Genomic DNA, 144,179 nt, shown 5'->3' on the forward strand with positions numbered 1-144,179 from the left:
ACACATCAAGTAGGTGATATTCCATCTTTTACATCTTATTTCCAAGGCACATCATCTTCGGTTCAAGGTACGCAATACACTCAACTTTATATTGATGTTCAAAATGTTGAGAGAATTGAAGAGATTAGAACACCTTCTAGAATTTGTTTTAAAAAACCAAAATATTTGATTGATATTGATACTAACATTTTGAAATCAATGCCTAACAAGATTAGCAAGCGTACTTGTCAAAGAAAAGTTAATCATATGTGGAGATTATTTTTTGAAGAATTAAATACTATAAGTTAATGCCAATTATTTTTTGAAATGATGAGGAATTTGAAATTTATGCCTATCATGAAGATTCTTGGGCTAAGAACAATGGATGATTCAAATGAAAGAAATATTGTAAAGAATCTAATGAGTGCTTATGACAAAGTGGGTTCTAAATCATGCACCAAAGATAGTAATATCACAAGATGAGTACTCATATTGACAATAGTAAGTAGCCAAATGAAGAAAGCTTGACTCATGAGAAAGACAAGAAAAACATTAAAAATTGGTAGAGGTACCTTAAGGAGAGCCATGCTAAGGCATGAGAGATTAGAAGATCCAACAAAAAATGAGTTATGGACATTTAGCGGTAGACCACCTGAAAGGATAAAGAAATTAGTGAAGCCTTGAAATGATTGATCAAAGATTTTTGAAAAAATAACGTACGTGTTTCTCCTAATCAAAGAGATGTTGTAAGGAGGAGGATTGGTAGCCGAAATCGCGAGCCACACGCGAAACATTTTTTGGACTCAACTCAGACACAATTTTTTGCAAAATTTATTGGTATATATCCTCAAATTCAAATAAGTCAAATATTTTTGAGATGGGTAAACCTTTTTATGTGAAAATAAATCACACATGCACAACTTTTTGTTGTAGGATACATATTGAATTTTCTAACCATTTTGTTGTTTTTAGGCACATATGCATAGTTTTGCATTCTTAGTTTGTTTTGCAAGATTGTGACATAAAAGAGCCACCAAGATCTTCAAGGGAATTCATATCCAACATTTTATGTGAAATAGGGGACAGCCAAAAATTTTACAAGACATCATGCTTGGATGGTACGTGCTTATTTTGTGGTTCTTTGCAACTTTTATCAACTTGTCAACATATGGATAGTACAATTGCAATTGGAAATGAAATAGTAGATTACGAAAAATTCAAGATAGTGACATATGCTCTAAAAGATGGGAAACATGGTAAAAGATGTGATCTAGTTATTGAAAAGATTCCAGTGTATGAGTTCATGAAGATTTTTCGTGAAAATATTATGTACGAGTATGCAAGGCATACCTATAGAGCTCGATGGTTGGATTTGCAATTCAAGTTGTGCAAGGATACGTTTCCATTGGATACCATTGTTTTGATTGTAGATTTTGCAAAGAACTACACACTACAACCACAAAATGAGGTGCAAGAAAAGTATTATAAATCTCAACAGGTTTCCATATTCGTTCACATAACATTCATGCATTCACCTACAAGTACAAAGGATGATAGGAAGATTTTGAGGGAGTACCATTTTTACATCACTGATGATCGATCACATTCTACAGAGTTTGTACTTAGTTGTTTTCAACTATTTTATGGAGATTTGGTTAACAGGGGCATATCATATTGTCAACACATTATTTGGTCAGACAATTGTGCATCTCAATTAAAGAATGCACAGATGTTCTATTGGTTGATCAGGATGCACAGGTTGTGTAGAATTCAATATATGTAGAATTTCACAGAGGCTGGTCATGGTAAGGGAGAGCATGATGGTGCAGGCACATGCATTAAAAGAGCCTTGGCTCGTGAAGAACTAAAGTAAAAAGATGGAGCAATAGTGATAGATGAAAAATCTATTGTCCAATGGTGTAACGGTATAATGGGTCCAGGTAAGGAAGGTGAGTCTACAGTTCATAGATTTTTTTCGTTGATAGATAATACTAACATTGCACCATATCAGGATTGTTGCACACTAACAGGATCTAGTGAGTTACACTCTTTTAGAAGCTCTGATGCAAGTTCATGGAGTATCCACAAACAAAAAATGGCATGCTATTGTCCATCATGTGCAGAGGAAAATTGGGATGACTGTGAGTCAATTAAATGGGTGGACAAATGGGATATACGAGTTTTGGACCCAATTGACACCTATCGTCCCCCACAAGCACTAGAAATGGTAGAGATGGATTCATCTATTGACTTTGACCACTTGTTAGATCTAGTGCACCCTGGTAATATATATATATATATATATATATATATATATATATATATATATATATATATATATATATATATATATATGTATCTTTGTAATTTCAATATGTAACTTTATAACTTTTACCCAAGTATTTTTTGAATTAATGACCGCATTTTGTACATTTGTCACTGCAGGCCATGTTTTTGCTGTTATTGCACCTAAAGACAATGAAGAAGGGACAGATTATTATGTGTGTCATTGTGTTGAATCCAAACAAAAATTGGATCACTCGGTTATAGATGGTGAAGGTTTAGAGTACCATGTCGGTGTGGTGGTTGTAACAGGAACATGGCTTAGACGATATCCTATGAAGAATCCTAACTTGTGGTTATTCGAGGATTGGAAAATAGAGAGGAAGATTCTTCATTATTCAAACCTTGTTGTCACATCAAATGTCCACTTGATAAAATATGGTGGAAAACCACATAATAAGATTCTTTGGAAAGTTCACGAGTCAGACCATGAGGCAATACTTGAGACATTAAAATGTTGAGAAGATCCAGTTGGCTCATTAGATTGAATTGGTAGAGAGAAAAAAAGTGATCAATTGGATCCAAATACAATGTTACAACCTCTTCCCCAAGACTATCACATGACTAAGGTGGACCATATTGTTATGATGTGTAAGTGATGAGATTTAGTTTTGATTTGTTTAGAATCTAGATACATTATTTGAATTTATATTAGATTCTTTAATAGGACCCTTTTTTTTAATCTTATCTAAGATTTTTTACAGTGCTAATTCTCCATTTGTAGGTCACCAAAGAAGAGGGCTAATAAAGTTGATGCACAAGTGATAAAGGGTGAGATGCCAAAATCATCTACGAAATGGTATTATCAATTCACATCCTCAATATTTATTAGTGTTCTTTGTTCAAGTACCATTGTATGCTAATCATCTTATGCCTCAAATTGTAGAGGTTAAATCATGTCAATACTAAGGTTTGTAGCATCAATTGGTCACGCTAAGTATAGTAGTTGTATCATGAATCCTTCTGAACCAATATTACTAAGATTCTCGGAAGAGGACTAAACCATATCATCTTTCTACTCCCTCTTTATATAAGAGTTTGTTAAACAATGAGAATGAAACATTGATTATTACTCCCCCCTCAATGTAAAATTCTCATTGATTGCATTTTGTAAATTTTTAAGTCACTATCAACCTCTATATGATTGTATTCTTCTTATCATCAAATTACACAACAATGAGAATATGAACGATGACTTCTTCACATGAACTTGACAATTATAAATGCTACACCTTAATAAATGTTTAGGCTTGGTCTTTACCATTCAAGCTTATAATACAATACATTGGCTTCATTTTTATTTGGAAGTATTTATTATGTTTGTTCCAAAAATCATTCTTTATTTGCCAATATGAAAATCCGACTATCATGAAAGGCATAGTCTTATAATTTGTAATTTGTATAATGGTATAAAAGCTATGTTGTGGGTTTGAATCCATACAACCTATGATGAGTGAATAGTCTCATGCAAAACACCCTTCATTTCTTTTTCTATTTCAAACACATTCAACCATAATTACCACCATTACCACTACCAAGGGATGAAGTCCTGTAGGCTTATAGGTAAAATTCTGATTGGTAGTGATCTCCTTAACAAGGTGATCTTGCTATGAGGTGGATTAGTATCAGTGTCCAATGCAATACTCTCCTTCTAGTTGAGAAGCATACTTGACCCATTCTCCTAATCGCTTCCCTCCCCAAATTTTCCATTGCCCCCATGACCCTCCTTCTCATGCATTTATTCTATTTATTCTTCTACCTCCTCCTCTGCCTAGCCATTTTGCAACACCATCTAGATGGAACTCTAGCCTTCGTCAAAACCATTATACATGGCCTCTCCTTCTTCAAAATATTCTATAAAAATTTCCTCAACCCTTGAACCTTTCAAAACCCCAATCTCAATGGAAGGCTTCTAGACCAAAGGAACTAGTAGATCCAGTTCTTTAAGAGAAAGAGACAACAAATCCAATTTTCTAGTGACTAGATGGAAAATTGGGGAAATCATTTCAATTACTTGTAAATCAAAAGGAATTATAAGTAACCTATATCAATATAATAAGTAACTTAGTAATTATATCAATATAATTTAATTACTAAGAAAATGAATTTATTACTCTAACATATAGTACATTATTTTGCACACAAAGGTGTTGAATTTGATGCTTAACAGATTTACATACATGTGTAATAAATAATAAGTGTTGTAGCTTTGGGATCAACACTATAAAATGAAGGATGTCATACTACATTCACAGAGGTACCAAAATATTTTATTTGATATGGAGACAAAAGAAAATGTGTATTCTTCATAACTGCATTTGAGTCTCATGTATTATCATTTTCAACTATTGACATCAGAGATTCCTTTACATCTTCATCATTGTATTGATCAACGAGTCCTTATTGCACTCACTAGTTCTAAGCCAATGACTAAGGTATGAAAGAGTTTACATTAAAATTTCATTAGTACTGAAATTCAATATAAAATTCATATATAATTTTGATTGTAACATTTCGAGTTACAAAAGATTCTAGACTAACAGACTAGTGAGCATGTTAGGAAGACCTCATTATATACACCATCTCCCACTTGTTGGCAATTAAAGACAATTAGGGATTTATTTTGTTCCTCTAGTTGGAAAGAGTATATATCTAATGATGTACATTTTACACCTATATGGCATTATTGGGCATATGTTTTGTATAATTTTTTCTATGTATGTCATTTTTTACATACATTTCATGTATGACATTATTAGACATATGCTTATGATGTTTAAAATTATTGATAAATGAATTATATGATATTGTTAGACCTTATGGAATCAACTTTGATTTTTTGTTATCACATTGGTTTGATGCTTGTATTACTAGATTAGTTGATTGGATGCTAATATTTGATGATTGTGAATTTTAAGATATAATATTTTGGAAAATCAAGAAATTTCATAATGCATATTACCTTAGACGCATACAAATGTTTCTATATTTAAAGATCAATAGTTATCCATAGCTTACAAAGTTTAGCACCTTTATGTTGGTTGAATTCTTTGTTGAAATTTGTGACTATGGCTACATGAATGGTTTGAACATATGATTTTATCACATGTTCTAGATGTTTTTTCATGTGAATGGTTTTATGCCACTTTAATTTTATGCCTATAAAACACTATATACAATGATGCTTCTTGTTAGCTTCAATAAGACCCTATCTTGCGCAACATGCTAAAACCTCAATAATGATGTTTTTTTTGTTCATAGTTTGAATACCCATGTTTGTAGAGTTTGATTCTATTAGTTTGATTTTATTAATAGCCCCATGATATATTTTTAAATATTCCACATGTTTGGTTTTATATTCAATCAATCAACATATTTTCCTTTTAATTCTTCCACATTTGGAATATCCACCTAACAATGAACTTATGATACTCCCATCAAGAAGTGCATGATTGCATGGTTTTATGGTGGATGTCCCTCTCTTTTTTAAATTCTAATTTTATTCATCTACATGAGTAAGGGAGATCAATTCCATTTCTTTCAATTGTATTTAAAGGTCATTAAATTTTTTTCAAACAATGTGATTAAATAAATATTATTCAACATTTACCTCTATCATCAAAGTTGATTCATTCCTCCTCTTATTTTACCAAATAATTTGGATGAATCACCCATGGCTCCTTACATTTCTTGAAGAAAATTTTCAAAGACTTTGCAACATGTCTTCTCTTCTTACATATAGTTCATGTTCATTGAAAACATTTGGTCAAACAATATATATGCTTTGTATATTCTCACAACACCAATAGTCATGGTACAATGCTTACAAGATCCATAGTTGAAGAGAAGCTATGTGAAGCTTCTAGAACCATGGACCTATACTTAATTTAGTATTATTGCATCCATGTTACTTATGAAAGTGGATCTTTCACATAGATAAGTAGGGAAACCAAAATTGAAAGCCAAACTTAACATAGAAAAGTAAAGCAAGCCTTAACCATATTCTCATTAAACATTGTGAATTAAAATATCTTTGACGGGCCATATCTCAGAGCTCGTGCAAGATATAGATGGGGTTCTAGTTCCTACAAGACCATGTTGCAAAGACCTACAATAACCTTGCTCACTTTTTGGAGATTGCATTCCATTTTCATTCAACAATGCCATCTCAGGTGATGGTGAAACTTGCAGTGTTGGCAAGTACAGAGTTGCCACCTGCCAAATCTCTCTCATCTTTCATTGTGGGATCAAATTGTCTACTCCATTAGCTCTGGGTGGCTAGGTAAACCCTATCCCCAACCTTGTCTTTTCCCCTTCAGTGCTCGAACATTCTCAGGCGCGCTGAACCGAAATGTCCTTAAGGGTCACTAAATGCCACATGGCTGCAATCTTTGACGGGGCATATCTCAGAGCTCGTGTGAGATATGGTTGAGATTCTAGTTCCTACAAGACTATGTTGCAGAGACATACAATAACCTCTCTCACTTTTTGGAGACCACATTCTATTTTCATTCTACAACGCCATCTCGGGTGATGTTGAAACTTGCAGTGTTGGCCAGTACAAAGTTGCAGCCTGCCAAATCTCTCTCATCTTTTGTCGTGGGATAAAACTATCTGCTCCATTAGCTCCAAGAAGTTGGGTAAACCCTATCTCCAGCCTCATCTTGTCCCCTTCAGTGCTTGAACGTTCTTAGGTGCACTGAACTGAAATGTCCTTAAGGGTCACTAAATGCCACAGGGCTGCAATCTTTGATGGGGCATATCTCAGAGCTTGTGTGAGATATGGATGAGATTCTAGTTCCTAAAGACCGTGTTGCGAAGACCTACAATAACCTCTCTCACTTTTGGAGATCACATTCCATTTTCATTCTACAATGCCTTCTTGGGTGATGCTGAAACTTGTAGTGTTGGCCAGTACAAAGTTGCCACCTGCCAAATCTCTCTCATCTTTCATCGTGGGATCAAACTGTCTACTCCATTAGCTCCAGGTGATTGGGTAAACCCTATCCCCAACCTCATCTTGTCCCCTTAAGTGCTTGAACATTCTCAGGCACGCTGAATCGGAATGTCCCTAAGGGTCACTAAATGCCACAGTGCTGCAATCTTTGACGGGGCATATCTCGAAGCTCGTGTGAGATATAGATGAGATTCTAGTTCCTATAGGACCATGTTGTAGAGCCTACAATAACCTCTCTCACTTTTTGGAGATCGCATTCCATTTTCATTCTACAATGCCATCTCGGGTGATGCTGAAACTTGTAGTGTTGGCCAGTACAAAGTTGCCACCTGCCAAATCTCTCTCATCTTTCATCATGGGATCAAACTATCTACTCTATTAGCTCCGGGTGGCCGAGTAAACCCTATCCCCAAACTCATCTTGTCCTTTTTAGTGCTTGGACATTCTTAGGCGTGCTGAACCGGAATGTCCCTAAGGGTCACTAAATGCCACAGGGCTGTAATCTTTGACAGGGCATATCTTGGAGCTCGTGTGAGATATGGATGAGATTCTAGTTTCTACAAGACCATGTTGCAGAGACCTAAAATAACCTCTCTCACTTTTTGGAGGTCATATTCTATTTTCATTCTACAATCCCATCTCGGGTGATGCTAAAACTTGCAGTGTTGGCCAGTACAAAGTTGCCACGTACCAAATCTCTCTCATCTTTCATTGTGGAATCAAACTATCTACTCCATTAACTCCGAGTGGCTGGGTAAACCCTATCCCCAACCTCATCTTGTCCCCTTCAGTGCTTGAACATTCTTAGGCACCCTGAATCGGAATGTCCCTAAGGGTCACTAAATGCCACAGGGCTGCAATCTTTGACAGGGCATATCTCGGAGCTCGTGTGAGATATGGATAAGATTCTAGTTTCTACAAGACCATGTTGCAGAGACCTACAATAACCTCTCTCTCTCTTTTTGGAGATCACATTCCATTTTCATTCTACAATGCCATCTCGGGTGATGCTGAAACTTGCAGTGTTGGCCAGTACAAAGTTGCCACCTACCAAATCTCTCTCATCTTTTGTCGTGGGATCAAACTGTCTACTCCATTAGCTTCGAGTGGCTAGGTAAACACTATCCCCAACCTTGTCTTGTCCCCTTCAATGCTCAAACATTCTCAAGCATGCTGAACCGAAATGTCTCTAAGGGTCACTAAATGCCACAGGGCTGCAATCTTTGATAGGGCATATCTCAAAGCTCATGTGAGATATGGATGAGATTCCAATTCCTACAGTATTGTGTTGCGGAGACCTACAATAACCTCTCTCACTTTTTGGAGATCACATTTTGTTTTCATTCTACAATGCCATCTCGGGTGATGCTGAAACTTGCAATGTTGGCCAGTACAAAGTTGCCACCTGCCAAATCTGTCTCATCTTTCCTCGTGGGATCAAATTGTCTACTCCATTACCTCTAGGTGGCTGGGTAAACCCTATCCCCAACCTCATCTTGTCCCCTTCAGTGCTCGAACATTCTCAAGCACGCTGAACCAGAATGTCCCTAAGGGTCACTAAATGCCACAGGGCTGCAATCTCTGATGGCACATATCTCAGAGCTCGTAGAAGATATGGATGAGATTCCAATTCCTATAGGACTGTGTTGCAGAGACCTACAATAACCTCTCTCACTTTTGGGAGATCACATTCCATTTTCATTCTCCAACACCATCTTGGGTGATGTTGAAACGTGCAGTGTGTGATGGAAGGATCTTAATTATATTGTTGGAAAGCGTATCTAGCATGTCATTTTTGGAAAGACAAATCATGGAACTTGGTAAATGTTTCATAAGTTAATGAAACGTGTTACTACCAAATTATGTAAATTTAGGATTATATGATCTCCAAGAGTTTGGTTATGTTCTTTAGCGCACCTTGGATGCAAGGTAGTGTGTAGCTTCTACTCCCTCTTTGTGAGTAATGTTAGTCACTTTGTATATGTAAATTGGTTTTCAATTGGGTATGTTATTTTCAACCTTAATGGTGATGAAGGATTAGCTTGAATCAACTTGTAATTGTCTAGCCACCAGATCTTTTGTGATTCCATCAAATGTGGGTTTTGTTCGTATTTATTTATTTATTTTTATTTGTTGTGCTCTTGACCTTTGAGGCTTTAAATTTAAACTTGTGCACTTTGGTTTTTGAAATTTTATGTTCTTGAGGTGGCTAGGAGGTATGTTCTATGTTGCTAGTTATGTGTTGTGATGTTCTCTATCAGGTTCAATGTGGAACATTGATAGAATGTATAGGGGAGTAGATTGCGAAGAACATAACATTCTCCTTTTTGTAATACACTATTTATTATGTTTTAATTCCACTTGGACCCATTCCTCTTTTGGCAATCTCTGAGATTGCCAATTCTTATTAATTCGAGTAGAGACAAGATGAACTAGATTAATACAGTGACCTATAGATCGAAGGAGGATGGTTAAGAAATGGTCTACAAGAGATCAGCCAAGGATAAGGATAGCATAGTAAGAAAATTATTATTTATCTGGTGGATATAAGTCTTTTATATAACAAACCATTTATATGCATAGTCAAAGAACTGAATATAGATTTGAGACATATTGATCACTTGCAGTCTGATCATCTTCACAAGTATGAAACTTTTGGTTCACTATTTCATGCGGGTTTATTGAACTTTCTTTATGAGGTCATTTATAGATGGGATGTTCAAAGGTTGAGTTCTTATGGGCTGTCAATACTTTGACTATACTTTAAGTCAACGATTATCAATATGGAAAAAAATGGAACTCATTGTATTTTGAAGTAATGAGAAGATGGCCTTGCCCTTCCCCAGGAGTTTCAGAAATGGGAGACATTAGGTAAGAGAGTGAAAATGTTACTATTTCTTCAATGCACATGACAAAATTGGAAATGAAAATTTTGATGGTAATCATTTTGTGATAAGGGAGAGACTAGGGATGATCATTGTTACTATCTCTTTAGTAGTGGATTTTGGTTTTCTCTTGAATTTGGTGGTGGGGGATCAGTGGCAAGTCTCCTTGGATATTCCTTCTTATGATGTCAGTGACAAGTGTTTCTCTTTGAAAACACTTGTACAATCTTTTTTAAATTATTAGATAAAAATAAAGAATTGTAAGTATTAAACATGATTAGCCTTCAGTTCCTATAAGATCTTTATTTCCCCATCAATGCATTTAGAAAGTTAAGTTTTAAGAAGATCATAAATAAAAAAAATTAGAGAAGTGATTTAAACATTTATATTGATTGGAAACATGTGAGTCTTGAGTTTCCTCTACCTTTTAAAGAATGTTCCTTAGCTAGCATACCTAATTCCACATTCCATAAGACTGTCATTGTGCTGAAGATTTAGAAAACCAATTGCTCTAAGATAAAGCTTCCCGATCAATAATAATCTAGCCTATTGAGGTACGTAATACTTCTCAATTAAAATTCTGTTAATTCAGTATTAATTTTGTAATTAATTACAATTTTAGGATCTGTGTATAGGGGGTGACTGAGAAAACTATTTGAGGTCCAATTTGAAAATATATTTGTAAGGATCTCGACCAAGGTTCACAACTTCAGTGATTAATACATTCATTCAAGCTAGAACCTCAATACAAAACAATAATATATGAAAAAGGTAGTGAATAACGTCATGTCTAGACCCAAATCGACCAATGAAAGTCAAATCGGCATAATGTGGAACAACAATATATGCATTGAGTGGGTTGTCATAAAAAAGCTTCAGAATAAAATTCATGTCTAGAATTAAAAGACCTTAAAGAACATTTATGCTTGTAACACAAATGGCCATTCAAAACTGAATATGATTACAATATGTGAAATAGCATTACAAGAACTTGTAATGCTCTTGTGAACATCGTGTTAATTCTTGTAAGAATCCCTAAGATGCTTGTTATACTCAAAATTTTGTTGAAATTGAATTAATTTTTATCTTGTCAGTTAATTGGCTTAGGGTGATATATGCTTCTTGGATGGAATAATGAGTTCGTGATTAACTTTGTATTAAGATTCATAGCATCTTCTAGTTATTTGCAAAGGAAATTTATAAATTAAACTAATGTCATATGGATTTCTTGAGAAAGATGTCTGTGTTCTTATTGATGGGTACTAATGACTATCCACATTTAGTTCTTCAATATCCTATTTGACAAGCTTTCCATAGACATTTCTTTGCCATACTAAGTATTTTTGAAAACATATTTTAGTAGAAGCACTATAGTAGATACTGCATGATGTTTTAACAAATAAAGTAATGGGTTAAAGACTATTACTTCCAAGGTATTATGTCATAGTATTTTAATTGTAATGATCTTAGACTAATGATCTATTCTTGAAGGTAACTTTGACATGCAACAAGAAAGAAAACCTACAGCCAAGGCTATATTGTGCCTACAACCAAAGCCATAAATGCTCATAGCCAAAGCCACTAGTGCACATAGCCAAAGCCATGGATGCTTATAGCCAAAGTTATGAGTGTTCATAGCCAAAGCCATGAGTACATGAAGTCAATGATCACAATTGTTTACAACTATTCACCAGAAACAGCTTCTTTGCAGTTTTTGAGAAATACTAATAAAGAAAAAAAGAACATCTACTAGTTGGTAGACATAATGGCAACTCTCTAGCAATTGAATTGAATTTCATACATGCACATATCTAATTTAACGAACATATCTAATTTAATGTCATACATGAACAAACATATAATATAACATGATAACCAATAATGTCGTATATGAACAAACATATCATATATTAACCAATAATGTCATACATCAAATATAGAATGTCATATGTACATCAAATGTATGCCAAATATGTCTCTCTGATGCCTATATATATACATGGGGAAGGAAACAAGTCTCTCTCTCTCTCTCTCTCTCTCTCTATATATATATATATATATATATATATATATATATATATATATATATATATATATATATATATATATATATATATGCATCGAATATCTCAACTACATCTTTTCCTTCCCACGAGGGGAAGGAAAAAAGTCTCTCGACATCCTCTGTCGTCATGTGGAGGGAGATAGTTGAGATGATGGGGCCCTCCTAACACGCCCACTTGACCTTTTGTTGAGGCTCTTCTCTAGGTCCAACTGATAGAAGGAAATTAGATATGAATCAATATTTATTATACGTTGAAATCAAATATATGTACACACAAAATCAATTATTTTCTTACCACCAACAAATAGTCACTCTATAAGCCCACCTCAAATGCTTGTTGATGATCAGGCGTGACAAGACCCTACAACAATTCAATAAATATAATCACTTATAAATAACATTAGAAATTTTGAGATTAACTATTATAGAAAAAAACTAAAATGAAGAAAATTCTTTCATACCTCTATCAGTGGCTGTGAGCTAGCCATAGCTACAGCCACTCCACTATCAATAGACTGTCGCAAATGAGGAGGTGTGTCCAACATCATGAGCTACATGTCATACAATATAAGGTATATAACATGAAACATGGAATAAATATAATCAAATGAATTAAATTAACATGAAACAACTGTACCTGTGTGAAGCTCGTATGATGTCTCTTCTTTGTGTCTGTGGTAAAGGTTGAGGGTCCTGTGGAGAACTGATGCACATGCATAATTTTTTTTGTCAATCCTTAATATGATTACGTAATAAATATATGTATTAATTAAAATAATTAAATTGATACATACATCAGGACTCGTTGAAGGGAAAAAAAATGGGCCTGGATGATCGCTGCTAGGCCCAACAACACTTTGACCCTAAATTTTGAACAATGTCAATAAATGCTAATTAACTAATCATTCACTATACATATGAAATGTGATCAAATTAGTAATTTACCTATGTTTCAATGCCAAATGACTTGTTCAGGAACTGATCAGTGACAAGCCCATCATCCGCACCATCTCCAGCATGAGTGCCAAATGTGCATAGGGATCTACATGAAGTGCACATGTAACCACGATGCATAGAAGGCTCCCCCTCAACTAATGAGCTTGTGGAATGGATGAGGGTCTACGTCAAAGTGTTAATGGTCCCTAGAGTTTTGGCCTCTACATGTTCCTTCACAAATGAAGGAATAATCACATGCTCGTTCTATGGATGGACCATAGGTGCCCTAACTACATTAGGGTCACGACGTGCTCTTGGCCTCTCAAATGATGACCCCCCACCTCTACCCTAGGAGTCTAACATATCAAAATAATTGGGGATCTCCCCAAGGACAAACTCACAATATAATTTCTTCAAAAAATACATGGGGACCTTGTGATTGTTGCAAGGAGGGGCATCAAAAACCATCCACCATCTATCCCAAAAATTATTTCTAATAGCATCGTGTATGCACCAATGGATGGGGAATTGTTTAGTACCCTTTCTAATAGTATTTTGCTCATTGAGTTTTCTAAATAATGCACATATACTACCTTTTGGTATTTCTTTTTTTTTAACATCTTCATATGACAATTTATTTGCATAAAATCTTTTTTGTTCATCCCTCTTAGCCTGTCAAATATCTAACTGACCACTAACTGAGGCTATCTGAGTGTTAATGTATTTGAGGGATGATGCTAGTTGAGCCCTCATTGGATTGGTTTGTCTGGATTCTTTCAACCGAGTAATGAGTCTTTCTAATTTAGTTTTGCCTCTCTGTATTTCACTTATTATATTTTCTTGTGTGCCTGGTGGAGGTCTTGCAATTGGTTCGGGTTGTGGAATTTGTTGTTCTTCTTGAGGAGGGTTTTGATTTTGAGGTTCTTGAGGGTTTTGTGGATTTTCTGGTTGATTATGGACATTTCTTGATAAAAAATCAATTGAAATTCAACTAAATAAACAAATCTAAATGAAATTTGTAAAACCCTACAAAAGAATATCAAAAACCAATAAAACAATATGAAAAACATATTAAACAATGCAAAGTTAAGTTTATATCACTTACCTCATCGTTGTGGGTGTGCTCGTTGTCTTGGATTTCGTCGGTGAGGAGGCATTTTGGCAAATGGTGGTGAAATTTCACTTCCAAACCCGCGTACGCACTGTTGGAGAGCCAAAAAAAAAATGAAAATGATGGGCCACAAGTCTGTAGCCCATCATATAACTTTTTGTTCACAGAATAGTGCGTACACGCTATGGCTTGGGTCACCCAAGGCATAGCGTGTGCACGCTATAGCGCGTACGGGCTATTGAAAATTAGAAAAAAAAAAACTTGTCATCTTTTTGGCACCTCAACTCGGTGCATATGCCCAAGTGTGATAGTCCATCTTGAATTCTCACAGTCAAAGCAATCCTCACTATCAAAGGACCTAGTTATGAATTTGTTGTTTTGTTGAAGCTTTTCAATGCTAGTTCCTAATCTTCTAGGTCAAACTCAAATTTTTGTTTCAAGCTACATTCTTTAAGAACATTTCCCTTACTAGACACAATACAATATTCTTCAACTTGGTAAAAGTCCATTCACATACACCTTTTCCTCCTACACCTATTCTTCGAGGTTGTGTAGGATTCGATCCTTGCCCATCTGGAATATCAGCGTTGAAGGCTAAATGCTAATTGTTTAGATTAAACAGAAAAGGGATGAAATGAATAAATAGAAGATTGGTGAAAGGATTTTCTTTTATGTGATGCTCATTTCATGTTCTAGTTGGATATGTTCTATTTCGATGTGCTATAAGACTCACTTATTTATCTATGTGTTTCTCTTACAATTAATATCTTGGCATAGGTTGTGCATATATTTATATTGTGTTTTTAGGTGCTGAATCAAAATATTGTTTGAGCTCCTGGGTAAAAGCACAGATCTATGTCACCGTTTATGATACAAAAACCTATTTTTGTCAAATTTCTTTTCTCTATCAAAACTTAATTTTTTTCAAAAACTAAAAATACCCTTTTATAGATCTCAAATTCAATATCATCATTATATAAATTTTTGAGTTTTTTGATTAGTTATAATATGTTATAATTTCAAAATATTATAAGTTGATATTTCAACATTTTAGAAGATGCTCCCTCAAAAAAGGAAAAAAAATAAAAAAAATATATTTATCTCTAGAGGAGAGAATCCTCTTCATGAAAATGTAATTTTTTTTCAAGAAGGCATAGATTTGATAGGGAAATTTTGATGGGAGGAAAAAACTATTGGATTTTAATAAGGTCGAAATTGAGTACTTATAACAAAGAAAATTTGCATCAAAAATAATTATTTCTTTTTTCGTTCACTAGCTATACATGTCATCTATAGGATATTTTCAAATCAGATCAAAAAAAGATGACTTGCATATACTTCTTTGACGAAAACTACACCCTATATTTTTTACAGTTAAAAAAGGGACTTCAAAATAAAATAAAATAAAATAATTCTTACTCCAAAAAATTATTAAAATTATAGGCATAAAATTCATCCAATTCTACACATTTCATTAGTTTACATCATCTTCATATTTTAAACATAGATACCTTTTTTTTGTCATTAATGTTGAACTGTCACATTCTAATATCACATTTCTTTATAAAAGGTGACATAGGTTTGTGCTTTTACCCTCCTATGGAGCATCCACTGACTGACACAAACAACATCTGTACAACCTACTCCTCTCGGATCGATCTTCATTTTGTTTGAAAAGTAGTCAAATTATATAAAGTAATTCATATAATCCCTTCCTTTATGGTTACTCTAATGTAGAACACATGACAACAAAGTTTGATGAATCAATCATCACTAAAAAAATATTATTCAGTAGTATGTCATGTAAATGGGCACTGGCTAATCTTTAGACTAATAGAATAAATATTAAGTATTGTAAATGAAAATTTCAATTGGTGAATAGGCAATAATATTTCTCATAAGTGTCATTTTAAAAGTATTTATTTTAAACAAATGGAGAAAGAAAATCACTTGTCCTATGTTGGTGCTTCAATTTCTAGGGTTTAAGATTAGCCAGACTAATAGAAAAAATATTAAGTATCATAAATAAAAATTTCAATTGGTAAATAGGCAATAATATTTCTCATAAGTATCATTTTAAAAGTATTTATTTTAAGCAAATGGGAATTTTTTTTTCCTTGTTCAATGTTGGTGCCTCAATTTCTAAGGTTTAAGATTTATTATTTGTTATTTGTTGGAGACATTGGCCAAAGATTAGATTTTGATTTTTTTGTGAAAAAATTCTATAACTGTTATTCATATGTCATTTTGTTATTTCCAATGTCAAACTATTAAGCTAACCATCAAATCCTTGAATTGAATTCATTATTTATCCATAACCTTTCAAACCTCTTTAATTTTTTATTACAAATGATCATATTGGATAATGTCTATACATTTGAATTTGTAGAAATACTTTTTAAATTTTTGTTGGTAAATAGATTTTTCATTGTACAAATGGCCCAACGAAGTGTATGTGGCAAACTGTTCACAACAATTGGACAGGCCCTTGATATGTCGCCTTCCTTTATGTTTAGAGGGGTAGCTCCCTCATATGATATAATTTTGAAGTTTTTCAAATAAAGATGAAATCAAAATTTAAAAGATAAATAGAGATTTATTGATGACGAATGCACCACATGAATTCAAAGCTTTCTTGGTCTAACTTAAAACTGCTAATAACAATAATCAAGATCTACAATTGAGAAATATTAATAGCACAATGCTGATCCAAAGATTCATAAACATCTGCACAATACCATGAGAATGCTCACTACAAAGAGAACCAACATTTTTAACAATTTAGATTTTGAAAGAAGAGAACTCAGATAGCATCTTCTTTATTTTCTTGCACCAAGAACCTAAGAGGAATTTTTGATTACAAAGACAAAATTTGTAAACACTTTCCAAATATTATCTTCTGATCAAAATTTTAGCATAGTGTTCCCTTTTTCTAAAGTCCAAAATTTCCTCCTTCACAAACCCAAAATGATCCCTTTTATAGAGATAGAGGATAAGAACTACCCGCTCGTGGTTAATAACTACTTCCCAAATACATGATTTGGGAGAGGTTAATTAACCTTAATGAAATTAACTAGAGTGACTAAGATCACAAATTGAAATGTATGATTTGGAACATGTCTTCAGAAGGTTTAATCATTGACTTGTTGAGTTATTTGATGTAGACTCTTCTTGTGATCTTCACCATGTTTGATATATTGAGTGTTGACATAGAGACAATCATTCACAACATCAATTGTTCATGCATAGAATCATACCAATGTAACAAGATGGAAATGATGTAACCAAATCAATAGTTCCATCTCTTTATAGACTCATCTTGTTGAGCAATTGTGTTCATCCACTTTACAAAAACAACTAGAACACATTAAAACAAGCTTTATAAACACTACCAAATCCACCCCTACCAATTAATTGTATTGAAATCATCAATTATCTTTCTAATCTCCTTGTGACTAAGTCATGGGCCCGCTTGATTCTAGGAATATGAATAACTATTCTAGAATACTTATTGTAGAATAGAAAATGGGGGTACATATTCCTATTCTTTGTTTGGTTCAGCCAGAATTTAATGGGGAATTCAAGGGCCCAAAATTTTATATTTTTTAAAATAAATAAAACTAGAATAGGAATATGTATTCCAATTCCACCTATTTAGGTGGAATTGCATAACCTCATTTTTGGGTCAAAATTGCAATATGTATTCTTATTTTATTTTGTATTCCAATTCTAATTTGGTGCAAAATGAAGAATTGAAAATTTTAAGAATTTACATGTGCCTATTTCACTTGTCTTCTCACTGCCAAATTGGCCCTTAAAGTTGGATGATGGACCATTTCTTTGATCATGCAATTTATCACATGCATTCAGTGCTAGAGTTTTATTCTAATGAGATGGATTGGTAATCTTAGATTTCTTCAACTCTTTCCTCATTATATTTATGAGAATTATCAATAGTAATTATAGTGAAAGATGTTCCATTGTAACTCCAATTCAAAATCTAAGTATTATAGCCAGATGAGATGATGAATGAGTTTTCTTTATATAAGCAACATTAGAATGTACAGAAGTAGGAGAGTGTGATGGGTTTGGTGTTGAATATGATGATACTGAAGTTGAAGGAGCTGATGCAGGTGGCTTCCATGTCAAGATGGGTTGATGTTCAAGGTCTCCAAGATTGTGAAGAAATGTAATACTAGCATTCAAGCACTTTTTTTAGTTTTTAGCTAATGAGGATAGTGGTTTTACACACTTCAATTGGACTTTATTGAACCTTGTTGTGTTCTCCATTTCCTCTATATTTGTACACCCCTTATAGTGGATATTCCAGTAGCAATCTTTGTACCTAACCCACAAAACACTATTACATTGGATAGAAAACTATTTTTCTATAGAGTGGTTGATATTGCCTTAAGGCACTTCTTAGAAACTATGAAAAAATTGAAAGCTCATTTATAGCATTTATGTACCTTGACATAGAGATGGTAACTACAACATTAATAAAATGGCAACATCTTCCTCTATCTAGGCCAAAGCATGCAGAGATTACTTCTTTGAAATCCAAGTTGCCAAAATCCAGAGGGCAACCATTGTCAACAATTCTTTCTTTTGTAATTGGACTATTTTGTGACTGCATGCTCCCATTTTGGCACATGTTGAGATGATGCCAAAAAATGTTATTGAGTTTGGCTCTACACCTGCAAGCTACATTTGCTTAAACATCTCCAAGGCCTCTCTAGCATACCTAGTTTGCATGTATCCAATAATGATTACAGTCCATGAGACCACATTCTGTAGAGGCATTTTTTCTAATAATTCACATGAATTATGTAAGCTTTTGCATTTTGCATACATATCTATCAGGGTAGTCATAACTAGTACATCAGACAATAATCCACTCTTTATTATTTTTGAATGGATATCCATACCAAGTTCTAAACCTTCCATTTTTGCACATTCTAAAAGGGTGCTAATGATGGTTGACAAATCTAGCTTGACACCTACCAACTACATCTGCTTAAAAATTTCCAAGGATTCATCAACGAACCCATTTTGAGTATAGCCCACTATCACAACATTCCATGAGACCACATTTGCATTAGGCAATCTGTCAAACAATTGACGTGTCTTCGGCATGCTTTGAAACTTTTTGTACATGTTCATCAGGGTATTCATCATAGTAAGGTCATATTGAAATCCACATCTAATGATTTTTCCATGGATTTGCCTGCCATTTTTTAGAGATATCGTGTCAGCACAGGCAGGAAGAATAATTGAGAAAGTGAATTGATCTGGATGAGCCTCTATTAATTTACAATGCCAATGTCTCTTGATGAAGCCCTTGCCTTCTATAATGTCCAATCCACATATTCTACGAAAAGAGATTTGTGTCACTCCTATCCTCCAAAGTATAGCGAGCATCCACTAAGCTTCCACACTTGGCATACATATCAATAATTGTAAGAACTATACCATTAATGTGGGAATGCATTTGTTTACCCCACTCAGTTCAGAGTACTGTCAATTTCAAATTGAGATGGTAAATGGATGGCATTGAATTAATCTGCATTATTATCCATTCAACTATAATTGTGTTATCAAGTTGATACCAATGCCATATGCATTTCTCGTGGCTATTCTACATTGTTTATCTGTTCCCTAGCATTGGCATTGTAGTCATTGCTTCTTTGCATTTGGCAGAAAAATTTAGAGCAACTTTCATGGAGGTTTGTAAGAATTTTCCTTAGGGAAAAATTCACCCAATAACTAAGAACTCAACCACAAGCACAACTATAGACTAGAAAGAGTATGATTAGAATATCAATATGTATTCGATTCAATATGAATGAAAGTACACTAGGAGTGCCTGTATATAAAGGTCTATGAGATGCATCTAGAATGCCTAAGAATCAGCATCATGATAAGTCATACAACCACGCACATGTCCACCAGATATGGGTTATCCTCCATTAAGGATGGAAGTAAGTGCAATGATGAAAGGATAAGCCTACAATGGTGCTGCATACAATTTTATGTTGTAGACACCATGTGCTAAATTAGGAGTGCAAATAACTGTGTTGTCTACATGACAACTCAGTGAATGATGCAAACTCTAGTGTTGTAGACACCATATGCTGAATTTGAGTTGCGTACTTTTGTGTTTTCAACATGACAACTCATAAAAGTGTGCAAACTCCTCAGTGTCTCACAAAACTAATAATAAAATAAAGCAAAATAATAAAATAATGCATTAACTTAAGTAAACTTAAGTAAGTGTAAATAGTAAATATGTATTTACACCAACAAGGTTAATTAACCTCTTTCAAATGGGCGAAAAGGTAGGTTGATAACCATCTTTAAAATACATGTTTTGAGCCTCTAACCTTAACCTTTTTGGATGAGAGGTTAAGGTTAATGGTTCAGAATACGTGTTTTGGAAATTTATCTTAACCTCTTTTTGATGGAGAGGTTTAGATTTCAAAGTGAAACACATGTTTTGGACCCTAAACCTTAACCTTTTTAAAGATTAATGATTAATGATCAAGTGGAAAACATGTATTTTGGTTCCTTCCACTAAACTGTGACAACTTTAGACTTAGAAACTAGATTCCAAAGATTTGAAGTGCTGAATGGAGGTCGAGACAAAATGGGTACATCAAGATGAGAAAATCATTAAAAATACAATAGATAATTGGTCCTTTCAAAGCTTGAAGTTTGATATGTTCAAACTTATTTTGACTCAAAATAGAGATGAATTTTTCACAATTTGACGTGCATAAGAACCATGGCAACAATTTTTAATTCATTATTATTTGTGAAATTATGATTCCATTTTAAAATTATAGAACATTTTATAATATTTACTTTAGATAAACATTAATTCAATTAGATTTCTTATTTTTTTAAATTAAATAAAAAACGTATTGTACATATATTTATTAAATTTTTTATTTTCTACCATTTTCACTATTAATTTGAAATTAATTATTTTGAAAAGTCTTATCTTCTACATTCTTAGTTGAATAACCCCTTAGCACATGTGTCATGTACCTTTCTATTCTACAAATAATTGAAGCACCTACATTTCCATGGCCCCTTAGCACATGTGTCATGACCTTTCTATTTAGAAATAATTGAAACACCTTAACTCTTTCTATATGTCTTTTCATTTTTCATTTTAATTTTATCTATTACATATTGGATTTGTATATAGAAGTTTGAAAAATGTTTATGTGAATATTGCTTTTTTCTTTATTTAACAATTGTGTTAATATTGATTAATGAATTATAAATTATAAATTGTTTTAAAAATTGATTTTCAATTGAATTTCTTTTTAAAGTTCATTTATAATTGAATCTTTATGTTTAATAAATAATCTATAATTTTATTATGTGATTTAGATTTTGAATCATTTTACTATATAATAATTATGCAAGTTTTAGTGAATTATCTAAAACATGTTATTTTGTTATTAAATTATATTACAAATTTTATTTTAGATATTTTTATGTTGGACATGTGAAACTCTTTTTTCAAATATACCATTATAAGTATTTTGTATATTTCATTTACTATTATAGAATATTAATGCAGTAAAATATCTCAACTCAAGTCTTATAGATTATATTTATCTAGAACATCAAAATTTTCCATGCTATCATTTGATCACTCAATCATTTGACTCATAAGGATTCTATTTTTATAATATTTTTAAAAATAATTCAGAAAAATATATAATTTTTTATTTCTAAGATTTATATAGCACTTCTTCTTCCACTACTTCAAATTTTTTTAGAATAGTCATTTGGCGTCATCTATTAAGATTTGCATTTTAAAGAAGATAGTGTTTGAAGCATTTACTAAGTAAAATGTTCAATATGAAATGATTTATATTTGTTTATTTCAAAAGGCAAGACTATAGCTCTACAAAGCTCTTGTTTATCAAAGTTTTCCAATGCTATGATGGAACATGCAATGCCTGTTAACGAACTTATGGGAGACTTGGTTTGGTTTCCAAAGACTTGTGATGTGATTTATTTTAAATAAAAAAGTGTTGGATACTATTGATGTGTGTTTTATGACCCATTAAATAGTAGAACAATATATCAAAATATCTTATCTTCGCGTATGCTAAGATTGCTAGAAGATTACTAGCAGATCATAGGTGTATGCTAAGATTGTTAAGTATGTTAAGTCTCCTATATGCTAAGATTGCTAGAAGATCATATGAAGACTCCAAGGTTCCTTCAATGCCAGGTTTTGATTATGGATAAGCTTGGTGGTTGATTTGATTTGATGATGATCACAAGGGACCTTACATGTGTTTACTATTAGTGTAGTTTTTTTTTATTTTTCCTATTTTGATAGGTTTTTCCTACACTTTTAATAATCTCGCTTAGGTTAATAAGCATGTCTTATTAGGTGAATGGTTGTGAGGTGTCACCTTCCTACATGTGATCATCCATTAGCTATCTTGGGAAGATACTTTGCTATCTTTAGTCCAATAGATGGTTGCTCCTCATTGGTTGGTGTTGCCACCTCCTCCCTCTTCCTAGCCTATATAAGAATGCTACCTGGCTTGTATTTGCATCTTTTATTTTTGCATCCTCTTAATGCTATTTTTCTTCCAGCATTTGCATTACTCTCTTGGAGACTAACTCTATGATGCTATTTTGATTTTGTATCATTTGCATTCATAGTTTAGATATTTACTCTTTGCACTAGTTTTCTAGGTTATTAATCTTTTCATATTCTAACATTTACTTAGATTGATTTCAAGACATACTGGATGTGGGAGCTATCTAAAGGTTTTGCAATGAATTACTATTGGGTTTTAACAAAATATGCAAAAATGAAATGGGATAGGGCTTAGAGATTCTATTCTAATTCTAAGGAAGTGATGACAAAAATTAGTACTCTGGTGGACAAATTCCTTAATTTAGCGAGCTTTGCTTCAAAAAGTTATACTACAACTAGATATGAACTAGTGCAATCTTCAAGGGTTATGGAAAAAAATTTCATAGCACCACATACACCATCATAAAGAACAATATCTATGAATCATCAAAGTTTAATATATGCATAAAATGTGTTCAGGCTAACTTTGCATAATGATTTAGAGTCACTAAAATGTCAAAAGTATGAACCAAATGAATTCACCAATACATCATCATATTCTACATTGTAGTCATGACACTTCAACTAATCTAAAATTAATATAATTGAGGGAATAAGAAAAAACCAAGATACTTCAAGTATTAACCAAGCTTCAATGAAAACTCTATTAATATAGTATCTCATAGCAACAATCTTAGAAAATCTTCCCTTTACAAATGAGGAGTGAGGCCTTTATATATGTCCTTGATTAGAACAAATGGCCTAGATGATGACAATAACCTATGGCTCAGATCATGGCACATCAACCCTATTTAGGATTAGGGATAGGCAAAAGGAATCTATATTAATATAACAAGAAATCCATGACCATAGTGGTAAATAGATTCTCACTATGCATGGTTGTCGAGAAAAAGAGTGGACTACAATAAATATCCACTATGCATGTCCATTACTTGATAAATGGTTGGTCTTCCTTAAATAAATTATTCCTAATTCTATTCTCTAAATGCATAGAAGTTTGACTTAGAGACCTTGATTCTTCATCGAAGATAATTGGATTCCATAAAATGACGATGGAGGCCATGTAAGCTTGATTTATTTCCAATTGTATCATTTTATAACTAAGATCCAACTTTGACTAACTTTTCTAAAAACCTCTTCCCAAACACAATCGTCTTCTACGTACTTGCTTGGAATTCCTTGTTGATGATTATGTCACTTTAGAATTTCTTCATATTGAACTTTCATTGCTATGTTCTTATATTTTTGAGCTTGAACTTTGGTTATTGAACTTTGAATGTATGGAACTAGATCGCTCAGTATTTAGATGTCTTTGATGTTGGAACTAGAATTTAGGACTTGAGCATCTTTCTTGAATTTTTAGAATGAGAGCTTTCTCCTCCCACAAAATAGAAATTTAAGCAATATAAGAATCATGCAAAAAAAATCCAAATGAAACATATAGACCAATTACATGTTTTAATATCTCTCTAGAAAGCTATTAAGCTAAATTTTATCTACTCTTTGCAATTTACTCCATGAATGAGAAATTTTCTAAAACTTTTCCATTTTCATTTTTCTATGAAGGAGAAATTTCCAATATTTAGCCTTTTTTCCTTTAATAAAGGAGATATTTCCAACACTTATCCATTGTTTCTTCTAGGAATGAGGAATTTCCAAAAGTTAGCCATTTTTCTTCCATGAAGGAGGAATCTTTGATAGTTAACCATTTTTCCTTCCATGAAGGAGGAATTTCCAACACTTAGCCTTTTTTTTTATGAAGGAAATATTTCCAATACTTGCCATTTTTTCTTCCATGAAAGAAGAATTTTCATCACAACCATTTTTTCTTCCATGAACGAGGAATTTCTGACACAACCATTTTTTCTTCCATAAAGGAGGAATGTCTAGCACTTAGTCATTTTTTCTATCATGAAGATAAAATTTCTAACACTTGGCCATTTTATCCAATATTTCTAGTTTTCTTATCGATGGAAATTTTGAGTGGTCATGGATTTTGTCCATGATGGAAGAATTCTACATCAACCATTCTTCTTGAAGGTGGGATTTTATGAGAGGTCATGGAGTCTGTACATTATGGAAGAATTCCATGACAACCATTTTTCCTAATGTTTTCATGTTTTTCAACTTTTGGATATTTCAAGGGTGATTCTAGACTAAACCATTTTTTGATTGATTGTCTTTCTTGCTCATTTTTTTTTGTTATAGAAATAGGTACGCTTTTAGTTCTTTATCAACCATAGCTCAGTTGTTGCCAAAATTGACCTATCAAAAATAAAATTTCGAACAATAGTACGTTGTCCCAAAGTCAAAATAAGGTCAATCCAGGAGGTAGTGAAATTTACTAAACATAGACTTACTAAAAATAAACTTTCTAAAACTAGTAAGTTGTTCCAAAGTCAAAATAAGGTCAATCCAAGAGGCAATGAAATTTACTACAAATAGACTTATTAGAAATAGATAAGCTAAAAATAGTATGTCAAAAGATGCAATTCTCAAACAAGCAAACCATTTCCATTCTAGGAGCCATGTGGACAACACTTTCCAAACTTGGCCAATTTTAGCAATTCTCATTCGAAAGAGGGGACTTATAAGATTGAGCCTAATACTACCAAGAAGACCAAGAGTCAGAAGGGGTTCTCTATTTGCAATGGGTCGATGGTGTAAAAATCCCACAACAAATACCTTCATTTATTGATTATTTTAAAGGTTGAATAATATTTGCTAAAGCTCTAATACTTTCTCCTTTGAGAAAATGAGTTGGTCAATATGAACCTTTTTAAACTCATCCATTGTCATATGCAATATTACTGATATGATGTCATTACAAACAATTTGGCAAATGGATTCTATAGGTGCAATTTCAATTTGTTTCTCTTTCTCACCTTTTCTTAGATATGAAAACAAAACTGTAATTTGATAAAATGTAGTATAACTAAGATTATCTTTATGTTAGTAGAAACAAAGATTAGATAAATATTACACATTAAAATTGACTTATTTTTTCAAAATTAATTTTTTCTTTAATAATCAATAAATATTCCACTTCTAACATGCATAGATGGTAATTTTTACACCCCTTTTAACATGCATGTGCAACCCAAGGAAGTAAAAATATTGCATGTAAAATGTTTGACAAAATGTGTCAGAGAAAAGGCATCAGTGACAATAAATGACATCATTTCATATGTGTGTAGTATATGCCCATAGAGATGATTGCAAAAGTAGAATGATTGATAGTGCTCTGGAATTATTTCAAAAAATACCTCAAAGAAGTGGTCACAACCACTGGATATGCACGAAATGGGTTTATTATTCTAAATTTAGAAACCTTAGGAAAATGTCATTTCTATAAAAAAAAATCTAACTTCTCATTTTTGATAGAAAAAGAATGAGTTTTGAGAAAAAAAAGAAAAATCTCAACTTCTCATTATTGGTAGCAAAAGAATGAGTTTTGAGAAAAAATAGAATTGGGGCTTATAAAAATAATAAGGGGTAGTAATGTTGGCAGATATTTCAGTCTAGAGTACCTTGGTAGTGTAGTGTTGGATGTGAAGTCTAATTTTTCACTACTTCTTGTTTCCTTCTTCATTTTTTAAATTTTTTATTTGAGTCCTTTTCTTCCCTTGAAGACTACTATATAAATATGAGGGAAAATTCTCCTATATGCAAGCTACCCAAAGTATATAAGAGATTTAATCATCTTTTCAGTATAAATGCAGTTACATTTCTGATAAATTAGGATAAGTATTATGATTGGCTTAAAATTCACACAAGAACTTCATTCCTAAACTAAAAGTGTTAAATAGTCAAAATTGACTTATTTTTCTAAGCTTAATATTTTCCTTAAGTCTCTTATTTATTTTTCATCTTCTATTTTACTTTCAAATTAATTCCTCTTTAGATAGACATTCATGCAAATCTTGAAGCATAGATCAAGTGCATGAAAATAATTAATAGAGTTCCTTGAAAATGTGTCATCTCAAAAAAATGAAAAAGATTCATTGCAAAATGTGGACAAAATAGATTTAGAAAGGAATGTATTAGAATTTTTTAATGAACTAATGTGGAGATGTGACGTTGTAATATTTTTTTGTGTTCCAATGATTTCATGTGACCCATATATCTCATAATTCCATTTTCAACCTTCATGTCCATAGTGAAGACACCCTACAATATGTACATGAAGTTCCAAAGTGTTTATAATGTTGAGTTTCTCAGTAGCTTGAGTAATGGAGCACACATTTTCTCTCATCATGGATTCAATTTTTCTTTTGATGAATTCCATAATCCCCTATAACTCTCACATTCCAATCTTTTCCAAGTGCACTTTTGACCCCTCATGCAATTATTTCTCATGGATAAATCTACCTTTACCTTGAAACTTTATTTTTCAAACCTTTTTGAGTGCATATTTGGCCTTACCAAGAAAAGTTTCCCTCGTGGATAAAAATCCATGACTTGTATGGTGATTTTTTTTTTAAAATAGTCTAAGTGTTGAAAAATATCTCCTCCATATCTCAAATTTCACCCTCTCCAAGTGTGCACCCATGGTTGGAGAAATGATTATTGATGGTAAACAAAGAAAAAGGAAATTCTTCAAAAACATAAGAGGTGTACAAAGTGAATTTAAAGCATTGGAAGAGAAATGTGTAAGGACAGAGAAAGAGAAAAAAATTGGACAAAGAAGATATTATTCTAGAGAGAGAGAGAGAGAGAGAGAGAGAGAGAGAGAGAGAGAGAGAGAGAGAGAGAGAGAGAGAGAGAGAGAGAGAATGTGTAACCAATCTATATGTTTCATTTTGATTTTTTTGTGGGAAATTCAAGAAAGACACTCAAATCCAAAATTCTAGTACTAACATCAAAGACATCCAAGTACTAAGTGATCCGGTCCAAGGCATTCAAGGTTCAAAGATCAAATTTTAAATCCAAAAATCCAAAAATATGGTGAAGGAAGCTCAAAATGAGGAAATTTTAAAATGATAAAATCATTAACAACATAATCCAACCCATTTTAATGAGATAGATTTATGGGTAGGTATATGAAAGATGGCATGTTTGAGTAGAGATTTTCAAAAAATTAGGTCAAAGTTGGATCTTAACTTTAAAAAATGATGCAATTAGAAAGGACTCAAGCATACATGGCCTCCATCACTATTTCATGGCATCCAATTATCTTTGATGAAGAATTAAGGTCTCCAAGTCAAACTTCTATAATTTAGATAATGGAATCAAGAATAATCTATTCAAGGAAGACTAAGCATTTATCTAGTAATGGACATACATTGTGGACATCTATTGCACCCTACTCTCTTTCTATGCAAGCATGTTTAGTGAGAATTTATTACTCACTATAGTAGTGGATTCCTTATTGCATTAATTAGATTTCATTTCTCTATCCTAACCCTAATTAGTATAGATATGACACAATATGGGTCATCAATTATTGTGATCATCTAGGCCATCTATTGTAGTTGATGGCCTATACAAAGGCCCCATTTCTCATTTATAAGGGGACTATTTTTTGAGACTGTTGCTATGAGCTACTTGATGTGTCTTTGTGCTTGCTTGTTTTATTAAATTCCCTCACTTAGATCAATTTTAGTTTAGTTTAAGCTGAGATTGCAACGGAGAATGTGATAGTGTATTGATGAATGCTTTTGGTTCATACTTTTGACATTTTAGTTACTCTAAATTATTGTGCAAAGTTATCCTAAACCCCTTTCATGCATATGTTTAACTTGTATCATTCGTATACATTGTTATTTATGATGATGTATACACTAGTATGAAAATCATTTTCATAAACCTTGAAGATTGCACCAATTTATGCATAGTTGTAGTATAACTTGGTAAAGTCAAGCTTGGAATTTGTCCAATAAAGTATCATATATTTTCAGCACTTCCCTTAGGTGTAGAATATAATCTCTAAACTCTATCCCATTTTATTCTTGCATATTTTGTGAAAACCAAAGAAATAGCTTCATTACAAAAAAAATTACATAGCTCCCACATCTAGTATGGCTTGAAACAAATCTATGTTAACATACATAAGGCCCCTTGCGATCATTAGAAAATCACATCAACCATCAAGATTATCCATAGTCATGACCTAAAATTGAAGGAACTTTGGACTTGTGATATGATCTTCTTTCAATCTTAGCATACACAAGACTTTTTTCAAGAGAGAATAAGATGTTCTACTATTTTGTTCTAATGTTTGGTGAGTCATAAAAAACACATCAATAGGAACCACAAAATTCATTGACCTATGAAGTTCAATGGAGTCTCTTATTAATTTTAAGTTTTGAATAATCAACATCCATTCTTGATAAAAGTGAGATTTGAAGACGTGGTCTTGTTATTTTCACCTAAATTCTCCAAGAGGGCATAGGAATCTAGATATTATTTCATTTTGAATGGCTTTGAAACCTCTTCATATCATACATGTAATTTAATGGTTGTGATGCATATTTCAATGATATCAATTGAGATAGCTTTCAGGTTGACATTTTAGCAAGCCATAATTGTAGATATAAAAGACTTTCATACAATAGATGATATGAACTAATACGTTGCTTCAAAGAGTTTGCTACTTCAAAATCTCATGAGAAAGAATCTTATTTTATTGTTTGGACTTTAATTTATTTGATAAACAAGTCATGATTCATTCAATTGTCAAGATGCTTACTAATCCTAAGAACTTATTAATTATAGACTCGATTCAAGATTTTTGCATAGGTTATATTCATATATTCAATTTTCTTTTGGAATTTTTAATTTTTAATGCAAATATTTATTTAAGCATTGTTCAATGGAAAAGTATACTCTATCACTAATTTAGAAATGAAGGCTTAATTCATATTCTCTAATTTTCCCACATGAATATTCATAAAATTAGATTTTTCATATTTATCTAGAAAAGAAATGAAATCCTTCTCATTTCATACAATATGGAAAGGATTTCATGGAAGTGCAAGTGTCACTATAAATATTTGTCAACCATAAAATCTTTCCAAAGACAATTAATAATGCTATGCAAGAAGCTAATGTAGGATATAATTATCCAACTAGTTTAGCCTATAAATGCAAGACATTTGTATTGTAAAGTGGAGACTTTTTTCAAAGGAGAAATTGTGGAGAAATTTTCAAATAGCCTTTTCAAATTACACAATGTATAATTTGTTTTTTGAGTTTGTATATTTCCAAAGAGATAATGAAGAATGAATTTAGTTTATCTCTTGAGTGCATCAATCAATTATTATAAATATTATTTTTTTCATAGGGAAAAATAATAATGTCTTTATGTATTGATGGAATCTAGTTATCTTTCTAAAATATATTCATTTTTTACTATTTTGACATTAAAATATTAGAATAGTATATCTTTTTGTATGTCAGGGTCTAATATCCTTTTGTTATCGTCATTAAATTATATGCAAAAAAATACTTTGTAATCATTATTCATTGTCAATCTGAGCTAGTATTCATGTCTACTTATATGATTCATGATAATAATTTCATTTAGTTTTTTATTGTTTCCTTATATCCTTTAAAGTAAAACATACAAAAATATTACAAATTCCCTTCTTATGTGAGGGAAATACCCCCCTTAATGTCAATGAATATAGTATTTTGATCTTGCTTTAATTACAAACTCTCTATTTCATACACAATTATCACTTCTCATGGGGAAAATATGATTAGAATCTAGGAAAAAAACTATATTAACATATTTCTTTACCAATACATACATACCCTAAGAAATAAGGATATCATCATTTAGATAAGGAATTATTGTTGGCATCTCCTTTGGACAAAAAACTTCACATGAAATAATGACCACAATAGATGATTTTATACACACATACATTAAAGTTATAAGAAATTTCTCTTCCTTATCCATAATGGAGATGTTGTTATTGGGAGTACCTTTTTTAACTTCTTTATCTAAATACTTATTGTTAGAGTAAATGGTTATTTTCCATTTCACTCTTGAGTTAAGTGAACTTATATTGTTAGGAGGATATAACTTATTCAGATATTATTTTGAGGATATTTTTGCATCTTACTTTTAATCCAACTCCTCCATTGATATGGTTGATTGCTACTTCAAATAGATAGATGATATGTATAGCTAGTGAACAAAAAAAGAAATAATAATTTTTTATGTATATTTTCTTTGTTATAAGTACTCAAGTTCGACTATATCAGAGTGCAACAATTTTTTCCTCCCATCAAAACTTCCCTATCAAATCTATACCTTCTTGAAAAAAAAATTACATATTTGTGAAGAGGATTCTCTCCTTTAGAGATCAAAATTAATTTTTAATTTTTTTGGTATGATTTACTATTTTTTTTTCCTTTTTTGAGGGAGCATCTTCTGAAATTTTGAAATATTGACTTATAATATTTTGAGATTATAACATATTATAACTAATCAAAATACTCAAAAATTTATATAATGATGATATTGAATCTGAGATCTATAAAAGGGTATTTTTAGTTTTTGAAAAAAAATGAGTTTTGATAGAGAAATGAGATTTGACCAAAATAGGTTTTGGTATCACAAACGGTGGCACAGATCTATGCTTTTACCCATCTAGCTCATTCTAAGATATGGTTGAGTTCAATTTGGATTCTACTCTTTTAGAGGATGTTTTTGATTACCTTAAGGACTCAATTTGTTCTCCATTGAGACACTTGTCTTAATTTTGTACAAGATTAAGATTAAATATATTTCGACAACGAAATCAACAAAAATTCTTTTTAGGATTCAATCGTGTATCTATTTTTTGCATCACATTAAAACGATACACAATTGAATCCAAAAAATAATAGCTACTTGTACATGGTTTCTATCAAATTTTTGCTATATAATCTATATTGTATATATAGAGATGATCTTTACACCATGGCAACTCTATGCATTTATCTAGTTTCATATAGACCAAGTGCTAGTATGTGTAAAGATCATCTCTAATCTTTTATGTTTTCAAGTTTTTCTATGAAATTATTTAATTGAATACTTTACCATGGATTCCTTTCATAGAGATCCCTCCCACTTTCCCTCATATCATCAAGAGGCTATTACTCAACCCTCTCACCCCCTATATCGACCAAACCTAATTACTCAGACCTCAACTCAAATCTTTTCCAAATTCAAGATCATTCAAATAATGTGGGATCTAGGTTTGCCAACTTTTCAATATTTTTTAACTATGTGGAGAACCCTCACCTAGATATAGATTATCAAATATTCTCTTATGTTAAGTTCCTTATGACTTCCTAGCTTGAAGAGCTAAATGATGAAATGGAAATGTCAATGAATGACCCTGGTGTTCAGACCAGGGTGTTTGAGAAATTTGGTATCTTAAACGAGGCTCAGAAGATTATCCTTCACTTGTAGTGGGAGTAGGAGGAAGAATTAAGATAAAAGAGGTTCATGGAGGAGGCAAGATTGAAGCTTTTCCAAATCCAGAGACCTAAAAATATGTGAGATGCTATGCAATAGGATCCTCCAACAAGAAAATTTTCCCACTTCTTGCAAGGCAACCCTTCTATTCCACAAGATAATACACCAAAGCCCCCGAGGAGAAAATTTTCTCACATTTTGGAAAGTGGTGCCCCTACCCTATTAAACAACAATGGACATGCTCAGCTTGATGCTAATTCACTACCTATGGTGGAGTAGAAAGAGACAAATAACATAAAGGTTCTTCCCATTCCTAAAGAAGAAGATCTAGCTTTCAAGCCTAAGTTGGAGCCTATGGACCTACTATAAGAGGCTTCCTAGGATATGATGAAGGAAGGGGCCTTGTCTTTACTACTCCAAGTTCAAGAAATATCAATTGTTGCTCATGAACCATCACACACTCTAGAGGGAGAAACCTTGTTGCAATAGCTAGAAGGACAATGAGTATCTATAGCTTGAGTCAAATCTTTCAAAGAAGCTCAAGATGGAGTGTGCAAGGAGGTTAGAGGCTAGACAATGAGAGTATTAATAAATTCTTATGAGGGAGTTGGTTATACAAAAGGAATGATGTGAGAAGGAACTACAAGAGAAGCTAATGAGCATGTTTTCCACTATAATAGAGACATCAAAGGAGAAACATCTAGTTCTTTTTTCCACATTACAAGAGCCTACACAAGTAAAGGAGGTGCAACCTCTTATTTGTGAGGATTTAGATGGGTTCAAGGAGGAATACATGTTGTAGCTACAACATGAGGAAGAGCATACACCACTAGCCATACCATCAGAGCTAGTCCTTTCTAGCCAATATGATACACATATTATAGAACATAATCAAGAGTATGCCCCATAAAGCATCTAGCTCTGGAACAAAACAACAAGTTTTTCCTAGTCATGCTCACTCCAATGTATGAGGGAGAGTTTCACAAAGAAGATCAAGCATGTTTTTCTCAGGTCAATAGTGTCCTAGTGTTTTAGAGTTTCATTGTCTTCAACTTTGGGAAGTAGGCATTTCATGAAACAATGTGTTTTTCATGCTTTCTATCATTTTAAGTTGCCCATGCACATGGGAAGAGAAATCAGCTTGTGAGGATAGACAACTACTTTAACAAGCTAGTCAATGGGTTTGTTTGATATTCTCGAGCTCTAAATTTGTATACATATTAGAGTAGGTGTTTTTCAAAATTTTCCAATTTTTCAAGAAGTGCATGAGCATAGGCTATCTCTTTGTAAGATAGTAGAGTTTGGGATTTTTTTAGTTGTATAGGTTGTAGTTTTGTGGTCATTTGCAAAATAGGGTTCCTTTTTTTTTGACTCTATGTCCTAATAGGATTCTTATGGTAACTAGTGGATGCGTAGTAGGTGAGCATACCCTTTGATTCACTAGAAATGTTGACCATTTTACCCTTCCTTCCAAGATCTAGTTTCCAAGATGACAACCATGGTTCATGTACGTTGAACTTTTTATTTTGCCATGCAGGCCAATGGGGATACAACAAGAGGCATTGAATTTCCATTGTTAGCCCCACATCTTTTAAGACTTTTGCATTGTATAAAGATTCAGGCTATGATGTTGATACCAAATGATAAGTTTTTTTGGTCCTTGGGTCATAAGGGTTAAGCACTTAAGCTCTTCTTATACTGCAACTAAGTGAAGTAGGTAGTGATGACCTCATTTGTATGGTCACCTTGATAATAAGATATGCTAATTTTTTGATAGTGAATAGGTGAATGGTCATGTCACATGGCCAAGGCCTTAGAAAATAAAGCTTGAAGATTAACCACAACTATGTGAAAATGGTTAGAATCCCACAAAGAGTCTTCAATCGAATGGTCGAGCTAGTTTAGCCATGTTATGAAGAATGAAGTGTGACCCCACAAAAGTAGTTATAAAGCTAAAAGTTCTTTGTTGGCTTGGTCACGTGGTTAAGTTAAGTATCTAGTTCTTAGAATGAAACCTCATAAAAAGGTTAAGAAAGTGTTAAATCATCCAGTCATGATGTTAGATAAGCAGTAAGAGGAATAAGTTGTGACCCAATGATCATTGTTGTAAAGTGTGTAAATGTCTATTCACTAACTCATACTATCAAAAAGGATGAGAGCTATGAGGTCAATGACATGGAAAAATAGTTAGCCTAAAGGAAGGATAGAATGATCCCTCAGTCATGGTGTTAAGAAGAAGAAAATTAAACCACACTACAACCTAGCAAGATTAGTTAAAGGATACTTGATCACATAGTCATGTGGTTAATAATTATAAGATATAATTAGACTACAACCATGTGATGTAGTCAAAATGAAAGAAGAATATGGTGATCACTTAGTTACGATGTTAAACAATAGTTAGTAAGGATAAGCCACAAACTAGTGACCAAGTTAAAAGAACATGAGGGACCCTTCACTCAAACAAACACAAAGAAATTTTTTTATTAGTTAAGAAAATTCATGACCCTTAAAAGCCTTTAATATATTATAAGAAAAGAGATGGTTGCATGGTCATTGAGGAAAAGGCCTACAAGTTATAAAGGTGGGAAAAGCCATGACTTCATGAATTAAGGACATTTGTGCGGTTGCAAATGTTAAGTTCAAATGTTAGTAAGATGTAGTAACTATGTGATTGAAGTCATATAAGAGGTCAAATCTTGTGGACACTTAGTTATATAGTTAGTAGTTAAAAATTAAAGATAGAATACCAGGATGGGTGGAAAAGTACTTAAAATACATTGAGCCATGTGGCAAGGGTAGATGGATTGACTTCACTTGAAGATTTGACATTTTTGATTTGGCATAAGAAACACTAGTAGATCTATAGTTCTTTAATGGCAATCAGATCTATTTGATCATCTATAACCACTTCTAAGTGTTCTCCATACCTATTTAATGTATATTTCTTCCAATTACTACAATGCTTGTCCTTCTATACAATCAAGTGATAATGGCCATCGCTTCTATTTGCTCAAAGCTAGATTTGCATGTAAAATATCAAATCTTCTAGTATATGGATGTGTATCTGATAATGATTTCTTCTGATCAGTTGTTATTGCTTCTATATAATGTCAACCCTACTTTGTTAAAGTTTGAACTCAATGTAATATCATAGTTATGCCTAAACTCTATAAAAAGTAGTTGTAAATATGTTTTAGAGGTTCTTCCCTAACTATATTTTGTAGCAACATTATGCTATCCAACTTTTCCTTTCATTCATGAAATCTTTGTTCCTTACCTTCTCTTGCCATTTTTCTGTCTACTTCATGTATATTCCTTGTAGTAAATGTTTTTCTACTATTTTCCTAAGTTTACATGTTGTGTTCAATCTGTTGGCAATCAATTTTATAAGTGAATATTATCTTTCCTTTGAATGCTTCAATAGTCTTAGACCTACATGTCTATTTAGGAGATAGACTAAAGTTAAGTCTAGTGTATATTTTGGGGTTTTCATTGATGTTTTTTATGGTTGTAGATGGAGTTGTGACCATTCAATCTAGATGTATTACTCCCTTTAGATTAGACTAGGTAGTTTACTTTCCTACATCTCCTTCTCCCTTTTCCTTCAAAGTGTAGTTAGGTGCATCCTAATTGTAAGGAAGTTGGCCTTCTCTTGAGATTCAACCTCAGAGAGCATGTCCAACACTTGGAGGTCATTTCCATTTTACACAAGGTTACTTGAGGGTCATATCTCAAGCAAGGGTGAAATTTTTTGTGTCAAAAATTATTGTTGATTTCATTCACTAAATGTATCGAAGCTTGACTTGGAGACCTTAACTCATTAGTAAAGATAACTGGTCACCATAAAATCATGATGAATGCTATGTAAGGTTTATTCCTTTCCAACTGCATCATTTTTAAAACTAATGTCTAACTTTGACTTAACTTTTCTGAAAATCTTTCCTCAAACATCCCATCTTTCATGTACCTTCTCAGAAATTTATCTCATTAAGATGGATTGGAATCCATCGGTAATGATTTTGTCACTTTAGAATTTCCTCATATTGAACTTCCTCCACCATGTTCTTGGATTTTTGGTTTAAAACTTTTATCTTTGAACAATGAATACCTAGGACCAAATAACTTAATACGTCGATGTCTTACATGCTAGTACTAGATTTTTGGATTTAAGCATCTTACTTGAATTTCCAGAACTAGAACTTTCTCCTCCTTTCTTAAAGAATACTTTAAATTCATCGTTAGACCATTTCTTACATTTTTGAAGAATTTTCCCTTTTTGTTTATTATCATCAATCATATTTGAAGTCATGGGTGAACAATTGTAGAGGGTGAAATTTGACATTTGGAGGAGAAATTCTTCAACACTTAGCCATTTTGCCTTCCATGAGGGAGAAATTTCAAACACTTGGCCATATTTTCTTCCATGAAGGAGAAATTTCCAGTACTTAGCCAAATTTCATACTTAACCAAATATTATCTTTTCCTTGAAAATTTTTCAATGGAGAAGAAATCTTCCAACACTTCATTTTTCATCTTTCCATGAAGGAGAAATTTCAAACACTTGCCATTTTTCTTCCATGGAGTCATTTTTCTCCTCCATGAAGGATAAATTTTCCAACACTTAGCCAATTTTTCTTCTACAGAGGAAAGATTATCCAAAATTTAGCTTTTTTTCCTTCCATGAAGGATAAATTTCCCACTACTTAGCTATTTGTTCCAAAATCTCCAGTATTTTCACTGACAAAAAATTTGAGTGGTCATGGATTTTTTCCATGATGGAAGAATTCATCAACCATCTTTCTCCAAGGTGGGATTTTTAGTGGTCATAGATTTTTTTTATCAATGAAGAATTTTGCCACAACTATTTTTCTCCAAGGCACAAGTTTTGAGTGATCATGGATTTTGTCCATGATGGAAGAATTCTATGACAACTATTTTTCTCCAAGGTAGGAAATTTTGATTGATTAAGGTTTTTGTCCATGATAAAATAATTTTACAACAACCATTTTTCTCCAAGGCAATAGTAAGTTGTCCCAAACTCAAAATAATGTCAATCTATGTGGCAGTAAAACTTATTAAAATTAGACTTTCTAAAATTAGGAAGTTGTTCCAAAGTCAAAATAAGGCCAATATGAGAGGCAATGCAATTTACTAAAAATATACTTTCTAAAAATAGTTATTATGTCAATACATTCAATTCTATGGAAAAATAATAATTTCCATTCTAGGAGCCACATGGACAATACTTTCCAAGCTTGGCCAATTTCACCAATTCTCATTCAAAAGAGGGGACCTTATAAGACTAAACCAAAGACTGCCAAGAACTAAATACAAAAGGTCAAGCCCAAGAGAAAAAAAGGGGGTCCTAATTTGCAATGGGGCGATGATGTGTAAACTCCACAACATTAGCACCCACCCAAATAGATCTTCTTGAACATTTCAAGGATAAAACTTGTACGTAACCAAGAACCTTTGACTAATTCTACTTTCACCTATCCAACAAATAGGAAATGATCTCAAAATGGAAGAAACTATAAATCGGGAAAAACACCTTTATCCTAAATTACGCATGTGTGTGTAAGAGTATTCATTCCCCACTCGACAAGAACCTAGAAAGCCTCACAAATCTATTGGACTTGGGTATTTTGATATCCTCACTTCAAAATCATACAAGATAGAGCCTCATAATAAGGAAAGAATTCGTAGCCTCAATGAGGTTACCATTGTAGTCAACCATGAATATCACTCTACCTTTAATGATTATTTTTTATATCACCAATAGAGTTATTCATAAACCTAGAAACCAAGGTTGCTTCAAAGTTTGATCTTGAGTGTGGATAAGCTAAATTGTTGTTGTGATTTTCTAATGAACACAAGGGGCCTTACAGATGTTTATATTGATTTATTTCAAGCCATACTAGATGTGGGAGAAATCTAAAGTTTTTGTAATGAAGCACTTTGCTTGGGTTTTTACAAAATTATGCGAGAATAAAATGGTATGGGTTTTAGAGATTCTATTCTATAGCTAAGAGAAGTGATGACAATTAAATGGTATCAAACTATTTCATTCTTTCTCTTACACCCATATTTGAAGACTAAATTGAGAGCACGAGTGATATTTGGAGAGCTAGTGAGAAGGAAGTATTTTTGAGATCCTTGAGGAGAGACAAAAGGATTTTTATTGGAATTTTTAAAGTGGGATTTGAATCTTCATCGAAAAGGAACATTTTCAATCAATTGGATTAAAATATAATTTTCTTGAGAAATAAATTGAAAAATGAACCCCAAGTATAAAAGTTTAGCAATCTTGACAAAGTTTCAAAATCTTTATATTTTGAAAGGAACTATTCTTTCTTTTTTTGTGTATTTTTAAAATATTATTATGTATGAAAATTTTCTATTTTGCAAGAAGAAAGAATGATAGAACCCTAAGAAATAAGAGAAACATGAGGACAATTGATAAAGAATGAAAGTAGAGGATTCTACCCCAAATCCAAAATCATGACCAAGTGGGAAAAAATTGGAGATACAAGCCTTGGTGGCCTTGATTTCAAAGAATTCAGTCATAGAATGTTTGGATACAATGACCACCTATGCACCTAGCTACTAGAATCATGAGAACTAGAATTGTTGTTGTAGCTAGTTTCCCTCCTACATTTCACCATCTTGAGTTGAACATGGAATGTGCCAAACACTATAGTCCAAGGGATAAAACAACAAGGGATTCTAAATGAAATATTCTTATGAATTTTTTTTTCTAGCATCCATATCTAAACTATTTGTGATTCCTTCACACCCAAGGATGGTTAGAAAATATAGGAGAAGGAACTTAGAATCTACACTATTGGAGTACAATTTTGCGAAGAAATTGTGATGATTGAAAAATAATAGAGCATATCATTCCAAGATTTTTAAGGAACTACTATATCTTGACTTGCAAAAAGAGTATATTAACATGATAGTGATGCTTAGTCACACTTTTGGCATACCTCACTCTTATATATTTGAATCTTGGATGTGGTACTATGTTGAGCAAGTGATGGAAGAAGGTTACATGATAGATTGGGTTGGACTCTTAAGTGATAACCTAAATTAGAAATTGATAAATCTAGAACAAACAAGAAAACTATTTATGAGATAACACATTATCTATATGCTAGAAGACATGATGAATTTTGATGGGTTGAGATGCAAAGGATTGATTAGGAGTGGAACCCAATAGTTGAAATTTCATGAATGCTACTTGCAATTGTATTTATATTCTAGAGATGATTATGTAAGGGTTAATGATGCCTTTTCCATGCACATAGTGAGGACCCTATAAAAGAATTTGCACACGAGATTATTAATGAGTGCAGTAAGCTTGGTAGAAGATTATGGCACTTGGTCCATCCAATTTCCCACCTTGCTATACATCCAAAATAAAGAATTCTCCATGGAGAAATAACAACTTTTGAGGTACCCAACAATTAAGATGTTCTTGTTAGAACTTATGCAACAACTCATAGTCTATGACAAGATTCAAAAGGGTAAGAGGAAGTTGGGATTTTAGATCCCAATTTCTATTGGACAAGGAAAAAATGTGACATGCCCATGTCTAAAGCTAGCAGAGTGATCATCAGATGAGCTCCACTTCTTCTATCCTCCACTTTATCCAAAGTGGTTTGATTTTGATCCCCACAACAAGATCACATTAGTAATAGGATCAAAGTAGAAACATAAAGTTCACCTTGAAGATTTTTGGGGAAATGTTGTATATTAGCACAAGATTAGAAAGAGGATTCATTCAAGGTTTCCATTGAGCATTATTAGAGCATGGAAAATATTCTAGGTTCCTTCTTAGTTTAAGGAAGATAAAATTATAGCTCAAAAAGGATTTCTAGAAATGAGAGTTCAACCATATGACTGAAAAAAGATTTAGAGGTTATAGATTTAGAAAATCTTTGAAGGAAAGTCTTGGATTTTGCAAAGTGATGGATTGAGTGTTAGCTTGAAAATATAGCCACACTAACAAATGGATTCACATATAGATTGATTGGTCATCGACTACTTAGAGATGAATGACTAGGGGAAATATCTAAAGAGAGAATCAAAGAAAGAGGAACTCCATCAGAAGGTGTAGAAACTAGGAAAGTGGAAAGAGGTAGTTGGAGGAGAACATCTAAGGAGTGGGATAGATGTCCAAAAGGCACAATAGGAGAAGCATAAATCTAGAAATGTTCCCTCTTCTTCAAGTTGCATTCCTAGTGTTCAAGAGATAGAAATATTTGAATGGAAGGAAGTAGAAACAAGCATAAGGAGATTTGAGAAAGAAGAAAACTTGGACAAGTTGGTGAAAGATAGATTGAGTATAAATTCTTATGAAAAAATTATGCAAGGGAGAGGAATAGATCAAGATATAGCTAGAAAGGAATGTCTCAGTGTGATCATAGAGTGAGAAATGATGGACTACGAGGTTGGTCTAGTAGAGGAAGAAACTCCTATAAAAGAAATCTAGATGTTGAAGCTACAACTTCAGAACTGACAATGGATAGTGTAGGAGGTGAAGAGGAGATCAATATTCAAGTAGTTCAAAGGAAAGAATAGTTGGTGTTCCAAGAGAAATAGAGTATACCCATTCTAGAATGGTTAAAGAAGTTAATTCATAAGATTCAAAAAAATGAGGTTGACCCAACCATTTAATTACAAGAAATTTTAGAACAAGCAAAATAATCAAAAGAGTATGGGAAAACAAAAGTATTCACTAAGGTTGTCAGACGAGAATGACGGTCTAGGATTTTGCAGATTGCAACTCCTATAGCCAACAAGGGAAAGGATAATATTTCTCCAAAAGGGTATCATGTCACAAAAATAAATCTTTGTTGTGCCTCCCAAGAGAAAATCATAGAAGAATTTGATGATTCTACTTAATCTTTGTAAGATACACTAAAGAAGGTGGAAGAAGGGTCCTAGAAATAGAAAAGAGAAATCAAAGCCTTGTGTCATCACATCAACAACTTTCCCCCTCTAGGAAGGTCCATCGTTCATTCCTCCAACTGATGTTCTATGTGAAGTAGCATATGATATTGATATGATCAAGCAGACTGCTCAATATAAGGAAACTAGCAACAAAGAATAGAGCTATTTCCACAGAACCCATAATAGATTTGAAATAAACATGCAATTGAAATCCAACTTCAAAATAATAGACAACATACCCAAAAAAATTGTGACACAAGATATACCCTAAGAAACCCTCACTGAGGGAAAAATCTAGCCTCCAAAATCATCTATCACCATGTATTATTAAGGAAAAATACCATTACAATACAACCATGGAAGCCTTGAGAGCCATAGCCACAACTGATCAATCCATGTGAACAAACATAATCCACACATCCCATGCCATTCTTCCAACCTTCACAAATTCTCTCTTGGCTAATCTATCAAGCCTTGTCCTACTCGACTCTTGCCTTTTTTCTTATCTCTTCTCACACCAACAACTACCCTTGTGGTTTCTTATATAGTAGCAAGTCCCACAAAAGCACTAAGTGGTATTGCATAAACCATGTGCTAAAACTATGTGCTACCTAACCCATTGACCCCACATTTCAAAATTAGAATTTTAATTCTTTTCCCTAATATTAAATAATTACATGAAATATTATCACAACATTACAATACAACTCATCAAGTATATCCCATGGGAAACTTTCCATGTTACATGCCCATCTAGGTGCAACATTAAATAATAAAATAAAATAATACAATATAAAAATATTATGAAATGTGTGCAACACCCAATATCTCAACAATCTCCCACTTGTTGTATACATTGCATAGGGTCATTCTGTAGCCACATAAATGAATAAGGGAACAATCTCTCCTAGCACATCAACCATCATGGATCAAAGTACACAAAGTGCTCCATCTTGGTACCCACAACAAAATCAAATTATCTAGCCTCTCAAACATGAATGAAGCCACCTCATATTATGCCACTACCACTGGACATACATAGAAGCCATCCAAAGAGAAAGCCACCCAACCTATCACATTATATGATCATAAAATCTTGTACCAACTGAAATGCCAAGCACAAAAAATTATGATCTAAAGGTAATCACATGTATCTGTAGTTGTCAAAATATCCATAGCTGAAATAGCACCCTCAACAAGTCCCAAACCCATCCAACTATCCATACATCCAAGAGGTATACCAAGTGAATCTCACATCATCAACATATTCAATCTATAACCTACAATCATAAGTCTCAAGAGAAATACCCACCACATATATACCAAGAAGCCCCCAATACAAAGGATAATATCAAATCTATAACCAATCCACTCACAACATCTCAAAGAAGTGAATCCATGTAGTCTCAAGGACATCTACAACACAAAAACTAATAACCTGCAAGAACAACTCTCATAGCCAATGTCAAATGCTCTCCCTAGGTCTCCATAACCAACAAAGGAAAGAGATAAAGGAATAACCATGTCATCTTTCACATGACATACACAAGCACAAACTGGTGATCACAATCTCTAACCAATCTCAAATCCAATGCAAGTGAAATCAAACATCTAGAAAGATAACCAAGACCAAAGAGAAACCATGCAAATTATACCCTATATCATGTCCTTCTACACACACCTCTAAATGTAAACTATGCAAGTATGATCTCCTCCATAAAACCCCAACCAAGAAGCCACAACAACACCCAAAACCATACCATATAACTAATCATGGATGTAAGCCTCTCACAAGAAGATCAAACTCCTAAACCATTCCTAATCCAAGGAATATGCCCAATATAAAACTATCTACTAAACTCAACTAGCATAACAACATATGCAAATGGAGATAACTAATGCTAAATTATCTCTTAAATGAACCCTCTAGAGCTAACTCATATACTATAGCTCGAGATCCATATCCATGAAAGAAAATCATAAATATAATACACTTGAGATAAACAATGGAGTATACCTCTCAAGTAGTAAACCACAATAGACCAAGAGTGGGGAATGAGAATGCTCATCAAGATATCCAAGTCTCCAACCAAGGCTCATCTAAGAACAATCTCCTCTCAAGTCCATATTAGGTGAATGCCCCTCAAAATTTCTTTACTAAAACCAAGCAACTATCCCAACAAATACTTCTCTAATCCAAGAGAAATCAGCATCACCACCATCTCTAAGTATCCATGAGCACCTGTAACCAATCAATCCATGCCAACTCCAAATGTAACATAGAAATATCATAAAGTATCCAACTTATGATCAATGTACTCAATACCAAGAAACTAAACCAAGATCAATGTTAAAGTTTCAACCATGGCCTCAAGAATGTAAACATGAAAACATAATCTTACCATCTCAACCAAAGAAATAACATGCTCCATATGGACATACTTTACCAAGAACTCCATTAGTCCTCAAGATGCAACCATCTCCATATACCATGAAGAACCATCTCCATAAACCATGAAGAACCATCTCCATACACCATGAAGATAACCAAGAACCTGATGAGTCCTCAAGATCCAAACATCTTCATACACCATGAAGATAACAAGTAAACCATGCAAATGTTAAAGATGTTTTTGTGGAAATAGGTTCTAAGACAAACCTCCAATATCTACAAACACTCTATAAATATATCAATGTGAAATAGCTTTCACTCAACCATGGTACTAAGGCATCATAAAATCCATGTCATACATTAAGATCCTCTAGGTCTACAGACACACACACCAGAGTGTCAATACCAAGTGAAACCAAGATCTCCAAACCAAGAAGATACAAACCAAACTAGGAACTAATCCTACACTATCACACAATCATTGTCACAAGCTCTCACTAAACTATGTATCCAGGCTATCTATGACATCATGATGAAAAACCATCCTCTAACCATGAGAATCAACCAAGGCATCAAATCATCAAAAAACTCAAAGTGCACATCATGAGCTCATCAAAAGAAGCTAAATAACCATGATCTTCAACCAATAAGATATACCACCATAACCAAATAAGGAGTCCAAAGAAATGAACATCAAAGTGTTGGAATTAAATAGAAAAGGTAAACTTTGGGGGGGCAGGGGTGGGGCGGGTGAATTATTAGTTTAAACTTTAACTTATAAAACATTCACCACACATCTATCTCATACATAAAACTAAAATACCATGTAAAGCATATACAGCTAAATTATATAAACAAGTAAGCATTCACACATATATGACATCAAATATGATTAGCCAAAAATCATCCAATGAGAAGGTAAAACTAGAGTGGGGATGACACCAATAAATCTTCACTATTGTAGTAATAAATTGTATGCAATGAAAGTTACAATGTTTGATCATGAAACATGACATACCCTATGAAAGGTCTTCCCTATTAAAGGCTTATAAAGACTATTAGGTCTCACCTTGCTAAAGGATTTCAACACCCTATTATAAATGTTCCTTGTTAAAGGATTTTAACTCATAATTAAGTAAACACCTTGTTAGAGGATTTCGATATAGCCTATTGGGACTACTTAGTTAAGAGATTTAACTGATTCGCTTGTTAGAATGACTTAGCATGGATCATGTAGTTAGCACTCTATTTCTTGATGATAGATTACCTCTAAACTAATGTATTCTTGGTCTTTCTTGATCATATGTCTCTTTTTTGTATACTATTCCCTTCCTTTGTTCTCCTTTAATAAATTTTGCAATGCAATTTTTCTTTACAATTCCTTAGCCACCATGAATGCTTTGTTTGATCATGCAAAACTTCTCTCTTTTCTCCTTCCACACACATATGAAGCTTAGGGCTTTTCCTCCTTAAGAAGACTTAGGTGACTTAGGGTTAGGTATGAATCAACAGTTGTGATTCATCCATTTTTCCACTTAAACCTTCTCTTTACCTAATTGGATGCATGTAATTCATAGGAATTCCAAGTTAACATTTGTCCTTATCACAAAATATCATAATTCAATATTTAAGTCATCCCAAAAATGATTTACATAGTAGTTTGTGCCATTATAAACAACTATGTCAAAACTATATTACTTGGCATTTGAAGTCTCTAATGCTCTATTAGGACTACTTTGTTAAGAGATTTAACTAATTCACCTATTAGAATGACTTAACATTGCTTCTACAGTTAGCACTCTATTACTTGATGACAAATCACCTCTAAAATGATTTATTTTTTTATCCTTCTTGATCATATGTCTCTTGTTGTATACTATTCCCTTCCACTTTTCTCCTTTAACTAAGTTTGTAATTCAATTTCACTTTACAATTCCTTAGCCACCATGAATGCTTTGTTTTTGCATACAAAACTTCTCTCTTTGCTCCTTCCACGCACATATGAAGTTTAGGGTTTTTCCTCCTTAAGAAGACTTAGGGTTATGTATGAATCAATGGTTGTGATTCATCTATTTTTCCACTTAAACCTTCCTTTTTTCTGATTGGATGCATGTAATTCATAGGGATTTCAACTTAAGATTCATCCTTATCACAAAATATTGTAATTCAATATTTAAATTAGCTCAAAAAAGGTTTATATAGTAGTTTGTGCCATTACAAAAAACTATGTCAAAGCTATGTTACTCAGCATCTGAAGTCTTTGATGCTTGGTATATATTTATTTCTATACCATGACTTGACATCTGAATGACTTGGCTTTTGATTCATTCAGCATACACTATTTTCTTGACACTTGAGTGACTTGGTACATGAGTGACTCGACAATCACTATGGAGTCGACATGCACTATCTTATACATGTTGTGCTCAACATGTACTACTTATCCAACATGACCTATGTAAATGACTTAAATGTATAAACACTCACTTGTCAAAACTAGTCTAAAATCAACAATCTCCCCCTTTGATATGAGTGTTAAAAATATTTGGTCAAAAACATTAATATCCTAATGCAAGAGCATCCTGGGTGGAAGAGCAATCTTGCATCACCAAAAAAATATTTTATTTTTAGTCTTTTCTATTTTAATAAGGACTAGTAGATAGGGTGGTTACTATTTATGGGAATTGACTATTTTTAGTAAGTTTTTCATAAAATCTTGGAATGTTCTCATTTTCTATAGGAAGGTTCATTTGGAGTTGTAAGCCTACCATAAAAATCTTATTGCTCAATAATTAGTATCAAAGCAGTTATTGTAGATTTTTTGTGGAAAAATTTATAGAAAAATCTTTAGGCTCACCATTGGAGGCCTTTAAGTGCTCACATGAGGTTCAAAAACCTGATAGAAGGGCACTAGCATGGTTCTAAGCCTATAGATCAGAGTGCGGGTCCGAGAAGTGGTTATAATAGCCAATTGAAGCAATAGTTCATGAGTTATGGCCTTTAGAAGTTTGGATACCAAAATTTCTAAAATAATTTTTCAAAGATGTATTTAGCCAACTCTATGTGTATTGTTGGGGTCTATTGGCCCTAGGTATTAAGTTTAAGCATCTATAACCTTCCCGGGCAACAAAACACTATCTATTTAAGAAAGGCTCAAACATTGTCTAGGATAGCTTTGGATGATAGTTCACAGTACTATCTTGTAGATTACTATAATGAAGGCACCCATTTGGGTTAGCATATTGTAATTGAGAATTCTATAATTCTGCATTCGAGGTGATAATAAGAAGTCCATATTTTGTTCTCACATTTGTTGTTGTTTCTTTGTTTTTGTTATGAGTTTATGGTATTAAGGGGAGTCCCCTGCATCATATCCTTAATCCTACAAGCATAAAATATCTTTTATTTGGCTACTATAAAAAATTTCAAAATATCAAAAAATTTTAATAACTTATACCTCCAAATTGATATCTCCCCCATAGTTGATAGGTCTAGTTCTATACTAAAAAAACTGCTAGAATTCTTTTAGAATAACTGAGAGGGTGGGTGAATAAGTTATTCAAGGTCTAGATGTACAAATAAAACTTTTCACAAGTTAGTGTACTCATAAAACATTCATACCCATGCATGCATTCATTGTGTATCAACTAAAACTTGTATATTACTCTCAAATCAACTTGCAGAAATGTAAAACATGAAACACAACATATCCATCAACACATTTGACACAATGATTTAATGTGGAAATCCAATTTGGCAAAAACCACCAGTAACATGCTACTCCTTTTTCACTCTTCTGAAGTGATGCCCTATTAAAGGCCAACCCTATTAAAGGTTACTTGATACACACTGTTAAATGTGGCCTAGTTAAGGGATTTTAGTCACCCTATTAAGAGTGAGCCTTGGTAGAGGGCTTCAGGCCATTCACTTGAAATGCCACCCTATTAAAAGATTTTCCAATGACTATTAAGTCAACCTTACTTCAAAGGATTTACCCTAGGCTAATACAATTGTTAGAAAGTAATAGTAGAGCTTTGATCTGATACAACTTACAACCTCACTTACAAATTACAAATCTCTGGTCAGTCCTCAACTTTACTTGGCTTCCATTCTTCATAGCTTTGACAACTTGTTCACCCTTCAAACATTCATCTTCTTAATCCTTCTTGCTTAGTATACCATTGCAGACTCCTCTCTTGGGTCACTTGATGAAGAAAAACTCCTTTTTCCTTCTTCTTTTTAGCTTTTCATATCAAACTCTCTAAGTCTTATACTTCATGACTAGACATTCCTATATATAGGAAATTAGAAGATCTTCTCACTCATTATCCATTGCCTAAATTAGGGTTCTTGGATGGATTAGATAGGATACAATGTATCTACCCCATATCTTGTCTTCTCTAGAAACTTCTCTTACAATCCTTTTGAATTCACCTCCAAAATGGTTTACATAAGATTTTGTGTGACTATCTCATTAATCTTGTCTTCCTCCTAATTCACAAGTTCCAAGAAAATAAACTTCCTAGTTTTTATTTCGTGAATCTTCAATCTTCTTCATAATGCAACAACTCAACATTATTAATCTTTTGATGCTCGACACATATTGCGTCACTTGGTATCAACTATAAAGTCACTCAGCATCAACTAGATTTTATTGGTGCTCAACGTCAACTAAAAATTACTTAGTATCTTCTAACATACTCAACATTCACTAGAATTTTCTTTCACTTAGCTCCGACTGACTTTTTGCTTGGCTTGAACTAAATTTTCCCAGTACCTATATCCACTTGGTCAAGCTTGGAAAATAAACTTTGTTTAACTTATTCTTCTAAACTTTCTAAGTGTAGCCATTCATTTTGTAACCTCAAGTAGATCATCAGTACTATTATTTTATCACTGTATTAATTTATCCTTGTACTTCATTACATAATCATAACTCAACCTTCCTCTAGGTACTTTTGTTACATCTTGTTGATCAAATCCTCCTCATCAATCAACTAAGTGATAGCATTTGAAACATATAAGAAATTGTCTTACTAGCAAATGGCAAGTTTGACATCAGTGACAAAATAATCATTGAAATGCATAGTCTTGCTCAAAAATCTTTCTAATCAATGATCTTTTCAATCAGATATCAAAAATCTCCCTCTTTGGCATTGATGGCAAACCAAACTGATTAACCAAGTCAAACAGATGATGAACATCTTGTTCAATCAAACTAAATTGGTTAAAATAGTAAGACAATACCAAAATATCAATCACTTCCATTTTTTGATTAGGCTACAAAATATAATTCCCTTTGAATTCTTTCTTAATTCTCTCTTTCATACTAAATTGATCAAAAAAAATCCCCCTCTTTGTTTTGACCCTTTCTCTAATTACTTTTTTCTTTCTCCCTCTTTCTTTCTTGATCTTCTAATAATCTTTTGATGATGTACTTTCTCGATTGTTCCTCTTGCACTTGATTAGTTTAATGTAATTTCTCCCTCTTTGACAATAATGCCAAAGACATATACTTAATACTTGACATCTTTAATATATGCAGATATAGGCTTTTACAAGCTCTTCAATTTCTCCCTCTGTCACCTTGATTGTGACTATTTTGTAGCTCTAGTTCTGTGATTACTCTAGGAAATTCCTAACGTAAGATCCAATACATCAATTTGTACTAAATGAATGTTAGCTTGTTTGATGCAAGGCACTTCCTCTATCTTTTACATAGCCTGTGATAGGGGTATCAAGCCTAGTTTACCTCTTAGCTACTCATAGGCATCCTTAGGTAATGCTTTTGTGAAGATATCAACAAATTTTTCCTTTGTGTTAATATATTCCATCTTCACCTCTTTATCATGAACCAATTCCATTATATAATGTCTTTGTATGCATCACAAGATTTTTTGATATATTGATAGCACCTATATTATCACAATAAAGTGTCATTAGTTTTGTGATTTTTTTCCATTATTCCCTTAAGTAGCTATTTGATCCATACAATGTTTGTGCAGTTAATAGCAGCAACAACATACTCTACTTCAGTAGCAGATTGGGAAGTACGAATTTTCTTTTTGCTAGTCCATGTAACAAGTCTTTCACCTAAGAAGAATGCTCCCCCATTGGTGCTTTTTCTATGATCAATGTTTCCAGCCCAATCAGCATCAGTGTAGGCTCTTAGTTCAAACTTTTCATTCTTCTTATAGTATAAACCAAAATCTTCTATTCCTTTCAAGTATCTCATTATTCTTTTCACAACCATCAAATGATTCTCTCTAGGATTAGTAGAGAATCTTGTAACTATCTCCACAACTAATGCAATATTAGGTTTGTTTTGTACTACATATTGCAATTTTCTAATTATGGATTTGTATAATGTTTGATTTACCTTAGTTGAATCATCATTTTTTTATAGCTTAAGTGTTGTCATCATAGGTGTACTTACTTGTTTGGAATCCTCTAGTCCAAATGTCTTCAATATCACTTTGACATATTTTGATTGAGTGATATATATACCATACTTCATTTGATATACTTGTAGTTCCACAAAGAATTTAATCTCTCTAAACATTGATATTTCAAATTCTTGCTTCATCTGATTTGCAAAATCCTTACACAAAACATCTTGTCCTCCAAATATGATATCATTAAAAAATATTTCAGATAATAGTACACCTTTGTCCTTATGTGTCTTCATATATAAATTGCTATTATCATCAGTCCTTTCAAATCCAATCTTCACAAGATAAGTATGGAGTCTCTCATATCATGCTCTTGGTACTTATTTCAATCCATATAAGGCTTTGTGTAGTCTATATACCATGTTCTTATTATTTTTATCAACAAATCCTTCTAGCTGTTCTATGTAGACTTCTTCTAATATGCCATTCAAAAATGTAGACTTGACATCCATCTCATAAACATTGAAACCTTCATATGCAGCATAAGCTGCAATGCCCTACCAAGGGATCCAAAAGCAATAACATATTAGTGGAAGCAATAACATACAATCAACTAAAACTTACATAATAGGTTACATTCCTTAAGGATCCCATGATGTTGAATCACATTTAAATTTAAATTAATACTAAGTCCATCAAATATCACATCCATATGAAAGAATAATTATAAATTCCAATATCCATTTAAATAATATACATTTGTTTCAAATGCCTCTTGGAAAATTAAATTCGGAATGCTCAATCATCCATAGTACATGTCAAAAGGTATGAAAGGCTTAAAATAATATACATATGTAGAAATAGAAATACATCATCCTCTTTAGATCCATGATACAAAGTACAATAAAATAAATAAAACAATCCACCATACATAATACATCCATCTATCATAAAAGATATAATATCCATCATGAAATATAACCATCCATCATAATGATACATAGAAAGAATGAAAGTAAATGCAGACAAGGAATGCCCCAACTATGGTGACTATGTACAGATCTCAATGGTAAGAGTGAAAAAAGTACTACCACCCGACTGCATGGAACCTAAATGGCCCACTCCCACCACACTAAGGAGATAGTCTCAAGTATCAAATAGGATATCAAACCAAATATCAAAATACTCTCTAAGTCTAGGAGATCCTAAATGTGATCTAACTCAAAGGGTTCTAAGATAGGTCAACATCTATACCTAGAGGCACACAAGACATGTAGGAAACCTACTATGTAAGTGGGCAAGTGTCATCACATGAATCATGCTAGTGTTACCTTGGTAGTCTCTTAAGACCCTGGTCCCCTCATGATCTCAATGCAGCCACTAGTATCCTCTCATACTAACAAGGAATACTATAGATGCAAGGTCACAACCAAGAATTTTCTCTATTCCCATTGTAGTCTGTACTAGTACTTGAGGCATGGGCAAGAACATACAAAGACTCTTATTAGGTTCATTTTACTTTCGTTTAGTGTAATGGTTTCACTTATTAAACAACTTGCAATGAGTTATCCTGGCAACCACTTAGGGCCTTGACCCCCATTGCAAGCCACTTCCGAACATTACATATAGATTTCCTACCTAGGCTCATGAAATCATAAATCATAGAATGATAGTAAAATTCACCTTAGTGCTATACAAGTGACTGAAAAGTGTCATAGACAAATCATAATATCCATCAGTTCTCAATGAGCAATCAGATAGTATCCCAATAATATTGATCAATGACTCAAAAATAGATAAGTTAGATATCTCATAACATAAATCTCACCATACCAAAGGCACTAAAAATAGTAATTAGCAATATAAAAACATTGAACATAGAGCATACCATCACATACCATAGTTAAGTAAAAATAATGAAGATTGAGTCAGCATGATACCACACTCACAAAACTCCTAAGCCTCTGGTAGACGTCCTAGAACTGGTCAACCCCAAACCCCAAACATAGATAGCATATAGAAACAAGATGCAAGTATATGTTTTAGTTTATTTTTGAAATCACATGGTCAAGTCAAATATGAGGTTTTAGTTTTCATTTCAGAGATTGTTATCAAGTAAGAAGACTCTCTTTTACCCTATAGTTAACTCTTATATATATTTGAATAAAATTAAGGTTTTACCCTTGTAATACTTGAAATCAACCTTTCTAAAATTTACTAAGGGTAAGTTATATGTTCGTTTAAATTTGCTAAGATAAATTCATATTGCTTTCTGATCAAATAATTGTATTTCTACTAAAGTCAAAATTTGAATTATCTTCAACAAATTTTTAAAAAAGGTCATGTATTTAGCTAATGTTCATAATAAATTAAATTTATTTAAAATAAACAAATATCTATCAATATAACATTTAATTATTTATCATAAATTTATTCTAAATAAATTAATAACTTTTAAACAACATTAATTAATTATTATAAATTAAAAACTTTTAATAAACTTTATTAATAAATAATATTTTTAACTTTAATTAAATTAAATTTTAATATATATATATTTTAATACAATTAAAGCTCACCGTCTAGCTTATGTATTCCCTACGATAGCTTTGTCATAGCATACTGCTGCCACAGTAGCAGGACGTACCTGCTACAACAGTAGTAGTAAGGTTGTCAACTTACAAAATCTAGGGGGGAGAAAAGGTGGGTGGGGGAGTGGTGGCCTCCGCCCACCAGTAATTATTATTATTTGTATTATTTTTATTATATGTATAAAATTAAATTCCAAACAAATACCCCCCCTATATATTTTTTTAATAATAATTTTTAAAATAAAATTCCAGTAGTAACCTAATAGGAAAAATACGGCCAACCAGTCAAATTTTTCATTTAAATTTTCAATTTCAATACAAAATCCTTTCCCTGTTTAATTTCCAATTTTAAGTCCATTGAAAGAAAGATTATATTGATCAATTAAAGATGTCCCATGAATAGAAGAATTTTAAAAAAAGCAAGAAACTCTTAATAAGACACATTCATCACATAATTATTCAGACAACCATTTAACAGACATGATGAAGATAGGAAAGAAAAAGCATATTAAAATATGTAAAAATCACAAGTGTCTACTTGGACACTGATGCTAATTGCTATGCCCCAGAAACTGTAGAGAAAATTTCTCTTCTCAGAACCTTCTCCTTCTCCGAGAATTCTTTCCTTCTCCAGAATTTGTGGTTCTTCAAAAAAGAACCCCCAAGTTGTGATATGGAGTTCTCTCCGAAAAATTGGGGCACTAATTGTGCGTTCACCCCAGAGAACTTCTTACTCACAACCCTTAACTCATTATTAACTTTTGTTTATCTTTTGTTTATCTTTCCCATGCACATTAATTAAATTACTTTATTTAATTTTTCATTTGACTTCTTTTAGATTAATTTATTAAATTTAATCTCATGCACGTATCATGCAATCATGCAATTTTTAATAAATGAATTTCTTTTCTCACTTCTAAATTTAAATTTGATAACTATTTATTAACTTAAATAATAATATTATCTAGCATTTATTTTAAAATGAACTCTAAATATATATTATTATTAAATTAAATAAATATTATCACGTTCCAAATTTATACTTATAACTTTATTTATTTTCAAATTTAATTCTTTTTATTTAATTAATTTCTCAATTAATTAAAGATAATTAAATATTAAAATATCATAATAATTTTTCATTAAATTAAATCATTAATTTAATCTTTTAATGAGACTCAATTAACAGAAAAATCACCAAAGACTCATAAAATAAAATATGAAAACCCATCATAGAAAAATACATACAAAATCAAACTAAAGGGTTATAATCATGAATTAACATCATTTGATGCATTCAGAGGGTAATCAACTGAGATACTTGTCCTAATTTTCTAGGACAAATGGCTTAGAGGTTTAGGATTTGGACTTAAGAATTTATCTCCCCTCTCTTACCATTGAGATAATGCAATAGGGTACGCTCATCCTAGCAACTCAAGGAAGTCAATACCTAGTACCTACAACCTACATAAAATTCACACATGTAGAAACACAATATATACTAAGCTAAACTTGTAATGGCAGGAAGTGGTGCATTGTGTAGATCCTAACTAGCAAGTGACCACAACTCCCTTCCTTAACCATATCAAAAACACCATACATAAAGAAAGAAAATATGCACATGATACACATGCAGTATGGGATAAGTATCCATAAGAAAACGCATGTGATAATCCATTTAACTAATCATCATCAATAATTGAAAACACTACAATAATCATCATGCACACATGAAGTATAGAGTACCAAGTAATCTCATCATATATCAATTGAATCTAAAACAATATCTGATAATCTCAAGATAATGCTACTAATCATCAAACATAAAATTGGCCTAAAAGAGTTTGGAAATGATAGCAAAAATGTAAACTAGGGGTAGGCACTACATAAGCAAGCATAATTCTCACTCCTTCCATTCTTGCAATAGGGAAAAATGTTTCACCATAGTCAATTCCTTCTTCTGGTGCATATCCTTTGCAAAATAGCCTTGCTTTATTCCTTATCACTTCACCATTCTCATCTAGCTTGTTTTTGAAAACCCATTTAGTGCCAATCACATTCTTGTCTTCTAATCTAGAAACTAGACTCCATGTCCTATTCTTCTCTATCTACTAAATTTCTTCTTCGATAGCCTTAGAACAATCATCATCTTTCAATGCATCTTTCACTGTCTTAGGTTCCTTCATGCTTAAAAAACATGATTCACTTCTCAATGTATTTCTTGTCATTGGCCTTGCATCTTTGTCTCCAATGTTTTGATTTGCAGGATGATGCCTTTTGATATATTTGGACAATCTTGGCTTAGTTCTTGTAACTACATTTTGTCTCTCAGCTTCAGTGTCACTGTGTACATCTCTATCATGTAATTTACATCTCCTTTATATGTTGATCTCATAATCAGAATGTGCATTTTTTTCATTTTGTAACTCGATAATTAAATATAGCTAAATTTTTGAATACAACTTGACATTCATAGGTTGTGACTCGATCATTATTGAGACTTGATGTTGGTTTGCAAGTTGATTTGCAACATCTGCTTCAATAGGGATTCCTTCATAGAAGTATACAAATGATTAGTATTCTTTTGGTTCTTTTGTAGGTTCACCCTCAAGTACTTTTGTAAACTCATCAAAATTCACATTTGCACTTTCTACAATTTTGTTAGTGTTAGTGTTTAAACACTTGCAAGCTTTACTTCTTGTAGAGTAACCAAGGAATATACCTTCTTCACTTTTTGCATCAAACTTTCCACTCCTAACATCTTTAAGAATATAACAGTTACTTCAAATTACCTTAAAAAATTTCAAATTAGGTGGATATCTATACCATAGTAGAAAAGGTGTTGAATGAGTACCTTTCTTAACTTGCACATGATTCAAGGTATATATAGTAGTACTTATAGCTTCTCTCTAGTATTTTAGAGAAACATTCTTCTCCATTATGAGTGTTCTAGCATAGTCCATTATAGACCTATTTCTTTCTTTAGCAATTCTATTTTGTGGAGGTGTCCTAGGTGCAAATGTCTATCTTTTAATTCCTCTATGATTATAGAACATATCAAACTCATTTGAAGTGAATTCTCCTCCTTTGTTGATCTCAAACATTTCAGACATTTACCTATTTCTCTTTCAACTCTTGCCAAGTACTACTTAAACATTTGAAAAGCATCAAATTTTTGTTTTAGAAACATGACTGTCATCATCCTAGAGTAATCATCAACAAATAGCATTATGTACTTATCTCCTCTGTAGCTTTGTCCTTCAATAGGTCCACACAAGTCACTATGAACAATTTTTAGTATTTCTTTAGAGGTATAAGCTTTAGTTTTAAAGATTGACTTTGTCATCTTGCCTAGCTAACATTGTTTGCATATTATATTATCAAGTTTTTTCAACTTGGGCAAACCTCTAACTCTTTTCATGTTACTGATATTAATCAGATTATCAAAATTAAAATTACATAATCTCTTGTGCCAAATCCATATATCATCAAATTTTGTAATAAGACAAGTAGCATATTGTATATCTAGATAGAAAAAATTACTTCTAGTTTGATCAGCCTTTCCAATCAAGTTTCCATTTGTGTCATATATCTTGGCAATTTCATTTTCAAACTCAACTTTGCATCCCAAATTATTTACTTGTGACACACTTAACAAGTTATAATTCAATCCTTCAACATAGTAAGCATTATCACATGAAATCTTGTCTATGAGTTTGATAGAACCTTTTCCTTTTATCAAACATGGTGCATCATTTCCAAACCTTACACTATTTCCATCATAACAAGTGAAGGTAACAAACTTACTTTTGTCTCCAATCATGTGATGTGAGCATCCACTATCAATGATCTATTTATCATTCTTGTTTACACAAGTCACAATTGTAGTTGCCTCATCCTCATCATCAGATTTGTCCTTCATTGTAACATATACCACTTCATCATAATGTTCATTAGAGTCATGTTCATCAACAATGTAGCATGACTTCTTACCCTTGTCTTTGTAGTCTCTACCATCATCCTCTCTTCTATTTTTGTGCTTGTCTTCTTCTTTGTAGTTCTTCTTCTATGTACATCTTGTAGTAATATGACCAAGTTTATTGCAATTGAAATAAATGATGGGTAACTTACCTTTGAACTTTCTTTTTCCTCTATGAAATCTTCTTGCCAAAAATGCTTCCAATTGTTCAATGTCTTCCTCATATGTGTTTTTGTCAATGGTTTCATATTTTATCTTTCTTTTCTTCTTCTTTTGCTTTACCTCCTCAAAATCCTTCAATAATAATTTTTCTTTAAAAGATGATTGAATACTCTCTGATTTGTAGTTGTCAAAATTAGATAGCTCAAAAGAAGTGAGTCTACCTATCATACCTTCAAGGGTTAGATCATTTCCTAGTATACATCTTAACTTTTGGATTGTAGAAACTCTAATGGCATAAATAGGCAATAATGTCCTCAAGAATTTTCTTAACACAGTATCATCATCTATTTTACTAGTAGCACCTTTTATTACAATAGCAACTTCTTTTATCCTAGCAAAATATTGAGCTATATTCTCACCTTCTTCCATTCTCATGTCATCACACGTACCTTTGAGATTCTCTACCTTGGATCTTTCAACATTTTTGTCTCCTCCATAGATGGTGGCTAGGGCATCCCACATATTCTTTGCACTATCAAGACCTTTGATATTATCAAGATCAACATAACTTAGGGCAAAGACAATCTCCAACATTGCCTGATTGTATTCTTTATTTTTCTTCATATCTTGAGCAATTAGGGCTCCTATTGGATCAACATGCTCCACTAAAATGCAAGATTGTGCATAATCTCTAAGTCCTCCGAGGTGTAGCTTCATCAAACTTTACCATGCAAGAAAGTTATCTCTACTAAGCTTGGGTACTTCTCTTTATGACATATTAATCTTTGTGCTTCTAGTGCCTTAAAACTAATCCTCTTAAGCAAATGGCTCTAATACCAATTGTTGGAATTCTTTTAGAATAATTGAGAGGGGGACGAGGGGGGGGGGGGGGGGGGGCGGTTGGTGAATTAGTTATTCAAAGTCTAGATATACAAATAAAACTTTTCACAATTTAGTGAACTCATAAAATATTCATACCCATGCATGCATTCATTGTGTATCAACTAAAACTTGTATGTTAGTGTCAATTCAACTTGCAAAAATGTAAAACATGAAATACAACACATCCATCAACACATTTGATACAATGATCTAAGATGGAAACCCAACTTAGGAAAAACCACTAGTAACATGCTACTCCTTTTTCACTCTTCTAAAGTGATGCCTTGTTAAAGGCCAACCCTATTAAAGGTTATAATACACACTATTAAATGTGACTTATTTAAGGGATTTTAGTCACCCTATTAAAAGTGAGCCTTGTTAAAGGACTTTAGGCCATTCACTTAAAATGCCACCTTGTTAAAGGATTTTCCAATGATTGTTAAGTCAACCTTACTCCAAAGGATTTACACTAAGTTGATGCAATTGCTAGAAAGTAATAGTAGAGCTTCGATCTAATACAACTTACAACCTCGCTTGTAGATTAAAGATCTCTATTTAGTCCTCAACTTTTCTTGGCTTCCATTCCTTACCGCTCTGACAACTTGTTTACCCTTCAAGCATTCATCTTCTTAAGCCTTCTTGCTTAGTACATGTTGCCCCACTTTTCCATGATATAATTTTTTTTGCAAAATTGGAGAGTAAACTAATGTCATGTTCTGTCAAGTTAGGTCACTAGGATTTTCTTCTTTAGGTGCTGAGTTTCTCCATCGAGCTTTCATCTTTTCCTTTCTCCCATATCACATTTAGCCCAGGTGGGTATTTCTTGGCTATCATGAGTTTTACGGGTAGTTTAGAGCCATCCCCGATAGAGTTTCTTGATTTGTGCTATATATTTTGATTTCCATGTAGCTCATTTGATCTGGAGTTAGGAAAATTGAATCGATGAAAACTCAAGTTTTGGCTTCTCCTCGGCGAGTTCTCGCACCCAGAAGGCAAATTTTTGCAAAGGCTAACAAATGCTATTTATGAGCTTCCTTGAAGAAAAGTAAATCATGTTAAGAAAAGATCATTTAAGTGATATCATGATCTCACAATGAGAACCATTTCAAAGCTTGGAAATTGATTGAGATAAGCATCGGGAGAAAACCAGAAAAGAGCTTCTCCATGGCAAACTTCGAAGTCAATAATCAATTTTTTGAAAAGGTATATGTAAAGGAATTGAGAAAGCTAATGGGCCCCACCCCTCACTTTCAAAGTCAGTTTTTTTTTTTCCAGAGGCTTAAAATAAAGTGAATAAGGCAGAGGAAGTGAAACAATGAGTATTGGCAAAAAAAATAGGTTTCTTCTTCTCCATTGCGGGTTTTCGCACCTAGAAGGTAAAACTCCATAGAGACCCATACCTATTACTGGTAGGCTGAAACAAGGGTACATAAGCCACATAATGGTTAGATCATTCAAATATCATCAATTTTGCATAGCGAAAATTGCTCAGAGCTCATTAAGATGAGCGAGATAAGCATTGGCAAAAAATTCAGAAGTGGTTTCTCCTCTGGTGGATTTTGAAGCAAGAGTTAAAATTTTCACGAAGGCCGAAATGGAAAAATAGAGTTACTAAGTGGACCCCATTTTTTTCTGTGAAGCCTCTTTTACACTTCCTGAAAGTTTTATTAAAATTCTTAGGGTTGAAAGGTGAAAGCTAAATTAAAAGGAGAGAATCGAACATCTGCTTCTCCACTATAGGTTTTCTACCCTCAAGGACCATTTTTCGCATTTGAGAAAAAGTCATTCCTGCGAGCATGGTAAGCACATGAATTGATTATAGATTGATTTGGACAAAGAAATAAAAGCAGAGTAGCAAATTGATGGGGTGTTTGCAAGCAGAATTGAGGTAAGCAGATTTTTCCCTAGGAAGTACTTTGTTCTTGTTTTTTTGAGAGATAGGTGAAATAGAAAGTAAACGAGTAATTAATGAAAATTACCATTGAATCCAAAAAAAATAGTGAAAAGAAAAAGATAAATCCATTATAACCTCTATATTCACCAATCCAACAGATTTACCCTTAATTCCACTCGTGTGACACAATTTATGAAATTCAATAGGCAAATCTGGGTTTATTCTATAAAGAGTGAAGTAATAGACTTTCAAACTACTATCTTACTATTATACTATTGCATTGGATAGTGTTTTCAAGTATTTTTCAAATACAAAATTTACATCTTGTGTCTACTATAACTATTTGAGTTTTGGTATAATACATCAAATACAATGGCAACAGGATTAGCAGGGTTCAATGGATTGGGTGGAATTAGGTCAGAGTGGTCGACCTTCACAGATACTTCACTTTGTTTCTATGATATGCATGATTTCCAAAGGATATTGAGAGTAGAACCAATCCACCCCATAACAGAGAAACTTCGGGGAAGCAGATTAGTAGAACCAGCTAGGTTCCTTGTAGCAGTACAAGCCCTAGAGTTAATTCTAGAATGCATCAATCATTATAACCTGGATACAAGGAAGATTTTATTGCCTGATCAGATAGTGTTGATTTCAATCGATTGACAATCAGTGGTGGATTTCTTATCGATTCAAGAATGGGAGGGGTTCTCTAATTTGACGATGAGTGGAGCCATGTCCAAGTACTCATTGAGAAAGATGGTTTGGAGGAAGGAGATCATGCAATCCTTATTTCAGAATCCAAGGGGGGCCAAAAGTAAAGTCCCTAAAACTCTCTTCAACACAGACCTCAAACTAGAAATTATTGATATTTTGGTTCTGTTGCATTGACTCAAAGGTGAGGTAGAAGCTTTTAATTTTTTAGAGCAGTACTTCTTTTTGGTGCAATTTATTTTCTCAGACACACAATATATTGATTGGGTGCATGACGTTAGTGAATAGCTTTCTAGGGCTCTCAATGCAACTAAGTTTTATAATTCTTTTTATATGTCCTCATTTTTTATATACATGTTGGCTTCTCTTCAATTGTGGCCAGGACTCCCTAGAAATGAGGATTTCCCTGATAATGTAAAAATTATGAGTTTTATCCAAGCTTGCAATTACAGAATAGTTATGCAGAATACATCCAGGTAAATGATGCATTCACCATGAGGATTTGTAGGGAACTACAGGGGCACCCAGAGCGGAGATTTAGTCCAAAAGCGATGGTGGTCATCAGTAAATTTGGCAGTTACTTCATCCAGTTCTCATCATTTTCTTATTTGCATCTTGCAACATTCGACGGACTCCCATTGAAGCTACCTAGGTATCCAGATGATATGATCATGCTCATGGAGATCGTGAGACAAGCAATACAAGTGAACGTGTTGAGCACCAGCTTGAAGAAGAAAGGGTATGAATTCCCTATAAAAGTTGGAGCATACAGTTGCGAAACTAGATTAGATGTAAAGAATATACTCAAAGCATTTGAGAGTAAATACAAATTGGAAGAGTATGAAGCAGTAAGGCCCCTGTTTGATCCTAATGGATATGCTAGGGATGTGCTCCAAATTGGAAGCATGATCAAACATGTAACAACCATGGAGGATTATTGGGTAGATTGTAAGGATGAGCTGGAGAGTTGAGATCGCACCTTTTCTAGATTTACAATTGATCAAATAAAGACACATGGAATAAATTTAGATGTGGAAGGGTTGGAGGATGATGGTCAAAATATGTACAGTAATACATATTTAACAAAATTGAGGAATACTCCCGTTAGCTCTGAACCATATGTTGACATAGAAGAAAATTTTGATGTCATGATGGCAAGAATTATCAAAAGAACTAGGAAGTGGGTTGAATGGATAGCTAAGAAAGGTTGAAGAAAGAGAAAAGCTACTTAGGCTTCTCTAGCTGCAGCTACTTCTACTTCATCTTAAAGTGCCACTCCTAGTGCTACTGCCATAGCGGCTCAAAGACCAACCCAATCTGTGGGAGGGGGTGACCAGCCCCTAGAGAAGCATGTTCTAATAGCCCTAACCTATCAAGGTGGATTGTTACCAGTCATTGGAGCTCAACTTGGAGCTGAGAAGGGAATGGAAGAGTAGAAAGATGGATCCCTTGCTCCAGTCTCACCCCTACATGCCACTTTACTCCCATCTCCTCAAGCTTCTCCAACTCCATATCCTCATGTTGCCTCTATCTTATCCCCTCATCACAGCCCTACACCATTTGTAAGTGCTCCTCTTCTAAAGCCCATTGGTTCTCCTTTTCAAATAGTAGAGATTGGAGATGATAAAAGTAGTAGTAGTGAATCTATTGATTTCGATGAAGTTGCAAAGAAAGCCCAAAAAGAAGAGAAAGCTCTAGGTTCATCTCAACTTCTTTCTTAGAATCCAAAGACCCCCTTTTCTGCAACTACAACAACAATAACTCCGATGAAGAAGAAGATGTTCAGCATTGAGTCACTTGGAATAGCCTCCAAAGTGATTAGTACAGAATCTTGGCTTGAGGATACTTTGGAAAAGAAGAGAAATAGGAAAGATGAAGGTGTTCCTTCGAAAGATGTTGTATCCCAAGTAGTTCACTTAGGATATGCCATGGTGAAAGCTAAAAAGTAGAAGACCTTTTTAATTCTGGAACAAGATCCAGAAATAGGACACTTAAGTTTGGAAGTAGCAAAACCAAACAAGGCAAGGCGAATTGAAGATATGATGCCAGAAGACTTCATTTTGCATTCAATTGATCTCGGGGAAGCTAGGCATGATACAAAAGTGGGCCTATGGAGATCAAGTAACGAGGTGATAGAGGAACAACTAGAGGACCTCAAACTATCAAAAATTAGAATGAAAGCAGAGATTGAGGAATTGAAAAGATTCATCAGGAAACTAGTTGTTCCATTGGAAACCATTACTGGTGTGCCTGCTACTGAGAACCCTACTATAGAAGAATTGCAAGCCTTCATCTCACAAGTCCAAAAGGATAGAAATTTTGGCTAGATCGAAAAAGAATGGATTGTGAAGCTCAGTACAGATGGAGCTATTCTGATTGATCAAATTGGAAATGTTATCCTTCAATTAGAAATTGAGAAGGATAATATTACTTCTAATCACAACACTTTGGCTACAGAAAAGGTAAGGTGTGAGGAATGTGTTTCTCTCTTAAATATGGTCATTCAAATGAAGGAAAAAGAGGCAATCGAAGTGAATATTTTGAAGAAGGGGACTGAGCCTCTATTCGAATGGCTTCAGAACATGCAATTCAAGAAGGAAATGATTCAAGAGGTAGAGGAAGGACTCAAAGAAACAAAGGAAAAGGTAAAGAAGATCCAAGATAGAGCATTTGAGCTCATGCAAGGGTTACACATAGATGCACAAAGTAGTGGGCAAGGAAAGGCTCTCATTGGGATAGAGGTAATGAAGAATAACTTCTCCACATACTTGAATAATCTAACTGGGATAACTTCAAGCAATCAAAATAGAGTGGTAGAGTTGTGAACACTTGGCGGATGCATACATTTGGCAGCTGGAGAGTTGACAAGTCAGCAGGGTGCAGTAAAGGAATTGGCTCAGGAGCATTCAAAGTGACTCTTAAGATTCACCAATGTACATGTGCCTATTCACGAGGAGATGATCCCAATTATAGTGGTTGCCAGAACATATAGGAAAAAAACTAAAAAAGGAAAGAATTCTAAATGACTTATTCTATAGTCTCTTTTTTTTTTAATGTAAATGTTACAAATTTTTGTAAATTTTGAAATCCGACAAACTGGCATCTAGCCATTTGTCATTTTTGGAAGATGAACCAATTGAAATTCCCATTGTAATGGTCATCTCTCAAAACCTATATGTATGAAATTTAATGATTAATCAAAGGTTAGCAAAATTTTGGTGTGAAGTACTATTTTTTGCAGAGACAATTGAATGGCACTTCATTTCAATCAGTTTCCATTCCAGTAGGTACTATAATTTGTTAGTGTTTCCTTTCTACATTTTAGAGAACTAAGAAAGAACAGAGTTTCATTTCCCCTATTTTTTGGAATTTAAATGGATGTAATAAGTATTATTATATTTCATTTGACAAAAGGATCCTGTTAGTTTTCCTGACTCATCAGTTGTAGTTTAGATTTAGATTTCAACTTATTTTAGTCTTGAGCAGATGAATTTATGAATTCATAAGAAGTGTGGATACATAAGTTTGTTCCAATATTGAGTAATTTTTCTTGCTTGAATTAAGTTCTAGTTAGGCTTAATTTGGTTTACCTTGCTTGCTCTCGGGTTAAGAGTATAACCCAATTTAGATAAGTAGAAACGAACATAATTCATTGAAGATTATTCATATAGGGAGCTATACCTATCAATTCAGAGAAAAGTCGATAACCATAAAATGGCTTTTCAACTGTTGTGAATAGATATTGTTCATAATCTGGGCATAAAGAGTCATAATTTCATGATAGATAAAAGGACAAATCTGTTTACCAACAGACTTTTGGTGACTCTACTGGGGAAACAAATAGTCACTTGATTAAAAAGCCTATGTCATGAGGAAAAATGGTACTACCTCATGAAAACATAATCCCAGTGCTCCAACCTAACCTTGGTTTTCAAGACAACCAAGAGGATATAATTTCATCCCTTAACACATTTGTTTGGAGGCACAGAAGGAACACTAAACATTACTAGAATGCTATCCAGATATTAGAGGAAGAAGAAAGAAGAGCTGAAGCTTTTGAAAGAGCTGTTCAAAGAAGAGATATTTGGAGAGTGAAAAGACAAATAAGATAGTAAGCTCAGAGTTAAATCAGACCAAGCATCCTGGAACAATTTAGGTTCCTTAGAAGTACCAAGAAATAGGGTGGGCAAGATTCCACTTTTGACAAATTAACAGAGCTGGATTTTCCTATCTTAGAATTTCCAAAGCAGAAAGGTGAAGGTAAAATTTGAAGTAGACCCCCTTCTCCTGTTAAAAGCCAAGATGCCAGCACTTCGCATTCCACTTGTCTGGTGTTAGCACTTCACAGAATTACAACCCCTTCGATTGTTAATTTCCTACCATATACTGCTAGGACAATCATGGCTGCTCCAGCTGCTGTAGCAACAAAGCCATTAGCACTAAATGCCTATCATCCACTCCCAGCTGGTTCAAGGAAGAATTTTCCTAAATTCTCAAGAGATGGTAAGGTTACTACAAATGAGCACATTAAAGCTTTCTTCGTGGCTACTCATATATTAGGGGTGGGACATGAAGATATCATTGTAAGATTATTTGTAGAGACCCTTATAGATAATGTAGTAGACTAGTTTTATCATTTAGCGGATGGTTCAATAACAGATTGGGACACGATGAGAATTGAATTTGAAGCCAGATTCAAGACTGTGAAAGATGAGCGTGCCTTACTAACATAGTTGACTCCAATTAGGAAGCAACCAACTATGAGCATGAGAGATTTCATTTCCAACTTCAATAAAATTAATAGCAAAATTCCTAATATTGATAGACCCACACCCGAAAATTTAAAAACTTTCTTTATTAGTGCTATGCCTCCAGACATCAATTATGATCTGAGAAGAGCATTGCCTACTGATCTAGCTGACACACAAAAGAAAGCTATTGAATGTGAAGATGACCTAATTTCCACGAGAAAATTGAAATGAGAACCTCAAACTAAAGGGAATTCTAGTCATACCACATCATCAGAAGAGATGATTTAGAAGTTTTCTAATGAGCTAGTAGCGATGAAAAAGAAATTACCTAGATTCAATAACTCTCATCAACAGAATTACCAAAACCCACTAGGAAGAAACAATGAAAATAGATTTCCACAGCTTACAGGTTCACAACCTAGGTTGCAAATCGAAGTAACACCGAAAAAATGAAATATGTGCACCTTCCATTTTACCACAGATCATGACAGTGAGAATTGTCTAGAAACTGTCCATATGATGCAATTGCTATCTACTAATGAATTAAATATTGTAGTTCTATGTTCAGAACCTAATTCCTGTTCAAATGGCGACTCTGGAAATTTATTTTTAGAATATGAATTGGATTCTAAATCAAAGGGTGAATGTTACGCTACTATTAATGGAACCTCATACAAAGTACTTACTCGTGGACAAAGAATGAAGAATAAAACCTCTAGTCATATTCACAAAGATGAATCTGGTCCTTCTACGAGTAAGATACATATTGATCAAGGAACATCCACTTTACAAATGGGTAAGGACAATACATCTTTTGATTTCATTCAATTTTGTGAAGAGTCAAAAGTTCAAATTTCTACTATCAATTATTTAAAGTCACATCCTTTTGAACTAAAGAGGTTAGTGGATAAATGTAAAGGAGGTACCTGAGACTTAAATCATAATGTGACTATTGAAATCAAAGATGAAACCTTAACATCTGGCTTGTTTAATCAAGAATATTCTACTATTTTAGCAACTTTCCCTAGACAGAAGCCTGAACCTTTTTATATTTCATTGTATATTAATGGATGTAAACTCAATAATTGCATAATAGATTTAGGTGCATCAGATAATGTTATGCCATATTCCGTAGCTAAAGCCTTGGGGTTGAATCTTACTAAAGTACATCGGAGATGTTATTCTATGGATGCCAAGCAAGTCCCTCTGCTTGGAAAAATTAAAGATGCACAAGTAGCTCTGGCCTCATATCTAGAAAATAAACTCTTGTTAACCATCCTGGTAGCTAATATTCCTGCAAGTTATGGACTCCTTTTAAGTAGAAGTTTCTACTAAGACTTAGGAGGAGAAATTAAACTAGACTGGTCCCAAGCTGTGATACCTATTGGTAATAAGAAGGTCAAGTTAGAACTTGAAGAAAACGAAAAATTCACAGTCTTGAAATTGGATGATCCCAAAGCTCAAATTTTATATCAGGAATTGGAATTTGGTAATTATATGTTATTTACTAAAGATGATTCAGGTAAACAAATGAACGAGAATTAGGTCAAGAAGGTTCCTGATGAAAACAAAGAGGTTTTTGACATATGGACACTCGAATTTGAAGGGAGTTGTGCTTCCTCAGGTTCTGGAGCTGGCATAGTGTTGATATGCCCAAAAGGAGAAGCTAAGCCCTTAGCTTTCAAATTAGAGTTTGGTAACACAAAAAATACAGTAGAATATGAAGCTTTAATATTGGGCATAGTTACTGCAAAAGAAAGAGGGATAAAATTCTTAAAGGCCCAAGGTGATGCAAAGCTTATTGTGAGACAAATCAAAGGACAGTGCTCAGTGAAGAATCATAAACTGAAGAATTATAGGAATAGGGTGTGGGATGAGATAGAAGGTTTAGACGCCTTCTCCATTAGAGCCGTGCCAAGAGAAATGAGCACAAAGGCTGACTCACTAGCAATCTCTGCTTCCTTGTTACTCCCACATCTAGATTTTAAGGATAAAAAATATCAGATTGAAATTATATATAGATCTACTATCCCAGATAATATAGAGTCCTAGCAAGTCTTTAAGGATGATAAGAGTTTGCAACTATATATGGAAAATGATGAAGCAAACTTTGAGCCTGAGTCTCACGAGGATGATGAACATAGCAAAAGTGGTGAAGTCCAACTGAAAAGTAATATTATTCCCCCTTATTTTGTAGCTCTGGAAAAGTTGTTTAACAGACATGATCCTTATGTTAAGCAGAAAAGAACAGAAAAGGGACCAACCATGGGTGAATATGAAGGATTGAACATTGGAGATGTCCATAGTCCTAAAATGATTAATATTGGAAAATGTTGTACTCCCAAAGAGAGAGAAACTACAAAGAAATTATTTGAAGAATATAGAGATGTCTTTTCTTGGAGCTATGAAGACCTAAAGAGCTACAGAGGAGGAGAGGTGAAACATCAAATTCCTCTCAAACCAGATGCAGTACCCTTTCGGCAAAACAAAAGAAATTATAATCCAAAAGTTGTAGATGCCATTTTTTGAAAATTTGATAAAATGTTAAAAGCAAGAATCATTTATCCTATCCATCACTCTACCTGGATAGCCAACATAGTGCCTGTCAGGAAGAAGAACAAAGAGATAAGGATTTGTGTAGATTTTCGTAACTTGAATCAACATCTCTCAAAGATAATTTTGCTCTCGCAAACATGGACCATTTGTTACAAACAGTTGCAGGATCTGAGATGATGTCTATGCTCGATGGCTTTTTAGGATATAACCAGGCTGAAGTAGAAAAGAAAGATCAACATAAAAAAATGTTCACAACTCCTTGGGACACATTTGCATATCACAGGATGCCTTTTGGATTGATCAACGTTGGGGCTACATTCCAAAGATTTATGAGTGAGACCTTCATTGATATGAAAGATCGAATAATAGTCATATACCTGGATGATCTTATGGTGTTCTCAAAGAAAAGAAAATACCATATGGAAGATCTAAGAAGAGTGTTACAAAGATGCAAGGAGCATGGGATTTCTCTCAATCCAAAAAAGTCAGTGTTTTGTGTAACCGAAGGAAAATTACTTGGACATATAGTGTCATAGGAAGGCATTAAAATTGATCTTGACAGAGTGGAGGCCATCTAGAGACTAAGTCTACCTATAAAAAAATTAGGGGTTAAATATTTCTTTGGCCAAGTGAATTTCCTTAGAAGGTTTGTTCTCGATTTTGCAGAAACTACTAAGCATATAATCGATATGATGAAGGGAAATTCAAGTTTCAAATGGAGTAAGGAGGGAAAGTGAGCTTTTCAAGATATAAAAATTGATGTTGCTAATGCCCTAGTGCTATGTCATACAAATTACAAGCAAGATTTTATTATTTATTGCTATGCTTCAGAACATACATTATCAGCTATTCTTGTGTAGGAGAATGGTGAAGGAATACAAGTTCCCATTGCTTTTATCAGCATACCTTTGAAAAATCATGAACTAAAATATTTCCAAATTGAAAAGCATGCTTATGCAGTAGTTAGGGCACTTAAGAATTTCAATTTTTATGTTCTACATTCACACTCTATTGTCTTTGTCCTAGACACAGCAGTAAAAAGTGTACTAATGCAACAAGAATTAGGTTGCAATGTCAAAGGAGCATGGGTGGCGAAGATACAGGAATATGATATTGATATTAAACCTACCAAGATGATAAGAGGAAATGCTCTATGTAGAGCAATTGCAGAAAACAAAACCACTAATGAATTAGGATAATCAAATGAGAAGCAACTGGTGCTGGCAGTAGGTCTATATGATTCATGATTTGAGAACATTTCTTACCTTTTAACATATGGTGAATGTCCAGAAGGTTTGAATACAAAACAAAGAAGAGATCTTAGATTAAAAGAAGCCAAGTATGTGATTTGGGATGGCAAGCTTTTCAAAAGGGCTATTGATGGTACATTCCTGAGGTGCGTAGATAAGCCACAGCAAGAAAAGTTGTTGAAAGCATTTCAGGATGAGGCCTATGGAGGACACTTCTCTTCTTCAGTTATAGCCTTCAAAATACTAAGGAAATGTTATTATTGGCCAAGGATGTTCAAAGATGCATATGCATGGGTAGCTAATTGTGAAAAGTGTAAAATGTTTTCTAGACGCCCTCAATTAGCCACGTTGCCACTGAGACCTGTTATCATTGAAAGACATTTTCAGCAATGGGGTCTTGATTTCATTGGACCAATTACTCCTGCATCCACTTCTAGTCATCAATATATCATAACTACAACCGACTACTTCACCAAGTAGGTAGAAGCTAAGGCTACAAAGAAGACTACTTCTGAGGTGGTATGTGAATTCATTAAAGAAAACATTTTGGTCAGATTTGGCGTTCCCATTAAGTTAGTGATGGATAATGCATCCTATTTCTCTTCAATTGAAATTACTGATTTCTGTTTTGAGTATGGGATCACCGTCAGCCATTCATCTAATTATTTCCCTCAAGGGAATGGACAGGCAGAATCTAGCAATAAGAATTTGATCAATATTGTAAAGAAACTAGTGTCAGATAACCAGAAGAATTGGCACAAAAAGATTCATGAGGCACTCTAGGTAGATAGAGTGACACCCAAGAGAGAAATTGGTATATCCCCTTTTGAATTGGTTTATGGAACTGAAGCTAGTCTACCTCTACCATTGGAATTGGCTACAAGAAAACTCAGAACAGTAATTGAAGATGATGTCTATAAGGATTGTCTAGAAAAGAGAATCCTGTATCTAAATAAACTGGAAGAGGAAAGGATGGAAATTGTTGGTCATATCACATAGCACCAAATGCGAGTAAAAGAAATTTTTGACAAGAAAACAAGACCTCAAAAATTTATGGCGAGAGATATGGTGTTACTCTAGGACAAAAGAAAGGCTCCAAAAGGAATGCATAACAAGTTTGATACTATATGGAAAGGCCCTTTTAGAATTCAAAAGGCATTTGAAATTAATTCTTTCAAATTAGCATATGAAGATGGTGAAGAACTACCCCTGACTTATAATGGTCAGGATCTCAAGCTCTACCAAGTTACAAATTGAAAATAGGTAACCCCTATAATGTACCATAGTGTCTGTCTTAGTTAGCTTTCCTTTTTTAGTGTCTTTTCCTTGCTTTCCTTGTTTTGTTTTGTTTCTATTGTGTTGCCGCCCTTTATTTTCTTTTGTGAAACCAGAGATTCTAAGTTCCTTTGCTTGGGTATCCTTACCCAAGTCCCCAGTTAGAGCCAGTTGTTGCCCCACTTTTCAACCATATAAATTTTTTTGCAAAAGTGGAGAGTAAACTAATGTCATGTTCTGTCAAGTCAGGTCACTAGGATTTTCTTCTTTAGGTGCTGAGTTTCTCCATCGGGTTTTCAACTTTTCCTTTCTCCCGTATCACATTTAGCTCGGGTGGGTATTTCTTGGTTGTCATGAGTATTACAGGTAGTTTAGAGCCATCCCCAATGGAGATTCTCGATTTGTGCTATATCTTTTGATTTCCTTTCAGCTCATTTGATCTAGAGTTAAGAAAATTGAATTGGCAAAAAATCAAGTTTCGGCTTCTCCTCGGCGGGTTCTCGCACCCAGAAGGCAGATTTCTACAAAGGTTGACAAATGCTATTTCTGAGCTTCCTTGAAGAAAAGTAAATCATTTTAAGAAAAGATCATTTAAGTGATATCATGATCTCATAGCGAGAACCATTTTAAAGCTTGTAAATTGATCAAGATAAGCATCAGCGAAAAACTAGAAAAGAGCTTCTCCGTGGCAGACTTCGAAGTCAATAATCAATTTTCTGAAAAGGTATATGTAAAGGAATTGAGAAAGCTAATGGGCCCCACCCCTCATTTTCAAAGTCAGTTTTGTATTTTTCGGAGGCTTAAAATAAAGTGAATAAGGTGGAGGAAATGAAACAATGAGTATTGGCAAAAAAATAGGTTTCTTCTTCTCCATTGTGGGTTTTCGCACCTAGAAGGTAAAACTCTGTAGAGACCCATAGCTATTACTGGTAGGCTGAAACAAGGGTACATAACCCTCATAACCCTCATAGAATATTGTTCAATCAACTTAACTAATATAGTTTGTCTGTGATTATGCACATTGCAAACTTAATAACTAGATCTTCAATTCCATCAATGGACATTCGTTGAATCTTCCATTTTTCCTTCATCCAATCTTTGAAAATATTCTTTGCTATGTGTATCATCATATTTACTATGTCTAGGGTGGGATAACTAGTAACTCAGTGAATGATTACTTTATTGATCTTTATTGGTCCACCTCCCAACCATAGCTTCATGGTTTTTACTTGGCTTACTATAATCTCTATTCATTCAACTTTGCTCATAGTTCATAGTCTACAATATTTGTAATCTTGCACATGTAGCAAAATCAAACATCATGAACCATTAAGGATCTAGGTGGAACCAATGACATGACTGCAATTTTAGGTTACACTATGAATTTAGGTGGAGGATATTGATCATTGCTCACAATCTATGTGTCTCTTTCCTTCACATCTCTTTCCCTAATATAGATGCAGTGGATGTCATTTGTGATGTAGTGCAAGGTAGGAGAATTCCCAAGGAAATTTCCCAACCCACAAAAAATAACCAAACAATGAAAATAATACAACAATGCAAGGTCTAATACCAATTACAACACTTTATTAATAAAATAACTCTTTACATGCAATGTGCCTAGTTGTAAGGCCTCCTGAGTTTGGGCCAAGTACAATGGAAATTACAAAAATAGTTTTGCAAGGTCTATCAAGATCCAACCCAAACCCTAGCTAGTCTAGATTGACACTCTGGAAGAAACTTCTATCAAAGATCTAAAATTGTGCTCACAAGCACACCAAGAGATCCCCTTCCTTCCCAAGCCTTAGTTACTATTCATTCTCAAAGTTCTCTCCTCCACTTCACCTTCTTCTTGAGGCTAGATGATCCTGTTAAGACTCCACAAGACCCCCTATTTATACCCAACTAAGACACACGTCATCCTAGTATGTTACAAATTAAATAAACCCTTGCATTTAATATATATTTAAGCCAAAGTCAACTTACAATAGAAATTAAATACATACAACCAAATTAAATGCCAATGTCAACTCACACTAGAAATTAAACACATACAACTTGGGAAAAGTCAAAACCAAGACATGAATGAGCATTGGGAAACCACTCTTGAGTATCAAAAAATATTAGGTTCACTCAACACATGAAGGAACACTCAGTTAACACTGAAACTCTATTAATATTGAAAATCAATTAACAGTACAAACTTAGTTAACATTGTTTCATTAAAACTAGAACTCATTTAACACTTATTGGCTAACACTATTCAATTCATTTAATACTCCTTGATTAATACTAAAACTTTGTTACACTTCTTTGTTAATACTGGAATTTGGTTGACACTACTCGGTTAACACTAAAACTTAGTGATAATTGCCGGAATGAAACAAAATGAGCAAGATTACAAGGCAACCTAGGATGCTCCTGCATCATTTTGTAACTAGGGTTTAAACAAATTCACTTAAACAATTCTAAAATCAACTTAACTCAACACTAAACCTTACTTAGTTTTTCAAATCTAGTTGGTGACATGTTGTGATTTACTCATTCTTTCATTGAAATCACCTTTAATCACCTTTGAATTACTTGTGTGCATTGAAATCACTTGGTAAATGATAATGAACATCAAAGTTAGATATATGTATTCAATATGTTGAACTAGATCTGCAATAAATTTGTTGTATTGAAGTATGTGCATTATATTTGTCTCAACCTTCACATAGCATTGTGTTCACAAATTTTCCCTTTCAATAATCAGTCACTATTACTTAGCTTAGCCAATGTTTTACATTAGTTTTGTATAAAATCTCAGCTCATATGACATCACTTGGTCTCTATAGGCTATAATACTGATACTTCTTCAAGAAAAAATAATAGATCAACTACATTTAATCCTAATCCATCTCATATCTGGATCATGTACCATATAATAATGAACTATAAAACTGAAATGAATCTAACTATGTATGGCATCTATCAACATGAAAATGTAAACACATAATACAAAGATTTTGTTAACCTGTAAACCCTCCAAGGTGAAGGTAAAACTAGGGTGGGGATGACATCCACAAATCTTCACTACTACAACAAAAAAAAAATGTTTGCTTGTTAGGGCTACAATTTTGATCACTTTTTATGATCTACTTTGTGAGGGGTCTAATTACAAGATAGTTAGGAGGATTTTAATTTATAATAAAGCAAGAACTCTATTAAGAAATTTAATTACGTCTATTAAAACCACTCTATTAAGAGATTTTCTATGATATACTCATTATAATGTCTCAGTACCTGATCCAGTATTTTTCTCTCACATTGAATTTGATTATAGATCTTCTCTCTTCAATTTTTAAATTTGAGTTCCTTATTTGATTTTCTCTATTTTTCCCTTCACTACTAGGTTTCTCTATTTGATCCCTTTATCAAACTTATCCTTCCTTTCTCTTTCCTTAGCCTTTTCATGCATTCACAATCTTGCTTCACATATGTAATGATTTGTAGTTAGATTCCTTCTTAAATAAAGAACAATAGAAGGTTCTAGATCAAAATAAATGATCTAGAAATTGTTATTTTCCCGCTTAGTCCTTTTATTTTTTTGATTGGCTAATCTATCTTTCTTAGGATTGATGTCCTCTAAAAAAATATGTAATCAACCCCTTAACTATCTCTATACTAAGAAAATATAGCATAGAAGTTGGAAAAAATTATTTATATAAGTGTTTGTCATTATAGACACATGCTAAAACTCATTTACTTAGCAATTAAATGTCTTGACACTTAGTCATAACTAACATTTATGTTGTCCCTAAACTTCTATAGGTTCATAAAATATTGACTCACTTGACATAAATTAACTTTATATCACTTAGTATCTATATGTTTCACATGACATATATTGTGCCTTGCTCTCCACTAGGGTGGTTAGTAACCTTTGACTTGTTCGACATGTAGGAAAATATAAACAAGTCCATGTAGCTTGGCCTTCTTTGGATGGCTTGGTTGCATTGATGAACAACCAATGGTACTTAGATTAGGAAATGACTAAGTGTTCAACACTAATAAGAAAGAAGGCTTAGAGATCAATAGTAATATCATCAAGGTAAGGAAACACATAACAAGAAATATTTGACAAAATATTGAAGATGGTAATCTAGTCATATTTTGAGAAGATAGTTCAGTGGGTGATGCTCCTCTTATTCACACAAAGTTTTCTACCTTAAAAGAATATAGCGTGATCTAGCATGGTGAAAGGGAGATGAGTTATATCCAAGACAACGAGTGGAAGGCTTTAGAAATGGGCAATTTGATCCTTATAGATAACACTATGTATTACAAGTTGGTATCCCTCCTAAAAGATATTTGAATTCTCTCCTTCCTAGAGACTGATAAACTAATATGGGAAAGGAACCCAAGCATGGAATTTAGCGTGAAAATAACCTACAATATCATAATTGGGAGGTGGGCAACATGGAATGGAAGAATGTTTGATTTTCCCACTCTCTCCCCAAAATCAACTTCTTCTTGTAGTTTTATTATGCACAATAGCGTCCTCACTATTGATAATCTTAAGAGGCATGAATTCCAAATAGGAAATTGATGTGTGCTATGCTACAAGGTTGAAGAAATCATTTTTCCTTTGGATGGAAATGCCCCTCTCACCACCCCCTCATAAAAATTATCATGAAGGCTTCCCCCCCATATGTGTGCTTGAACATATGGAAGCAGAGGAATAACCATATTTTTATAGAAAAAGATACCCATTCCCTAGAATTGGCTACTTGAATTATGATGGGAGTGATCAAGAAATGTGCTTTATTTTGAAAATGGAAACCACTAGCCTACCCACCCACATATAATGAGAGCTGCCAGGGAGAACTTTGGGATATCTCCTAGTTAATTGTGAAAGTTGATAATTCAAAGATCCCAGAAAAGATTGAATAGTAGATGAATTAGAGCAAGGAAGATTAGTGCAAGGAACTAGAGCAAGGTGGATTAATCCAAGGAACTAGAGCAAGTAGGATGAATCCAAGGAACTAGAGCAAGTAGATTGAATCGAAGGAACTAGAGCAAGGAGGATTAGTGCTTGCTAGTATGCTTTCAGTTTAGTTTTTTGTTCTATATTTAGTAGGTTTTTTATTGGCCCAAGGAATATCTTTGTTAGTATTTACTATACTAATTTAATGGCCACTATGAATATTCTGGCCATGTTTATGTATAATATTGACATTCTGATGGTTTTTACTACTAGTTTACAATTAAAAATGCTTTATCCTCAATGTTTTCATGGTTAAGAAGGGGGTTGGATAATTGCATAGTAATAACTTTTGACTGATTCATAGTATGTATTTTTCTTTGTATGGGTCAGTCCCCATATTAACTGCTACTTAATATCAAAGATATTATTAATATATTTCTTAACAGTTATAAATATACTCATGATTCTATCTTTCATACATGTGTAGAGACATATAGTTTGAATAATTTGATTAATTTATAAGTAGTAATCTTAACTTATACTATATTATACTCTTGATTTTAAAAATACTTTATGTTCAATTTTTTCTTGATCTATTAGTTCTCTTCCTGATGATGGTACTAGCACTGTGGACATGGAGGAGCTCAACTTATTGATTTCATGTCCATGACTTATTGTCCAACTTTCTGTCAACATTGCGCCAATAGTTGCAACTTTAAAGTTGTTAGTGGAATGATGACTACCCATAATTGAATGAAATGAACCTTTAGTTTTAAAAATCAAGTAATCATGTGATGTTGTGTATTTCTACAAGTATGGGCAACACTGCACCAATAGTTGCAACTTTAAAGTTGTTAGTAGAATGATGACTACCCATAATTGAATGAAATGAACCTTTAGTTGTAAAAATCAAGTAATCATGTGATGTTGTGTATTTCTACAAGTATGGGCACCCGTTTTGCATTACCATTAGTATCACTTTTTATTTGGGTTATATTGGACATCTTATAAGCAAAAGACATGTTGATGTGGCACCATAATTGATGATGGAGACTTCAAAACTTAGTAATAAAGATGACACTTGCCAACTAAGCTATTGTAAAAAATTAAATGGGATGAAATTTCTAAACAAAATTTTAATGAGTATATTAAGATGCTCAAATATTGAATCCTCTCCACCTAGATGTTTACAATTTATTACATTTCTTTTTACATGAATAGTATTTCCTACTTTGAAAGAAAAAAGTGACATCCCAAATATTAATTAGAGAATTATAATAAACTTTTACACAATCCAATAGAAACAATATATAATTTTAAATTGCACAATACACATGATCATTTGTAAAATATACTTAACAATCACCCCAAAAATTTCACATTTCACAAATCATGTGAAACCAACTGCTGCAAAGGAAGGAAGGGGAGGGGGTCCAAAAATTTCACATTTCACAAATCATGTGAAACCAACTGCTACAAAGGAAGGAAGGGGAGGGGGTTTTTGTAGTCCAAGACACCAACCATAATTTTTGGGTTGACATATGATAACTAATCTGGGAACGACCTAAACAAAACCCTATACATACCAGATCCCACATCACACAGCCAGTTTCCTCAGCGGTTTTCGTAGCTTCCTGTTTCAATAGGCTCCGAAAAACAACTCCCCATGGCGACGGATGCGAGTACATCGACTACGAACGAATGTAAGGTGAAACTGAAGAGTGCTGATGAGAAGATCTTCGAGGTAGATTATGCGGTGGCCGTGCAGTCGCAGTTTGTAAAGAACCTGGTGGAGGACGTAGGCACCGATATGCCCGTGCCTTTGCTCAATGTTTCCAGCGAAACTCTTGCGAAAGTGATCGAATACTGCGAATATCATGTGAATATGCAGTCAGTGGGCAACATGACCATCTCGGAGGAGGATGTTAAGAAGTGGGATGAGGAGTTTGTGAAGGTGAAGTTGGCCACGCTTTTTCATCTCATCAATGCTGCCGAGTACCTCGATATATGCAATCTACTCGATTTAGTTGCACAAGCCATAGCAGACAGGGTTAAGTGGGCGAGCCCAGAAGAGATGAGAAAGATATTTAACATAGAAAATGACTTCACCCCGGAAGAGGAGGCAGAGGTCAGGCGTGAAGTTGAATGGGCTTTGCAGTAATTTATAAGGGATTCCTAGGGTTTAAGAATATCTATGTTTTTTTTCGTGTTAAGATACTGCTCTTTTCTTCGCCTTCTTGATTTTGAACTGGTTTTGGTCATCAGTTGATAATTATTGAGGAGGGGGACTCCGGTAGGTTTTCTTTGAACAGTTATGCGACAATGAATGTCATTGATTGATTTCTTTAATGTTGATTATATGTAGTTGGCTATGTTTCTATTGGCTAATCTAATTGTTTGATCTGCTGATGGTTTAATATTATTGACTGCTATTATTATTATTATATACAGGACAGTTGGAAAAATACTAATCTTTTGATGTCATCGGTTGGATAAACTAGATTGTGTTTGGAGCTCATGAATTATTTATGTTTGTAAAATATATAGTCCAGTTTCATATTGTGTAGCTTGTATATTGATGATTTGGTAATGTTGGAATACACCAGTTCTTCTCCCATGCCACTTCTTGTTGAACTAAAAATTTATCTTCCTCCACATGTAGCTGGATGTCCTCTATCCTCTATTTATAGAGATCATATAAACTATTTTTGTGTGCAGTCAGATTAATAAAAGAACGAGTTTTTCTCTCTTATATCTATTCTAGTTATTCATTGATCTGCTGTCACCATGTTCTTCTTTTTAGATATGCTCTCTATTATAAGTGTTTATCTCTGTTATGGTTTGTCATTGTGTTCTATTATTTATTATATCTGTTTCTTAATACGGTAAGAGAGCATACTATGATTGATGGACTGTGATTTATTGTTTGGGTTTATAAAACTTGATTTAAAATCCCTCTTCTCTCTCTAATTCTGATCTTCTTTGTTTCCTATTGAAATAGAAAAGAATTCATCAATTTCCAATTTCCACTGAAGGAGATTAAGCCAGCCACTGCAAAGAACACCATAGGCTGCAATTAGTCATCTGATCAGATGGAAGGAGTTTATTATGGTTTTGCACCATTTTTATGTCAAGAACAATGGTTGGGTACCTATGTGTCTAGTAGATAGATTGTTTTTCATATGAAATTAATAATCATTATATATGTAATTGTGATAAGCCAAAATCATTTGTTTAGGTGAAAAATATTAAAAGTCTGTAGCTTGCTTGAGCCAAAAAAAAACCTAAAACAAAAGCAATTGAATCAGCTGGGGAAAATCTCAAATGGTTATGGATGAGCTGGTTAAAAACCCACATCATACTGACACAAGGAACAAATTGATAGAGATAAGAGGAATGAAAAAATTATGTTGCAAATGGGTATCTAACAAGATTCAATGTCATGACCCATTCTATTTCAATTTCTTACTATAATTTCTCCTATAAAAGTCTTTAGTTATAGAAATTAAGGAAGCGTGTTAGAATAGAGTAGTTCTTCTATGTATCTTCCTCCATGTGCATACACATGTCATAACCTATTTCTCCATAACCTGATTAGATTGGAAAGCTTGTTGCCACGTGGATTTTGTTAGAGAAATTGATTAATTAATATTCGTATTATTTGCACTAAGGATGTAATTAGTTGGACATGAATCACTACTTCATCTTAATTGAATTAAAAAAAGGGATTAGGTCAGTTATTCCCAAAAATGAGGGAAATATATCATACGGTATGGAGAGAAGATGGAGAACTTGGGCTGGGAACTACAGAAAGAGTGGGAAAACAAGCTTGATCACTAATGGACATCCAAGTTCCTCTTCTATTTTGCACGATTTACTTTTAGATTCTTGAGCAATGGCAATAATATTTTAGTTAATGGCTTCTCTTCTTTCAAAATGGATGTAGCTATTGTGCATTGCTGCATATATATGATAGATGATAACGTGCTTGAATATAGTTTTAATGAACATTGGATCTTACCCTTTGTGTAACCAGCCAAGTAGAATGGCCAGTTTTAGCCACCAATTTCCGGAAAGTTCTCCTTACTCATCTAGAATCATTTCTCTTTGTTTGAGTCCATTAATGCCTGATAAGAAACCTGATAGTAAGCGTGGGTCTCTGCCTTGATACGTGACTGGGTGTTCAATGTTCGAGTTGTGGTGCACGTTTTCTCCTCTTTCTTGAATAAGTATTTATCTTTTTAGCCATCTTGCATCTCGGATTAGGTGCATTTGCATCTATACTGTTCCATTAAATCTTGTGGTAGTGATAGCTTAAGTGGTGCACGTTTTCTCTTCTTTCTTGAATAAGTATTGATCTTTCTAGCCATCTTGAATCTCGGATTGGGTGCATTTGCATCTGTACTGTTCCATTAAATCTTGTGGTAGTGATAGCTTAAGGTGAAACAAGATATGGTATCTTTTACTCAACAGTTTAACTCCATGAAGATGGGTATTTGATGCAACCTGAATATAAATTGAATTTCAAAGGCAGTCAAAGTCGAGCCCCAAATCTATTAACAACTACAAATTTGGCATGATTGGTTACGCACACTTCTGCTACCATTTGTTATTATAATCATTCTAATTCCTTAAAAAGAGAAATTAAGCTTTGTATGGTTACTCCCTAGCTGATTAGGCTGTTGAGAAACCAGTTGCCAGTTCATTGTGAGGCTCTTGAATGCTTAGTGTAAGAGTAACGCTTAGTAATTATCCAGTTCTTTGGATTCTGTGAATTGGATGGTAAATGATTTAGATTATTTTATATTTGACTAAAATAAGAAGAGTCAACTTCCTCATGTTAACTCTATGCAGTGCTATTAGAACAATTTTCCATCGTCATGTATAATTATTTATGTTACTTGAGTGATGGCTATGAGGAGTTTAACTGGGCATTATGCACTTAATGCTCTAGTCATATGTAAATGTTTGCATATTATAAACTGGCGTGATGGTGAGAAGATTCTCATGAGAAATCTGATGTAAATCTTTTGTGCAGCACCAATGAATAAAATTTATTATGTTGTTTATTTCATTATAGGAATGAGCCCAAACCAGAATGTTCAGTGCTAACCATGTCGTCTCTGTGAGAGTTGACCCCTGACTCATTTTCATTGTAATTCTTCCTTACGGAATGAAAATGAAAGAGGGAGACCTTATTCCATTACATATGTGTTATAATTATTGAAAGCTTGTGATAGTAAACTGTGGTGTATTTGGGTTGATCCTACGTTAATATGGTTCACCGCTAATATTGGCCCATGTTCTTTCATGGCTCAAGTTAATAAGATGATAAGTGCATTCCTCTTAAAGTCAATGTCAGAACTGGAAACATCTATCTTTAGGTTGTAGAATTTCTTGGATAATCTGATAATGAAGGTACCCATGTGGGATCAGGGACAGCCATGGAATCTAAAGCTCTTCATGTTATGTCTGTTATTATGTAACATAAGTGATTTTGTGATCATTTAAGTAAACTAAAAACTTTGTTGATTATACAATATCATTTTCTCAATCACGTGTGAAATCATTTTATAAAAGTTATATTAAGTTGTGGTTTTAAGCAATTATGATTTCAAAAGCCAATGCTGTTAGATGATAGAGAGGAAAGAGCACATTTAGCATTTATTTACTAAGTATTGTTGATGAGAGGAAAATATGCTTGATAAACTTGAGTTCAGGATGAACTATAATAAATGATCAGCTTGTATGTTATTTGTTATTGCTATTCATTATTCCAAGCATAGTAACTTTGAATGCTATGTGTAGATAGCTATAGATTTTATTATTATTAAAGTGTAGTGTTAGTGGTTCATGAGATTTCTATGTATAGGAAGTGCACTTGTAGTGTTAAGATGAAAGACATTATCGAATTCTTATTATTTTCCTAGTAGAATACACCCTCTACATTATGTTGTTAAGCCAAATGCATATGAGTATATCTGTGGAAACATACTATTATGATGAATGTTGTTGACACCTTCTTGAATTATTACTCTTATAATATAAATGTAAATGAGTACATTCTTTGAGATATTTTGCAATTTTATGACTTGATATCCCATGTCAGTTGTTTAACACCTTTATTGGATGGGTGTAATGTGGCAAAAAGGGAGGGTTAGAGATGGATACATTAAATTTTGTTCTCTCAACTCACCAGTTCTGATTGGATGGATTCATTTTGTTTTGCTTCTCCTTTTCGAAATATGGCATTAAGTGCTTGACCAAGCCATTTATTTTCTCTACTACTTTTATTATGTTTCTTATTTTGTTATTTATATTATTAGATATACTTTAGAATGTTGCATGTGAGTAGATATGGTTTGTTAGGCTTTTCGTGCTAGGGTTGGGGCATTCTTCATGTCAGTAAGAACAGTGAGGGAGTAAACACTCTATGGTTGGCATGGAAAAAGCATTTGGACACACTCCCATCTCAAATAGAAGATGCACAATGACTGATGGCTTTGGAGATTAGATCACACAGACAGATGGAGAGGTTACTTGATTCATAAGGATTGTTGAATCATCTTTAGATGATCATTATGATGTAGTTATGTAATTGGATAATGTATCTCTAATGATCTAATTGTAGTTGTCAAACATGCATTTTGATGGATGTGATGTGTAAATCAGCATCTAGATAATGCAATTATAAGTACTTGTTGTTAACAAATTGTTAATCATAATTTTAGTTAATATAATGGATATTGACTTTTCAACTAAGGTTTCTCTTATCTTTCCTACTTTTCAAGCATTTGTATGATGTGGCATTTGCTGACTAGGACATGGTCACTACAACACATAATAATGTTGTTAACTTTAGTGAGACTGTTGTCACATTACGCCATCTAAGTATAGTCTATAGATTCCTCCTCTATTTATTTATAGAGGTCATCTAAACTATTTTTGTGTGCAGTCAGACCAATAAAATATATGGATTCTTTTCTTCTATCCTTTGTAGTAGTTCATTGATCTATTATCATCATGTTCTTTTTAGATTTTCTCTCTATAATAAGTGTTTATTTCTATTGTGATTTTTCATTGTGTTCTATTTTATTTATTTATTGTTGTTAGTATAACCAGATCTCATTTTTAATATGTAAATTGACACTCTATCTTTAATTTCAAGATAGGTAATATTTCAATTGTACTTTTTAAATTTGAAACATGTCAAGAATCGTATTGACTATCATGTTTGATAATGATTATAATTAGAGTGTTTAAGTTTTCAGGTGTTTTGAGTTTTGAACCTATTGAAATTAAGTTATATTATATAAAAAACATATTAAACAACCATAAATCTTTTGATGTTATTGGCCAATCTAATAGTTTGATCTATTGATGGGTTAGTATTATTGACTGCTATTATTATATATAGGAGAATTGAACTAATGCTGATCTTTTGATGCCATCGGTTGGATAAACAACATTGTGTTTAGAGTTATTGAGTTATTTATGTTTGTAAATATATAGTCTAGTTTCATATTGTGTAGCTTGTATATTGTCATTAGCATAATCAGATCCATTTTTTAATATGTAAGCTGAAACTCTATCTTTTATTTCAAGATAGGTTATATTCCAATTATTCTTTTTAAATTTAAATCATGCCATGAATGGTATTGATTAGCATGTTTGATAATGATTATAATTAGATTGTTTATGTTTTGAGGTGTTTTGAGTTTTGAACCTATCAAAATTAAGTATAATTAGATAAAAACATATTAACCAAACATAAATCTTTTGATTGATATCTTTAATGTTGAGTATATGGAGGTGGCTATGTTTCTATTGGCAAACCTAATTGTTTGATATGTTGATGGTTTAGTATTATCAACTGCTATTATTATATATAGGAGAATTGAACTAATACTGATCTTTTGATTTCATGGGTTGGATAAACTACATTGTGTTTGGAGTTATTGTGTTATTTATGTTTATAAAATATATAGTCCAATTTCATATTGTGTAGCTTGAATATTGTTGTTAGCATAACCAGATCTATTTTTTAATAGATAAACTGATTGTTTTTTATTTCAAGATTGATTATATTTCAATTGTACTTTTAAAATTTGAGATATGTCATGAATGGTATTGATTAGCATGTTTGATATTGATTATAATTAGAGTGTTTATGTTTTCAAATATTTTGAATTTTGAACCTATCAAAATTAAGTATTATTAGATCAAAATGTATTAACCAAACATAAATCTTTTGATGTTGTTTGATCAAAACATATTAACTAATCAAAAATCTTTTGATGTTATTAGATGAAAAGCGTATTAACTAAACATAAATCTTTTGTTTGATATCTTTAATTTTGATTATATATAGTTAGCTATGTTTGCATTGGCCAATCTAAATATTTAATCTGCTGATGGTTTAGTATTATTAAATACTATTATTATATAACTATAACTACAATGTGTTTGTAGTTATTAAGTTATTTATGTTTGTGAAGTATATAGTCCATTTTTATATTGTGCTCCTTGAATATTGTTCATTTGGTAATATGGGAATATACTGATTCTTCTCCCACCTAACTGCACCGCATCCTCCTCCACATGTAGTTAGAAGTCCTCTATTTATAGAGGCCATCTAAACTATTTTTGTGTTAGATATGTTTCTTACTATAGAGGCCATCTAAACTTTTTTTGTGTGAGCTATGTTTCTTAATATAGTAAGAGAGCATACTATGATTCATGTGCTATGATTGGTTGTTTGGGTTTTGTTACCCAAACATTTTACAAGGAGGTTTAATTATATTAATTAATCGAAAGGAGAGAGATTAGTCCTCAAAACCAAACTTTTAGAGAGAAGTATGGGTTTGGGTTTGGGTTTTGAGTTTCAATCTCTTTCTTCATCATTTTCTCTCTCTACGTACTTTTCTCTCTCCACATACTCAAACTTTTAGAGAGAAGTATGGGTTTGGTTTTGGGTTTGAGTTTCAATCTCTTTCCTCATCATTTTCTCTGTCCACATACTTTTCTTTCTCCATGTACTCAAACTTTTAGAGAGAAGTACAGGTTTGGGTTTGGGTTTGAGTTTCAATCTCTTTCCTCATCATTTTCTCTTTCAATGTACTAAAATCTTCTCTCTCCCCATACTCCAATTTTTTAACCTAATCTTAACCCAAACCTCCCAACTTAGACTTCAACTTGAAGAAAGTTATAGGCTAGAAATAAAGTTCATAGATGTTTGGAGTAATTCAGAAATACATGTTGATTAGCTATCCAACTAAAGTCAAGACCTATGGCTTTGATAAGCAAGATTAGGCATGTGAATAGTTTGGATTAATACCATAGAAAATATAGGCACACAATCTTATTCAAACATTGTGTACTACAAATGGACATTTGACCAAGCACACGAGTTGCTTGAAAGGAATGACAAATGTGAGAATCGTGGGAAGATTGTGAATGATAATGGTTGTGCTATTTGAAATATATATTGCTTGGCCATCCCTTCTAGATTAAGACACGTGATCTGTTTTGTAAAGTCGTCCCTAACAAACATTTGAACTGTCTGATCAAATACCAACTAAAACAAAACTCATACAGCTTCACACAAATTTCACTATTTTATCCACTTCTATTTGAGGTGTTTTTCCTGCATGGCATTTCCAAATGGAGATCTACCGCCTCAAAAGCATAGACCAAGCCATCTTCAAGTAATCCAAACTCTAACTTTTTGAGTAGTTACGAACCTAAAAATTTGGTTAATCTAGGTTGGCTTTAAATTCCTAAAAATCAATGTAATAAGGGACTTTTTGGTTTTTCGTAATGGAACACTATGCTGAAATTTTGATCAAGATTGGAAAGTATGTACAGTTTTTGTCTCTAAAATTGAAAAATCTCTATTATCTTCTTGGTACAATTAAATGAAATGAGATGTACTCTTGATTTCTTGTTTTAAAATCAAAATAGTTGTAGTTGTAGTAGACATTCTCATGGTACTATGTGAGTGTTTATGAACAATGAATGTGCTTGGTAATACTGGTTACTTCAAGCATAGTTCTTGATCACCTTTATTATCATTCTTGTTTACCCAAGAAAGTTGTGAGGTCATGTGGTGCATTCATCCTGAATGGATTTCTCTTGATCTTTGAAGTTTTAGATTCTTTATTTGAAAACCTTTCAAAAATTATATCATACGAGGGAGTTGCTTCTCTAAACGCAGAGGAAGGTCGCATACCAAGGGCCTATCTAACTATTGGAGACATCGATTTGCCACACACTCCGCTAGGCTTTTTCTATAGTGATAAATTTGTTTACCAATAGATTTTTGGTGACTCTACTAGGGAGACTGAACAAGAAAGATTGGCAGTCACCTGTAATGAGCACAATGGTACTACCACATGAGAACATTTTTCCAATTCTCCAACTAAACCTCAGCTTCCAAGACACCCAAGACGATATCATTTAAGACTTGAACACTCTAGCTTGGAGTTTTAGATGAATTGCACAACAATACCATCAAGTAAATCAAGTTCTTGAGAAAGAAGAAGAGTTCGAGGAAATCTTGCGAAGGGCTCCTATTGGATAGAACATTGTAGTCATTGAAAGAATAGTAGTCATTCTAAGAAGGAATAGGTAGAATCTTGGTCATATTCAAGGGCAACTAAATAACAACGACTAAGCTAGCTGATAAATCATACACCTGGGTTCATAGACAAAAGGGTTTAGTAGACAAAGATTTTGAAGCCCTTCGAAAGTTAGATTTCAAGCAAGTTACTCCTAAGAAGAAGAAGAAGGTCAAGTCTGTTAGTAGGTCTTCTTCACCACCTAAGGCTATTGTTTCTCCTACAGCCTTTCAAGCTTTGATTCTGCCAGGTACTCTTGTACCTCTAACTATAAATTTGCATAGCTGAATATCATTCTTCCGACTATGGCACATCAAGCACTACAGCCACCAATACCTTGGGGAGCTGCTATTTGTCCTCTAGCTTTAGGGAACCAATTACATGGCATGCCCATTGGTTCTCAAAAATTCTTTCCTAAGTTTTCTAGTGATGGAAAAGTCACTACTGATCAGCATATAAGTGCATTCTTTATAGCAATCGAGTTTCTTGCAATTCAACACGAAGATGTTTTTGTCTGCATTTTTATTGAAACACTCACAGAAGTTGTAGAAAAATGGTTTGGTTAGCTTCCAACTAGATCAGTCACTTCATGGGCTACCTTGATTCAAGCTTTCAAGAGGAGATTTAAAACCTCTGAGGATGAACATTTTCTCCTTTCCTAGTTGATTTCAATGAACAAAGAAATTCACGAGCCCATGCAAGAGTTCATTGCTCGTTTTAACTAGATGGTCAACTAAATTCTATCTAACAAAAGACCCACTAAAGAAAATCAAATGAAATTCTTCATTAGTGTTCAACCCTTTAATGTAAGCTTTTAGATATGAAGGGCAAGACCTCCTAGTCTAGCAGATGCACAAACTTTGGCTATTGAAGTGGAGGATGACTTTCTTAGTTCAGGAAAGTGGAGTTGTGACTTACAAAAAGGAAAAGGTCAGCAAGCTCCTATCTCTACCACTAATCCTTTATATCAAAAATTGGCTAATGGTTTGTTACAACTCAAAAAGTAGTTGCCCTATAATCCTCCACGTCTATATCAAGATATTCCAAGGAGGAATTATATGCCATATTAGCAAAATAGACAAACTAAATGGCTACCCCAACCAACACCAAGGTTAGCCATTGAACATCCTACATCATCTACTAAATAGACTGCTATGTGTGATTTTTTCCTAAAGAAAAATCATGATGGTGCGAATTTCCCCGAGATGGTTAGATTCATGCAAATGCATTTTATGGTAGAGAAAATAGAAGAATATGTGGCTCCTGAAGATGTAACCGAACCTACTGTTGGGACCTCTTCTATAAATTTTCTAGAATATGAATTTGATAATGAGAGAGATGAAGATATTAACAACCATTCTTGCAATGCAGTGATGCCAATTTGGACACAAATATTGGAAGAAAAATGGAGTAAAGAAGGAACGGATAAAGCTTCTGATGAGACTATTAAGCAAATTCTATCTCGAAAGCATACTCCAAAAGAGCCTTCACAAGAAAAAGAGACATTGAAATGTCCCATTTTCTGATTTTACATGATATTTCCAACCTCTAATTAGATTTTCAAGATCAAACAACTAATATCACAAAGATCCACCAAATTTCTCAAGAAACCCCAAATCGGGTATGCCAAAAATTGTGCCAAAAGCTTCACAGCTTCACCTATTATTAATAAATCTGAAAGTGGACATTTTTACAAAAATTTCAGCAGCACAACAGCCTACAAAATGAAATTTCTAGATCCATATAGCCTTTACACAATAGTTCTCAAATGTAGGACAAAAACTATGCTCATCGGGCTCTCGAAATTAACACAAAAATGCCCGGAAACACCACAAAAACACTAATAATCTATCTTAGAAGTTTAATCACATCCCAATACATATATTCAGCTCTATTTTAATACCTTAAAGTCTAAAATACAGCAGAAACCCAAACTGATATGAAATACTCAACTAAAAACACCAAACTCATACAAAAAAACACACCCGAAAATCCACAAATCTGCACTGTTCGGCACAAAGGCAAACTCTGTATGAGCATGCACATGGAATGGCTTCAAACTCCCATCCTTAGCCTTCTTGGAAACCTGCAAAATCCCATTCTTGGGTCTCCCTGGAAACCTGCAAAATCCCGTTCTTGGGTCTCCTTCTCCACAAGTTTGGTAGCCTCTGAAGAATAACAAAGAATGAGCAAAAATCAAGTTCTCCAATCTACCCAAAATGCCTCCAAACCCCTTAAAAGAGGGCATAAATGTAACTCACGTCCAAGAGAGGTTAATGAATCATATTTTAATAATAATTTTCATTTATTAGTCCAACAGTTTCTAAAGATTAACCCCCTTTTTCCGAAACTTCACTTTCTTGGGCCTGCCTGCCTTAGCAAAGATTATTATTTTTTAATTATTTGAAAAGGGGACATGAAAAGTCCTCCCCTCCCAAACATTGCTTGTCCTCAAGAAATGGCTAAACAATAAACCAATCAATCCACCTGGATCCCAAATGTAGTCATGAACTATACTACTACCAATTAACACAGGCTTCTGCAATATCCTCTGCAATATAAACAAGAGGAATCCATAATCAAACTGACAATTATAGCTCAACCAAACTCCAAAATCACAACTTCCATAGTCAGAAACCCATGAGACACAAACTCTTAGAACATCAAAACCCAAGTAAAGTGGACTACCAACACAGTAAATACCATCAATGCATTCCACTGGCCTATACGGAATGTACAATCCAACTCTGCAACAATGGTGAATGCTCCCGAATGAAACTGTACCAAGTATGGAGAATCCACACACTATACAATGCCTACATTCAACACAACTCTTTAGATCACCGACCACTATCTCATAACCATAACTACCATGCACCCCTAATGGCAAAAAGCCATCACAAGATAAATAGCAAGAATTGGAACCCAAACCAAATTTTTCTGCCATCAACTCCTCAACACAAGGATCAAATGCTAACTAATGTACATACCTTGCAATATAATGTTGATAAAAAAAACCAACCTTATTCAACAACTCACCATGAACAAGTGATACAACCCACTGTGACTGATCACCAGCTAAGTCAGGAGATGTCATAGCCAAAGGAGTAGAATCAATAACAACACCCGCTGAAGCATCACTCTGAAACTCCTGCTCTAAGTCATGTATTATCAAGCTGTCAACTGTAGAACCTATCGCCATGTCATGCCCATCACAACCATCATCTTGAGGTGTCAAACTATCTCATAACTGATGATAAGCACTAGGAACCAAAGTACATTTTTGTATCATCATCTCATCAACATGCTCATCAAAGGTAAATTGATGAGTGTACCTCATAGTGTAATGCCGATAGAATGCGCCAATCTCAGTCAGTGGCTCAGACTGTAATCCAGATGAAACTAACTGCAATTGATCATTAACCATGTTGGAACTAACTACTACCTCCGAAGATATCACCAAGGGAGTAGTATAACTAGCAGGAACCATGCCAACTGCCAACTCACCAACATCACACATGATCTTTGATACATCTCTAGTCTCCATGCCTTCAGTACTAGAGGCCACCACCCTGTCAGGCATACAACAATCTGCTACAACACCCAACTCAACTAAACCTGACTCTAGTGGGAATGAACCTGATATGCCAATGTTAGTATCAAGTATGGATGCATCCCCATCTCCACTGTCTCTGACAATCTCGGCCATGGACATCCTTAGATCACCAAACACCATAGCTTGTGACTTTATAGAATCAGGTAAAGACTGTAGTCACTCTAACTCCACGGTCACCTTAGCCAAATGAAACTGTGACTCCTTGAAAGCCAACTATGTACTCTCAAGAATCTCAGAAGTCACCTCAAGCTGCTCAGTAAGCTCACTCACCTCATCTTCCTTGGCCAACAATGCATCATATGCTGTACTGCCCCACTCCATAAGATAATCTCTGTCGGCTACCAACTGCATATAATTCTTTCTCAAAATCCGAATAGCTTCCCATAAAGAGTGGATCTCTGTCAAGGAAAGATAACTTCCTTCCTGCTCATCACTAGTAGGAGAACCCCATCCATAAAATGCTAACAACTGACGAGCAGCATCAAAATGTTGGCAAGTGATAGCAATGTCTCGGTCACTAACTCTCAACTGATTAGACACATGATGGCACTAGCTTGACTATCTCCTACAAACCTCCTCTGATGCACTGTCTAAAGGAGTATAATCAAAGTCACTAGTCTCTAGACTATTACAATCCATATCCTGTGAATCAAATCTAAATCTCATATCAACATACAGAGTATCAAAAACATTAGCACTGCTGTCCAACTCCTCTGTACCCAAGGAAACTAAGTTTTCAAAACTGCCCACTACATCCTCTTGGATGTCATCAATGCCAATATGATCCTGGGACTCATCTGTACACACTGCCAAATATGAAAGATCATCAACACATTCGAGCAAGTATGGTCGACTGGATATATGAACAAAGCCCAACATCGGTGTATAAAAACTAATACCAACATCAAACAAGATATTGGCACAAAAAAAGACAACACCATGTAATCCGCTAATCAAATCCATGATAGCACCCAAACAAACACTGCTACCAAAAAGTGTTAAAGATCTCCAGTCAACTGAATCCCAAATGCCAATATAACAATCTCGAGTCCACATCCGTAAACTAGAATCAACTGGTAACTCAAGCAAACTCCCCACCTAAGTAATATGACCAATACCAACTAACTCCACATACCTGTCATGATGAGATAATGAAGTCACAATACTATCTTTGTTCACCTTCAGCTGGCTGGAAAAATCATGTGAAGTACTACCAGCCTCAACCTCATGTTGTGAAGCATCTAACTGTGCCTGGTACTCTTTCTCAGAAAAATCATGAATGCTCAATGTCTGCTCATCTCTACCAGGTATCTTTCCAGCTAGCACAACAACATCCTCATAATCATCATCTGAACCCACTACACTGTAGTCACCGCCTGTTGTAACTATACCACCCTGAATACCTGTGGCATCACCCTTTGACGACCTATAAACAATTGTCTCAATTTGAGTATCAAGTTGACCATTACTATCAATCTGTGTAATATCCTTTCCCACCACCTCCTGTGGCAGAGTAGAATCCGAGACCTCTACCTAGCTATCAGCTAGTTTCTCAAACTGTTCATGCAAGTTCTTGGTAATTGTGTCATCTGCCCTGTGAGAAAATCTGCCAAATAGAAATCCAGTCAACTTATCCACCTTAGTTGGGTTGGACAACATGTCATTCATTATATGGTGGTGTTCAATCAACTGTTCAGACATGTCATGGCTTATTTTCATAACTTTATCTCGAATGTCTAAATAACCATCCTTTCTACTGTTTTGACTCTGGATATCAATTGTCCAAGATCGTGTCCTCTGAGACTCTGTACTATACCTGTCCATTCTGGATAAAGTAGAGTGTAACCCCAATAGGATATAACTTCTTCAAACACCAAGAACTAACATGCAAATGATTAGAAGTAGCATGCAACCATAGATTTTGACATGTAACTGATTAGAAGCAATATGCAACCACCAAATTCACCAAGAACTAACATGCAAATGATTAGAAGTAGCATGCAAGCATAAATTTTTTCATGCAGCTGATTAGAAGCAACATGCAATCATCAATTATGACATGCAAGATCTGGGTAGTTGTCAAAAATGCAAGATCTGGGTAGTTGTCAAAACTGACATGCAAGATCTGGGTAGTTGTCAAAACTGACATGCAAACTTCTACAACCACCAAATTCACCAAGAAATAATATGAAAATGATTAAAAGTAGCATGCAACCATAAATTTTGACATTCAGCTGATTAGAAGCAACATGCAACCATAAATTATGACATGCAAGATTTGGGTAGTTCTAAAAACTGAAATGCAAGATCTGGGTAGTTGTCAAAACTAACATGCAACTTCTACAAACCCTCAGGCTGGCAAGATCATGGCTTTGATACCACTGAAATGTCCCTTTTCTTATTTTACATGATATTTCCAACCTCTAATCAGATTTTCAAGATCAAACAACTAATATCACAAAGATCCACCAAATTTCTCAAGAAACTCCAAATCGGGTATGCCAAAAATTGTGCCAAAAGCTTCACAGCTTCACCTATTATTAATAAATCTGAAAGTGGACATTTTTACAAAAATTTCAGCAGCACAAAAGCCTACAAAATGACATTTCTAGATCCATATAGCCTTTACACAATAGTTCTCAAATGTAAGACAAAAACTATGCTCATCGGGCTCCCGAAATTAACACAAAAATGCCCGAAAACACCACAAAAATACTAATAATCTATCTTAGAAGTTTAATCACGTCTCAATACATATATTCAGCTCTATTTTAACACCTTAAAGTCTGAAATACAGTAGCAACCCAAACTGATATGAAATACTCAACTGAAAACACCAAACTCTCACAAAAAAACACACCCGAAAACCCACAAATCTGCACTGTTCAGCACAAAGGCAAACTCTGTATGAGCATGCACATGGAATGGCTTCAAACTCCTGTCCTTAGCCTTCCTAGAAACCTGCCAACTCCCATTCTTGGGTCTCCCTGAAAACTTGCAAACTCCCGTTCTTGGGTCTCCTTCTCCACAGGTTTGGTAGCCTCTGAAGAATAACAAAGAATGAGCAAAAATCAAGTTCTCCAATCTACCCAAAATGCCTCCAAACCCCTTAAAAGAGGGCATAACTGTAACTCACGTCCAAGAGAGGTTAATGAATCATATTTTAATAATAATTTTCATTTATTAGTCCAACGGTTTCCAAAGATTAACCCCCTTTTTTTGAAACTTCACTTTCTTGGGCCTGCCTGCCTTAGCAAAGATTATTATTTTTTAATTATTTGAAAAGGGGACATGATAGACATATAAGTGTAAAACCTCTCCCATTGTTGAAGACTCTTTTGATTTTATTGATCATTGTAAAAAAATCAAAGTACAAATTTCTCAGTTGGACTACCTAAAAGAAAACCCTCAACAATTAGAAAGGTTGATCCAATGTGTTGGTAAAAGAAAAAGTTCACCTAAGATCATTATCAACCATGAATCAAGAGTTTCTTTAGAAATGGAAGATAATCTAGAAGGGCCCATGACTGAGAAAGAATCTTTTGTTGCAGCTACTTTGTCATACAATCCCAACCCATTCTATGTTTCTCTTTATATAGCTGGATGCAAGTTAAGTAATTGTATTATTGATTCAGGTGCATTCGATAATATTATGCCTTCAAAGGTAGCCCATGCTTTAGGTCTCTCTCTAAATAAATCATCTAGAAAAGTGTATTATATGCAGGCGAAACAAATCCCACTCATTGGCCAGTTAAAAGATGCTCAAGTAGCACTTGCAGCACATCCTGAGAAGAAGTTAAAACTGAATATCGTGGTTGCTGATATTCGCGCTAGTTATGGGATGCTATTTTTAAAGTTACGTGGGTGTTTTAGCCTTCCAATGCACTCTTTAATGTGGCTGTAGAACTCATGTGCTCAAGCACACATATTAATGTAGTTTATCTGATAAACACAATCGTGAGCCTGTATTCATCAGAATAGCTCATAGCTGAGTATCGTCTTCTTCCAGTGTGGTTTTTCATAATGGTATCGAAGCCATCTGGTTAAACTCTATAATTTCCTTTGTTGTGGTTATAGAGTCTGTTATATCAGCTCTTCTTTGCTTGGGCGTGCAACAATGAGCAGCTGTACTGGCATTCCACTCAGCTGGGCAGCAATGCTGCCTGAGTCCCATGGAAAATATAGTTTGTGGAGACTTATGCTTTACATCGACACCTGGTCTCATTCAACATTCTGCCTGGAGCTAATATAAAAAAAGATTTTATGTAAAAGAGATTAAATATTTCCTGACCTAGAATTTTGTGAGATTTGATTTGTGTTATTGCTGTAGGAACTATCACTCTCTGTTTTAGATTGATGTTTACATTATCTGAATATAAAGCTATGAGAAGGTAATTATTGCTGCAACAGGAGAGATGATGTCTAAGTTGAAAGCGAACGCTAAAGTAGCCACCAATGGTATGGGATCTGATCAAAGGAGTTTTGTCGTTGTCCAAGGCGAGATGAACTATTACTTCGTGTAAAAGAAGATGCTCCAGACTGAAGCCCTTGCATTGAAATTGGTAATGTTTCTAGGTCAAGCATAAAGAGAGAAATTGCAAAGTGGAAGACCATAATCACAAGGTGGAGTTGTTGAGAGATATTATGAAAATAAGGCTTCCTGAATGGTGTTGTAGGTGATAGTCAGCTGTGTATTAACTTGGGGCTTGAGTTTTTTTATAGCGATTACTTTTGTTCCTGTGATGTTTCTTGGTTGTTTATTTTGAAAAATATTTCTACTCTTGTAGAGCTCAAAGTGTGGGAGACAGTGAAGTGTAAAGAGATATTTGTAATGTTTCGAAAATTTGTGATGGAACTCTTTCAAAATTGATATTCACAAAAATAAAAAATTTGATGTCCTTTATGTTTGGTTCATAAGAAGGCCAACATCAAGGCACCATAATATAAAGTTTTATGACATGTGTTGATAGGAGCTTTATTTTAGCTCCAGTGTTTATTATTCTTTTTGCTATGGCTACTTCTAAGAGTACTCATTTCATAATTAGTGAAAAGTTAGATGGTTCAAACTATGCTAGTTGGAAATGTGAGATGGAACAAATTCTCCAAATGAAATACTAATGGGAAGTAGCAACTGAAGAAAAACCTGCAGATCAAGATAAGCATGAAAAATAGGATAAAATAGATTTGAATGCTCATGCAACTGTTTTATGGGAAATTTGTTTAGGAATAAGGCCTCGTGTTCAAAATGTAAAGTCAACAAAAAATATATGGGAATCTTTGCAAACAATGTATGAAAGAACCAACAAATTAAAATTTGTGGATATTAAAAGATAACTAACTCATTTGAAAATGAAGGCAACAAATAATTTGAATGATCATATTGCAAATTTGAAAAATTTGAGAAATCAAATTGCAATGACAAATATTGAGTTGCAAGACTCTAAAATTATAGATTTCTTGATTGAAAGTCATTCAGATGAGTACCATAATTTTATCCACACATTGGAGCTAACTAGAAATTTTGAGAATATAAAATTAGAAGAAGTATATGGTGCTTTGCTAAATGAAGAAGATAGACATAAGAAATTCAAAAGTGAGTCTAGTAAGAGTTCTCAAGCATTCATGGATATAAGAAAGTATAAGAATCACATTCAAGGTAAATAATATCAACATAAGTCAAATCAAGGGAATCAACGAAAAAATAATAATAAACAATGGAATCAATGAAGAGAATACCAACATAGACATAATTTTCAAAGGCAACAAAGTGAATGAAGTTATAAAAATAATATCAAATGTTATAATTATGAAGGATGTAAAAGTCATCAATGTCACAAGAAATCAGAACATTTAATCAAAAAAGACAACCCAATTTTTCTCAAGAAGAGGTTGATCATAATATATGATAGCTTGTTTATCTTCTCAAAGAAATCCAAGTAGCTAATTGTATATTGATTTAGGAGCTAGACACTAGATGACTTACAATAAACATTTATTTAGTTCTTTAGAAGAAACAAATGGTGCAAGGATTTTTTTGGAGATTATAGTTCACATGAAATTAAAGGACTAGGTTCAATATCCATGAAAGGACGTAATGGTAAAAAGTTGTAAGTTACATATATGGATCTTGTGCCTAAGTTAACAAATAATCTTCTGTCAGTAAGTCAAATAACTCAACAAGTATACAAGGTTGAGTTTTACTTAGATAAGTGTTTAATCAAGAATTCTAATGATGATTATAAAGTAGTAGCAATGGGAGTTGAGAATGATGTTATTTACAAATTTTCAGCATCCGTTAATGAAATTACTTATATTACCATAGGATCTTCTACAAGTGAGATATGACATTAAAGATTTGGTCACTTAAACTATCATAGTTTGGCTATGCTTTCAAAGATTAATATGGTTGATGGAATTCCTTGGAAATGAGTAAATAGGAGTGTGTGTCTAGGATGCATGGTTGGTAAACAACATAGAGATAGTTTTGATAGATCTACATGGAGGGCACAAAAATCTCTTGAATTGGTCTAGAGTGATTTGAGTGGACCCATGAATCCTACATCAAAGGGAGGAGCTAAGTGTATCTTAACATTCATTGATGATCAAAGTGTGAATAAGATCAAGTGAACTGATAATGGTGGAGAATATGTAAACACCAAATTCAAATCTTTTTTTGAAAATTATAGTATCAAAAGGGAAATGAGTAATATATGTACTCCTCAACAGAATGGTGTTTCCAAAAGGAAGAATATGACATTAGTAGAAATGGGATAGTGCATGCTATAATCAAAGGGTCTTCCTTTGTTTCTTTGAGCTAAGATTGTAGTTCAAAGTATTTGGATGTGAAGCTTTTTCTCACATACCAAATGAAATTAGAGAAAAGTAATTTGATAAGGAAAGTGTCAAGTGCATCTTTCCAGGCTATGATGATCACTACAAGGGATATAGGTTGTATGATTCTATTGTGGAAGATGTATTCACAAGTAGAGATGTCCAGTTTAGTGAAGGTTTTGATGATAAGGTAAAACCCTCTCTTACTTCACAAGTATCTGTAGATAATGGTGAATCTTCCAATGTTATCCAAACTAGTGAAATACCTAAGGTGATACCTAATATGTTTGAGGAATCTCATTCATCTCCAAAGACAAAGAATATTCAAGAAATTTATCAAAAGACTCAACAATGTAATTATGTTTTAATGACCACCATAATGAAAACTAATGACCCTCAAACATATGATAAGGCTAAAGGAAAACATGAGTGGAAACAAGCTATGTGATACCAAGTTTATATTTCTTAGAAGTTTTCTAGGCTTACAAGAAGTCACATGACTATTTCCTAATTGTAAGTGAATAAATGATTGTAGATAGGTACCTAACAAGGCTTTAGGATGGGACCCATTTTTTCTAGATTATATGGATAGATAGTTTAAATAATTAATATAATTAATTCATGAAGATAAATAAATTATAAGATACTTGGTGTTTTAGCCTTCCAATGCACTCTTTTTTAATGTGGTTGTAGAATTCATGTGCTCAACAATAACTATTTGATAAGGCAGCCTATTATTGGCACACATATTAACATAGAAAGAGAGCAATAACACAAGAAAGAATAAACAATCAATATCCAATATCAATACAATGTAAATAGTGAAGAATATCTGATATAAAATAGTGGAGCCTCTATTTTTATCAAAACATAGATTTTTTTTTTTGAACACCTGAGGAGACAAATTTTATTCACAGCTAATCAAAAATATTACAAATTAGAAGTTTATTTAATAGTCTACAATCATCATAGAGTTTAGATTTAATTCTTAAGAAAACTAAAACAAAAATAATCCAAACTAACTCATGCACATCATAAAATATGAAAGAACAACATGATTTATTACAAAAGAATAAACTACAGTAGATCAAACTGTTGAACACTACTATCCCAGGAAAGTAAACTATGCATTAATATAAGACCAAAAAATATGCATGATGACTTCTTATTTTAAAGTACTTCTAAACTAGAACAAGGATGGTGGAACTAAAGTGGTTAGAACAATGATTCTGGAGTTAATCTCGACATCAATCTTCATACTCCCCCTTGATGTTGAGAGGGCTCCCAAGCTGATCTCTAAGTGTGAAAATCTTACCCTTTGCAACTAACTTTGTGAAGATGTTTTTGATTTGCTCCTTTGTGTTGATGTACTTCAACTCAACCACTTTATTTTGTACCAAATCCTTGATTCAATATTGTTTCAAATCAAAGTGTGTTGTCCTGCTATAATGAGCTAGATTCTTAGCCAATTTAATAGCACTTATATTGTCACCAAAGATCATAGTAGGCTGAACCTATATCTCTCCAATTTCTTCAAGAATCTTTCTAAGCCATAAATTTTGTGTGCTAGCTGAAGTAACCACAACATATTCCACTTCTGTAGAAGATTAATCAACCATTTTATTTTTTGAACTCCATGTGATTAAACTAGAACCCAAAGAAAAACAATTACCAAATGTAGATTTTCAATCATCCAAACTACCTCCCCAATCTCAATCACTAAAGCCAACAAGTAGAAATTTATTAGAAGAATAGTGAATGCTAAAATCTAATATGTTTTTCACATACCTCAAAATTCTCTTGGCTTCCTTCATATGTTCCTCTGATGGATTTGTCATATACCTTGAAACCAATGAAACTAAATAGGCAATATCAGGCGTTGTGTGTGTTAAAAATGTCAAGCTCCCAAATATGCTCCTATATGATGTCTCATCAAAAAAATTAGCACCATCATCTCTAAATAATGCAACAACATGAGCAATTGTAGTGGAAAGAGGTTTATAATCAGCCATATCAAATTTCTTCAACATATCTTTTGCATGTTTTTCTTGACAAATAAAAATTTCAACTTTACCTTGATAAAATTTGATGCCAATAAAATACTTCATGAGTCCTAAATCTTTCATCTCAAACTCATTCATCACAACAACTTTGAATTCATCTTTCATCTTTGATCTACAACCCATATAAAGAAAATCATCAATATACAAACTCGCAATGAGAATATCATTACCTTCTTGTTTGTAGTAAAGGGTAGGTTCATTCTTATTTCTTTGGAAGCCATTCCATTGAAAATATCCATAAATTCTTGCATACCATGCATGTGGTGCTTGCTTGAGGCCATACAAAGCCTTCTTCAACTCATAGACATGATCTTATTTGCCTTAATTCTCAAAACCTTGTGGTTGTCCCACATATACCTCTTGTTCTAAGTACCCATTCAAGAAGGCACTTTTCACATCCATGTGATGAATAATCCATTTCTTTTGAGCTACAAGAGAGATTAGCATCTTGATAGATTCTTGTCTTGCTACTAGTGCAAAATTTTCTTCATAATCAATGCCATACCTTTGAGTGAAACCTTTAGCAACCAATCTTGCCTTTTATCTTTCAACACTCCCATCACTATTATACTTGGTCTTGTGGTCCCATTTTTTGACAATCTTCTTCTTCACATGTGGAAGCTCTACAAGCTCCCATGTCTCATTCCTATGAATGGAATCCATATCTCTATTCATTGCTTGTGTCCAAACCTCATTAGTACACACATATTCAAAACATGATGGCTCAAAATCAGCTTTAGTGAGTAACGAAAAATTTACTGTCTCACCTATTGAATCTTCTTCATGTGATTTTGAGACCTCTCATAAATATCACTCAATCTTCTTACCTTTCTTGGAGGACTTGACGATGAAGTTGTTGGTTCTCAAAACCATAGATTGGAAACCCAAGAGCCTAAAACTTCTTTGATAGGACTTCACAATAAGTTCTTTCTAATGAATGGGAATACTTCTTGATTCCCTTGCACTCAGGCTCCACTAAACCTAGGCGGGTAGACCTTCTCCTCAAACTTGATCACTTGGTTCAGAGCTTTTCTAAAGCAAATTTATACCTTGGAGTTCTCTGGCTGGCAAGGTCTTTGAACTCAATTAAAATGAAAACTAAATGCTGAGTGTTTGAATGTTTTGTATAAGGTTTGTTAATAATGGACTTGATTCTTATAGGAAGTTATAGATTTTCTGACTTCAATAATGAGAAGACTAGTGCTTCTGCTCATCTAGGAAATAGAGTCAACTTCAATGAATTTTTACATACAACTTTATAATGTTTTACATATTTTACTACCAATAATTAAATAATAAATATGCGATAGATCAAATATATACACAATCCTAAATTAGTTCAGATTGAATTTTAACTCATTCGGAAGGGAGACCAACTCGACACAGATATAGACACAATTTAATATTTCACACTATCTATGATGATCAAATTTAAATGCTAAATTACCTTGTACACTTGTCTAACATTTAAATTGTATACATAATTCAAAATAATGATTACAAAAGATGATTCGTCTATAGTTTAAATCTCCACGACTTTAATAATAAACAAAAAACATTTTACTTTATTATTAAAATAAAATAATGAAATTTATATTAAAAAATCATATTAAATTGCTTATCCCTCCCTACAATTAATATAATTTAGTTTATCCGAAATATGAATCTAAATGTTTTCTAAATATTCCTATGTCTTTGTCTATTATCATTCACTTCTTATTTATATTTGATAATAGTGAATGTAACCTTTCAAATGAAGAGTTGTTATTTTTCAAAGGTTAAATCACACCCTTTGAAAGTAAACTATTACTTAATAAAGTAATAATCATCAAGAATGATTATTTTCGTTCTCTAATTAACAATATCAATGCCTCCAAAATACTCCCCATTAATTTTTGTAACTTAAAAGTTTGCTCAAACCATATATGATTTTCTGGGCAATGATCGAGATTTGTCTCACAAATGAAACCTCTTATGTTGCATTGGCATTCAATATGAATTGTGTCATACTAGTATCCATCTTGCAAGAATGTCTTCAGTTTCCACAAACTTCTACATGTCCTCCTGGCATCGTTCTTCCTAGCACCGTGTCTGGTTGTTGTGCACTCATACCTATGACGTGAATTCCATCCTGTCACATAGATAAGGATGCGACAGAACACAAACATATTTCTGGTCTTGACTCAATTTTTGATACCTCTAGTTGCCGCTACTATTTATCTATTTTATGAGGCCCTTCAAAGTTATGAAACTCCCGATGGTATCTAACATCCAATATGGCATTCTGGCACTAGATTTCTATCTTCCTAATGTAAATTTTGTCTTCTATTCCATTGTGACCATCTATAGGTCTCGTGTGACTGAAACATATATTTTGATTCAAAACTCCTATCTACCAGAGATACTTGTCACTTCTGCCAAGTATGACTGCTTTGTTTGTTCACTGCCTCTTGGGTATGAAAGTTTATTGTTCAAGCACAAGATACCTTTGATGCATACACATGGTCTCTAACTTCAATCACTCTAATATAACAAATGTTGTGCATGTATAATGCATGCACATTTATACAAGGCTCCACCACGCTCACTCAAACATTGCTTTTTGATATTTGACTGATTTGCAATCACATTTAGGGAAATCTCCATTTTTGGGCCTGGATGCAATACCATGGCAAGAGAATGGAGTGTGGCAAGCTTTTATACTGGCATACAAATTTTGGATATAGGACTTTACATGTAGGCTCCTTCCTTCCTTTACACATGCATTGATTGTTTGTCTTTGATGATTTTTGTCGTGTAGCATCAGTTATATTTTTTCTCATTTCCTAATGCTTTTCTATTCAAAACTCCTTGCATATAGTTGCTGCGGAATTGGTCCTTGTCACCCCCGATTTCGCATGTGGAGTGACTATGATGATAAATAGCTAACCTATTCTAAATTTAGATGTGCTTACAACCATGGAACAAAGGCTGGAAGCATTACTTGAATCAATGGTCATCTAGGTAAGAGATCTGCCTTACAATTACCCAACTTGTAAAAAATATGATGTGAAGAACAATCAAAAGGAATGTGAAGTATTCCCTCTCCTAATACTAAGCAACATTTCTGGTGCTAATGCCACAAATCTTCATCACATTCCAAACCTGAATGCCCCCAATATCACACTTGTTATATTTCTCAGCCAGTAATCTATATCTGTCTATATTGTAATTTGTATTCTCTTCATATAAATTGTTTGTCAAATTGCATAAGCTAGTTTGGATAGTGCTGCAATGCATGCCTAGATTAAACAACTTCCTCTTCCATATTCCTCTACCCATAACCTTTTTATTTTGTAAAGAATATTGTTTGAATATAAGTAGTGGGTAAGATCTAAAAATTAGCCCCTTGACATGGTGTTTGGGACTCTAAATTTGTCAAAATCTATAGGTCCATCAGTATCTCTTTCTAGGCATGTATGCCTCCTGTGAGTATAGTGAGATCATAGGCATCTCTAGAAGAGTAGACCAAGCATCCATGCTTAATGATGCAAGGTGAAATTTGAGCACCCAAAGAATGATCCCAGGCCCCCAAAAATGAACATAGAACCTTTCCCCTATCAAACACTTGATTCTAATCATGTAACACCTCCTTTCTTCTAATCATGATATGCCTTTCTTTCATCATTTCAATTTTCCGCCCATATATCAAACTTGTATTAGGTGTACTATGGTTTTTTCTTCTTGGAGAATTCTTTTCATTTGATAAGTTATACCAGCATCTAGATCAACCCTTTTTGTTTGCATATCTCATTGTACACAATCTACCCTATCCCCACACTCAAGATAGTGTTTCTCCTCACAAGAAAGTTTCAAAGATAGTTCATATTTAGGAAATACTACCTTTCTGTCATCGAGTATTCCATCAAATGTGACACTAAGAAATTTTTTAGAACTATTCAACACATCCTCCCCACTATGCATGGTTGATTCCACCTCACCTTCACATGTTTGATGTACCTCCTACTCATAGGATGTATTCAAAGATGTTTCACCTTCTGACTACACTTCATGAGTTTCATTAGTTTTAAAATTAGATCCACTATCCACATCATGATGCTGATAGACTTGATCACAAAGAAATCGTCTTCAAACAATGGATATGAGAATGTAGTGAGTTTGGATCTATCTTTAATTACTTCTTCTTTGAACAACAAGTTCATGAATATAGAGAATTCAACCGTACTATCATGAGAGCTTTCATTTGGATCATCAAGTGTGTCATCAACGAGGTTAATCTCTTCATTGTCTTTACCTTCTAAAACTTCCCCATGTTCACACATTGTATGAACTTCTACTTCATCCTCACTATATGATTCTTGTGAAATACCATCTCCTTCATCCAATACCTCTTGAGAATGCAATGATCCATCACCTTATTCTCCATGGCAGTTTGAGAAGAAATTTATAACCTTTCTTTCAATGTGTTTATGATATTCTCAATCTACCAAGGCTGAAATCTCCTCCACACTAAGAGACTCCTCTTCTTCATTATAAAATTCACTATCATCTGTAGGCATATAAGTATCATCAAGGGCTGATTCTCCTTCATAATATCCAAAATTTTCATCTCCATTCAAATCTGAAACTTCACATGACTCATTTGTTACTTCAATCTTGCATTCATTTTCCTTTGCAACTAGTTCATTATCCATGAGTTTGACAAAGTTAAGTAATTGATGATCATATAAGAGACCTCATTCCTACATCCTTTTGAGAAGATCAGATGATGGACGTCTATGTCTTGAAGGTATTTCTTGATAAGCATTAAACATTCTCATGAAGAATTGTGTTGTAGATTCATCTTCTTTCTTTTCTAAGTTCCAAAATGCATCCAAAGGAGATATATAACTTCAACATTCATCCAATATTTGAAAGAGAAACTTCAAACTAGAAACTTTTGGCAAGATTCCCAACTCTCAAAACTTTCTTATCAATTCCTTATGTGGAGGCATGATGTCTGAAGGTACTTCAAGAAAAGTATTCAACATCCTTATGAAAAAATGTGTCAATGTCTTTACTTCATGTCTTTCTAAGTTGAAAAAGGCATCAAGTGGGTGTATGTCTACTTCCTCCATGGTGTAATATATATTTTTTTCCCAACCACCCCCGGGTGGAGGTGGCTAGGGCCTCGTATTACATATTCTCTATGTTAGGTAATGAAATCGCTTCCTTCTACGTCTTTTCCCTTAGCAAGGCTACCAACTCAAACTTTATTGAATAGACTTGCCACCTATTTCAAGGAATTTTTTTTTGGGGTTCTTACTTCTAGTAGAGTACACTTCTCAACAAACTGAAATAATGCCTTTCTAATTATGGTCCTACAAAATTTGAAACTCTGAATAACTTTGCCTAGTAGAGTTTCTAATTTGTTGGTTCTCAAAATTGCAGATTTTAAATCCAAGAGCCTGCCACTTCTTCAATAGGACTTCACAAAAAATTTTGGCTAATGAATGAGAATACTTATCAATTCCCTTACACTTCAGACTTTTCTACACAAAGGTGGGTAGACCTTTTCCTCAAACCTAATCACTTGATTTAGAGCTTTTGCAAAGAGAATTTAAGCCTTGGAGTTCTATGGGTGTAAGGTCCTCGAACTCAATTAAAATGAAAACTAGATGTTGAGTATTTGATTGTTTTGTATAAGGTTTGTTAATAATGGATTTGATGCTTCTAGGAAGGAAGTTATAGATTTTTGGACTTCAATAATGAAAAGATTAGTGCCTCTATTCATCTGGGCAATAGAGTCAACTTCAATGAAGTTTCACATAGAACTTCATAATGTTTTACACACTCTACTACCAAAAATTAAATAATCAAGATGAGAAAGAAAAAATATATACCCAATCTTAAATTAGTCTAGATTGAATTTTAAGTTGTTTGGCAGGGAGACAAACTAGAAATGGATATAGAAAAAGTTTAATATTTCACACTATCTATGATGATCAAATTTAAATGTCTAATAAATTGTAATCTTAGTAAATTTTATTAATTGAAAAGGACTATTCATAAAAAATTTAAATGTCTAATAACCTTTTCCACTTATCTGATGCAGTTTAAATGTGCATGCATTTTATAATAAATAAATAAACATTTTATTTTATTATTAAAATAAATAATAGAATTTATATTAAAAAATCATATTAAACTCTGTATGCCTCCATACAAGTAGCATAAAATAATTTCTCCTGAATATGATGTTTTCTGAATATTTTTGTGTCTTTGTCTATAGTTGTTCACTCCTTATTTATATTTGATAACAGTGAATGTAACCTTTCAAATGAAGAGTTATTATTTTTCAAAGATTTAATCACACCTTTTGAACGTAAACTATTACTTAATAAACAAATAATCATCAGGAATGATTATTTTTGTTATCTAATTAATAATATCAATGCCTCCTAAATACTCTCGATTATTTTTTTGTCTCTTAAAAGTTTTCTCAAATCATATAATGATTTTCTACGCAATGATCAAGATTAATCTCACAAACGAATCCTCTTATGTTGCATTAGCATTCAATATGAATTATGTTGTACTAGTATCCATCTTGCAAGAACGTCTTTAGTTTCCACAAACTCCTAGCATTGTTCTTCCTAACACAATGTTTGGCTATTGTGCCTATTGTGGGGTTTTCACACCATCGCCCCATTGCAAATGGGGCCCTCCTTTTTGTCTCTTGGTCTTATCCTTTTCTCTTTAGTTCTTGGTAGTATTGGGCTCGGTCTTCTAAAGTCCCCTCTTTCAAATGAGAATTGGTAAAATTGGCCAAATATTTCACCCTCTTCAAGTGTGTACCCAAGACTGGAAAAATGATTGATGATGATTAAAAATGGGAGAATTCTTCAAAATGTAAGAAAAGGCATAACAGTGAATTGAAAGCATTTGAAGAAAAAGGAGGAGAAAGCTCTAGTTCTAGAAATTCAAGAAAGACACTCAAATCCAAAATTCTAGTACCAAGATCAAAGTACTATGTGATCTGGTCCCAAATATTCAACATTCAAAGATCAAAGTTCAAATCCAAAAATCCAAGAACATGGCGAAGGAAGTTCAATATGAAGAACTTCTAGAGTAACATAATCATCAGCAAGGGATTCCAATCCATTTTAGGGAGATAAATTTCCAAGCAAGTACATAGAAGGCGAAAATGTTGGAAGAGAGATTTTTAGAAAAGTCAGTCAAAGTTGGATATTAATTAAAATGATGCAGTTGGAAAAGACTCAAGCTTACATGGCCTCCATCATCATTTCATGGCATCCAATTATCTTTGATGAAGACCTGAGGTCTCCAAGTCAAACTCAGAGAATGGAATCAAGAATAATTTATTCAAGGAGGACTAAGAATTTATCAAGTAATGGACATGCATGGTGGATATTTATTGCACCCCACTCCTTCCTAAATGAGCATGCATAGTGGGAATTTATTACCCACTATAGTAGTGGATTCCTTGTTGCATTAATGTAGATTCCTTTCCTTTTCCCTAACCTTGATTAGGGCTGATGTGGCATGATCTTGGCTATCAGATATTGTGATCATTCAAGCCACATGTTGTAATTGAGGACCTCTATAAAGGCCTCATTTCTCATTTGTAAAGGAGAGACTTTTATGAGATTGTTGCTATGAGCTACTGAGATAATAAAGTTTTCATTGGAGCTTGGTGAATACTTGATGTGTCTTAGTGCTTGCTTTTTACCTAAATTTCTTCAATTAGATTAAGTTTAGCCTAGTTAATGTGTGGTGATTACAATGAAGAATATGATGGTGTATTGATGAATTGCTTTTGGTTCATACTTTTGATGTTTTAGTGATTCTAACTCATCGTGCAAAGTTAGCCTGAACCCTTTTCATGCATATGCTTCACCTCTATCATTCGTATACATTATTCTTTATGATGGCATATGCAGTGATATGAAAATCTTTAGCATAACCCTTGAAGATTGCACTAGTTCACACATAGTTGCAGTATAACTTGGCGAAGCAAAATTTAGTAAATTGAGGAATTTGTCCAGTAGAGTACTATTTTTTTTTATCACTACCCTTAGGATTAGAATAGAGTTCTTGAACCCTATCTTATTGAATTTTTGCATATTTTTTGAAAACTCCAAAAAAAGCACTTCATTGCAAAACCTTAGAATAGCTCCCACATCTAGTATGGCTTGAAATGAATCTGAATAAACCCATAAAGCCCCTTGTGATCATCAGCAAATCACATCAACCACTGATCTTATCCACAGTCAAGACCTAGCATTAAAGGAACCTTGAAGTCATTGTATGATCTTCTAGAAATCTTAGCATACACAAGACTTTATTCAAGAGAGGATAAGATATTTCGATATTTTGTTCTACTGTTTGGTGAGTCATAAAAAACACATCAATATTTCCCTCATAGCTATGACATGAATTCCATCTTGGCACATAGATAAGGATGTAGTAGAATGCAGACATCTTTCTTCGTTCCACGTTGGTCTTGGCTCAATCTTTGATACCTTTGATTGCTGCTACTACTTATCTCTTTTATGAGGCCCTTCAAAGTTATGAAAATCTCGATGCTATCTAACATCCAATATGGCATTCTGGAACTAGATTTCTATCTTCTTAATGTATATTTTGTCTTCTATTCCAATGTGACCATCTATAGGTGTCATGTGATTGAAACATATATTTTGATTCAAAACTCCTATCCACCACAGATACTTGTCACTCCTGCCAAGTATGAATCCTTTTTTTGTTCATTGCCTCTTGGGTTTGTAAGATAGACACCAATAACCCTACCTCGACTGTTCCTATCGTTCAAGCTACTCGTGTGTTTTGCACTATTGTTAGGCAACAAGGGTGCGTGTGTTTACCTGCTAGGCCATTCCTACTCTGTCGAATAATAAAATAGCCTTAAAGATGATTGGACAGGCATGTTACATATATAATCTAAAAGTTTACTATTCATGCACAAGATACTTTTGATGCATACACATGGTCTTTGGCTTTAATTGTTCTATTATACCAAATGTAGTGCATGTGCGATGCATGCCAATTTATACGAGACTCCACCAAAATCACTCAGACATTGCCTTTTGGTATTTGACTGATTTGCAATCACATCTAGAGCAATCTCCATGTTTGGGCCTGGACGGAATACCATAGTGATAGAATGCAGTGTAGCAAGCTTTTACACTCACTTGCAGATTCTAGATATAGAACTATTTTCAACTTGTAGCAATGATTATATTTTTTATCATTTCCTAATTCTTTTCTATTTAAAACTCTCTGTATATAGTCACTGCTGAATTGGTCCTTGTCACCACTGAGATTGCATGTGGAGTGAATATGATGATAAATAGCTAGCCTGATCTAATTTAAAGGTGCTTCCAACCATGGTACAGAGGCTGGAAGCATTATTTGAATCAATGTTGATCTAGTTAATGAAGATTGATGTCAAGATCTTCTCTTTAAACAACTAGTTCAAACATTTTTGCAACCATCAATTCTGCCATCCCATTTCTTATGCACCATCCAAGCCAAGGATTCACATAATTAGCGGCAATTTAAATTAGTTTTCTGAAGATTGTTTCGTATTTCACTTTGCATTAGAACTTCAATAACACTTGCTATTATGAGCAATAAATCTATTAGTCCATCCCTACCGCAGGTTTCACAAAGTTTTACATGTAATAAAGGACCAATCAATAACAGTTCAACTGTTATGACAAGGAGTGATTTTCATCATAGGTTTCATAGAAGAGTTTTATAGATGATAGTTGTAAGATGTAATGATATATACATATGAATGATGCAGCAATAAAAAAGTTAGTTTTTTTTCTCTGCAGTAAAATAGAGCCTCCCCTATTATGAATATTATCATTTTAATTATCGTGTTGTTGCTATTGTTTAATCCTACATTTGGTATCAGAGCCAAAGGTGTTTGGAAGGTAGCAGCATAGCAAATAATTTACAAATTCTAGAGTTTGATGGGGATGATTACCAATATTGGTCAATCAGGATGAAGACTTTTGTGATTGGGAAAGATTTTTGGGAGATCGTTGAATCCGGATATGAAGAGCCTACAAATTGGAATACTCTCCAACCTAATGACAGGAGATTGAAGAAAGAAGCTGAGAAGAATAATGCAATGGCATTGTTTCACATTCAGATGGCTCTTGATAAGAGCCTATTTCCTCGAATTTTTGATGCACAGACAAAAAAAGAGGCCTAGAAGACTCTAAAAGATGCTTACCATGGCAATGAACAAATCAAGGTTGTGAAGCTACAATCCTTGAAAAGAGAATATGAGAAATTGAAGATGAAGGAGATAGAAAGTGTGGGAGATTTCTATGTGAGAGTGAAAGATGTGACTCATAAAATGGTCACTTTGGGTGAATCTATTGCTCAAGAGCAAATAATACAAAAGGTATTGAGATCTCTAACCCCAAGATGGAATATTGTAGCAATTGCCATAGAAGAAAGCAAACATTTAGCTACCATGGAGTATGATGAATTGGTTGGATCTCTTATATCACATGAGGATAGAATAAGGGACACATCTATTGATGTTAATGAGAAGGCTTTTTCTTCCCAATTGCAAATTTCAAAGAACGATGGTACTAGCAGCAGTAGTAACAACAACAAAGGCTCAGGAAGGGGACAAAATCAGAATTTTTCAAGAGGATCTAGAGGAAGAGGAGGTGCTCAAGGAGGAAGAGGTAGAGGCAAATTTGATAAAAGGAACATCCAATGCTATCATTGCAATAAGTATGGACATTTTGAGAGAGATCGTGTAGACTGAAATCATGTAACAATAATGCAAATTATGCCCAACAAGATGAGGATCCTTCCTTGGGTAATTTATTTTTGTGTTATGGGAAAGGTGAAAGTAATGTGAATGATGTTTGGTATTTTGATTTTGGATGCTCTAACCATATGTCTGTTAACAGAGAAATATTTTCAAAGCTTGATGATAGTTACAGATCCAATATTACCCTTGGTAATAACAATACTGTGGATGTTGTGGCCAAAGGAGCCATGGATGTTCAGACAAAGGAAGGTATGAAAAGTGTTCAAGATATTTATTATACTCCCAAGTTGAAGCATAATTTATTGTGTGTTGGGCAGCTATGTGAGAAGAATTATAGAGTGGTATTTGAGAACATGCAATGTACTATCTATGATAAGAATCGGAAAAATAAAGTATTTACAATTGTTCCTATGACAAAGAATAGGATGTTTCCTTTGAAGTTTGGTCAAAATGATAATCAGCTTGTCAATATGGCTTATGAGGATAAATGTTGGTTGTGGCATCTCAGGTATGGCCATTTGAATTTCAATAGTTTGAAGAATCTAACATCAAATGCATTAGTTCTTGGATTGCCCAAGGTTGAAGAGCATAAACAGATTTGTGAAGGGTGTGCAAAAGGGAAACATTCACGGGAATCATTTCCAAAAGGCAATGCATGGAGGGCCCAATACCAACTTCAGCTTATTCATTCTGATATTTGTGGTCCAATGCAAATAGAAAGCTTGGGTGATTCATCATATTTCATTACTTTTATAGATGATTACTCACGCATGTGTTGGGTATTTTTTTGAAGACTAAGGATGAAGCCTTTGATACATTCAAGAGGTTTAAAGCTCATGTAGAGAATGAGAAAGGGAACACAATCAGATGTTTGAGAACGGATCGAGGAGGAGAGTTTTGCTCAAACAATTTTCAAAATTTTTGTGAGATGAATGGCATCAAAAGATAACACACAACTGCATACACACCCCAACAGAATGGAGTGGCTGAAAGGAAGAACCATACTATGGTAGAAATGGCAAGGAGCATGTTACAAACCAAGGGTTTGAACAATTCTTATTGGTCTGATTCAGTTGCTACAGTCGTATATATTCTCAACAGGAGTCCTACAAGTGCGCTACACAAGATGACTCCATATGAAGCATGGTATGAGAAAAAGCCTAACGTAAATCATTTTAAAGTTTTTGGTTGTTTGGCGTATGTTCACATCCCTGATCAGAATAGGAAAAAGCTAGATGCTAAAAGTGAATCATGTATTTTTGTGGGCTATAGTGAGGAAAGCAAAGCTTATAAATTATTCAATCCTATTACTAATAAGATTTTTGTTTTAAGAGATGTGAATTTTGATGAAGGGGGAGTTTATGGTCATAAAAAAAAAACATGTTGAAAAGACAAAATTAATTTTGGATGATGATGATATTGCTGATAATGATAATGAGCAGCCAACTAGTGGTTCTATTTCAAGATCACCAAGCCCACCAAGAAACTCCTCACCAATCCCAAGAGCAAGTCCATCCTCAAGTCCTCAAAGGAAGGTAAGAAGATTGAGTGATATCTATGAGAGGTGTCAAAATCAAGCAAATGAAGAAGATCCAATAGGTGAGACAGTAAATTTTGCATTACTTGCTAAAGCTGATTTTGAGCCATCATGTTTTGAAGATGTGTGTGCTAATAAAGTTTGGATGCAAGCAATGAATGAGGAGATGGATTCCATTCATAGGAATGAGACATGGAAGCTTATAGATCTTCCACATGAGAAGAAAAAGATTGGCACAAAATGGGTCTATAAGACCAAGTATAATAGTGATGGGAGTGTTGAAAGACACAAGGAAATATTGGTAGCTCCCATGTCTCATTCATAGGAATGAGACATGGGAGCTTGTAGATCTTCCACATGAGCAGCCAGCTAGTGGTTCTATTTCAAGATCACCAAGCCCACCAAGAAACTCCTCACCAATTCCAAGAGCAAGTCCATCCTCAAGTCCTCCAAGGAAGGTAAGAAGATTGAGTGATATCTATGAGAGGTGTCAAAATAAAGCACAAGAAGAAGATCCAATAGGTGAGACAGTAAATTTTGCATTACTTGCTAAAGCTGATTTTGAGCCATCGTGTTTTGAAGATGCGTGTGCTAATGAAGTTTGGATGCAAGCAATGAATGAAGAGATGGATTTCATTCATAGGAATGAGACATGGGAGCTTGTAGATCTTCCACATGAGAAGAAAAATATTGGCACAAAATGGGTCTATAAGACCAAGTATAATAGTGATGGGAGTGTTGAAAGACACAAGGAAAGATTGGTAGCTCCCATGTCTCATTCATAGGAATGAGACATGGGAGCTTGTAGATCTTCCACATGAGTAGCTAGCTAGTGGTTCTATTTCAAGATCACCAAGCCCACCAAGAAACTCCTCACCAATCCCAAGAGCAAGTCCATCCTCAAGTCCTCCAAGGAAGGTAAGAAGATTGAGTGATATCTATGAGAGGTGTCAAAATCAAGCACATGAAGAAGATCCAATAGGTGAGACGGTAAATTTTGCATTACTTTCTAAAGCTGAATTTGAGCCATCATGTTTTGAAGATGCGTGTGCTAATGAATTTTGGATGCAAGCAATGAATGAAGAGATGGATTTCATTCATAGGAATGAGACATGGGAGCTTGTAGATCTTCCACATGAGAAGAAAAAGGTTGGCACAAAATTGATCTATAAGACCAAGTATAATAGTGATGGGAGTGTTGAAAGACACAAGGCAAGATTGGTAGCTAAAGGTTTCACTCAAAGGTATGGCATTGATTATGAAGAAACTTTTGCACCAGTAGCAAGACAAGAAACTATTAGGATGCTAATCTCTCTTGCAGCTCAAAAGAAATGAAGTATTCATCACATGGATGTGAAAAGTGCCTTCTTGAATGGGTACTTAGAAGAAGAGGTATATGTGGGACAGCCACAAGGTTTTGAGATTCAAGGCAAAGAAGATTATGTCTACAAGTTGAAGAAGGCTTTGTATGGCCTCAAGCAAGCACCACGTGCATGGTATGCAAGAATATATGGATATTTTCAGTAGAATGGCTTTCAAAGAAGTAAGAGTGATCCTACCCTTTACTACAAACAAGAAGGTAATGATATTCCAATTGTGAGTTTGTATGTTGATGATTTGTTATATATGGGTAGTAGTTCAAAGATGAAAGATGAATTTAAAGTTGCTATGATGAATGAGTTTGAGATGAAAGATTTAGGTCTCATGAAGTACTTTCTTGGCATGGAGGTTTATCAAGGTAAAGATGAAATTTTTATTTGTCAAGAAAAGTATGCAAAAGATATGTTGAAGAAATTTGATATGGCTGATTGTAAACCTCTTTCCACTCCAATTTCTCATGGAGTTACATTATGTAGAGATGATGGTGCTGAAATTGTTGATGAGACATTATACAGGAGCATTGTGGGGAGTTTGATATTTTTAACTCACACAAGGCCTGATATTGCTTATTCAGTTTCATTGGTTTCAAGGTATATGAAAAATCCATCAGAGGAACATATAAAGGAAGCCAAGAGAATTTTGAGGTATGTGAAAAGCACAGTAGATTTTGGCATTCACTATTCTTCTAATAAGTTTGACCTTGTTGGCTTTAGTGATTTAGATTGGGGAGGTTGTTTGGATGACCAAAAATCTACATCTGGTAATTGTTTTTATTTGGGTTCTGGTTTAATTACATGGATTTCAAAGAAGCAAAGTATGGTTGCTCTCTCTTCTACAGAAGCGAAATATGTTGCGGTCACTTCAGCTGGCACACAAGCTTTATGGCTTAGAAAGCTTCTTGAAGAAATTGGAGAGATAAAGGTTCAGCCTACGATGATCTTTTGTGACAATATAAGTGCTATTAAATTGTCCAAGAATCTGGTTCATCATAGCAGGACCAAACACTTTGATTTGAAACAACATTTCATCATAGATTTGGTACAAAATAAATCGATTGAGTTGAAGTACATCAATAGAAAGGAGCGAATCCCAGACATCTTCACAAAAACAATTGCAAGAGATCAATTTTTAGCACTTAGAGATCGGATTGTGAGTCCTCTCAACATCAAGGGGGAGAATGAAGATTAATGCCAAGATCTTCTCTTTAAACAACTAGTTCAACCATTTTTGCAACCATCAGTTCCACCATCCCATTTCTTATGCACCATCCAAGCCAAGGATTCACATAATTAGTGGCAATTTAAATTAGTTTTTTGTAGATTGTTTCGTATTTCACTTTGCATTAGAACTTCAATAGCACTTGTTGTTACAAGCAATAAATCTATTAGTCCATCTCTATCGTAGGTTCCACAAAGTTTTACATGTAATAAAGGACCAGTCAATAACAGTTCAACTATTATGACAAGCAGTGATTTTCATCGTAGGTTTCATAGAACAGTTTTATAGATGATAGTTGTAAGATGTAATGATATATACATATGAATGATGCAACAATAAAAAAGTTAGTTTTTTTTCTTTGCAGTAAAATAGAGCCTCCCCTATTCTGAATATTATCATTTTAATTATTGTGTTTTTATTGTTGTTTAAATCCTACAGTTAAAAGATCTACCTTACAATCACCCAACCTGTGATAAAAAAAAAAGATGTGATGAAAAATCAAAAGGAATGTGAAGTTGTCACTCTCCTCATACTAAGAAATATTTCTAGTGCTGATGCCACAAATCCTCATCACATTCCAAACCAGAATGCCCCCAATATAACACTTGTTATTCTAGTTATTCTACAATAGAGATCAGAGTTGTTTGTATTAGTATTTGCATGCTCTTCATATAAATTGTTTGATGAATAGCACAAGCTAGTTTAGATAGTGTTGCAATGTATGCCTAGATCAAACAACTTCCTTTTCCATATTCAACTAATCATAACCTTTTTTTATTTTGAAGCATATTGTTTGAATATAAGTAGTGGGTAAGATCTGAAAAATTAGCCCCTTGACATGGTTTTTGGGACTATGGGTATGTGTAGGATCATGGTCAACCAAACTATGCTCTTAAATGGCAATAAAAAATTAGAAATTTAGGGTTATGTCAACTTGATGTGCAATTTTTTGCTTGTTATTAACTTTATATCAAAAAGTTGAAAGAAAAAAATCTCTAAAAAATTGAATCTAGTTTCTAAACTACTAGGACTTATCTCAAAAAAGAAATTTGATTGGTCAAAATTTTGAATTTTAACACAATATTACAAAAATTTTAGAACAAAAAAAAGAAGTAGACGTATATCTGACCACCTTTATCAAAACTAAATGATAATATTTTTTAATAATATTCTAGATATAAGTAGTAAACTCGTGCCTAGATGTGATACATATTTTTGGGTATTTTTATTCTAAATAAATAATAATAAATTAATTTTTGACTTTCGTATTTTTTGAATTAAAAAACTCTCATGTCTGACCACCTTAACTAATTCAAAACTCTAAAAAATTCAATCTTTCATTCTTTTTCCTTATAGTAGAAGAAACATAGAATGTGATGCATCTTTTGGATTTAAAAAATGTTGTACCATTTGAAATTTATAGTTGTTTTTCAAGTAGTGTGTTAGTTGGCACTTTATACATAACTCCATTAGAAAATAAGTAATAATTACTTACTAAACTCATAATTTGCAAACCTTACATTTATGAAAAGATAAGAACATTCTTAAGAAACCCTTTTCATTTCATCAAATTTTTGTGAAAAAAAAGTCATTAGCTACATGTTTGAATTAAAAATCACATAGAAACAGACCAAAAGCGCATTTTTAGGATGTTTTTAAAGTTGACCATATAGGTTTGGTATCAAAAGATATAGTAGACCTTATAAAGATATTAATTGTTTTAATTTAGTATCAAGGTGGGTGGGAAAAAAATTGGAATAGATTTTGAAATGGTTTGAGATATTTTAGAACTATAGATTTTTTAGATCGCCACTTTTTGGCACACCATGATCCTACACATACCCCTATAAATTTTCCAAAATTTAGAGTTCCATCAATGGCTCTTTCTAGGGACATATGCTCCTTGTGAGCATAGCTAGATCATAGCTATCTCTAAAAGAGTAGATCAAGCATTTATGCTTAATGATGCAAGGTGAAATATGGATGGCCCTAGGCCCCCCAAAAATGGACATAAATCCTTTCTCTATCAAAAACTTTACTTTGATCATGTAACACCTCATTTCTTCTAATCATGATATGGCTTTCTTTCATCATTTGAATCTACTACCCATATATCAAACTTGTATTAGGTGCATAGTGGTTTTTTTCTTCTTGGGAATTCTTTTACATTTGATCACTTATACCAGCATCTAGATCAATCCTTTTTGTTTAGATATCTCCTTGCACACAATCTGCCCTATCTCCACACTCACGATAGTGTTTCTTGTTACAAGAAAGTTTCAAAGATGGTTTATATCTAGGAAATGCTACCTTTCTCACATCAAGAATTCTATCACATGTAACACTACGAATTTTTTTTAAACTACTCAACACATCCTCCACATTGTGCATGGCTGATTCCCCCTCACCTTCACATGTTTGATGTACCTCCTACTCATAGAATGAATTCAAAAATGTTTCACCTTCTAAATACACTTCATGAATTTTATCAATTTCAAAATCAGACCCACTATCTTCATCATAATATTGATAGACTTGATCCTACATAAAATCCTCTTCAAACAATGGATTTGAGAATGTAGTGAATTTAGACCTATCTTCAATTACTTTTTCTTCGAACAATGGGTTCAAAAATATAGAGAATTCAGCCATACTATGATGAGAGCTTTCATTTGGAAAACCAAGTATTTCATCAACAAGGCTGAGCTCTTCATTGTCTTTATCTTTTGAAACTTCCCCATGTTCACACATTGTATGCGCTTCTACTTTATCCTCACTTTATGATTCTTGTAAATTACCATCTCCTTCATCTAGTACCTCTTGAGAATGCATTGATCCATCACCTTGCTCTACATGATAATTTGAGAAAAAATTCATATCATTCTTTCAATGTTTTTTTGATATTCTAGATCTAACATGGCTGAGATCTCCTCCACACTAAGAGAATCCCCTTCCTCATTATCAAATTTACTATCATTTGTAGGCATATAAGTATCATCAAGGGCTGATTCTCCTTTAGAATATTCAAAATTTTCATCTCCATTCAAATCTAAAACTTTGTTTGACTCATTTTTTACTTCAGTCCTGCATTCATTTCCCTCTACAAAAAGTTCATTATCCATGAGTTTGATAAAGTTAGGAAATTGATAATCATATAAGAGTCCTAATTCTTGCATCATTTTTAGAAGATTAGATAATGGAGGTTTGTATTTTGAAGGTATTTCTTGATAAGAATTAAACATTCTCATGAATAATTGTGTTGTAGATTCATCTTCTTGGTTTTCGAAGTTACAAAATGCATCCAATATTTGAAAGAGAAGCTTCAAATCAGGATCTTTTAGCAAGATTCCCAACTCACAAAACTTTCTTATCAATTCCTTACGTGGAGGCATGATGTTTGGTGGTAATTCCTAAAAAACATTCAATGTCCTTATGAACAAATGTGTTGATGTCTTGCCTTCATATAATTCTAGATTGAAAAAGGCATCAAGTGGGTGTATGTCTACTTCCTCCATCGTGTAACATATTTTTTTCCCATAATAATAGTACATATTCTCCATGTTAGGTAATGAGATCATTTCCTTCTGATTCTCTTCCCTTAGTAGAGCTACCAACTCAAACTTTATTGAATAAAGTTGCCACCTCTTTTAAGGAATGTATTATTTTTTTGGGTTCTTACTTCTAGTAGAGTATGCTTCTAAACAAATTAAAATAAATCCTTTCTAATTATGGTCTTACAAAATTTAAAACTCTTAATCACTTCAAAATGATCTATTGTGAGTAACTTTTTTGAGTAGTGTCACCAATCTATTGGTTCCCAAAACCATACATTTGAAATCGAAGAAGTTGCCCACTTCTCTAATAGGACTTTACAATAAGTTCTAGTTGACGAACGAAAATACTTCTTGATTCCCCTACACTTCAAGCTTCACTACACCAAGGTGGGTAGACCTTCTCCTTGAAGATAATCACTTGGTTCAAAGATTTTCTAAAGCAAATTTAAGCCTTGGACTTCTATGGCTGGCAATGTCCTCAAACTTGATTAAAATGAAAATTTGATGCTGGGTGTTTGATTATTTTGTATAAAGTTTGTTAATAATGAATTTGATGCTTGTAGGAAGGAAGTTATAGATTTTATAACTTCAATAATAAAAAGACCAGTGCCTCTACTCATCTAAGAAATATATTCAACCTCAGTGAATTTTCACATACAACATTATAATGTTTTACACACTTTACTGCCAACAACTAAATAATCAATATTAGAGAAAAGATATGGACACATAGGATGAAAAAAGGGGGAGGATGTAGATATTTAGTAGAAGTTGGCTGCTAACCCCAAAAAGAAGTAGAAGAGGAAAGAAGAGGAGGACATGTCTCTGGAAGAGAAAAATGATATGGGTCCAAAGATCTTTGTGCCCTCTCCCCTTCCCCTTCCCCCACAAGAGCAAGAAAAGGAGAAAATGGGGGAGCAAAGTAGTGAGGTTGTTATAAAAGATAGGCATATGGCTTGGAGAAAATTCAATGCCAAAACCTCAAAAATGGGAATTTTGAGAGAAGTTATGAATCTCAAATCCTTGAAGAAAAAAAGGGTAAGATGTAATTGGAGGAAGTAATAGAACCGATACTCACAAACAATGTGAGGGAGGTGGGTGAATTTGATCAATAATGCAAAAAATACCATGATTGGTAACTTTTAATCTATTAAATGGCTTTTTTCATGAGTTGGAGGAGTTAAAAGATAGAATAGGATAGATCAAAATGTAGGAAAAGAGGAATGAGAAAGGGCTCCCAATAGACTACGGGGATCGAATAAAGTTGGTTAAAAAAAGGATGCAAAATCTAGAGAATTGCAACCATAACATGGCTCATTAGATGCTCAATATTTTGAATTCTCTCACTAAAAATATTGTCAATCTTGGTGGTAAGCTGAAAGCTAGAGGTTTTTTCATGGAGAAGGATGAGAAGCACAATGTTGAAGATAGGGTGGAAAAGGACACCATAATGGACATAACCCAAAGCCACTTGGATCAGACCTATGAAAAAAACTAGGAGCTCATGGCATAGACTATTGAAGACCTCAAAAGGAAGGCGAGGGAGTGAGTGAAGAATTTTCAAGTTCTGTCTTGGGTTTCTGTAGTCTTTGTAGGTCTTTGTCATTTTGGCTTTTCACTTGTTTTTTGTTCTCGCCTTTCTGTTGGCCATCGTTCTGTTGCTGCGCTTGTTTTATAAATTTGCAACCCTTTGTTATGTAAGAACATTTGAGTTTCAAGAACCTTATAAAACTTATTTTTCTTAATAAAAAACAATTGAATAATCAAGATGCGACAGATCAAATATATACACAATCTTAAATAAGTCCAAATTAAATTTTAACTCATTTGGTAGGGAGACAAATTGAGCACTGATAGAAAAACAATTTAATATTTTAAACTATCTATGATAATAAAATTTAAATTCTAAATGAACTTTGTCCACTTATTTGACATTTAAATTGTATAAAAAATTTCAAATTATAATTACAAAGGACGATTCATCTGCAGTTTAAATCTTCATGCCTTTTATAATAAATAAAGAGCATTTTATTTTATTATTAAAATAAAATAATGTAACTTATATTACAAAATTATATTAAATTCCTTATCCCTCTGTTCAAGTAATGTAAAATAATTACTCCTAAATATGAATTTGAATATTTTTTGAATATTTCTATGTCTTTGTCTATAGTCATTCACTTCTTATTTATATTTTATAATAGTGAATGTAACCTAAGAGTTATGTTTCAAAGGTTCAATTATACCCTTTGAAAGTAAACTATTACTTAATAAACAAATAATTACCAGTAATGACTATTTTTGTTATCTAATAAACAATATCAATGCATCCTAAATAGTCTCCATTTTTTTTGTATTTTAAAAGTTTGCTCATACAATATAATGATTTTCTTGGCAATTATCGAGATTCATCTCACAAACAAAACCTCTTATGTTGCATTGGTGTTCAATATGAATTTTGTCATCCCAGTATCCATCTTGCAAGAAAGTCTTTAGTTTTCACAAACTACTACACATCCTCCTAGTATCGTTCTTCCTAGCACTATCTCTGGTTGTTGTGCCATCATAGCTATGACGTGAATTCCATCCTGGCACATAGACAAGGATGCAAAAAAACATAGACATTTTTCTTCATTCCACGCTGATCTTGACTCAATCTTCGATACCTCTGGTTGTCACTACTATTTATCTCTTTTATGAGGCCCTTCAAAGTTATGAAACTCTCGATGGCATCTAACATCCAATATGGTATTCTAGCACAAGATTTCTATGTTCTATTCCATTGTGACCGTCTATAGGTTTCATGTGATTGAAACATATATTTTGATTCAAAACTCCTATCAAGCCCAGAGACTTGTCACTCCTACCAAGTATGACTCCTTTTTTTGTTCATTGCCACTTGGGTATGAAAGTTTACTATTAACGCACAAGATACCTTTGATGCATACACATGGTCTTTGGCTTCAATCACTCTATTATACCAAATGTAGGGCATGTACGATGCATGCCAATTTATACAAGACTCCACCATGCTCACTCAGACATTGCTTTTTGATATTTGACTGATTTGCAATCGCATCTAGAGCAATCTCCATGTTTGAGATTGGATAGAATACCATAGTGAGATAATACAGTGCGGCAAGATTTTACACTCGCATGCAGATTGTGGATATAGAACTATAAAAGCAGGCTCCTTCCTTCCTTTACACATGTGTTGATTGTTTATCTTTGATGATTTTCATCTTGTAGCATTGATTATATTTTTTATCATTTCCTAATGTTTTTCTATTCAAAACTACCTACATATAGTCACTATTGAATTGGTCCTTGTCACCACTAACATTGTATGTGGAGTGAATATGATGATAAATAGCTAACCTGATCTGAATTTAGTGGTGCTTCCAACTTTTGGACAAAGGGTCAGAAGCATTATTTGAATCAATGGTGATCTACATAAGAGATCTGTCTTACATTCACCCCACTTGTGATAAAAAAATAGATCTGAAGAACAATCAAAAGGAATGTGAAGTAGTCCCTCTCCTCATACTAAGAAATTTTTTCGGTGCTGATGCAACAAATCTTCATCACATTCCAAACTAGAATGCCCCCGATATCACACTTACTTTTATATTTCTTAGGTAGTAATCTATATATAGATAAGATATCTGGTAATTCTACAATAGAGATTAGGGTTGTGTATATTGGTATTTTCATTCTCTTCATATAAATTGTTTGACGAATTGCACAAACTAGTTTGGATAGTGCTGCAATGCATGCCTAGATCAAACAACTTCCTATTCCATATTCCTTTGACCATAACCTTTTTGTATTTCGAAGCATATTGTTTGAATATAAGTAGTGGGTAAGATCTAAAAATTAGCCCATTGACATGGTTTTTGGGACTCTAAATTTGCCAAAATTTAGAATTCCATCAGTGGTTCTTTCTGGGGAAGTATGGTCCCTGTAAGCATAGTGAGATCATAGCTATCTCTAGAAGAGTAGACTGAGCATCGATGTTTAATGATGCAAGGTGAAATTTGGGTGCCTGTAGGCCCACCAAAAAAGATCCTTTCAACTATCAACCACTTGATTCTGATCATGTAACACTTCCTTTCTTCTAATCATGATATGCCTTTCTTTCATCATTTCGATCTGTTGCCCATTTATCAAACTTGTATTAGGTGCACTATGGTTTTTTCTTCTTGGAGAATTCTTTTACATTTGATTAGTTATACCAGCATCTAGATCAATCCTTTTTGTTTGGGTATCTCCTTGTACACAATCTTCCCTATCCCCATACTCAAGATAGTGTTTCTTCTAACAAGAAAGTTTCAAAGATAGTTCATATTCAGGAAATACAACCTTTCTCTCATCAAGATTTCTATCAGATGTGACACTAATAATTTTTTTAGAACTATTCAACTCATCCTCCCCATTATGCATGGCTGATTCCACCTCACCTTCACATGTTTGATGTACCTCCTACTGATAGGATGAATTCAAATATGTTTCAACTTCTTAATACACTTCACGAGTTTCATTAATTTCAAAATTAGACCCACTATCTTCATCATGACACTGATAGACTTGATCATAGAGAAAATCTTCTTCAAATAATAGATTTGCGAATGTAATGAATTTAGACCTATCTTCAATTACTTTTTCTTGAAACAATGGGTTTAGGAATATAGAGAATTCAGCCATACTATCATGAGAGATTTCATTTCAATCATCAAGCATGTCATCAACAAGACAGCTCTTCATTGTCTTTATCTTTTGAAACTTCCCTATGTCCACACATTGTATGAAGTTCTACTTTATCCTCACTATATGATTCTTGTGAATTATCATCACCTTCATCCATTACCTCTTGAGAATGCACTAATCCATCACCTTGATCTCCATGGTAATTTGAGAAAAAATTCAGACCATTTCTTTCAATATTTTTTTGATATTCCAGATCTAACAAGGCTGAAATCTCCTCCACATTAAGAGAATCCTCTTCCTCGTTATCTAATTTACTATCATTTATAGGCATATAAGTATCATCAAGGGCTGATTCTCCTTCTAAATATTCAAAATTTTCATCTCCATTCAAAGTTGAAACTTCACTTGACTCATTTGTTACTTCAGTCCTGAAATTCATTTTCCTCTGCAACTGGTTCATTATCCATGAGTTTGATAAACTTAAGAAACCAATATATAAGAGAACTAATTCCTACATCCTTTTGAGAAGATTAGATGATGGAGGTTTTTATTAACATTCCCATGAAGAATCATGTTTCGAATTTATCTTTTCTATTTTCTAAGTTCCAAAATGCATCCAAAGAAGATAGATAACTTGGACTTTCATTCAATATTTGAAACAAAAGCTTCAAATCAAAAATTTTAGTGAGATTCCAAACTCACAAACTTTCTTATCAATTCCTTACGTAGAGGAATGATGTCTAAATGTACTTCCTAAAAAATATTGAATGTCCTTATGAACAAATGTGTCAATGTCTCACCTTCATATCTTTCTAGATTGGAAAATGCATCAAGTGGGTGTATGTCTACTTCTACCTAGTGTAATATAGATTTTTTTCCTGATAATAGTACATATTCTACATGTTAGGTAATGAAATCATTTCCTTTTGAGTCTCTTCCCTTAGTAGAGCTACCAACTCAAACTTTATCGAATAGAGTCACCACCTCTTTTAAGGAATGTATTGATTTTTTGGGTCCTTACTTCCAACAGAGTATGCTTTTAAACAAACTAAGATAACTCCTTTCTAATTATGGTCTTACAAAATTTAAAACTTTGAATCACTTCACAATGATCTATTGTGAGCAACTCTACCTAGTAAAGTCGCCATTTTATTGGTTCCGCAAACTACATATTAGAAATCCAAGAGCCCACATCTCTAATAGGACTTCATAATAAGCTCTTGCCAATGAATGAGAATACTTCACGATTCTCCTATACTTCAAGCTTCACTACACCAAGGCAAGTAGACCTTCTTCTTGAACCTGATCACTTAGTTCAGAGCTTTTCTAAAGAAAATTTAATCCTCAGAGTTCTACGGCTCACAAGGTCCTTGTACTTGATTAAAATGAAAACTTGATGCTAAGTGTTTGATTGTTTTGTATAAAGTTTTTTTAATAATGGATTTGATGCTTGTAGGAAGGAAGTTATAGATTTTTTGAATTCAATAATAAAAAGGCCAGTGCCTCTACTCATCTGAGCAATAGAGTCAACTTAAGAGAATTTTCACATGCAACTTTATAATGTTTTACACACGTTACTACCAAAAATTAAATAATGAATATGTGCCAAGTGAAATATATATGCAATCTTAAATTAGTCTAGATTGAATTTTAACTCATTTGGCAGGAAGACATATTGAACATAGATAAGAAAACAATTTAATATTTAACACTATTTGTGATGATCAAATTTAAATTCTAAATGACCTTGTCCACATATCCAACATTTAAATTGTATACAAAATTCTAAATAATAATTACAAAGGACGATTCATCTGTAGTTTAAATCTCCATGTCTTTTAGAATAAACAAATAACATTTTATTTTATTATTAAAATAAATTAATTAATAGAATTTATATTACAAAATGAAATTAAACTCGTTATCCCTCTATACAAGTAATATAAAATAATTTGTCCTAAATAAGAATCTAAGTGCTTTCTGAATATTTTTGTGTCTTTGTCTATAGTCATTCTCTTCTTATTTATATTTGGTAACAGTGAATGTAACCCTTCCAATGAAGAGTTGTTATTTTTCAAAGGTTCAATGACACCTTTTGAAAGTAAACTATTACTTAATAAACAAATAATCATTGAGAATGATTATAATTGTTATCTAATTAACAATATCAATGCCTCCTAAATACTCCCAATTATTTTTTGTATCTTAAAAGTTTGCTCAAATCATATAATGATTTTCTGGGCAATGATCGAGATTCATCTCTAAAACAAAACCTCTTATGTTGCATTGGTGTTCAATATGAATTGTGTCGTACCAGTATCCATCTTGCAAGAACATCTTCACTATCCACAATCTCATTGTTCTTCTTAGCACCATTTCTGGTTGTTGTGCCATCATAGATATGGCATGAATTCCATCCTTGCACATAGATAAGGATGCGGCAAAACACGGACATCTTTCTTCGTTCCACGCTGTTCTTGACTCAATTTTTGATACATCTAGTTGCCGCTACTATTTATCTTTTTAATGATGCCCTTCAAAGTTATGAAACTCTCGATGGTATCTAACATCCAATATGGCATTCTGGCACTGGATTTCTATCTTCTTAATGTATATTTGGTCTTCTATTCCATTTTGACCATCTATAGGATTCCTATTACTGAAACATACATTTTGACTCAAAACTCCTATCTGCCTCAGATACTTGTCACTCCTGCCAAGTATGACTCCTTTGTTTGTTCATTGCCTCTGGGATATGAAAGTTTATTGTTCATGCACAAGATACATTTGATGCATAAAAATGGTCTCTGGATTCAATCACTCTATTATACCAAATGCAGTCGTGCGATGCATGCCAATTTATAGAAGACTCAAACATTGCTTTTTGATAGTTGACTGATTTGCAATCACATCTGGAGCAATCTCCATGTTTGGGCCTAGACAGAGTACCATGGTGAGAGAATGCAATTTGGCAAGCTTTTACACTCGCATGCAGATTCTTGATATTGAACCATACATGTAGGCTTTTTCCTTCCTTTACACATGCTTTTATTGTTTGCCTTTCATGATTTTCGTCTTGTAGCATCGATTATATTTTTTTATCATCTCCTAATGCTTTTCTATTCAAAACTCACTACATATAGTCACTGCTGAATTAGTGCTTGTCACTGCTAACGTTGCATATGGAGTGAATAAGAAGATAAATAGCTAACCTAATCTGAACTTAGAGGTGCTTCCAACAGTGGGACAAAGGGCTGCAAGCATTATTTAAATCAATGGTGATCTAGGTAAAAAATCTGCCTTACAATCACCCAACCAATGATAAAAAATAGGATGTGAAGAACAATGAAAAGGAATGTAAAGTAGTCCCTCTCCTCATACTAAACAATTTTTCTAGTGTTGATGCCACATTCTTCATCACGTTCCAAACTAGAATGCCCCCAGTATCACACTTGTTGTTATCTTTCACATACTATAATCTAGATACAAATAAGATATTTTGTTATTCTGCAATAGAGATCAGGCTTGTCTGTATTGGTATTTGAGTTCTCTTCATATAAATTGTTTAACAAATTGCACAAGCTAGTTTGGATAGTGTTGTAATGCATGTCTAGATCAAATAACTTCCTTTTCCATATTCCTCTAACCATAACCTTTCTGTATTTTGAAGCATATTGTTTGAATATAAATGGTGGGTAAGATTTGAAAATTAGCCCCTTGACATGGTGTTTAGGACTCTAAATTTGCCAAAATTTAGAGTTCCATCAGTGGCTCTTTCTAAGGATGTATGCTTCTTGTGAGCATAGCAAGATCATAGCTATCTCTTGAGGAGTAGACCGAGCATCCATGCATAATGATGCAAGGTGAAATTTGTGTGGCCCCAGGCCCCCCAAAAATGAACATATATCATTCCTTTATCAAACACTTGATTTTGATCATGTAACACTTTCTTTTTTCTAATCATGATATGCCTTTCTTTGATCATTTCAATCCACTGCCCATATATCAAACTTGTATTAGGTGCACTGTGGTTTTTGCTTCTTGGAGAATTCTTTTGTATTTGATTAATTATACCAGCATCTAGATCAATCCTTTTTGTTTGGATATTTCCTTGTACACAATCTGCCCTATCCCTAGACTCAAGATATTGTTTCTCCTCACAAGAAAGTTTCAAAGATGCTTCATATATAGGAAATGCTACCTTTCTCTCATCAAGAATTCCATCAGATGTGACACTTAGAAATTTTTTAGAATTACTATTCAACATATCCTCCCCATTATGCCTACTTGATTCCACCTCACCTTCACATGTTTGATGTACCTCCTTCTCATAGGATGAATTCAAAGATGTTTCACTTTCTAAATACACTTCATGAGTTTCATCAATTTCAAAATTAGACCCACTATCTTCATCATGACATTGATAGACTTGATTGTAGAGAAATTTCTCTTCAAGCAATGGATTTGAGAATGTAGTGAATTCAGAGTTGTCTTCAATTACTTCTTCTTTGAACAATGGGTTCAGGAATATAGGGAATTCAGCCATACTATCATGAGAGCTTTCGTTTGGATCATCAAGTGGGTCTTCAACAAGGCCGAGGTCTTCATTGTCTTTATCTTCTGAAACTTACCCATGTTCACACATTGTATGCAGCTCTACTTCACCCTCACTATATGATTCTTCTAAATTACCAACACCTTCATACATTACCTCTTAAGAATGTGCTAATCGATCCCCTTGATCTCCATGGTAATTTGAGAAAAAATTTAGACCATTTCTTTCAAAAAAAAATTGATATTCCAGATCTAACAAGGCTGAAATATCCTCCACACTAAGAGAATCCTCTTCCACATTATCAAATTTATTGTCATTTGTAGGCATATAAGTATCATCAAGGGCTGATTTTCCTTTTGAATATCCAAAATTTTCATCTCTATTCAAATCTGAAACTTCACTTGACTCATTTGTTACTTCAGTCCTGCATTCATCTTCCTCTACAACTAGTTCATTATCCATGAGTTTGAGAAAGTTAAGAAACTGATATATAGGAGATCTAATTCTTGCATCCTTTTGAGAATATTAGATGATGGAGGTTTGTATTTTGAAGGTATTTCTTGATAAGAATTAAACATTCCTATGAAGAATTGTGTTGCAGATTCATCTTCTTGCCTTTCTAAGCTCCAAAATGCATCCAAAGAAGATAGATAACTTGAACTTTCATCCAATATTTGAAAGATAAGCTTGAAATCAGGAATTTTAGTGAGATTCCAAACTCACAAAACTTTCTTATCAATTTATTACATAGATGAATGATGTCTAAAGGTACTTCTTAAAAGATATTGAATGTCCTTATAAACAAATGTATCGATGTCTTGCCTTCATATCTTTCTAGATTGAAAAAGGCATCAAGCAAGTGTATGTCTACTTCGTCCATGGTGTAACATAGATTTTTTTCCTGATAATACTACATATTCTTCATGTTAGTTAATGAAATCGTTTCCTTCTAAATCTCTTCCCTTAGTAGAGCTACAAATTCAAACTTTACTGAATAGAGTCACCACCCCTTCTAAGGAATGTATTGATTTTTTGGGTTCTTACTTCCAATAGAGTATGCTTTTTTTAAAAAAAGGATAACTCCTTTCTAATTATGGTCTTACAAAATTTAAAACTCTAAAAACTCTGAATCGCTTCACAATGATCTATTGTGAGCAACTCTGCCTAGTAAAGTCACCAATCTATTGGTTCCCAAAACAATAGATTGAAAATCCAAGAGCCTGCCACATCTCTAATAGGTCTTCACAATAAGTTCTTTCCAATGAATGAGAATACTTCTTGATTCCCCTATACTTCAAGCTTCACTACACCAAGGCAGGTAGATCTTCTGCTCGAACCTAATCACTTGGTTCAGAGCTTTTCTAAGGAAAATTTAAGCCTTGGAGTTCTACAGCTTGAAAGGTTCTTGTACTTGATTAAAATGAAACTAGATGCTGAGTGTTTAATTGTTTTATATAAAGTTTGGATTTGATGCTTGTAGGAAGGAAGTTATAGATTTTCTAACTTCAATAATAAAAAGACTAATGCCTCTACTCGTCCGAGCAATAAAGTCAAATTTTCACATACAACTTTATAATGTTTTACACACTTTACTACCAATAATTAAATAGTGAATATTTGGCAGGTGAAATATATGTGCAAAATCTTAAATTAGTACAGATTGAATTTAACTCATTTTGCAGGGAGACATCTTGAACACAGATAAGGAAACAATTTACTATTTAACACTATTTGTGATGATCAGATTTAAATTCTAAGTGACCTTGTCCACATATCTGACATTTAAATTGTATACAAAATTCCAAATAATAATTACAAAGATGATTCATCTACAATTTAAATCTCCATGCCTTTTAGAATAAACAAAGAGCATTTTATTTTATTATTAAAATAAATTAATGGAATTTATATTACAAAATAAAAGTAAACTCCTTATCCCTCTGTATAAGTAATATAAAATAATTTTTCCTAAATGCTTTATGAATATTTTTGTGTCTTTTTCTATTTTCATTCTCTTCTTATTTATATTTGATATCAGTAAATGTAACCATTCAAATGAAGAGTTGTTATTTTTCAAAGGTTCAATCACACCTTTTGAAAGTAAACTATTACTTAATAAACAAATAATCATTGAGAATTATTATTATTTTTATCTAATTAACAATATCAATGCCTCCTACATACTCCTAATTATTTTTGTATCTTAAAAATTTTCTCAAATCATATAATGATTTTCTAGGCAATGATCAAGATTCATCTCACAAACAAAACCTCTTATGTTGCATTGGTGTTCAATTTGAATTATGTCATATCTGTATCCATCTTGCAAGAACATCTTTAGTATCCACAAACTCCTACACGTCCTCTAGGCATTGTTCTTCCTAGCACCATTTCTAGTTGTTGTGCCATCATACCTATGGCGTGAATTCCATCCTAGCACATAGATAAGGATGCAGCAGAACATAGACATCTTTCTTTGTTCCATAGTGTTCTTGACTCAATTTTTGATACATCTGGTTTCTGCTACTAATTATTTCTTTTATGAGGCCCTTCAGAGTTATGAAACTCCCAATGGTATCTAGCATCCAATGTGGCATTTTGGCACTAGATTTCTATCTTCTTAATGTATATTTTGTCTTCTATTCCATTGTGACCATCTATATGAATCTTGTTACTAAAACATAAATTTTGACTCAAAACTCTTATCTACCCCAAATACATGTCACTTCTGCTAATTATGACTCCTTTGTTTGTTCACAATAAGCTCTGGCCAACAAACACCAATACTTCTTGACTGCCTTGCAATTTAGGCTTTGCTACACAAAGGCAGTTAGATCTACTCCTCGAACCTTATCCCTTGGTCTAGAGCTTTTCTAAAGTGAATTTAAGCCTTGGAGTTCTCCGAATGACAAGGTCCTTAAAGTCAATTAAAATGAAAAGTAGATGCTAAGAGTTTGACTATTTTGTATAAGGCTTGTTAATAATGGACTTGATGCTTATAAGAAGGAAGTTATAGGTTTTCTAACTTCAATAATAAAAAGACTAGTGGTTTTGCTAATGCAGGCAGTAGAGTCAACTTTAGTGAATTTTCACATACAACTTTATAATGTTTTACATACTTTACTACCTACACTTAAATAATCAAGATGTGACACATCAAATATATAAAAAATCTTAAATTAGTCTAGATTGAATTTTAACTATATGTGATGATCAAATTTAAATACTAAATAACCTTGTCCACTTATCTGACATTTAAATTGTATATAGAATTCCAAATAATAACAAAGGACAATTGTCTACAATTTAAATCTACATGCCTTTAATAATAAACAAAGAACATTTTATTTTATTATTAAAATAAAATAATAGAATTTATATTACAAAATCAAATTAAACTCCTCATCCCTCCATACAAGTAATGTCAAAAAATTTCTTGTAAATATGAATCTAAATGTTTTTTGTTTCTATGTTTTTGTTTATAGTCACTCACCTCTTATTTATATTTGATAATGGTGAATGTAACCTTTCAAATGAAGAGTTGTTATTTTTCAAACATTAAATTGCACCCTTTGAAAGTAAACTATTACTTAATAAAAAAATAATCATGAGGATTGATTATTTTTGGTATCTAATTAACAATATCAGTGCCTCCTAAATACTCCTGATTAATTTTTGTAACTTAAAAGTTTTCTCAAATCATATAATGGTTTTCTAGGAAATGATCGAGATTTGTCTCACAAATGAAACCTCTTGTGTTGGTGTTCAATATGAATTAATGTCTTCAGTTTCCACAAACTCCTACATGTCCTGGTATCATTCTTCCTAGCACTTTGTCTAGTTGTTGTGCCATTATAGCTATGATGTGAATTCCATCTTGGCACATAGATAAGGATGTGGTAGAATGCAGACATCTTTCTTCATTCCACCCTAGTCTTGACTCAATCTTTGATACCTCTAGTTTCTGCTACTATTTATCTCTTTTATGAGGCCCTTCAAAGTTATGAAACTCTCGATGGTATCTAACATCCAATATGGTATTTTTTGTTGTAAATTAAACATCAATGCCTGCAAGTTGTCCTCGAGCCCCACACCCATCTACCCTATCAAGTCACTGCAGGCATCCATGAACAGTAGGCATTTATTTTTGGTAGGTGAAAATTTGAATTTGAACATTGAAAGGGAAAGGAAGGATGTAAAAAAAGGAATGTTCATTCATTCATTTGCAGAGTTAAAATAGATCAAGCATATCAGAGAGAAGTTGTAGAGCTGAGCAGAGAAGGAAGAAGGAAAGAAGTTTGTGCCTGCAATTGCACGTGTTTCCCCTGTTCACTCTGTAAGTTTGTTGTTGTTTGGATTTGTCTTGTTGAAGTAGTAATTTCTGCAGGCACCATTGTATGTAGCCATTAGAGTTGCAGGTTTAAAAGTTTATTGAAGTTTGAAGTATTATTAGTTTAGGGTTATTTTAGAGTTTTTTGGTTGAAGCCAAATGCTCCCAGATTTTGTAATAGTTTAATGAAAGATTGAATAGAAAGAAAGTAGGCATACTTGAATCTATCTTCCTATTCTATTCATTGCATTTGATAATTTTATTTGAAAAGTTAAAGCTTTGGTCTTTCTGCTTTTAATGGTGAAAGCATTTACGTTGAATTTCTCTAAGTTATAATATTTCAATTGAAACAGAACACTCGGCAGCTACTGCATTTTTGTGCCGAGCTCTTCTAGTGTCAAGCATTTCCTTTTTTAGCTGAGCTTACTCGACATCTGTTGGTGTTGAGCTTTCTCCTTTGTGTTTCGAGTTTACTCGGCACGAGCAATCTATCACTCGGCACCTTCATGTGCTAAGCAAGTGCCGAGCAAAATTGGCACTCGACACCTTCATGTTCTGAGCATTTTTTCAAGTGCTGAGTAAATATTTTAGGTTTAGGGTTGTGAGTATTAAATTAATTTTAAATATATTTCTCACATGGTATCAGAGCTTTGAGGCCCCACATCCACAGTGAGTTAGGGCATTTGTTTTTTTGGGATATTTGACATGGCAGGAGATGCAGGAAAAATATGGCAGCAGCCACCATCCTTTAATGGGCAAAATTATGATACATGGGCAAAGAAGATGAAGACCATAATGGTTGCAAATGATTTGTGGGAGTTTTTAATTAATGGATTCAATGATGTGACTGATCCAACTCAGTATGCTGCCCTCACAAATGCACAAAAGACTCATTTGAAAGAGTCAAGAAGGAAAGATGCAAAGGCATTAAGTCTTATTGAAGGAGCAATGACAAAGACAATTTTTTCAAAGATTGCAGCAGCAAATTATGCAAAAGAAGCATGTGATATCCTTGAGACAAATTTCAAGGGGACTGATAAAGTCCACATAGTAAAGCTACAGAATATAAGGAGGGAGTTTGAGAACCTTCAGAAGAATGAAAATGAATCAGTTGCAGACTTCAGTTCAAGGACCTCCAATGTGATTAACCAACTAAAGTCAAATGGAGAAGACTATCAAGAGAAGAGGATAGTGGAAAAGATATTAAGGAGTTTACCTCATAAATATGACAATTTGGTCATGACCATAGAAGAGGCAAAAGACCTCACTGTTTTGACAATGGATGAGTTGATGGGTTCTCTTCAAACCCATGAGCATAGGATCAATATATCTACATCTTCTACTTCTCAAGAGCAAGCATTCAAGGCTCGGTCAAATCCAAGAGGAAGGGAGAGAGGACGAAATGGCTCAGGCAGAAACTCTAGAGGCTGAGGCTGAGGTAATGGAGGATGAAGAAATGCTACAGCAGAAAGCTTAGGAAGAGCAGATGGAGCAAGTAGCTCACAAAATACCTCAAGAGGAGGTAAGAAAAACTACAACTCAAATAAGAGTAAAATAGAATGCTACTACTATCATAAATATGGGCATTATACAAATGAATGCTAGAAGAAGCAAAATGATCAGTCAAGACAAGCAAATGTGGCTGATGTGAATATGGGAAGTGGAAACAATGCCACTGCCTTCATCATGTGCAATGTTGGTGAAGAAGGAAGCCCTGAAGTTTGGTACCTTGACAGTGGATGTAGCAACCACATGAGTGGTAATAAAAATTTGTTTTCATTTATTGACAAGAGTTTCAAATCAAAAATTAAGATGGGTAACAATGGAACCTTACCAGTTGTTAGCAAAGGATCTATTATGGTTTGCACCAAGAAAGGTGAGAAGAAAGAAATAAAAAATGTGTATTTCACCCCTGGTATGAAGCACAATTTCATGAGCATTTGTCAGCTCATTCAAAATGGATACAAAGTGCTAATGGATAATGACACGTGTGTCATTCATGAAAAAGATGGGAGCAAGAACTTACTTGCAGTAGTTCAAATGAAAAAGAACATAATGTTTCCTTTGAGGATAGAGACATGTTTCTCATCTCAATTTTGTGTTGCACCTCACACACAATCAGTTTTAAGGAGTGTGATTGAAGACCCCTCACGGCTATGGCACCTCAGGTATGGTCATCTTGGCTATGCTGGTTTAAATTTATTGTCAAATAAAAGAATGGTAGATGGTTTTCCATGTGTAGGAAATTCTTGTGACAAGTGTGAGGCTTGTATTTTGGGTAAGAAACATAGGCTTCGCTTTAATTCTAGAAATTCTAGGAGGGCTAGATATCCATTAGAGTTAGTGCATACCAACCTAGTTGGTCCTATGCAAGTTACTTCCATTGGAGGGAGTACTTATTTCATGACATTCATTGATGATTTCAGTCATAGGACATGGGTGTATTTCTTAAAGAATAAATCTGAAGCATTTGATAATTTTTTAGAATTTAAAGCCCAGGCTGAAAAAGAATGTGGACACTATATCAAGATCCTTAGGTCAGATAGAGGAGGGGAGTATACCTTCAATTCTTTTGTAAAATTTTGCAGGAAACATGGCATAAAGAAAGAGCTCATAGCTAGCTATACACCACAGCAGAATGGAGTGGCTGAAAGAAAGAACAAGACCATTGTTGAAATGGCAAGGAGCATGATGAAAGAGAAAGGTCTCCCAACTGAATTTTGGGGAGAGCCTGTGGCAACAACAGTTTACCTAATTAATAGGTATCCTACAAAGGCAGTCCGTGACAAAATTCCAATGGAAGTATGGTCACAAGGAAGATGGACAGTTGAACACCTAAGGGTGTTTGGATGTGTTGCATATGCACATGTGCCTAAAGAGAAAAGGAAAAAATTGGATGACAAAGGTGTGAAGTGCATCTTCACAGGGTACAGCTCAGAATCAAAGGCATACAGATTGTATGACCCATTGAACAACAAGATGACTCTTTCAAGAGATGTGGAATTTCTTGAAAATTAGTCTTGGTATAGTCCAACTGATGAGTCACCAAGAACTTCAAGTAAAGTGCCAATTATGAGTGAAGAAGACACTAATGAACAACAAGAAGGAGAAAATAGAAGAAAAGGCAAGCAGATTCAATTATTGTCGAGCTCCTCTAGGCACGATCGATTGTCAATGCCGAGTACCAGTGAAGATCGAGCTAGTTGACAATGCAGCAATAGTGAAGATTCTGATCCCACACTCTCCTCTCTATTACCAAGAAAGACCAAGAGTCTTAGGGAGATATACCAAGATGAAAGGTATGAAGATTATGATGAGAGTGTTAATTTTGCATTATTTTCTCATAGTGATCCAATATATTTTGAAGAAGCTATTAAGGAGAAGAAATGGTGTAAATCCATGGATGAAGAGATAGATGCTATAGAAAGGAATGAAACATGGGAGCTAACTGAATTGCTTCCCAAGAAGCAAGTGATTGGAGTGAAATAGGTCTATACGACCAAATGCAATGCTGAAGGCAAGATTGATAGGCATAAGGCAAGGCTGGTAGTCAAGGGCTACAAACAGCAGTATGGGAGAGACTATGATGAGACATATGCCCCTGTTGCAAGAATGGAAACCGTGTGTGTTGTCATAGCAATTGCAGCCCAGCACAAGTGGAAGGTTTTTCAAATGGATGTGAAGTTCGCCTTCTTAAATGGTGTATTGAAATAAGAACTATATGTGGAGCAGCCACCTGGTTATGAAGTTGTAGGTGAAGAGAACAAAGTATATAGTTTGAAGAGAGCTCTTTATGGGCTCAAGCAAGCTCCAAGGGCATGGTACAGTAGGATTGACTCATATTTGATGAGCAATGGCTTTAGCAAAAGCAATGGTGAGCCCACTCTTTACATCAAGGTAGCAGATGGTAATGTATTAATTGTTGTCTTGTATGTAGATGACTTAATTTTTACTAGAAATGACAAGGCTCTAATTGGTGAGTTTAAAGAGGCCATGAAAAGTGAATTTGAAATGATAGACCTAGGTCTCTTGAAATACTTTCTAGGCATAGAAGTAAAACAAATGCATGATGGCATTTTCATCTCTCAAGAAAAGTATGCAGGGTAGATCTTGGAGAGATTTAAAATGCAGAATAGTAAGATAGCCCCCACACCAACAACAATAGGTCTGAAGTTGAGCAAGGAAGACTCTAGCAAGAGAGTGGATCCAACACTATACAAGAGTATGGTTGAAAGTCTAATGTATTTGACTGCAACTCGGCCAGACCTAATGCATGCAGTAAGTCTGATTTCAAAATTTATGGAAACAACAAAGGATTCCCATTGGCAAGCGGGAAAAAGGATCCTAAGGTATGTGAAAGGTACCAAGGGATTTGGGATTTTGTATACTGCAAATAATGAATTCAAGTTGGTTGGTTACACTGATAGTGATTGGGCTTGAAGTATAGATGATAGGAAGAGCACTTTCGAATACATGTTTCATATGGGATCAGGTGCAATTTCATGGGCATCCAAGAAGCAACCTATCATTGCTCAATCTATAGCAAAGGTTGAATACATAGCAGAAAATGCAGTAGCATGTCAAGTAATTTGGCTAAGGAGGATCTTGATAGATTTGAAAAAAAGGAAAAAGGATGGAACCACAACTTATTGTGACAACATCTCATCAATTGCATTGTCCAAGACCTTCGCCAATAGTGGCATGTTGTGATGGTCAAGTTGTTGTGTTGTTATCCTTGCCATCAAAGTTCAAATCTCATGGGGATGAGGTCCCCTATTTGTGGCCTCACTGGTTCATAGCTCCAAGTCAAAGCGTTTACCCCTCTTTTAAAAATTAAAAAAAATTGCATTGTCCAAGAATCCAGTCTTCCATGGGAGAAGCAAACATATAGAGATCAGATATCACTTCATCAGAGAGTTGGTGGAGAATGGGGATATCAAGATGGAATTTTGCAAGTCTGAGCAGTAGCTAGCAGATATTTTCACCAAGCCATTAGGCATTGAAACTTTTGTACACTTAAGAGAGAGTCTTGGTGTAGTTGATTTGGATCAGTTGTGATCCTTTCTTGTTTGGCTTGGGACAAAGGGGGAGTGTTGGACATTACACCTCAATGCCTGCAGATTTTCCTTGAGCCCCGCGCCCATCTATCCTGTTAGGTCACCGCAGGCATCCATGAACGGCAGGCATTTATTTTTGGTAGGTGAGATTTTGAATTTGAATGTTGAGAGGGAAAGGAAGGATGTAAAAAAAACAATGTTCATCCATTCATCTGCAGAGTTCAAACAGATCAAGCAGATCAGAGAGAAGTTGTAGAGCTGAGCAGAGAAGGAAGAAGGAAAGAAGTTTGTGCCTGCGATTGTACGTGTTTCCCCTATTCACTCTGTAAGTTTTTTGTTGTTTGGATTTGTCCTGTTGAAGCAGCGATTGCTGTAGGCACCATTGTATGCAGCCATTAGAGTTGCAAGTTTAAAAATTTATTGAAGTTTGAAGTATTATTAGTTTAGGGTTATTTTAGAGTTTTCTGGTTGAAGCCGAATGCTCCTAGATTTTGTAATAGTTTAATGAAATATTGAATAGAAAGCAAGCAGGCATACTTGAATCTATCTTCCTCTTCTATTCATTGCATTTGATAAGTTTGTTTGAAAAGTTAAAGCTTTGTTCTTTCTAGTTTTAATGGTGAAAGCATTCATGTTGAATTTCTCTAAGTTATAATATTTCAATTGAAATAGAACACTCGGCACCTACTACATTTTTGTGCCGAGCTCTTCTAGTGCCAAGCATTTTCTTTGTGAGCCAAGCTCACTCGGCATCCATTGGTGTTGAGCTTTCTCCTTTGTGTGCCGAGTTTACTCAGCACCTATTATCTGTCATTCGGCACCATTAAGTGCTGAGCAAAATTGGCACTCGGCACCTTCATGTGTCGAGTAAAGATTTTAGGTTTAGGGTTGTGAGTATTAAATTAATTTTTAATATATTTCTCACAATTTTGGCACTAGATTTCTATCTTCATTATGTATATTTTGAGTTCTATTCCATTGTGACCATCTATAAGTTTCATGTGATTGAAACATATATTGATACTTTTCGCTCCTGCCAAGTATGACTCCTTTATTTGTTGATTACCTCATGTATGAAAGTTTACTATTCACATACAAGATACCTTTGATGCATACACATGATCTTTGGCTTTGATCACTCTATTATACCAAATGCAATGCATGTGTGATTCATGCCAATTTATTGAAGACTCCACCACGCTTAATCATACATTGCTTTTTGATATTTGACTGATTTGCAATTACATCTAGTGCAATCTCCATGTTTGGTATTGGATGAAATACCATGGTGAGAGAATGCAATGTGGTAAGATTTTACACTCACATGCAGATTTTGGATATATAACTATACTTTTTCATCTTGTAGCATCAATTATATTTGTTCTCATTTCCTAATACTTTTATATTCAAAACTCCTTGCATATAGTCATTGCTGAATTGGTCCTTGTCACTGTTGACGTTACATGTGGACTGAATATGATGATAAATAGCTAACTTGATTTGAATTTAGAGGTGCTTCCAATAGTTGGACAAAGGGCTGGAAGCATTATTTGAATCAATGGTGATCTAGGTAAGAGTTCTACCTTGCAATCACCCAACCCATGATAAAAAATATTATATGAAGAACAATCAAAAGGAATGTGAAGTAGTCCCTCTTCTCATACTAAGCAATTTTTTGGTGCTGATGCCATAAATCTTCATCACATTCGAAACCAGAATGCCCCCAATATCACACTACTTGTTATATTTCTCAATCAACAATCTATAGACAAATAGGATATCTGGTTATTTTGCAATAGAGATCAAGGCTCTTTGTATTGGTATTTGCATTCTCTTCATATAACTTGTTTGACAAATTGCACAAGTCAGTTTGGATAGGGTTGCAATGCATGCCTAGATAAAACAACTTTCTTTTCCATATTCCTCTAACCATAAGTTTTTTGTATTTTGAAGCATATTGTTTGAATATAATTAGTGGGTAAGATCTAAAAATTAGCCCTTGACATAGTTTTTGGGACTCTAAATTTGCCAAAATTTAGAGTTACATTAGGACTAAGTCTTGAAATTGATGAGGGGTTTCTTGCTGGGTTTGGTGATCTTGAAATAGATCTATTAGTTGGTTGCTCATTATCATTATCAAAAATAATATCATCCAAAACTAATTTTGGCTTTTCAACATGGCCTTCTTGATGACCATAAACTCACTTTTTTTTATCAAAAATCATATCTCTTGAAAAAACAATCTTATTAATAATAGGATTGAAAAATATGTAAGCCTTTCTTTCCTCACTATAACTCACAAAAATGCATGATTCAATTTTAGCATCTAGCTTTTTCCCATTCTGATTAGGGATGCAACCATAAGCTAAACAACCAAAAACTTTAAAATAATTTATATTAAGCCTTTTCTCATACCATGCTTCGTACAGAGTCATCTTGTCTAGGGCACTTGTAGGACTCCTGTTGAGAATATATACGGCTGTAGCAACTGAATCAGCCCAATAAGAATTGTTCTAAACCTTGGTTAGTAACATACTCCTTGCCATTTATACTACAATATGGTTCTTCCTTTCAACCACTCCATTCCATTTATGTGTGTATGCAGTTGTGAGTTTTCTTTTGATTCCATTCATCTCACAAAATTATGAAAATCTTTTGAGCAAAACTCTCCTCCACGATCAGTTCTCAAACATCTAATCATGTTCCCTTTCTCATTCTCTATATGATCTTTAAGCCTCTTAAATGCATCAAAAGCTTCATCCTTAGTCTTGTGCGTGAGTAATCATCAATAAAAGTAATAAAATATGATAACTTACCCAAGCTTTTTATTTGCATTGGACCACAAATATCTGAATGAATAAGCTAGAGTGGGTATCAGACAATCCATGTATTGCCTTTAGGAAATGATTCCCATGCATGTTTCCCTTTTGCACACCCTTTACAAATCTATTTATGCTCTTCAACCTTAGGCAATCCAAGAACTGATGCATTTGATGTTAGATTCTTCAAACTATTTAAATTCAAATTTCCATACCTGAGATGCCACAACCAATTTTTTATCCTCATAAGCCATATTGACAAGCTGATTGTCATTTTCACCAAACTTCAAAGGAAACATCCTATTCTTTTTCAAAGGAACAACTATAACTACTATATTTCTCTAGTTCTTATCATAGATACTACATTTCATGTTCTCAATACCACTCTATAAGTTTTTTTAGAAGGCTTCCCAACACTCAATAAATTATGCTTGAATTTGGGAGTAAAATAAATATCTTGAACATTTTTCATACCTTCTTTTATTTCAGCATCCATGGCTCCTTTGGTTACAACATTGACTATATTTTTATTACCAAGAGTAATATTGGATCTATAACTATCATCAAGCTTTGAAAATATTTCCTTTTTACCAGACATATGGTTAGAGCATCTAGTATCCAAATACCAAATATCATTCACAGTACTCTCACCTTTCCCATAACACAAAAATAAACTACTTGAGGAAGGATTCTCATCTTGTTGAGCATAATTTGCATTATTGTTACCTTGTTTCAATCTACACTCTCTCTCAAAATATCTAGACTTATAGCAATGATAGCATTAGATGTTCCTTTTATCAAATCTGCCTCTACTCTTCCTACTTGAGTGCCTCCTCCTCCTCCTCTGGATCCTCTCGAAAGATTTTAATTTTGACCCCTTCCAAGCCTTTGTTGTTGTTATTGTTGCTACTAGAACCATCATTCTTTGAAATTTGCAATTAGGAAGGAAAAGCCTTCTCATTAACACTAGTAGACATGTCCCTTATTATATCCACATGTGATATGAGAGATCCAACCAACTCATCGTACTGCATGGTAGCTATTTTTTTGCTTTCTTTCATGACAATTGCTACAGTATTCCATCTTGGGGTTAGAGATCTTAATACCTTCTGTACTACATGCTCTTGAGTCATAGGTTCACCCAAAGTGGCCATTTTATGAGCCACATCTTTCATTCTCACACGGAAATCTCCCACATTCTCTATTTCCTTCATCTTCAAATTTTCATATTCTCTTTTCAAGGTTTGTAGCTTCACAACCTTGATCTAATCATTGTCATGGTAAGCATCTTTTAGAGTCTTTGAGGCCTCCTTTTCTATCTATGCATCAGCAATTTGGGGAAACAAGCTCTTCTCAAGAGCTATCTAATTGTGAAACAATGCCATTGCATTCTTCTTCTGAGCTTCTTTCTTTAATCTCCTATCATTAGGTTGGAGAGTATTCCAATCTATAGGCTCTTTGTATCTAGATTCAATGATCTTCCAATAATCTTTCCCAATAAAAAGAAACTTCATCTTGATTGACCAATATTGGTAATCAACTCCATTAAACTCTAGGATTTGTAAATTTTTTGTCATGCTAATGTCTTCCAAACATGTTGTGCTTTGATACCAAATTTAGAAAGAAAGCAACAACACAAGAAAGAATAAAAAATCAATATGTCAATATCAATACAATGTAAACAACTAAAGAATCTTTGATACAAAATAGTGGAGGCTCTGCTTTTATCATAAAAAACACAAATATTTGTTTTGAACACCTAAGGAGACAAAAAAATTCATAGCTGATAAAAAATATTACAAAATAAAAGTTTATTTAATAGCCTACAATCACCATAGACTGCAGATCTAATTCCTAAGAAAACTAAAATAAAACAAATCCAAACTGAGTCATGCACATCATAACATATCCAAGGACAACATGCTTTATTACAAAAGACCAAAAATTATGCATGATGACTTCTTATTTTAAAGTACTTCTAAAGTGGTTTGAATGGTGATTCTCAATGTGGTTTATCTTATAAATACAATCCTAGGCCTTTATTCATCAAAAGAGCTCATAGCTAAGTATCATTTTCTTCCAGTGTGGTTTTTTATCACTTTTTAGGATTCGTATTATTAGAAGTTTACTTTTATCCTTTCCATGCGAAAGAATGCACCATTATAGAGGATTATTGTTAGAACAAATAACGTTTATTTATTTCTTTCTAGTTGAATGTGGTAGTTGAGTATTTAATGTACAGTCCAGAAACATTTTGAATTGTCCTGATTTCTCCTTTCTCTCCATCATAGCCTACAACAACTTTCCAAAGGTCTGCAGTATGCTTATAAATACCCAACCTCTTTTTTTATGTATGCAACAAAATTAGTAGTGATTAATAATACTATGGTTTTACTATTTCCTTTGTCTCTCTGTTCAGTTGTTCCTCTATTCTGCTGCTCTATTGTTACTCTTTTATGCCTTGTTTTTCTATTGTTATTTGTGCTCTATTTCTATTAGTAATTTATCATGGTATCAGAGCCTTCTTTTCTCTTTGGGCTATGATTTTTTTGGCTGAATATTTTACTTGTAGGGTGAAATCTGGGAGTGAGCAGCATTAGCAATTCTTGTGACAAAAAGATCAATACACCATCAAAAGAAAGAGACTTTGTTCAACAAATTTGTGAGAGGTTTTCAATTTCAATCTGGGCATTAAAGTCTTTTTTGAAATCTCTTTCATTCTCATCCAAAAAGGGAGAATTTGATAATGGAATCAATTGGTGTGACTTTTCCTATAGTTAAATTAAATGGGAAAAATTATTATGATTGGGTATCTCATGTTGAAATCACTCTAACTCTTCAAAATTATTATGATATTATGACTGGTAGTGAATAGAGGCCAACAAATCCAAGAAAGGATCAAGATAATTGGGATAAAAGAGATAAGAAGGTAGCAACACTAATCAAGCTTACACTCTCAGAAGAGGTTTTTCTAGAAATTTGTAATGAGAGAAGTGGAGTAAAAGTATGAGAAATTTTGAAGGATTTATATCAAAATTCATGTGTTATCTCTCACTACTGAGTTATACAATATGAAATTATCAAGCTCACAAGAGATAGTCCCACATTTAAGTAAGTTAAAGGAAAAGAAGAATGAGCTTGCTTCTCTTGGAAAAGATATAGATGATAAATATTTTGTGCAAATTATATTACAAATTCTTCTATGATCTTATCAATCATTTATAAGGGGTTTAGATACTGCGGATAAACAAAAAAGTATTAAATCTCAAGAACTGTGTGCTAAGTTAGTCCAAGAAAAGAAAAGACAAGCTAAAGAAAAAGAATCATTTGATGGTGAATCTCAAGCATTTGTAATGAAAGGAAAATAATATTATAAGAAGTCACAAGATAATCAATTTAAAGAAGGAAATTTGAAGTATGAAAATAAGAGTGTTTCATCTATAGATCATAATAGAAGTAAATAGAAATGTCATTATTGTGGTAAAATGGTCATAAGGAAAATGAATGTTTAAAGAAGAAGAGAGATACAAAAAATAAAGATAAATAATTCTCCAAAATTTGGTGATTCTAAAAGAAATGCATTTTGTGTTGCACTTAAAGAAAATAATACGATTGGGTTATTGATTCTAGTGCTACACAACACATGTCTCATTATGAGAATCAATTTGAATCAATAAGTGAAAATAATATAGAGAAAATATATTTGGGGGATAATAGTGCTTTAGAAGTTAAAGGGACTGGTGATGTCAAAGTTGATAATGGTCTGTTCAAAAATGTGAAGTTAGTCCCTGAATTAAAAAAAAAATCTACTTTCAATATCTCAAATTGCAAGTCAAGGACATAAAATAGAATTCTATAATGATAAATGCTTAATCAAGGATGTCAATGATAATTATATAGTTATTGCAATTGGAAAAATGGAGAATGGATTATATGAGTTTAAAGAATTTACTTCTAAATGTGGAGATAAACATATGTGTGTTATTGCCTAATATGATGATATGAGCAAGTTATGGCATGAGCATTTGCGGCATGTCAATTTTCAAAGTCTCAAGCTTATGGAGAAATTACAAGTGGTGCATGGGCTTCCAAAGATGTCATTAAGTTCCAAGGTATGTGAAGGATGTGCAATAGGAAATCATGTGGAAAGTTTCCCTCAAGGTAAATCATGGAGAGCAAAAACTCCTCTACATCTAGTTCATAGTGATGTAATGGGTCCTTTTAAAACACCTTCAATTGGAGGATCAAGGTATACCCTCACCTACATAGATGATTATAGTAGAAGAATTTGGGTGTATTTTCTACAAAAGAAAGATGAAGTGTTTCAAAAGTTTGAGGAGTTTAAAGCTTTGACTTAAAAATAAAGTTGAAAGTGTTTAAAGATAATAAGAACTGATAGAGAGACTAAATACATGAATAAGACTTTTTTAGATTTTTGTAAAGAACATGGCATAAAAAAGGAATCAACTATCTCTTATTCACCCCAACAAAATGGCATTGCTGAAAGAAAAATAAAACTATAATAGAAATGGCTAGGTGTATGCTTCATTCTAGAAATCTAGAAGCTAAATTTTTGGCTGAAGTAGTTCATATTGCCATATATATCTTGAATAGAACACCTACTAAGGTAGTTTTGAAAATAACACCAAAAGAGGCATGGAGTGGAAGAAAGCCTATAGTATCTCATTTTAAAAATTTTGATTGCAATGCATATGCTCACATTCCTGATGAAAGAAGGAACAAACTTGAAATGAAGAGTGAGAAGTGCATAATGGTTGGATACAGTGAGGAATCAAAAGGATATAGGTTATACAATCCCAAAACAAATGAAATCTATATTAAAAGTAATGTATGGTTTGATGAAGATGTTAAGAATGGTAACTCTCCAACATTATCTTTCTTTCCAATTTTGATTGATGAAGAAAATTCTACTTCTACCAATGGTCAAAGTCAAAGTGTGCAAACTACTACATGGGAAGAGACTCAAGTTGAAGAATCAAGTCAAAGTGATAATTGAAACCCAAGTAAATTTAGAAGCATCCAAGAAATTTATCAAGAAGGCCCTAGAAATATATTTGCTAACTATGCTCTTATGACCAAGATGATGTAGGTTGACACGCCAAGCATATATGAAGAAGCAAGAGGAAAAGATGAATGAGAAGTGGCTATGCAAGAAGAATACAACTCTTTGATAAAGAATGGAACATGAGAACTAAAAACATGTCGAGAAGGAAAGAATATGGTTGGTTGCAAGTGGACCTATAAAATCAAGTTCAGATCAGATGGAGCTATTGAATAATACAAAGCAAGGTTAGTGGCTAAGGGCTTCTCACAATAAGAAGGTATAGACTATACTAAAATCTTTGCTCCAGTAGCTAAGATGACTTCCATTCGTACAATAGTAGCTTTAGCTACAAAGTTTGGTTGGAAAATTTTTCAAATGGATGTAAAAAGGGCATTTTTACATGGTGATTTAAAGGAAGAAATTTACATCCAACAACCACTAGGATTTATTAAATATGGTGAAAAAAATTTAGTGTGTAAATCAAGAAAACCACTCTATGGTCTTAAGCAAGCACCAAGGGCATGGTACTCAAAAATAAATAAGTATTTTCTAGATGTTGGATTTAAAAGAAGTAAAGCTGATCCAAATGTGTATGTAAAATATAGTGATGATAAAGTTGTTATCATTGTATTGTATGTAGATGACTTGATTATTATAGGAGATCACACACATGATATTGAGATAACTAAAGATCAACTCAAACAAGTTTTGAAATAACTGATTTATGACTAATGGACTACTTTTTGGGTATGCAAGTATGGCAAGAAGAAGGTAGGTTCAAGCTTTGTCAAATTAAGTATGCTCTTGATGTACTTAAGAAATTCAATATGAGTGATTATAAACCATCTAAAACATAATGTGAAGTAGGATTAAAGTTGAGTGCTAACTCTACTCAAAGGAAGGTGG

General features: G+C 33.6%; 2 pseudogenes; one reads left to right on the top strand and one right to left on the bottom strand.

The window, feature by feature from the left end:
- Positions 1 to 17,527: 17,527 nt before the first annotated feature.
- On the bottom strand, positions 17,528 to 76,695 carry LOC149545152 (putative receptor-like protein kinase At1g49730; annotated as a pseudogene).
- A 68-nt stretch (positions 76,696 to 76,763) lies between these two features.
- Positions 76,764 to 77,258, top strand: LOC149545153 (SKP1-like protein 1A pseudogene; annotated as a pseudogene).
- The last annotated feature ends 66,921 nt before the right edge of the window (positions 77,259 to 144,179 follow it).

Source organism: Cupressus sempervirens, chromosome 7 (genome assembly GCF_028749045.1).
Source record: "Cupressus sempervirens isolate cs-2001-9-10 chromosome 7, ASM2874904v1, whole genome shotgun sequence".
NCBI lineage: Eukaryota > Viridiplantae > Streptophyta > Pinopsida > Cupressales > Cupressaceae > Cupressus > Cupressus sempervirens.